Source organism: Astatotilapia calliptera, chromosome 17 (genome assembly GCF_964374335.1).
Source record: "Astatotilapia calliptera chromosome 17, fAstCal68.1, whole genome shotgun sequence".
NCBI lineage: Eukaryota > Metazoa > Chordata > Actinopteri > Cichliformes > Cichlidae > Astatotilapia > Astatotilapia calliptera.
This window is the reverse complement of record NC_137438.1, coordinates 6545393-6668039: the sequence shown is the minus strand read 5'-3', so window position 1 is coordinate 6668039 and position 122647 is coordinate 6545393. Positions and strand designations below refer to the sequence as shown.

The 122647-nt window shown below is 40.4% G+C and overlaps 3 protein-coding genes and 4 long non-coding RNA genes across 7 annotated transcripts in view; 2 read left to right on the top strand and 5 right to left on the bottom strand.

The window, feature by feature from the left end:
* The first annotated feature begins 15682 nt into the window (after positions 1-15682).
* On the top strand, positions 15683-33458 carry LOC113009484 (inactive tyrosine-protein kinase transmembrane receptor ROR1-like). Its single transcript, XM_026147795.2, has 9 exons — positions 15683-15809; positions 17009-17326; positions 17408-17653; positions 17758-17960; positions 28224-28243; positions 28544-28703; positions 29377-29604; positions 29806-30170; positions 30369-33458. The coding sequence occupies exons 1-9, from the start codon at positions 15779-15781 to the stop codon at positions 31069-31071; spliced, it is 2274 nt and encodes a 757-aa protein (XP_026003580.2). The 5' UTR covers positions 15683-15778; the 3' UTR covers positions 31072-33458.
* Positions 21994-24722, bottom strand: LOC113009257 (uncharacterized). Its single transcript, XR_013902601.1, has 4 exons — positions 23705-24722; positions 23195-23300; positions 22606-23095; positions 21994-22518 (listed from the first exon to the last, which is right to left on the bottom strand). It is a non-coding gene; the product is annotated as an uncharacterized LOC113009257 (long non-coding RNA).
* On the bottom strand, positions 32892-35230 carry LOC145421268 (uncharacterized). Its single transcript, XR_013902602.1, has 2 exons — positions 34924-35230; positions 32892-34035 (listed from the first exon to the last, which is right to left on the bottom strand). It is a non-coding gene; the product is annotated as an uncharacterized LOC145421268 (long non-coding RNA).
* Positions 35231-36269: 1039 nt separating this feature from the next.
* LOC113009485 (enkurin-like) lies at positions 36270-37238 on the bottom strand. Its single transcript, XM_080291331.1, has one exon. It carries the CDS (start codon positions 37162-37164, stop codon positions 36379-36381), a length of 786 nt encoding a protein of 261 aa, XP_080147457.1. The 5' UTR covers positions 37165-37238; the 3' UTR covers positions 36270-36378.
* A 16118-nt stretch (positions 37239-53356) lies between these two features.
* On the bottom strand, positions 53357-59413 carry LOC145421242 (uncharacterized). The gene is made up of 2 exons (XR_013902570.1): positions 58741-59413; positions 53357-55639 (listed from the first exon to the last, which is right to left on the bottom strand). It is a non-coding gene; the product is annotated as an uncharacterized LOC145421242 (long non-coding RNA).
* A 3422-nt stretch (positions 59414-62835) lies between these two features.
* Positions 62836-64112, bottom strand: LOC145421243 (uncharacterized). The gene is made up of 2 exons (XR_013902571.1): positions 63539-64112; positions 62836-63443 (listed from the first exon to the last, which is right to left on the bottom strand). It is a non-coding gene; the product is annotated as an uncharacterized LOC145421243 (long non-coding RNA).
* Positions 64113-90869: 26757 nt separating this feature from the next.
* Positions 90870-122647, top strand: part of cachd1 (cache domain containing 1) — a 104044-nt gene continuing 72266 nt past the window's right edge. Inside the window, exon 1 of the mRNA XM_026146152.2 lies at positions 90870-91455. Within this exon, the coding sequence (XP_026001937.1) occupies positions 91207-91455 (249 nt within the window). The 5' untranslated portion in view covers positions 90870-91206. The remainder of the gene's footprint in view (positions 91456-122647) is intronic.

Genomic DNA, 122647 nt, shown 5'->3' with positions numbered 1-122647 from the left:
ATATAATATTTACATTTAACATTTAGCATTTAGATTTAACATTTAACATTTAGATTTAACATTTAGCATTTAGATTTAACATTTAAAATCCTGTTTTAAATATGAAAAGTTACAAATATTTTACTAAATGTTGTAAAAAAATGACTCGAAAAAACATGTTTTTGTAAGATTTAGAGTTAAATGTGGAAAAATGTTGCTGTTAATTTCGGCATGTTTCAGTTTACAAACGGCGCCCCATAGCCTGCTGCTGTCCAAAGTAAACAAAATCCAAACTGTTTGTTTAGTCCATTGAAAACACTGAAATGCATCAACTGCCTTCAGGACTCCCAGAAAGCACCACACATAACCTCCTGCAACCCTACAATCTGGTTTTTGTTTTTAAATCACTTTAGCAGTTTTACAGATAACACAATCAACATATAAAATGTGAATCTGTGGTGTTGGACAAAGCCGAGGTAGCTGCTTCCTTTATTTATGTCATCATGCTAGCAACCCCTGGCGATAGAGTCGCATTCAGCATACAAACGTTATTTCTTAACTTCAGGAAGAAGGTGAACATGCTGTTTGGCTAACCGGTTGCCTTATTTGATATTAACAAAACCCCAAATGCATGCTAACTCTGAAACGAGGCGCAAAAAAGTGTCCTGTTAGTTCAGAGAGATATGCAGGCCCGCCATTTCAAAACCACTCGCCCATTAAACCCCCCAGCCCGCAGCATAGTGCATGTGCTGTTTTTGGTCACAATAGACTCTTACTGAGACTGTGAACTTGTGTGCTGTATTGAGAAACCCTGGATTTTGGTTTCACTTCTTCGCACCTCGGTGCCAGTGTCAACACGGCTGCGGTTCTCTGATGCTGGCCAGGACTGATTATGATTTGCTCTACACCACAAGCATCGCACCCATTCAGACTGAGGGGATGACAGGCCCTCTCAATTTTTGGATGCATTTCTTCTCGACCACATGCTGATTTTCTTCAGCGCTTCAGACTAACACATGGGGCTCTTCTCTCTCTTTTAATTTTAGGAGTAGGGGGAACACATCTGTCACACTGAAAGTCTTTTTTCTTGCCATTTGGACTTGCACGCAAATGGCTCTGTGAGTTTTCTCAACCTGCTTGCAGTTTAATTGGGGTAAGAGCAGTAGCTGGTGGACAGTCCCCTATTTGCTTATGTTTATCTGCAAAACGTGGAACATGAAGCGGGGAAACTTTCTTGGCGAAATTTATAAAAAGGTATTCTGTCCATGTTTGGGTCATTCAATGAAAGCCAATCAAATCCTCCAGCCTGACCCCATTAAAATAAGCTGGTGTGTGTATCATATAATTTACTGGTGAAATTGTCAAAAAAGGGCATTATAGTTAAAGGTTCAGTGGTCACCTCACCAGGTGAAAAAGCAAGTTATAGCATATTAAAGGTCTCCTTTTTACCTGCATTTGCATATCAGACTCAGCTTCTAGTCTAGTCGTCAAAACATAATCGGTAGGCGCTCTGATGCTTCGTGTTCAAATATGAGTGTGTTTACTGTTCCACTTTGAAAAACAAAGGTTGTTCTGCAGGGACATTTTGAACCTCTGTACTTTGCATAGATTGGGGCCTTTTTCCCCGCAAAAATGCACACTCACAAACTGAGTCAAAGAAGTGCCCACAGAGTTGCTCTTACAAAGCCTATCTCTCTCACATGTTTAGTTAAGTCCTCGGCGGGGCTTAATTGCCGTCTTGTTTGGGATTCTTTTTAGCGTGGTGCTGATTGATTGGGGATCAGGGCCCTAATATGGCTCATCGGGGACGGGTCCTTTTGACATGCCCTGGTCCCAGAGCACCAGCGGCTGTTTGAAATCAGAGATACCACCACAGCCTCCCTCCCACAAGCCCCACCTAAATGCTGCCCCACACACTCGGGGGGGGGGGGGGGGGGGGCATAAATTGTAGACGGCCTTAGCCATTAAAGCAATTTACATTATTAGGCATTAGACGTGACACACGTCTGTCTTTACACACATTATGAGTTTTCATACACCACTCTTTATTAACGGAGCTTTCGCACACATGCTTGGACAAGGCCGACTTCCTGTTTCCCAGGTTTCCTTGTGTATGTGTGTTGGTGATCCCGTTGGCAGGTCTGGTCAAGGTCAGATCTGGTAAAGTCTGTGTTTTAAGGTGTGTGTGTGTGTGTGTGTGTGTGTGTGTGTGTGTGTGTGTGTGTGTGTGTGAGAGAGAGATAGAGAGATATTTTGTGAATCACAGTTTCTCCCTGAGGGTTAGAAGGTCTACACAGGGTATTTGGGTTTTCCCTGAACTCTGCCCTAAACCTCCCATGAACACACACACACATATACACTTTTGCACAGGAAAAAAGGGAACTGTATGCAGAGAAAGTGCTCTTTCTTTGCCCTTGGTGGTGTGTGAGAGAAACAAATGGGCACAGTGTACGTTGTGTCTATTTCGAGGTTATATAGACGCTTTTGTTAGCAGTTTAGATCGCTGTCCTGCCAGCGAAAGCCAGATGGCATGCAGCACTTAATGTGATCAATGCAGTTTGCGCTGAGAGTGTTATTATCTTCCATCAGTTCAGGTCAGTTTATCAATCAGTTTAGCATTTATTAGTCCTGGCGCCCACCAAATTGCATGCATGTGACCAAAGGCCATTCAGGGTTTTGATAAAGTCTCCTTTTCTGGATTTTCTTGAAAAGCTAGATGAACGCAACCTCACTGGACCAATTCTACAGTTTTATTAGTGTCAGTGTGAGGCAGAGAGCCCAGATTACGTATGTTTTTCTGTTTTGATCAGATTCATTCACTTCTGTGAAATGATGTCAAACTCATCTTAGGTGGGCCAGGATAGGGTGAGGTCAAGTATGAGCAAATTTGGGCTGCTGGAGCCTGGTGACAAAACTGATTAAATTATGTTTCTTTTTCCAGCCTGGGTTCAGCTCTGTTTTTGTAAAGACTGTAAGAGATATATTGTATGCCTAGAGTTTACACTGCTCCTGCACTTTAGCAATTTTAAAGTGGACTTTATAAAATGCTGCTGACCCAGTCTTAGCATGAAAACTCTTAGTCTGTGTGGTGAAAAATGACACACAGACACCCATGTTCATAACTGAGTCTTATGAGTCACAAATGAATTTGCCAAATGCATTACAACTGGGATCGCATACCTTTTTGATTTCACCCTTCCCCATAGCCATTGCTTTGTCTGACCACTGATAATGCTTTCTGTAGCACTTTGATACATTCTAACGATACACTTTGACACTTTCACATCATCGTCAGTCCAAAAAAATAAAAATAAACAAAGCCTCCAAAAGTTAACCCACTCAATACATTTATTTTAAGTGTGTTAAGTGATTTTTTTATATACACCATGTAGTACTATGTGGAAAAGCAGAGATATATCAGGATATCCATTTTTTTTATAAAATGTTAGAATCTAAAAAAAAGTTGCATTTGCATTTGTTAATCAGAAAATCTTGAGGACTCGACCGCCTCAATAAGAGCTAAAGTGAAATTATTTGCTATTAGGAGATCATTTTGACTTCATGTCTCTTGGTATAAACACAGAACTCAAAGAATTCCTATTTTAAATTGATGGGGAAATCCCCCAAACAGCAAGGAGGGTTGTTTTTGCAGCCAAGCCAGCAAACACTTTAAACAGTTTTCATCTGATTTGACCTGTGATTCCATACATGCCATTTCCATGTCTAAGTAAACAATCAAATTAAAGTTAATTTAGCTAATGCTTCAGAATAATCCCCAAATATGTGTCTAGTGGTGTTTTGCGCTGGCTTGCTTCTAGAGGGACTTTGACTTTGTTATAATGCAGCTTCGGCTGATAAGCAGTTCGTGTGAGTCGGCGAGGTTCGTGCATGCACAGAAACCTTTTGGTTTGTTGAAATACTATAATGTTTCCTCCATCACAAAAAGGTTCTGTGAACATACACAAAGTTGCACATACGTACACATATATCAAGCACATTGTAAATATATACGACAGCTGTGAGAGGGTTTGCCTGGCGCTTTCACCAAATGAATAGTTGTGTTTGTTTCCACGAGTGCAGGAGCCTTAACTTATCTTATTATTGGAAGGTTGGACCTTGAAGACAAGTCATATCCCTTAAAATACCTTCAGCAAAACCATTTTTGAGTATGCCTGTAAGTTCTTATGTCCGTGTCAAGATTTGTGCTTTACACCGGTTGTCACACAGCAGGTGAATATTGTACTATTATGGCTGGAGCATTCCAATAAATATTTTCTGTTGTACTCACATTCCTTAAGCTTGGTTGTGTGCTTCAGTTTCATCAACATATTACTACTTGCCTGTAGTTCCCAGGAACTCCAGACAAAATGCCTGGATACTCTGAATGTAAAATGTGTCGAGAAACAGCAACACGACTGATGTGTATAGCAAAGGAAAGGGGGTTCCACCTGATCACATTGGGTAATAATTGTTCATTCATCCTAAAAAGAAATTTATAAAGTGAACCAAAGATATATTTTCAGTGACTGGGATCAAAATCCAGTATTTTGCATATTGATTTCTGACACTTTTTACTGTTGTTTCCTTTTAACTGCTCTTACTGCAAACTTTAGCACAGAGGATCTGGTCTTCATTGTTAATCAAACATGCTGCACCTTTGTTCACTCTATCACCTCCTACAAGGACAAAGAGCCAAATTCAACACCGCACCCGGACTGAATATATCCAGCAGTAAATTAAAAAGAGGCTGTAGAAGAAAAGAAAGAAAAAATCTACATGTATTTTATGACATCTGTTATCAACATGCAGTTGAAGAGTATCCCTTTTCTCAAATGTATTTCTTAGACTATCTTTCTAACCCCCAGAACAGTGTTTAAAGTCACAGGCTCAGGTATAGCTCCCTGACATTTTCATTTCGCTAGTGCGAATTTTGAAAGGGTTAATGATGTTAGGGTTTGTTTGGTTTTTTTTACATTGCAGTAGATATAATTTTAAGTTTCACCTTCCTTTTCACCTGAAACCTTTCTACCTTTCTAAAGTGCTTTGCACTTTTGGCAAATCACTTTGTAAACTGCTTTTAAAGGTGCTATATAAATAAAGTGTGTTATCATTTGTAATGCTTTTTTTTCCGTGGGAATTGCAGAAAATGTATCCAGTGGACAAAGGCATACAGAAGATACTGTCAGCAGTTCATTAGAAGCTTTGTTTAGTTACAGGAATGTCGTTTAAGGTGGATGTCCTTAAACTGAACATAAGTCTTTTTGTGTGTTTTCTCTGTCATACAGTCCCCAGTGTGTTTAAAGACGGATTATTTATGAGCTTCACAACAGTGTTACCTTTCTCCGTGTCTTTTGTGATTCTTACTCGCTCTCATCAAGGATTATTTCAGTTTCCTCAGGAAGCCGTGCTTGTGTTCAAACATGCACATTCTTGTTCCTTAAGCACCGTCAGTAGCCAGTTAGCCAAAACATGTGTCCTCCTGTCTTTTTTAAGTGTCTGTCTCTGTGTGTTCAGATTGGGATCTGTGATCTAGGCTATAAGCTGTCGTAAATCATGCACAAAAGTGTGTGTGTATATATCTGTGTGTGTGTGTGTGTATATCTGTGTGTCGGGGGGTAGAAGCAGGTTTGCTCCTGGCAGTCTTGTTTCACTCTTCTTTATTTTCTGCTTTCCTTTCTTCTCTCGTCATTATTGTTTCCACACGGATGTTTGCTGGCAGCCTGGAGTCAATTCAAGGAATGCTATTAAGAAAAAAGATAAAGTCAGGAATCTATTTGCAACAGAGATATGGAAAACAAGAATAAAATTTGTAATAGCTCTCCGGGGGGAGAAGACCTCTTACGAAAATAAATTACGAACTGATGTATTTGTTATACTCGACTGACAGTTTGGAATTCAGAGCCCTAATTTTTTGTTACATGGAAGTCAAACATTATAAGGCTGTTTTCCCATTTTGCTGGTCCTTCCTGCTTAAACAACTTTAGATGTTCTGAAAATTATCAACATTTCTATTTTTCAGATATCAGAGCTGCCAGGTTCTTTGTATTTTGTATTTTATTAATCTTTGACCCTCCTTTTAATGTTCTTCATCACACTTTTTCCTTTACTTTCCTTTGCTTTGGGTTATAGTTTTTGCTAAGGCATTCATGTGGCTATTCAAGCGAAAACCCTCCAGCCCTCTCCTCCTCAGGCAGCAAATTCGACTCTGTGACCCCTGAGCTCTGTTTGCTTGTATGTATGCGTCTGCCGAAAAACCACTGGGTTTATGTCAGGCTTAAGCAGACATATTGCCTCCTATACTCCTAATTGACAGACAGATTGACACCTTCACTGCCCAAACCCTCCACCCTCCAGGACCTCTGAGTCCCTTCTGCCCTCTGGGAAAGTGATGTCACCAGGTCAGGAGTTTTGTGAGGAGTGATGGGATTGATGTCGGTTCCTTTCCTGCATGTTGAACTCTTGTATTAAACTTTTCTGGGTCTTATAGCAGAGCGCAGTGCAACACCAGCATCTATATCTGGGAGTCATTTTTGCGTTATTATAGACAAGATAAGTATCTAAGTTGCATTCAGTGAAGTGTTTTACAAAAATAATTTTCTAGGTTTTATCTCAATTCAAGAGTTATTCAAACAGACAGCTTAATGAAAGCTTTAGCTTTTATTTTTCAAAGTCACTAATCACTGCACTGGCTTTTCAGTAAAAATCAGTTGAAGTATGTGCAAGAATTCTATATTTGGCATTAGCAGAGAAACAAAGACTGCGACTGTAGACTATGTTCAGACCAAGTGATAAGCAATGAGACTGAAAAATGAAGCCAGAGTAAAAATATTCAAAGGGTCAAAGCCACTGAGTAACTAACTTTGTTTCGGAATAATTCTCTATTTTGTTGTCTTATTTCATTGTTTTATGTAAACAACACTCTTCTTCCATATTTATTGATACAAAGTTGCTCTTGTAAAAGAGGAAATTTTTTTAAAGTGAAGTTGTTCACAGTTTTCCAAAATGTCTGGTTTTGATTCTTTGGCACCTGGTCTCTTCAGAAGTGTACCCTTTCTGCTGGTCAGTGGAGCACAGATGCTACACCTTAAATATGACTCATTAGGAGAGAATTCTAATGTCTAAACCCAGTCGCAGTGAGATAAATATCTAGAGAGAGAGATTTTTTTATATATTAGCACATAATTAGCTGGTTTCCACTGCATCATCCTTTTTAACCTAGCTAGCATTAGCTCACAGCTTATATGGTCACTCCAGTGTTTGGTTACTTGTCTCTTAAAAGGCCATAGAGGCTCCAAAACAGTAGTCCACAAACCAAACCAGTGACACATCCATGTTTTATACACTTTGCCTTAGACCCACTGTCTGTGTGCTTAAAAGTGCAGCCTCCCCATTTATTTAAATGATACCAGACTGAGTGGGTAGCCAGGCAGGCAGTAAAATAACAGCTGGATCATCTGTAAACGGCAGACACTGAATTCCCCATTTGTACTGTTTACCCCGTTACTGTTTATATTAATACTGTGATACAAAACCACAGAAGAAGAAACCTTCTTCCTCCTAGTATTATAAAGCTTCATTCATGGTTTTGGCACCCAATAAACCCTCATACTGATGGCTATATTAATCAAGCTTAGCATTCAGGCAGTTTCGACCATACTACCAAAGTTTTGCTATGCTGGATGGAAAAAAACTGTGATTTTGATTTTGTTTTCAGAGAAGCCTCCTTATTTTTTTCCCTTTTAAAAAAAATGCACACCAGCTCAAATTAATCCCTCATGTTTGTTCTTACATCCTTCTTCTCTTAGCGCTCTGTTAGTTTCCTTCTCTCTGACAGAAGCCTCTATTGTTGCAGTCAGCGAGCAGCAGTAACATGATGACCAAGAGGGCCTTCTCTCTCCACTGTATCCTGATGCAGTGCCTCAGTTTGCCCTCACTTGCTGTTCATTCCCAGTGTGGTCACGGGCCACTGGCAGCCACAGATCCCAGTCAGCCTCAGCCTCTGGTGGCCATTTTGGCTCCCTGTCAGTAAGAGATCATTACACAGCCCTACTGTGATAATGAAATCACGAGTGCACACCAATGGAGAGAGCCCAACATGCTGACGAATGCGTGTAGATTTCACCTGCTGCACAGACAAATTGAAAAACGGAGACTTAGATGCACTTGTGCATCTCCAGATGCACAAGTGCCGTCTGATTTGTTGTTGGGCATCTTTAATCTGTTGCAAACATACATAGCGTCTAACACATAAATTTGCAAACAGTTGTATTCAAGTGATACAATACAACTCATGAGCTTTACTGGGCATATCCAACCAGTCACCTTCTTTTCTGAGTCTCTTTAGATGATTTGCACATCATTGCACTTTGGCTTCTTTTACATGACAATTATGAATTTATACAACGTAATATGTATAATGGGTTGGTAACAAAAAGGTACATTATCAACTAAATTTGCAGGTTTAGAGCAGCAAAAAGTTATTGGTCATGTTAGACCTCCTGATTCTGTCAAAGCATTTATTATTCCTGTCAAACCAGGATGAGAGTGATTAAATAAAAACTAGTTTAGGGGCATCCCTAATCAGGATACAACAGCTGTGACCTCATGTTGCTAGCAGCTCATCTCCTCTTCACTCAGCACCCAGAGCAGCTAATGGAAACAAAACCCTAAAATCTAAAGTGTCATCACGATTTCCCTCCCCCTTCTCATCATCCTCAAATCCTTTCCTTTCCATAGCATGCTCCAACAAAGAGCATTGAGATTCACATCCCTTTACCCCACAACTCAGCACAAACCCATCATCACAGACTTCTTATGGGGAAACACTCGAGCTTATATCCTCAAGGCTTAAAGGTTTCTTTCATTATCAGAACCCTACACCAAAGTTTAATCCTCAAATGAGACCAGGACGAGGCCGCTTGTCATATTCTGTCACACCACCTCCTCCCACCACAACTCTTCATATTCATGAAGCAGATGTGAGGAAGCAGTTTAAGAACCTGAATGCTCGGAAAGCTCCCGGCCCAGACGGTGTGTCTCCTGCCACCCTCAGACACTGTGCAAACGAGCTGGCCCCAGTGTTTTCTGGCATTTTCAACTCCTCACTGCAGGCATGTCATGTGCCTGCCTGCTTCAAGTCCTCCACCATAATCCCTGTCCCCAAGAAATCTAGGATCACTGGACTAAATGACTACAGACCCGTGGCTCTGACATCTGTGGTCATGAAGTCTTTTGAGCGCCTAGTTCTCTCCCATCTCAGGACCCTCACGGCCCCCCTCCTGGACCCCCTGCAGTTTGCATATAGAGCCAACAGGTCTGTAGACGACGCCATCAACATGGCCCTACACTTCATCCTGCAGCATCTGGACTCCCCAGGAACCTACGCCAGGATCCTGTTTGTGGACTTCAGCTCTGCCTTCAACACCATCCTTCCAGACCATCTCCGAGACAAGCTTTCCCAGATGAATGTGCCTGATCCCATCTGCCGGTGGATCACTGACTTCCTGACGGACAGGAAGCAGCATGTGAGGCTGGGAAAGAATGTCTCGGACTCCCGGACCATCAGCACCGGCTCCCCTCAGGGCTGTGTTCTTTCTCCTCTGCTCTTCTCCCTGTACACCAACTGCTGCACCTCCACCCACCAGTCTGTCAAGCTAATCAAGTTTGCAGATGACACCACCGTTATTGGACTCATCTCGGACGGGGATGAGTCTGCCTACAGGAGGGAGGTTGAACGTCTGGTGTCCTGGTGCAGCCACAACAACCTGGTGCTGAATGCCCAGAAGACAGTGGAGAATATTGTGGACTTCAGGAAGCACACAGCTCCACTCCCCCCCCATCATCCTGTCTGACACCCCCATCACCTCTGTGGACTCATTCCGCTTCCTGGGTACCACCATCACCCAGGACCTGAAGTGGGAGCCCACCATCACCTCCGTCATCAAGAAAGCCCAGCAGAGGATGTACTTCCTGAGGCAGCTGAAGAAATTCAACCTGCCAACACGGACGATGATGCAGTTCTACACTGCAATCATCGAGTCCATCCTCACCTCCTCCATCACCGTGTGGTACGCTGGAGCCACTATCAGGGACAAACAGAGACTGCAGCGTGTTGTGCGCTCTGCTGAGAAGGTGATTGGCTGCAGACTCCCATCTTTGCAGGACCTGTACACCTCCAGGACATTGCGGCGTGCAGCTCGGATCTCAGCTGACCCTTCTCACCCTGGACACAGTCTGTTTGACCTGCTCCCCTCAGGCAGAAGGCTCCGGTCCATTCGCACCAGAACCTCTCGCCATAAGAACAGTTTCTTCCCCTCTGCTGTTGGACACATGAACAATAACCATATGACTGTACCCGCCACTAACACATGACCCTATGCTGTGTTCACTGCATCATTCCATGTTTGGCACTGATCACCACCTGCACTCATGTATATATCTTTCAACGTAGCACTCTTAATTCTTATTCTCATGTATATATCTCATGTATATCTCATGCACATATCTTTCCACGTAGCACTTTTAATTCTTATCCCTACTTTTATTTTTTTCCATGTCTATTTAAGTGCTATTTATGACAGCATGTTTGCACTGAAGCACCGCAGCAATTTCCTAATGTTGTAAACCTGCTCAACATTTGGCAATAAACCCCTTTCTGATTCTGATTCTGATTCTGGAGTAAAGAAAGTGTGTGCTCATTCGTGTCACAGCCTTTTTGAGCTGTGTTCATGTTCTGTGTTCATTGGTCGGACAGTTATCTTCACTGCCATGTGTCCCACTAATGAATAAAAATCGTCACGGAAAAGTTAAAGCAGATAAGAGTGAAGACGAGTCATCACATTGGAAAGTGGAACTGGGAGAGTTTGCGGAATCTGTGGAAATCCTGAGAACTTTGGACGTTTTGATTAATATGGTTTAAAAAATCCAGATTGAACAACTTATTAGAGATATTCAGAGTTGACTCAACATTTTTTAACATTCTTCCTTAACTGAAAACTCTCCCTTTCCTGATAATTCTATGTTTGTGTTAAACCACAGCCCTTAAATCCCGGAACGTGTCTGTGTCATTGTACTGATGTTCTGACACAGTATTAGTCAAGAGATCAGAGAGAAGACATCAAAACGAGCCCACTCCATCCTATCATCAGTTTGTGGTTTATATGTTTCATTGTCCAAGCACGTGTGTTTCTGCCTATGAAAAACTGAAAATGTACAGTGCAAAGGTTTTGAGCCACTCCTAATTTCTTTAGAATTTGCTTCTAGGAGCCAGACTTTCTTGTGATGTTTATTAAAATGGTCTTGAGCAACGATTCTCGGTGCTTTTTCACAGTTGTTTGGACATTGGCTGCTTTTTCACAGTGTAGTCCGTGCACCTGACCAGTTCAAGCAACTGACTGCTGACCTATGGCTTGTTCAAGCATAAAAAGGCACCTTACTCAAATGATGAATCAGTGTTGTGTCAAAACATAATCGAAAACTTCGCAAGGTACCAATTTGAAATTGCAACTTTGGGCTAGCAGCCTGTAGCAATTGTTCCCATTTATCTAGCAACATCAAACAAAAAACTTAAATGGCCTTCAAGGAAAACTATTCCTGAAGACTACTTAAAGAAATTATAAGAAAGATGCCAAAGGGAATTCAGGCAGTGATGAAAAATAAAGGTGGCCAAATACCAAATACTGACTCTCACACTACAATTGTACAAACTCTGTTTTTGCTTTCTATACTTTATTTCCATGTAGGCTTGCACATGTTTTAATATATCCCTGCACCTATTTCCAATTTTGCTAGCAAAACATAAAGAAATTTGAAGTGGCTCAAGACACAATATTGTAAATATGTCCATGTTCTTTTCCTTGTAATCCTAATTTTAGTTTACAGAATGACTCCAGAGCTGCTGTTTGAGTCTGATGGTTTACCACATTCGTTCAAATTAAAACATCTCAACACCTATTAGATGGATTACCATGCAATAATATGCAGATGTTGGATTATGTTACCTTATGTATTTGACAATCTCCTAGCACCACCGTGTGGATTTACATTTGGGATTTCGAGTGAGACTGAAAACATAAAGCAGTGTTAGCTTGGTTTTTATAACAGTGCCAAAATAGTTAGTATGGATAGGATCAGTGTTGTTCTCTTATTGGATGCTTTCAAATTTATATAAAACTCACCTCCCACTTTATTAGGTACACTTGCTCAACCGGTCATTAACAAATAACTAATCAGCTAATGACATGACAGTAACCCTTTAGCCATGCAGACATGGTCAAGATGAGCTGCAGAAATTCAAACCAAGCATTGGAATGGAAAAGAAAGCTGAACAAAGACTGTGGCATGATTGTTGGTGCTAGATGTGCTGAAACTGCTGATATACTGGGATTTTGACACACAACACTGTCAGATCTCAGTCCAATTTGGCATGCGGTGGAAGGGGAGAAAAATGTGCACCAACTGTTTCATGCTCTCACGCTAGTATGGATAAAATCTTGTGCCACCAAGAATTAAAGCTGTTTTGAAAGGACGGTTATAATGGGGTCCAACCAGGTAATAACAACATGTACGTAGGTGTTTTTGTACTTCCATTCTTCAACAACCATCCACCCATCCAACGTCTTCCATTTGTCCAATTCAGGGTTGCTAAATGTAGCTCACATGAGCTAGATGTTCCATTTATATCCATCTCCCTATTTATTTATTTCGAGCGTGAAAAAAGTAAATAAATACTTGAATTACATATGAATCGAATGAGTTGAACTCTATATCTTTTCTACACACCTATTGTGCAAATGTATTTACCACACAGGTCTGGTAAATACTAGTCTCTATTTAATACTGTGGATGTTAACCTGGGTGTTGGGTGGAAAAAGACCATGGCTGCTCAGCAAGCACTTCCCTGAATAAATAATGAGGTCGGAAAAAATGTAATTGGACAATGCATCAGTGTCTTCAGCACCTTGTTTAGGCTCTGTGGTGAGGCTCGTCTTTCTGTTTATATCTGGATTATAGATCGAGTCTGGAACGGAGAAGGCTCCCTTTGTAATTAACTGTTATAAAACATTATACAGAGGGCCCGTGGCGTTAGTGTGTAAAATCAAAGGCCTGAACAGTTATTCACTGTTTACACAAATAGCAACCGCGCTTAGCTTTCCCCTGCTCGGGATAGCTTACACTGACACACACAAACACATGAGAAAATAAATGGACAAGAAAACACCGAGAGAGGTTTTCGGAAAACCTCAGATGTCTCACAGTGATTAGGTTTTCGTAGATGTGTCTATCGCTCTTCGAACATGCTGTTATCCATTCCTTCCCTACCAGACGAGATGCTTTAATCATCTTCTTAGACATGGTCTTGGAAGCTCCGTTGATTTGGAAACCAGTGAAAGAAGCTAAAATACAGGAAGCCCAGTGAGGGCGACTTGGGATTCAAGCTGAGCCGCTTTGGTTTAGGGCGTTCTGACTTGCAGTAGTTATAATTTGCCCGCGGGGATCTGGCTGCACTGCGGTGGATCGTCTCCTCTCCCTTGTCATTTGCTTGTCTGTGTGTGGCTTCATGCTAGTGTGGATGTTTGTGTCCACCGTTCTCTGTGACGCACAACCAAACTAACCTCTGGGTTGCCTGGACACACTCCAGCCCTCGCTCTTTATCCCGTTTGTGTATGTTTTCTCATGCCAGAGCTACCTTTTTTTATGTTCCGCTTCATTACGTTCAAAAATGGCAGGAACCTAACCAATTGTAAGTCTCTCAAATTATTCAATTATTACTGCTTACAATTACCAGACACTCCCTTTATTGCTTTCACCTAAACACAGGCGGCTCTTCCCCAAAAGGGTGAAAAACATCCAAAGGAGTATCAGTTTATGCATTTGCGGCTTGTTGAAGGGGTGCTAAGCCCTCTGCAGGCCCACCGCAACATGAAGTCATTATTACTGCATATTTTAGTAGGAAATTACATATTCCGGGGATAAAATCTGTTTAAACCTGCATTAAGTTGTAAAGTTACCCTATCTCTGAGGAATCGGCAGTATGCAGACCGCTGCCCTGGTAGTCATGAGTGTGTGTGTGAGTGTGTGTCCATGTCTGGAAAGCCCATTTAAGATCTGCACAGACAGGGAAAGGGGGTTAACTGACCTTGGCCCTTCAGTCACTTAACACTCCACAGAGAGAGGTAACCTACTGACCTCACACTCACACCAAACCAGGATGGGGGAATGTGTGTGCAATTTTTACAGCTTGTGGAGTAAAATTAGTGCTTTTCGCACTTTGTACCATCTCTTGTAAACCATCCAACTCTCATTAGCAAAAGTGACGTTTCTGTAAAGCTGTAATAAAAGAATGATGTGCAAAAGAAGTAGAGAAGCAGTTAAATTCTCACTAGGCTGCTACACAATAGTGTTTTTTAAACCCCCATATATGGTGGCCCTGAAAGGTCAAACAGACTGCAAGTTAAGGAAACACTAAGTAAATAGAAAAATGCAGCAAAAGCGTAGAAAACACAACAGAAGTTGAATAAAACAGAAGTAGAAAAAACAAAATCCAGAAATGTTTCTGGGGACACAATAATGTGATGGACCAGCCACAGAACGGACAGAAATCAAAAAATACGGAGGCGTCATTAAAAGCAGTTGAGGATTCATCAATGTTATGTGTTATATTGTTGTTTTAATTGCACACTTTCATATAATACTGTAGGTAGTTTGCTATTGGCCATCTACTGTTGGCTTGTCATTTGTGCAACTCTTCCGTCACATTATTGTCTCCCCAAAAACATTTGTGTGTTGTTTTGTGATTATTAGCAACTTTTTTTCTATTTCTATTGGGGTTTTTATTCAGTTTTATTTTGTGTGCTTTTTCAGCATTTTTCTATTTGCTGGTGTTTTCATAAGCTGCGGTCCGATCGACCTCTCGGGGCCACCTTACCTATCAGAGTCGAAATGTTTGACTATTGGTGTTATTGTTCAGCCAATCACAGCTGAGGCCTGTGTCTTAGCTGTGATTGGCTGCACTTTAAGTTAAATATATTAAAAATGTCATAGTCTAGCTGCTTCTGTTCGCCATTACTCAGGCAGCAGGTCTGCACCATGAGGATATACTTCATATATGCAGTGGAATCGTGGACTCGCCTATACCACATATTGCAGTTGTGCCTGGTCTTAAGTGTGGGTGTGTGTGTGTGTGTGTGTGTGTGTGTGTGGAGAAAGAATAAAAAAGCACAGAGAGTGAGACAGGAAGGGGAGAGGATGATGATGACTGTGTTAAGCGGGATAAGAATCGTTACATTAACGAGGAAATTAAAAGAAATGCCCCAAAAGAAGCTCACTGAGTGGAGTTGCATAGCTGTAGAAACAAGGTTGCTCTCTTTCTCCTTTCATATGTTTTAAATTGTGGCTCAGAGTGACGACTCTCTGACGCAACACGAATAAAGTCCGACGTGAGATTCTTAAAGCAGTTTACTGTGAATAAGGACATTTATGTGTATTAGATATCTGCCTTTGAGTTTGCCTGATCTGTAGCCAAGCAAAGGCAGCAAGGAGCAGCCTTTCCCTCCACAGAAGTGGAACTAGTTGGTCTTGTGGGATATGCTAATGTAGACTGACCTCTAGTGGTTTTCCTGTGAAAGAGTCGATGAAATTGATTCATGTTGTTCAGACGAACTTTAAAAGCACCCTCTCTTTCTCGCCCCTCTGACCTCTCAGCAACGGGTTTCCTGAAGATGGATTCTGCCAGCCGTACAGAGGCATAGCCTGCGCCCGCTTTATCGGCAACCGCAGCATTTTTGTCGACTCGCTGCAGATGCAGGGGGAGATTGAGACCCAGATCACAGGTGAGTTTGAGCGGGCTAAACCTCCTTCGAGCCAACACAAATCGAATTAATGTTTTGAGAATAGATTAAATTTACTTCTACATCCATCATAAATACATATTCATTCATAAGAAACGTTTGATTAGTTTGTGTGTACAGGCTTAACTTGATGAAGATGATTCCATGTTACTAAATATTTAGTTCCTGCAGATTCAAGAAAGACAACTGAACACAATCAATGACCAAAGGGCATACAGTACTGTGCAAAAGTCTTGAGCCAAAAGTCATTTCTTTATGCTTTGTTTGAAAAATTGGAATAAGTGCCGCTTCTTCTGTCCTTGCTCTTGATGGCAGATGGCACCTGCATTTTTGGTAGATTCAATTAAATGGGAGAAAATTATGTCTTTCAGAGACATAATTTGTCTCTAAAAGACAAATAATACTGATAATACTGATAATACTGAAGAGACTGAAACTGCCAAACTCTTTTAGAGACATAATTTGCTGCTAAAAATAAAAAAGATGTAGTAATTCAATAAAAACTTTGTGTAAATTCAGATTTTTCAGAAGGTAATCATAATTAATATGCTCCAGGAAGGAAGCAGAACGTCACTTAGAGAGTTCAAAGGGAGTTCACCACTCAGTATGAATCACATGTGGCCGACACACTGTTTCCAGTGTTGTTACACGTCTGTGTCTCAGCGTGTGTGCTTTTTGTTTTATGCGTATGCATGCGTTTGTCCTCAGAGGTCATTATTGATTATATCCGTGCAACAGTTCAGGGAATGACGCAGGCCATGAATCCAGAGCCTGATCTGAAACATCAAGGACGAGTGATAATTGAGATTTATGGCGCCACAGAGTCGTAACAGGCCAACAGTAGGACTGTAAATCATATCAGAGTCCAGATTCAGCATCTTGAATTTAATGTCACACTTACTGATCTCTATGTTCCTTTTTACTCAAGCAACATGTGCTGGAGAAACATTTGGATGGTTGTCAGGTTCACTTGGCCGCTTTTTATTCGCGTCTCCTCTTCATCGTAGTCGCCGTAGTGATAATGACAGCCGCAGCAATGCACATGTTTGCAATAAGTGAACAGCATCGCTGTGCGCGAGTCGTGCATTTAAAGTATGAAATTCTCTGTTTTTATTCAGTCTCCTAATTCTTCGTTATTTAGAAACTTTCAAGCAGCTGAAATTGAATCCTCTCGTTCCCAGCGGCCTTCACCATGATCGGGACGTCCAACCATTTGTCTGACCGCTGCTCGCAGTTCGCCATCCCTTCCCTCTGCCACTTTGCCTTCCCAACGTGCGACCGCAGCTCGGGGTCCGACAAACCCCGTGACCTCTGTAAGGACGAATGCGAGATCCTGGAGAACGACTTGTGTAAAACCGAGTACATCATCGCCCGCTCCAACCCGATAATACTGAAGAGACTGAAACTGCCAAACTGCGATGACCTGGCTACTTCCGACAGCCCCGAGGCCGCCAACTGTCTGAGGATCGGGATCCCTATGACAGAGCCTATTAACAAGAGTGAGACATGTTCATGTGGCAATTGTAATGATTTACTGTGTTGACGCTGCTAAAACATCATTGTCTGTTATATTCCACCAGATCACAAATGTTATAACAACAGTGGGGTAGACTACAGAGGGACGGTAAGCATAACCAAGTCAGGGCGTCAGTGTCAGCCGTGGAACTCCCAGTATCCTCACAGCCACAACTACCAGGCTGTGCGCTACCCGGAGCTTAACGGAGGACACTCGTACTGCCGCAACCCAGGGAACAAACACGAGGCCCCCTGGTGCTTCACACTAGATGAGGGGGTCAGAATGGAGCTCTGCGACATACCCCTCTGTGGTGAGACGCTAGTTTTAAATCGTAGTTTGCGATGTTGCCTTTGTGACACATGTGTGACGTGTGAAATGAGATGATTCCCCTCTCTCGATGTCCCATCTGTTTAGACCATAAGGAGTCTGGCATTGAGATCTTGTACATCCTGGTTCCCAGCGTGGTAATCCCCTTAGCCATCGCATTGGTCTTCTTCTTCATCTGCGTGTGCCGCAACAACCAGAAGTCCTCCAGGCCTCCCGTGACGCGCCAACCCAAACCCGTCCGCGGCCAGAACGTTGAGATGTCCATGCTCGCGACTGCATACAAGCCTAAGGTAGGGAGCGTTACAGTCACAGCAGATGGCACTCAGGGTGGGGAATAAATGACGGAGGGCCTTCCTGGTAATCCTGCAGATTACCGTTTATTTCTGCAGATATAGAACACTTTTTACATGTAATATCAACGCAAAAATTAAACAGTGTAAACTTCACGATTTTGAAGTGGACACTAAGTGCATCATCACGCTGTTGTGTAATGACTGTAAAGAGGCTGTCGTTTGGCATGCAAACAGACTGCAGAAGGAGTCAAAACACTGGCACAGCCCTCTGTGTGTCATTAGGGATATGTCACGGCATGCCGGGGTTACTGGCTTGAGTGTGTGTGGTAACGACCTGTCTCAGACAAAGCATCAGATCCGTCATCAGAGCTCAGCAGGTTCAGGAATGTTCAACTGCAGCCCACCACCTCCCTCCTGTTTATTTCTCACTGTCTCTTTTTCCACACCCTTCCCTTACACTTCTCCTTATCCTTGGTCCTCTCACTTAATTCATCTTTTTAAGTGTGCCTATGCCAAGAGGCACACTTATTACTATTCGTCGGCTTTATTATTCTTATCCGGTTGTTCAGTGATGACGCGACGAATCTTACTTCCGGGTCTAAAGTAGTCTGCGTTTAATATGGCTTTTGTGTTGTTAACATGTTTAATGTTATGTATTTTCTTCTATTTGATCTCAAAAAGCTCCTAAAACAGTCAGTGATCACTGTTGACCTCCCTCGGCTTTTATTACCGCTAATCATTTATTTAAGCTCAGTTTTTAAAACCTTAGGATGTAACTACAGCCCAGCCCATGCAGCAGTATATGAATGACTAACCTCGTATTGTGGATGGATTATCTCAGTTGTTCTCCTGGCTGAAGTTTGGTCCTTTTACAGCATCCTGCCATGCGATTACATTTGTTCCTGACCACCGAGAACACTCACATTAACTTTTATCGAGTGGAAAAAAAAGTTAGCTTGTTTATATTATGCTAACATAGCTGTGTCGCTAGCGGTCACGTAGCACATCATTATATACCAGCTAGCCCAACTTCAGTAACCCTACAAACGTCACTGCTGTTTAGTTTTCTGTCTTCATTTATGCTGGAAGTGATAACAGAGCTGTACATTTTAATTTGTTTCCAAAACCCCGCAGTCAGGACATGCTATATTGTATTTAGATAGAAGCTAGCGAGCTAACTCCCTGCTAACTTCTAACTCCGTTAAATGTCATAAATTCCGTTTTCATGGATGCCTGGATGTTAAACTCAATTGTTACACCTGGTAGAGCAGTATGGAACGCCAGGACTGCCATAATGAATTAATTAAATACACCATTAAATAATGAATTAAATGTGGCAATAATTAATTAAAATTGGAATTAATTAATTAAATAAATAGTTATGACACATGTAATTAATTATTGACACATTTAATTAATTATTTATGTATTTCACATTTTAATTAATTATTGACACATTTAATTAATTAATTATTGACACATTTAATTAATTATTTATGTATTTCACATTTTTATTAATTATTGACACATTTAATTAATTATTGACACATTTAATTAATTATTTAATGATATATTTATTTATTTCATTTTGGCAGTCCTGGCGCCTGGCTCTCATCATGAAATAATTTTATCTGTCAGCCTCAAACTCAGGGGGGCGGGGTTAACGCTGATCGAGTCAAAACCATTGCTTTGGCCTGGTGGCCATTGTTTCTAGCACACAACAACCGGCATGTGGAAGCTAACAGAACTGAGCTTTGAAAAACCCTGTTTGTGTGTCACCAAATACCGTTTTAATATTTTTTTAGCCGAGAATGTAGTGGTTTAATCTTCTAGTGATGGGTCGTTCGCGAACGAAATGGCTCTTAGAGCCAGCTCTTTGACGTGAACGACGCGAGCCGGCTCCTTATCGCGAGCCGTCACGTGGGGTTTTTTTTTTTTTTTTTCTTTCTCTCGGCCTCTCTCTCGCACTTTTTTTCCGCTTCACTCTGCACGCGAGCCTTGTGCTTTACGCTGGGCAGAGGGGGGAGGGGCGGTAGTTACACTCAGTAGCACAGGAACAGAGCCAGAGGGAGAGAAAGAGAGGCAGGGACAACAACATTAGAAAGGTATAGTAATCATCCACAACTATTTTCGGTTGCAGATGATAAAGGATTGAGAAAGTTTATTCATGCAGGTCCATATGACAGAGAATATGCATGTTCTTTTAGTTTTCATATTATAATTTATATTTAATTGTGTTGTGGTTTGCAGTGTTTTGTGTTCTTTTCACTTTAAATTTGTGAAAGGAAAAAGCTGAAAATTTAAATAGTTAAAACTTGAAATGTGAATAGTTGATTTTTGTATTATATGATTTATTTATTACATTTTATGTGGAGTGAATAAATAAAAGTATATTTACGGTGGCCCCTAGAGACAAAGCACATACAAACTTCAAATCACGTACGAACTCTGAAGCATGTACAAACTCCAAAACACGTAAAAACTCCAAAAACACGTAAAAACACGTACAAACTCCGAAGCACGTAAAAACTCAGAAGCATATAAAAACTCAGAAGCACATAAAAACTCAAAACACGTACAAAAGACAACAGAAGTGCTCCAGGATGCTGGGCGCAGTGTTGAGCCTTTGTTATCTTGTGGCTACACAAGCCAGCAAGTACCAACGACCGGATTTGGTGTGTGGTAATAACAGGTAAATGAACTTTTTTTTTAAATTATTTGAATATATATATGAGTGCCTGTGTATAAATATACAAACAATACACACATGCTTTCAATTGTGTAATTTAAGTGATCTAGTAGCTCTGCTTTGGAAGTTCAGTTCATGCTAGAAATGTGTTTTGGAGTTTGTACGTGTTTTGTCTCTAGGGGCCACCGCATATATTTATATATAAACATATATAAATAAAACCACTTGTTTTTACGTTAGTAATTCCTTTTGTGCATAATTTTATATTATTGTTAATAATAAATTAATTAAAGCAACAAAACAACCTGAAGAGCCGGTTCGGAGCCGAAAGAGCCGGCTCTTTTTAGTGAGCCGAACCGAAAGAGCCGGATCTCTAAAAAGAGCCGGAAATCCCATCACTATAATCTTCATGTGTCTGGTCGGTTTGTCAAGATACAGCCTCTTTGCAAAAGTGTTTCGATGATTTCGGAGATGTCTGCCCAGTCTCACGGCAAAGCGTGGGATAGACCCGCTCGCCTCGCAAGCAATCCCACCGACAAAGCGCACAGCTGTAGTAACCCCCGCTGACTTCTTTTACTGAGGTTATATTTATCGGTGTTTTATTTCCTGATGTTCTTATGTGTCTTACGTGTTTCAGTCGCCAATTCTGAATCATAACTAACATTAAAAACATGTTTAAGGAGGAGAGAGAGCAAATAAATTTGTTTAACATCTGATCTTTGGGTTTTTGTTCAGTAATCAGCGTGACCTGTGTATAAACGCATAAAAGAGATAACGTTGGTGTTTCTGTCATGTAGTAACTGCTGGCTTTAACTGTACAAAGGTTGTTCGACACTATGAAACACATACAGACTTCATGATGTTCGGCTAATATTTTTATTGTGAATATTAATCATGCTGACCTCGCTCTGTACACCACGCAGCGAGGTCAGCATGTCCACGATATCCTCAGCTCCATGAGTTAACACAAAGTTTCCCAGCTGACTATCTAACTTCCAACTATTCCAGAGACGTGAAAATATACAGCATAAAGAAAAGTGTAAGAGACTCAGCAGCAGATTAGAATAACAGTTATAGATTTAATAAATCACAAAATGAATCCAAGAAATGTGCAATGACAATAAAGTTGAATTCTATTCTATTCTAAACTACACTGATTAGCATAGACACACTTAAAATTTCTTCTGAAATTTTCGCTTTCTAGTATTTATTTAATATTTCTTTATGTTATAAAAATGACTTTGAATCCTGATAAAAATGCAAAATCATGGGTTAAAAACGAAAACAAGAGAACTAAGAATGTATTAATATTTGTTGACAGAAAAACAGAAACTGTATATGTGCCAACCAAAGTGCCATTTTAATTCACATGAAAAAAAAAGGGATTTATTCATTCATTGTCCATTCAGGATCTTAAAAATGTGATAATAATAATGAAATAATACAAATAATGTAATAATAAGAATGATGTAATAATAATTAATGTAAATCTAAATAATATTGTCCTTCAGAGAAATAGTTTGTAGTCCTGAAGATGGAGAAGTTTACTCCTGCAGAGCGACTGGGACTGTCTGTGGTCATGATGGTTGAACCTCCAACCACTTTCCCAGCTTAGCCTCAGAGTGCTGCTGCTACTGTAGCTCTTCTCCTCTGTACTCGTCAGGACTTGCATTGTCACATCTGGGGATCCCAGGCCCTGCTGGAGAGGAGAGCCTAGTCTGAATGCTGACCTGCTGCCTGTAATTATTAGCCTTTTTCAGGCTCTTCTCCACAGGACGCCTGTCTTTTTCAGGGACAATCTTCATCCACAAATTCATAAAGTCCTTGTGAAGGGTCAGTTTCTTGATGATTGTTCGCCCATGGTACCTGTGGAAGATTACAGTTGTCATTAATTGTGTAAACTCACAGAAAATAAAACATTGATGCACTTCAAACCCATTTAAAAGTACCCACCTGGCTTCAGGTGCAGCATCCCCTGCCATTCTAGAGGCAGCAATTAGAAACCTTTCAGTGAAGCTTCCTGCTTTCAGGATGACGGCTGCTCCAACTTTGTCAGCCAGCTGGTGCAGGTGTTGAGCTGTGCTATTCCTCACTGCGACACAGCGATGGCTGAGCAAGGACAATATTAGACACACAACTCAGTGAACATCATCTCTCTTTCATGTCTTCTAATAAAATCACTACAGCTTCTTCTCTCCTCTTACGTCAGTCCTGTGTTAAACAGAGCGCTCAGAATCCATCCATGGCTGCAATTTTCCACCATGGCATCAAGTGCCAGATTGACCTCCTGATGAAGAAAGTTGTTGTTGGTCTGTGCAAGCTTCAGCAATAGAGCTCGGCCTGTTGTTTCAACTTCTGGGTCCATTGTTTTCTGGAGCTGAATGTAGAGCTCATCGATGGTATGTATGGCCTCACAGGCTACTGCTGAGCGTTGGTTTTTCACCTAAAATGTGAGTGAAAATCATCAGTTGAGGCTGTAGTATGCACTTGAAGGGAAACTAGCTGCATGAAACACATATAAGAAACATAAAGTGTGCAATACCTCCTCAGTGAGGACCAGACACACTTCATGCAGTTTAGTCTTCAGGATGTCCGAGTGGTGCTTTGCCAGAGACTGAATAGTTTGCAACCCCTGTCTTTTCTTAATCCTGTATTTACACAACACAACATTGAACACGACTTCAGGAACACCACAAATAACACAGCCACATTATGCAGCACTGTTTCTGTGCAGTATTTAATGTCTCCTTACTACGCTTCTTACCAGTCGTCTGAAGACAGCAGACTAAAGCTGTGGGACAGGCTCTCTACAGGTGTAGCTAGAGGCGGGAGTTTGACCCTGCCCTCTCTTGGATTATTCTGACTGCACTGACTGTCTGCTTTCTTGTCTGATAATCAACGAGGTTAGTAAAGAGAAAATGTAATTTCTTCTAATTTGAAGCATTGTACATGATGCAGTGATTAATTGTTCATTAAAATCTTTTTAAAAAATCTCTTAATTTAAAGTTTGATTATTCAGCATCTTCTACAGTTACTGAGGAAAACCACTTACCGTCTATAGGGACGACTTTTGCACGGCGCAGCAGCGTCCCAAGCCGAGGTCCTCGTTTTTGCGGTATGGGAACTGTTGGAGGTTTTGGAGTCAAAGGCTTTACTGCAGTAAATGTTTTGGTTGGTACTGTGTGTCCAGGTGAGGTTACAATCCCATCCTGGAAATGCTGCAGTTTTTCCAAAATAGGCCCAAATTTGTCTTTTACTGTCAAGACTCTTATTCCACGAATGACCTTCGTGTCTGTTTAGACAAAAAAATAAATAAATAACTACAAATTGACATCTTACTAAAAAAAACAACAATAGACATTTTTCTTCCTGATTTTTTTTTTCTACAAAAAAGCATATAAAATGAATGGACAGCAAGAATATGTGTAATTTAGCATTAAAATAGATAATCTACAGTGTCAAATTTTAAAATCTAAACTAACTGATTAACAGCAGGTGTAACCACTAAAGAAAAGCATCACCTTTGAACTGACCTGCTCCTAAATGTTTAGCAGAGAAAACAGGCAATTGTGATGGACAAGCTGCTCGAGGAGGTGGAGGAACTGGAGTGAGCGGTGTCATCTCAACAGGACTGTCAATGAGAGGAATGGCCCTCAGCTCACTTGGTGTGTGTGTGTCTACAGAGCTGAGGCTACACGGACTTCTTTTAGGGTCCTCCTGATTCCAAAAGGGGTCATCCAACCAGGGACTTAAGTTCCTGCTTCTCTGGACTCTCTGTGGAGAGCCTGCGCATTGCTTAGGTAAAGGTGGGAGTCGCACAGCATAATCTCTGGGTCTCTGTGCGATATGCGATGTGTCTGCCTGTTGAAAGAACACATTTCTCTTACTGCTCAGAGCTTTGTGAAAGTCCAGGATCCTGGACTCTGTGGTGAAGCGCTGACAGTTGCTCTGTCTACAGTGACTTACACAAAAATTACACTGTGCAAAGCAGCAAAATATAACACATCTCTCCGAAACGTTTACATTTGAACAGCAGAGAAGTCAAGAATGAGTATGTTTAGTTACTTACATCTCCACCTGTGCGTTTTCTCTGAATCAAATCTCGAAAGCGATGGAAAAAGTTACCTGATGTCTTTTCAGGCATGACTGAGATAAAAAGTGAACAAATTGTTTAGAAACAGAAAGTTTGTGAGTGCTGCTCAGTGTGTGAGTGACAAGTTCTAACTCAGCTGCTCAGTAAATCAGTTATGATGATGTCATGAACTCACAGAGCATTCTGTGCATTTTTTGAAAATATTCATATATATACACTATTTTGTGTTTTTACAAAAATATCAGACATGTCTAAATCAAAGGCAGCTTATGATCTCTAATTATGATCTTTAATCAACAAATTTAAATAGACGTCCTAATCACAGCTTCTAAAACTAGACAACACTATACTGATATAAAACGGCAAAAAGGAGATAAAAGCACTGTCATAAACAGAGAAATAAGTACAGTAAATAAATAAATACAGTTTTAAAAAAATACAGAAAAAAACATGTGTGTCATTTGCTACAACAACAACAACGACAACAAAATAGCAATTTGGACAAAGCTGTTTCTTCAAGCTTCGCCTGCATTTAGGGGCTGCAAACCTCTGTCCCAAAGGAAGAAGCTGAAATCCTCCAATAAGGGGTGGGAGTCATTTAAAGTAGAGTAACTCATCCTCTACAACTGCCTAGTATTCAAGGACTCTATGTTAAGATGCTCTAACATGGTACAGTACCTTCAGAAACGCCCCAAATTTCTTATATACTGAAAATTAAATCTCTTCTCAGGAACCTTTTCTCGATTCAGTAGAAGTAGATCTAGTTTTCCATTGCTATGCTTCTGTCCATCCTAATACCACTGGAGCTTTTTTCTTTTTTGTAATGTATATCATGGTCTCCCAGTAAAACACACAGCTCACATCAGCATGAGTATCATGTTGCCTTCAAGGCTGCACACCCTGTCATGTCGTGTAAGCACATCTTTTTTTCCACATAATTGTGGTGGTTGAGGGCGGAGGGTTGGGGGTTTATCTAGACAGCATGTATTGCTGGGCACACTTGAGCTGATGCTCAAGGTAAGGCGTATAGTATTACAGCGAAGAGCCGCGGAGAGAATTGCAGATGTCACAGATGCGTCAGAATCCATTAATATCCTTGCTTTATTTTGTTTCTGAGGGTTTTTTGGGAGGGGGACTGGAATAAATGTTTCACTGACCTAAAAAGGGAGTCTCTCCTTGCTGTTTACATGAAGACCTTGTGTCTGCAAAGAGTTACGTTTACAGGAGAGTGACAGCCATGCAGTCATGGAATTATACAGTTGATTTTAAATGGTCTTTGTTGCCAACTTGGTTCTGAAATATAGCAGACTGCATAACCATCAGCTGAAAGATTACCAAAGCCCCGCCCTCATGCGTCCATTCAGCCTTGTAGCTAAATTTTACAGATCTACAAGAAAATTTTAATAAAAGGGAGCGGCTGTGTGATTTCTGTCTTTTAAAAACTTTTTTATATGGGCTAAATATTCCGACTTTTAGACGTTTTACTAAGTCAAATGTCTTTCTTTCCTGTTTTCATTATCTGCAGCTTTGTCTTGGATTAAGCTGCTACCTAACAGGCTTTGCTTGCAGGGGGTCACCCAAGGGTTACTGCCTATGACAGTCCATTTAGACACACACATAGAAATCTGTGGTGGTGTGAGGAGGTTCTGAGGGTTTGGGTGTGGGGAGGAAAGACAGCGGGGAAAAAACCCATAACTAAAAACATCTGTGTCTCACATCATGCACAACACACACACTCACCACCCCCCTCAGAGCTCGTACAGACGGTGTGCATGTGTGAGTGTGTGAGTGCATGTGTCCTCACAGAGGAATTTCATTATTCATCTCAAAGTTCCTGGAATCTGGAAATCTCTGCCAACCTTTCTGCACCTTTTATCTCTTCCCAAGCATAGATACGAGTGGCAGTTTGGCACCATCGACTTTATATAAAAAATATTCAGTCCCCAACATCCCCACCGTCATCTGTTGGTGCTGTTCTAATGAGATGGTCGGTATGATTATCAACCGTGGTCATGCTCTGGTTGCAAAGAAGACTAATCTTAATGATCAAAATAAAAAAAGAAGACACACACAGAAACCTGACATCACAGATTTGCCTGAAGAAAAAATCAGGGGAAAGATACACATTGTAATAAGACGTTATGTTAAAAAAAAAAAATTCATACTGAGAAATTAAAATACCGTCACAGATTTTGGATAAGAGTCTCAAAAAAAGTTATGGCATCATACCTGGGACTTATCGCACTGAAGATGGATGAAAATGTGTTTTTCCCCCATAATCAGGCTTTAATATCTGTGAAGTGTTCAGCTGATTTGCTCCATTTTAAAGTCTATTACGTGCTTTGCACATGTGAAGCTGTAAACAAAATGTGGGTCCCATCTCCTCTACTGGCCTCCCAAGCTGCTGCTGGAGATCGGACATCCAAATTGGATTAACTTGAGCTGAGGTTTGAAAGTCTGTGCTCACACTTTCAGAAGTGTAGCTCACAGACTTTGCCCCCTAAAAAATTAAAAAATAATCACTCATAAAATATAAAAAATAAATTCTTATAAACTTTCCTTTGAAGAAGGCCATTTTCCCTGGATTTCGTTTTTTTTTTTGAGAGATGGTAAGGTGGGGGGCATCTGATGAACAGTCCTCATGAATTCTTAAACAAGTGATCTGCTTTCCCCTCAACTATTTTACACAGAAATCTGACACTAAATATACTTATTAAGGTGACTAATTTCTAACAGATGGCATTTACACAGTGTATCTGCTGTGGTGTTTGTGGGAAACTGCTGAACCGCATTTTCTCCATTTGAATCATTCGTTTTCTTTATCTTAATGAGGAAATGGATTTAATTGACTGCAATTTACTTTAAATGAATTCCAAAACGTGCCTGACCCTGTCCTAACCCCACAGCCCAGCTCATTCCTGTTGGATTTAGATGTGCTGTAACCCAGCATTCCAGTCAGAGCACTCCTCAGTGAGTTCCAAAAGATGAAAAAGCAAAGTCATCCCTCACAGGGAGCGCTACATTGTTTTCTGCTATTGTTGCAGCTGATTCTAGGGTTTACTGGCAAGAGAATTAATTGCCTCATCTTCCCAAATTTTGCTTAACCTGTCAGCCAGATGACATTTTTAAGCTGCGACATGTTGCCAGATTTCGCAATTTTCCCACATCGCTTTCCAGAGGCGTGAAAGGGGCGATTTGGGGGCTGATGTAATGGGCTGAGTCTGATTGCGTGAATTATCAGCTCTGAGCTATAGTTTTATTTTTCTTCTACAATTCAAACACGGATTTGGTGTTATATTAGGCAGTTCGCCTACATCAGATTGAAAGCAGCGACATCATGTTTTCTTTTCCCTACAAGGACAGCGGTGATGAAAGGCTGCTGACCCGACAAAGAAAGTAATGATTTCATTTTTGTTGAATGTGTTTTCAACCTGTTGATGTCACCTTACCATTTTTTTCCTCCTCCTTCTTTCTGTAGAGCAAGGCCAAGGAGCTTCCCTTACCTGAGATTACCGAAAAGCACCACTGAACGACACAGGAAATCATTCCTGCCTGTGGCCATCTCCCTGTACAACGCATCCACTTAACACACTGTTTGCTGCTACAACTACACATGTTTCTTTTCCAAATATTTATTTATAAGTGACTTATGTATGTATGTATGTATATATATGTATATATTGTACTATTCTTAGTTAGTGTATTGTCTGTCTTGTCTTAATGTTGGTTTAAAATGGAGCACTGTAACAAAAAATAATTTCCCCCAGGGATCAATAAAGTATTCTGATTCTGATTCTGATTATCAGCCGTCCGTTTCATGGAGGAGCTCGGAGAATGTACTCTAGGGAAGATCTACAAAGGTCATCTGTATCTGCCGGGCATGGACCAGGCCCAGCTTGTGGCCATAAAGACCCTCAAAGACATTTCCAATGCCCAGCAGTGGGCTGACTTCCAGCAAGTAAGAAATGTTTCTAAATTAACCGTTTTTACAACACACATAAAAAATGTATATATATACAATAATGAAGCCACATCAGTCGTCTTTGTGTAGAGTTGGAAAATGAAATGTACCACTAAAATATCCTATTGCTAAAAACTACATGTGGCTGCTTTCTTAGAGGAAAGGCGTCTAGGCCCACAAGATTTCAAGCACGGCTTGTTGTATGTCTATAGAAGGTAGACGCGGTGAAAGATTGGAGACGGCTGAACTGCTCAACTGTAGATGAGTTCTCTGGAAATAGCTCCCAAAATAAACTGTAACTTGGTGGAAGGTTGTCCAGATAAATTTAGATGTGACGGCGGATTGAGGCAGTCGGCATGTGTAAGACGTAATCCTCACTTTCCGTTTACAGAAAGTGAGGCAGACCTGAACTGTGCCCACATTTTAAAGTGGTACTGCCATCGACTCAATTTCAAAAGTGATCAATGAGCCGTTGTGAAACCAGCTTGGGTGATCTTCTTATAATCACCTGTCAAAGCCACACAGTTTCAGACTCAGTTTCTCCATTAAACTCCCACATCTTTTGTAAATATCCACTTTTCCAGTAAATGTTGAAATCAACCTGCCAGCCACCTTTTTTTGTTTGTTTGTTTCTTTGAAATTCACCGTTATTTATCCAACTTCATCAAAGGAGGCCGCAGTGCTGACCGAGCTTCAGCACCCCAACTTGGTGTGCCTGGTGGGTGTGGTTACCCAGGAGCAGCCGGTCTGCATGCTGTTTGAGTTTCTGCCCCAAGGTGACCTCCACGAGTTCCTCATCATGCGTTCGCCACACTCAGACGTCGGCTGTAGCAGCGATGAGGACGGCACGGTGAAATCCAGCCTGGATCATGGAGATTTTCTGCATATGGCCATACAGGTAGGATCTAAAAACATCCTCGTAGTTGGCTACAAGCGTAGTGGAAGAAGTACTGTTGTGCCTTCCATTTAAACATGAACCATTTACATGAAATGTTGATGATGATCTTAATCGCTCATGTAGAAACTTTGAATTAAAATCAGTGTTTTAATGTCTACCTTTCACTGCTCCTTGAAACGTCTTCTAAATATTGTGAACCAGGTGGCTGCTGGGATGGAGTACTTGGCCAGCCACTTCTGCGTTCACAAGGACCTCGCAGCTCGGAACATTTTGGTAGGCGAGCAGCTCCACGTCAAGATTTCTGACCTGGGTCTCTCCAGAGAGATCTACTCCTCAGACTACTACTGCCTCCAGCCTAAAATTGTGCTGCCCATCCGCTGGATGCCCCCTGAGGCCGTCGCTTCGGGAAAATTCACCACAGACTCGGACATCTGGTCGTTTGGAGTTGTGCTGTGGGAGGTCTTCAGCTACGGGCTACAGCCCTACTATGGTTTCTCGAACCAGGAAGTGATGGAGATGGCGAGAAAGAGGCAGCTGCTGCCCTGCCCCGAAGACTGCCCACCAAGGTATGTTGCAATTACCGGTGCAATATGAGAAGTATACAAGAAGATAGTGCATCCAGCTAATGGTGAAACTCAAGTGTGCAAGTGTCTTTATTGGACTCTGGTATTAGGGTTAGTTTAGTGTATTCAATTCAAATAGAGTTTTAGAAGCAGTCTGATTGTTGCTGTTTGTGGTAATGAAATAACTCTGTTGGCTTTTAGGTTTTATGGTCTGATGACAGAGTGCTGGCAGGAAGGACCAGCACGTCGGCCGCGCTTCAAGGATATTCACGCCCGCCTGCGAGCTTGGGAGGGGTTGTCGTCCCACGCCAGCTCCAGCACGCCCTCTGGAGGAGGAGGCAACGCCACCACTCAGACCACCTCGCTCAGCGCCAGCCCCGTCAGCAACCTTAGCAACCCACGCTATGCTGCCGCTGCTGCCGCCGCCGCGGGGTACCTCTACCCAGCCCAGGCTATTCCCGCGCCGGGACAGATGGGTGCAGTTCCAGCATGGACGCCCATGGCCGTGACCCAAACCCACCAGCGCTTTATCCCAGTCAACGGATACCCAATCCCGCCAGGATACGCAGCATTCCCAGCTCACTTTGCACCCCCAGCTCCGCCTACTAGGGTAATCCAGCACCACCTGCCCCCTCCAAAAAGCCGCTCCCCCAGCAGCGCTAGCGGCTCCACCAGCACGGGTCATGTCAGCGGCGTGCCCTCCACAACGGGCTCCAACCATGACGCCAACACGCCGCTGCTGTCCCACTGCATCATGCCGGGGAGCGGCGGAGGGTCGGCTCAGGTGTACGGACAAATCTCCCAGAAGGGGATGGTGGACCACGTGTCTCAGACCTCAGCACTGCTTACCCCTGACTCTGATGTGCTGATGTACAACGACTCAGTCATCACTGCAGACCTGTAAATATTCAACCTCTTTGAGCTTAGATCCCAGATATGAGACGTTTAGCGCTTCAGCCAGTGGCGCAGCGTCACAGTTCTTCTCTGGTCTTACCGAGACCCAACAGAGATGGAGCGTGCCACACATCTGGGTATCCAAGAAACACTAAGCAGGCTATATAAGCAGCTGTCTGACTCTGTCATGCCTTACTGTTTACAGGAGGCGTACTTACTATCATGGTTTGAAAATGTTATTTTAACCTCTGTGTAAATACAGTACATAGGTCCTGAATGAATGAATGAAATACAAAGATATATATTCAAATGAACTTTTTATTAAGTAAAACACTTTAAAGGTGAAAACATTCTTCCCGTGGCCTTATTCAACAGTTTGTGTTCCAATCAGACAAAAAAAAACTAAACAATTCCCACTCGATGGACTTTTTCCTACAGGATGTCAGGCAGACATGGATATTCATGTGATGACTTTCAGGTGCCTTTTTTTCTAAACTAGTTCATTGGCTTGCTTGTCAACACAAAAAAATCAAATATCCAAGGGAATTGGAACGGCGAGTAACTTTATAAAAACGATCAACAGTGGCCTGCTCCAATAAATGATGCCTCCTTGGCCCTCATAAACCAATCAGTAACATTTATGTTAGCATGCATAATTCCCATGCTGCCAACAGCTATGAAAGTACTAATGCAGGTGCTAAGAAGTCCCTTTGAGAATGACAGCTGAATGTGTGTTTTGTTTTTTTTTGTTTTTTTATTTTCCAACTTCATCATGCTGTCTGAGACGTCTGCAACAAGAAGACCGGACACAGTGAAGCTAGAAGTTTATCTGATCGGCCTCCCTTTAAGTATCATTTCTTTTCATCATCGCCCCCCAGTTTTGTTTCTCCGGGAGACATCGCATCTAACTTCAGAACTGGCAAGAGGGCCCCCTGCAGATGAACAAAAGACATCACAAAGCACTCGCTTCCTTCCACAGCTAACCCACACCGTTCTCAGGGCAAACACTTCATTCGCCGCATAATTGATTGGATACAGTCTTTTATGTTTTTTCCGAAAGTTTTTACGGATTTCATTTTGGAGATGGGAAAAAAAAAGCTCAGCACGTGCAGCTTTTAACAGAAAAAGTACAACCTGAAAAAAAAGTCTGACCGTTTTGTCTGTTTCCCAGTGAAGGATGACGAAGTGTGTGTTTGGTGAGTCTCAGTTTCGTAGCCGCACAAACTATGCCTCAGCCATCCACGATGGTTTATGAGAGGCCAAATATGAAGCTTCTTTCATTCCCTCAAAACAAAAGTCAGAAAACCAGCAGTAATGTGTCAAGTCAACAATCAATGGGTGCGAATGTTCCTGAGTGCATGTTTTAACTACAGCAATAACACATCCGGGTTGTTTTTACTGAGGACATGCAGAGAATAAAGTGCATTTCTGAGTTGTAAAGTAAGTGGACACATGTGAAATGTAGCAACAAGAAAAAAGTAGCTACAAAAATGGCATCACAATCAAATTCAGTTGTCTTTATAAATCCTACTGCTCTTTAGTTTTCCTCAGCATTCAAGTGAGTAGAGGTCAGTAGTGAAGCTGGTTGGCTGTTATTAGCAGCATGAAGGGTGTGCTCTTGTTTCCATGCTATTTGAAATCATTTGAGAGTGTATTTTTCAAATGCCTTTCCTCTCTGTGTGTTTTTGTGATTCTATTTTTCTAAAGCAGAGTGAGCTACCTAAGCATCTTTACCCATGAGCCCCAGCAATGTAAATGATGTACGAATACTAACATAGACTGTATATATAAGCTGGACTTTGCTTCCAGATTTAAAAAAGCAAGGCCAACGCAGTCTGCACTGATGGCCAACAGGGGGCGACTCCCCCAGTCCAGTCCACTTCTCACTTGATTTTTGACATCAGTGAAGCCTTATTTAATACAGGACGTTTCTCATTTTGTTAAGGATGCTGTCACTGACAATTGCTAATAAGGCAGAGAATAGTATAAGGCATGGCTACCGTATGAGTGTACAGAGTCTAATAGAATAAAATAATAAAAGTGAAAATGCTCAAGTGAAGGTTTCAACCATTGGGTGCCGTCATTGTGGCTACAGTCATCTTTTTTTATGTAGTCTATGTACTAATATAGCAGTGCACAAACCACTTGTACACAAGACTGTGAATCTTAATCAAGTTTAGGTATTTTTGTATTTGGCAAAAATTCATTATAGTGCCTTTTTTTTTGTCTTTTATTGGTAAGAAGAAACAAAAGTATATGTATATTTCAATGCCAGTGTACCCATAACAGGTTTACATGCATATTGATCAAGAGAGGCCTTGGCTTTGTATTTTGTCTGAATATTTTTGCACAGATGTTTTGTATTGCAAAATCATTTATTAAATAATGTTTGGTAAATCCCGCTGCTTCTGTTGTATGATCGATCAGTTTTAAGAATACAGACTTGTAATAGCAATGTGAATCCACTGGGGTCCACCAAATCACCATTTCTGAGAACAGTTTTGAATGTCTTTGGACGGTTAGTTGTTACAATAAAAAATGTCAGTTAAATATCATACAGGAGAGACACACACAGTGATATTTGAGAAGTGAAAAGAAGTTTACTGGATTTACAAAAAGTGTGCAATAATTGTTTAAACAAAATCAAGCAGGTGCATAAATTTGGGCACCACAAAAAAGAAATGAAATAAATATTTAGTGTATATCAATGTGTGTGTCTCCTATATGATATATGGGGTGCCTTTGTCTGGATGTGCTTCCCATCCAGAGCTGCACAGCACAGAGGAAAGTTCCAGCGCTCCTGGAATCCCTCTGTGATGGACCGCCAGTCTCCAGTTGAAGGCACAGCCATGAAGTCGTCCACTAGACAGTCCCAGATGGACGTCGCTGCCTGGGGGGTGATCTGGCTCACCGTGGACACACCGACTCCGTAACTGAATGCTTGGTCGTGAAGGAGTCCCCGGTGACGAGGAACCTGGACAAAATTGTTCAAAATCAGTATTATGTGTACTGCAGTTACAAAATACATTATTCAAATTCCAAAATACTTTTGTGATGTCAGATTTAAATCACAAAACTTAAATCTTACATAAAACATTTTGTAATTATAAGGATAATTACAAAATGTATATTAGATCATATCTAAAACAGTTGTGTTTTGTTTTAACTTTAACATATCATAATTTGATTGGTAGCAACTTTTGCCACTACAGTGAGCCAATCACTCATAATTCCTAAACATGTCAATCAGGTAGGAATGAAGTAAGACATTAATAGAAATAAAGAGTTGTGTGTTGACATGTAGCCCTTTCCTTGCTTAAATCATTAATATTTTTGAAAAATTAATCTGTGATAAGACAGCTTATCAAGATAGAACCATGTAACTAAAGATGAACCAAACTGTTCAGTTTGATCTAACTCTGTTTTAATAAAGGCTGGTGACCCCTGCTATAGAGTCTGACAGCTGCAGGGATTATATACAAATATTCAACTATCCCAGAATTAAACCAGGTCTAAATAAAAAGGAGTGAGTATCACTACAAATGTTAACTCAGTGGTGCTAATGCTACAGTTTGATATCAGCAAACACCGAGCGCATACATTGATAGGACACCACAGCCATGCTATCATCGCAAACACTGATAACAGCATAAATCGAATTAAATCGGGGCTTGATGAGACCTTCTGAGTATCGCTAGAAATATTATAAAGAGTCGTCTCTGTACCACAGTTTGCTTTCAGTAAACATCGACAGCATTCACTGTTAGCATAGCACATCCATGTTAGCAGTGTATAACTGGATGGATTAGCATATTAGCACAGATATCAATAAAGGACTACCGTATTAAACACTTTTACTAACCTCAGGCAGACGGACAGGCGCTCTGCAGGTGGGATTGAGCGTCTGTAGTTGGTGTCTAGGCGGGCGATGCTGGGACCGACGAGGGAAAGCAGGTCCTCAAACTGGCCGACGGTGATAGCGCTGGAATCGGCCGTCATCCAGGCGCAGCTCCTGGAGCAAGTGGTGAAACTCACCAAACTGCTCATGCCTCTGGAGGACCTGATGGACCCAGGTACGGCGAGGACGTCTTTTACGCTGCTGCTCTGCTCTCCACAGTACATAGAGAAGGGAGACTCTCTCTTCAAGCGCTAGCTCGACAGCTGCCATCTTGCCGGTCTGGCACAACTCCCTCCCACATTCCTCCCACATTTCCGGTTCACGCGCGTCAAAATATGATATTTTGACTCGCGATGGATTTTTCTTGGACACGCGTTGAGACGCGAATGTACACGCGTCAAATTAGGGGCGTTTGGGGCGTTTTATTCGCGTCCATCGCGTTCGGTGTGAACACACCGTAAATCTATTTGGAGTATCGATATCATTCTTTCACCGTAAGAGACAGCAGGCTTTGGTGAACAGTCATGGAAATCTTCAGGTCTCTGTGGAAATCCAACAAAAAGTTATGACGAGAGAAAAAAGTGGTTCATTTCCACAGTTTGAAATCTGAAGAAATCTGTGCGATAGACAAATTTCCTACCCTCAAACAAGTCCAATCCAATTCATTGTGTCAAAACTGTGGGATGAGTTACGCTCCAAAATTTCAGGCGGAAAAAGGAAAATAATAATAATAAGAAGAAGAAGAATAAATCCGAGAAAGAATAAGAAGTGTGCCTTTTGGCATAGGCACACTTAATAAATCCGAGCAATAGTAATAAGTGTGCCTTTTTGCATAGGCACACTTAATTATACACACACAAAAAAAAACAAGTTTAGCTCGAAAAGGAGTGGAATGAAGACAAGCTTTTTAACTCCCACCCCTACAATCTTATCTGAGTTTTAAATTTTATAGCTACACAGTACATTTAAATATTTATGACATACAATTACAATTATAAAATTGACATTGTCATAATTACAACATACAGTAGTGCAAATATTTAGCATCAATAATACAGTCTTTGTTACCACCGTTGAGTATCACAGTCATCACCATCAATACATCCTCTCCATTTATTATTTATATTTTGGCTATAAAAATATCAATGAAGTTTGCTTCCATTATATAGTAGTAACTTCATTAATTTTACTTTTAAGAATTAATTCTGGTCTACTGTTTCCTAATAATTGAGATAGCAGCGATAACAACAGCGTAAGACAATATCAACAGTGTCCATTTCAACTCTATAAGATAATTGTTTATATAGCTATTTGTTGTTGTTTTTTTCTTGTTTTTTTACAGTAAATCAACCAGTTTATTTTCCTCGTGAATGGGGCAAATAACAACATTCACTACACTGCATCTCATCTCTGCTGAGTTTAATCATCTTTAGGTATGTAGATGATTTTGAACCTCTCGAATAAGTTGATGTCGTCCTCCAGCTGCTTCATTTGCCTTTCGAGGCAGTCCTTGGTGGCCCTCTGTGACATAGTGTCGATGATGAGGGGAAGGGCCTGGTACTCGTGATGCAGCTTATCCCAGGTCTCCTTCAGGCGCTTCAGGATGGCTTGTCTCTCCTCCTCTGTTATGTGTTTCATGGCCCTCTGCTCCCGCTCTGCTTTTACAAAGTTTTCATACTCCTCTCGAGCCCTCCTCTCTGCTTCGCTGCGCTGCTGGAGGTACGCTGGTACTCTACCAAAGTCCTTTCGTGTGATGAACTTTGGGACAAGCCCTGAGTTTTCCAGCACCTGTTTGTGCCCCTTGCTGGTGTCTACGCATGCAGGCTGTGGTTTCATTGGCACCAGTTCAGGTGTTTCCTTTAAAAAGTCCCTCTTGGTGTGAATTCCCATCAGTGGTTTGTCATTCCTTCTGGGGACTGGAGGTTTCCTCTCAGTGAAAGAGCAGGTTTTATGAACATCTTTGGAGCTCTGTGTCTGTTCAGGCAGTTTGGGCTCTTTCGAATGCTTCTTGAGGAAATTCTCTGGAGATGGCAACTCCAATCTGGCAGGTCCCATCGTCCTTATCGGCTCCTTCACCAGTTTTCTCTCCAACATAACTGCAGGCCTGAATTTTGATATATATCTGGGAGCTTTTTCCTTCTTTTTGTCTTCCACTGGAAGGAGATTGAAGGCACTTTCTGGAAGATGAACATCTTCAGACATCATGAATAAAGAGGCGATTAACGAAAGAGTGCCGTAGCTTCTTTTGAAGGCTAATAGCCTTAAAATCTCCAAATTTGTTTGACACCAGCTAGTTGATTAACGGTCAATTTAAATGAAACAAACTGACCTACGTTAAAAAATAAATAAATATTTTTTTATGCTGCTGTTGAACACTTTGAACTGTACGAATTATGAAAAAAATTTGTTGTTAACATTCTATATATAAACAAGGAAAATCACACCCTCGATTCCTCTTTGTACCTTGACAATATACATTTTTTGTACCTCAATTTAAACAGATGAATATTTGGACATTGTTTGAGCTCGACATCCAATCTGTTCCAAAGTTTCACTCCACACACAGACACACACAAACTTTTCCTGGTAGTTCTAACTCTCTGCCTTTTAAAGTTACTACATCCCCTCAAATTGTAACCTCCTTCTTTATGTGTAAAGAGCTTTTGGATATTTTCTGGCAGTATACCCTTATTTGCCTTATATAGAAGTTGAGCAGTCGTGTATTCAACTAACTCAGTTAATTTTAATAGTTTTGACTGCCAAAACAATATATTAGTGTGACTATGATATCCTACCTTATACATTACTCTTATAGCACATTTTTGTAGTGTGACCAGATGGTGCAGAGAACTTTTATAATTATTGCCCCACACCTCTACGCAATAAGTCAAATATGGTAGGACTAGTACACAGTATAACAAAAACAATGCATGGTAGTTTAAGAAGAACTTGGCTCTGTTTATGATTGAGATACTTTTAGACACTTTATTTTGTATATGTCTAATGTGTGATTTCCAGCATAATTTGCTATCAATCGTTACTCCCAAGAATTTTATTTCTGATACTACATCTATGTCTACACCATCTAATTTTATTGCAATATCTACATTTACATTGTAATTCCCAAAGAACATTACCTTGGTTTTGCTCAAATTTATAGATAATTTGTTAACATCCATCCATATTTTTAGTTTCCTTAATTCATTGTTAATGTTAAGTACTAGGTCACTATGATCGTCGTTAGAATAAAAAATATTGGTGTCGTCAGCAAATATGACTAGTTTTAATAACTTTAATACATTAAATATGTCATTTATATAAAGGTTAAATAGAGTTGGTCCCAGAATTGATCCTTGTGGCTAGAGCAGGGCGATATGGCCAAAAATATTTATCACGATATATACTTGAAAATTTGCGATAACGATATAACTGACGATATAATTGATGCGAGACAAAATACAACTCTACAACATTACTAGCGCAAAAAGACAACCTTCCATTTATTTTCACTTAAACAAGAAGCTGGTTTTTATGTACATTAAAGCTTTATAAAAATGTAACAGTGCAAATGCAAATTCCTTGCTGAAAGTTTAACCAAAAGGCATTTCCAGTAGAAATGGGCTGACATATCCTGAGCATAACCATGTCCACTGAAGTTAAAAAGAGGTGCTTTGCAACATTAAACTGCAGTGTGCAGTACGTATTTTTCGGACCATAAGGTGCACGGGATTATAAGGCACATTAAGCGAAACAAAGCAGTCAGATAAATCAAACTTTATTAAACTCATTCTTCTTGCTTCCTCCACTTCTGTACCATTGATTCATTAATGTTGAATTCTCTGGCAGCTGCTCTATTCCCATGTTGTTGCAGTATATTAATGACTAACCTTGTATTGTGGATGAATTATCTCAGTTGTTCTCCTGACTGAAGTTTGGTCCGTTTACAGCATCCTGCCATGCGATTGCATTTGTCTCTAACCATGAGGAACCTTCACGTTAACTTTTATAAGTGGAAAAGTGTTAGTGATCGTCCTCCAGCTTCACTGTTTATGTTATGCTAACATAGTTGTGTCGCTAGCGATCACGTAGCACATCATTTTATACCAGCTAGCCCAACTTCAGTAACCCTACAAACGTCACTGCTGTTTAGTTTCCTGTCTTCATTTATGTTGGAAGTGATAGCAGAGCTGTACGTTTGATTTTTTTTTCAGAAATCTCTCAGTCAGAACATGCAATATCATGCTTAGGTAACTAGCGAAACTAGCGAGCTAACTTCCGCTAGCTTCCTGCTAACGTCTAACTCCGTTAAATGTAATAAATTTTGTTTTCATGGATGCCTGGAAGTTAAACTTCATAGTTACACCTGGTAAAGCAGCAATGCTGATCGTTTTATTAAAGATGAAAGAATTTAGACAGTTTTTAACTCTCAGCAATGCTGCAGTGTTGTTTGACCTGAAAAAGACGGAGTTTAGGACCCAGATTACTCCCAGATTTAAGAGCATCTTAGTCCGACAAATACGACAATAACGACGGCCGCTTGCATGTTCTGCAAAAAAAAAGTGCTTTGTTGTGTATCTGACGGACAAACACCAAACCAGTTCCACATCACTGAAGTTGCACCATTTTTACAAACCAATTCTGGTTCATCTGTTTCACTCAACAATCGGCCATGTGCGTATGAAAACAAAGGCACTGCGCATGCGCGTTTTACTCCCATTCTATCGCGATATTTCATTTTCCTATCGTTGCCTAACATTATACCGGTATTACCGTGAACGGTATAATATGGCCCAGCCCTACTTGTAGCACTCCACAGCTAATGCCCAAATACCCCGATTCAAACTCGCCCATCTTCACATACTGCTGTCTCTCAGTCAAGTAACTTTGGATCCATTTCAAAGTCACTCCCCTAATACCATATCTGTCTAATTTTTTAAGTAATCTACTATGGTTAATCATATCAAATGCTTTCTTCAAGTCAATAAATATCCCTGCTGCATGTTTTTTTCTATCCAAACTGTTGGCTATCTCTTCTATTGCATCAATGATAGCCATTGAAGTTGACCTTCCTATCCTAAATCCGTACTGACATTAATTAATTAATTTATGTTTGTCAATAAATTTACCTAATCTATTATTATAAAGTTTTTCTAATATTTTAGAAAACTGAGGGAGCAGGGACACTGGTCGATAGTTAGTGAGGATGTGTTTGTTTCCATTTTTATATATGGGTATAACTTTAGCTATTTTCATTTTCTTTGGGCATTTCCCGTTTGAAATGATAAATTGCATATATAAGCTAGAGGTCTAACAATGCTATGTATGATTCGTTTGACTAATGTCATATCTATACCAAAACAATCAGTAGATGTCTTGTTCTTACAGTTGTTAACTACATCTAAAATATCTAATTCTGTAACTCCCGACAAGAACATAGTCTTTGAATTTGAATTTTGAATTTGTTTCTATCAATGACATTTCACTGCTATTACATTTTGGAATTGTTGTAGTCAGCTCCGGTCCCACATTTACAAAAAAGCTGTTAAAACACTCCACCATCTCATTTAAATTGTAATTGTCACTGTTATTATTAGTGAAATAATCTGGATATGAGCCCTTTTTTGTGTTACCTTTAATAATAGTGTTAAGTATTCCCCATATCTCTTTAGTGTTGTTTTTATTTTTATGTATTAATTTAGTATAGTATAATTTCTTACTAGTTCTTAATATTTCCGTTAGTTTATTTTTATATTTTTTATATCTATACTCTGCTTCTTCAGTTCTTAGCTTAGTGAATTGTCTATATAAAGAATTTTTCTTCTTACAGGCCTTGTGTAATCCTTTTGTTAGCCACGGGCATTTAATAAATTTATTGTTGATACTGATTTGCCCGACTGGGCAGTTTTTATCATACAGAGAGTTGAAGATATCCAAAAATATTTCAAAAGCACCATCCACATCATCTCCGGCATACACTGCATTCCAATCCTGAGTCATCAAGTCCTGATAAAAGAGGTTAATTGCATTTTCTGTTCTTACTCGTTTGTAGATATATTTCTGAGGTACTTTCTCATGTACACTCTTAACGTCATACACTACAAATATTGGCAGGTGATAAGTTATATCACATACCATTACTCCGCTAGCAATTATTAACTCTAAGTTATTTGTAAAGATGTTATCAATAAGGGTAGCACTATGAGATGTTATACGACTTGGTCTTAAAATTGTGGGATATAAACTCATACCAATCATCCTATTAATATAATTCTCGGTGATCTTGTGATTGTTTGGATTTATCAAATCGATGTTGAAATCTCCACAGATGAATAATATTTTATTACTTGCAACTGAAAATATTTTTTCAATCCAATCCAGTGAATACTTCTAGACTCGAACCAGGTGATCTATAAAGACAACTAACAATAATGTTTTTCACTTTTTCATTGATAATTTCTATGGTTAAGCATTCAAATAAGTCATTTATTGTCAATGTCATACTTTCCAATATTCGAAATTTAAATTTCCTATGGACATATATAGCAACACCTCCTCCTGCTTTGTTTGTTCTATTAACATAGTTCAGATTATAATCCTTTAATTCAAAATCAACACCTTTTTCTTCTTTAATCCATGTTTCTGATACTGCTATAATACTAAATGGGTCTTGAAATTGTTGTAAATATTCCTCGATTGAACTGAAATTTGCATACAAACTTCTACTGTTAAAGTGAATGTTTGAGAATTTCTTATCAGTTTTAATTGAGGAATTATATTCTTTTTCAGAATAATATTTACAGTCATTTGGGTTAGCTAATAGGAAATGGTTGTCAGGGTCTAGATGATCTTCTTGATCTAAAGCATTATGATCAGTATATTTGAAATGCTTCAGTTCCAAATCCTCAAGATTTAAACTCCGTTCATGTGTTTCTAGTTCATCTTTTTTCCGTTTTAAGGAGTATTTAGATGTCATTGTATGAGTTTACGCTCCCTTAACTGACACAGATTGTGCAGACCCTCAGTAGTATTCATTCATATTTATTCAATTCCTCTATATCTCTGATAATCACCACTTTAGCTTCCTCAGGCGTTCCTTTCAGTTTGATGTATACCTTACAGTTCATGACCCAAGTATTCTGTATCTTGTCCTGCTTCCTCATGATTCTGGCTTTTTTAGCAATGTCCGCATTTCTTTTAATCAAATGATCATTCAGATAGACGTTAGTACCTTTTAGCTTTTTCCCTTGCTTCATTAGTGCAACTTTGTTTTTTCTGCTGACAAACCTCAGGAACACCGCTGGCATGTTGTTCTTCGTGGGAAGAGGATGACAGGCATCAATGGTATTTACATCCAAGTGTATCTTTTTTGTCCCGCTCAGCAAGGCGTACACGCAACTCTGTCACTTCCTGCACTAGGTTAAGTATTTTGTCTTGTTTAATTTTAATGTCATTTACATCCTGTGATAGGAAGTCCAGTGATCTTTTGATATCTTCCGCCTCCTCCAAGGCTGAGTTTTTCTTGGGTGGCATTGTCAGGGGTAGTCCAGAGTCTTTAGCTCCGAGACTACCGATGGCTTCTTGATTAGCTCATTAGCCACAGTCCAAGGTTAGCTGTTGTGCTAGTTATCTTCTTCCCTTTTTTCTCCGTTTACACTGCACTCACGTACACTATCCACACTATTAACACTAGCGACGTGAGGTTGTTTGTACATACGTGGGGACGATGTGCGTGAACTCCAGCGGCGCGGATGCAGGCCGCAGCATATCAATAACCTTTCCAAATAGCGTAGCGTGGAAAACAAACACATAGATGATGGAAAAACTACAGTCCCGTTTGTCAAGCTTGCATTTTCTCCCGGTCCTCTTCGGCAACGCTGAGCGACCCTATGTGATATTTCGTCGTCCAAATTTCCATGACATACTGCGGTATGGAAGAAATATAGTATCATCAGAATTCAAGTATTTTTAGACATTGAATTTATGACACTGAATTTTTATCCTCCAAATTTCCCTGCAAAAATATTCACCTGCAAAAATTCACCTGCAAAAATTCACCTGCAAAAAATTCACCTGCAAAAATTCACCTGAAAAAAATTCACCTGCAAAAAATTCACCTGCAAAAAATTCACCTGCAAAAATTCACCTGAAAAAAATTCACCTGCAAAAAATTCACCTGCAAAAATTCACCTGAAAAAAATTCACCTGCAAAAATTCACCTGCAAAAATTCAACTGCAAAAGTGATGAACTTTAATGACCCAAGCCAGAGCAATCAGCACCAGATCGAGTCGAGTGGCTCTCAGCCAATTAAATTACGCTGTTTGATCACATGACACCGTTAGCCAGCAGTGTGTCTCCTAAAAGAGAGCTGTTTAAAGGTGAGTGATTAAGTTTTTCTCCTAAATAGAGATCATTACAGAACGCCTAGTCCGACTTAAAATCCCATTTATTATTATTTTTTTTTATCATCTACTCGAACTAAGGAAAACGTTTGACTAACTCAAAGACAATTTCCACGCCTCCCCTGCCTGACTGCAGAGGCAGTTTTGAATTTAGGAGCGCCAAGATGGCAGCGGCAAACCCTGGCGGCTCTCCGGTGAGTATATATATTTTTTTATCTTCAAGTTTGTCTTTTGAAACCTTAATTTTATTTAAATCCGTTGCTCACGTATAAAGTACACAGACGGGGTCTTTGCTCAACTCGTCTGAGGCGTGTCTCACTAAGCGCTACATGCTAGCATCCTGCTAACCGAGCTACCCTTTACATGCTGTGCTTTAGAAAATAGGATACTCGTTAAAAAAAATACTCCGCAGATATTGATAGATAGACGAACACTGCAAATATAATGTTGGAAACGAGAACGGCCTTTGGTGAAGGGGTAAAATACACCATGAATAAAGCCATAGAGTGAATGGCTGCCATGGTTGCAGAACAGCCTGATTTAATGACAAGAATGGGGAAGAGTGAGGTGAAGTGAACCACAGCCACAAAACACGGTCAGACAAGGCGGCAAAAGGGCAGTGATCTGTCCGTCAGTATGAAGTTGGTGTGTGCTTTGGTGAACAAAAACTCCAGACTGGTAGCAGGAAGATGGGAGACTCGTGTTTCACTGGAATAGTGGTGAATTAAAACATCCTTTGTTGGGGACATTTCGGTGTAAATGCATCCATACAGGCAAGACAGAGGCAGACTAGACAGTGAAGAAAACAAGGCAAACATTAGAAATATAAAAACGGAAATATAGGATGAGTCGGGGATGAGTTCCTGCCCCAAGTGGAGGAGTTCAAGTATCTCGGGGTCTTGTTCGCGAGTGATGGGAGAAGGGAGCCGGAGATCGACAGACGGATTGGGGCTGCAGCTGCAGTAATGCGGACGCTGCACCGGTCCGTCGTGGTGAAGAGGGAGCTGAGTGTAAAAGCGAAGCTCTCAATTTACCGGTCGATCTACGTCCCTACCCTCACCTATGGCCACGAGCTGTGGGTAGTGACCGAAAGAACGAGATCGCGGATACAAGCGGCAGAAATTAGCTTCCTCCAAAGGGTGGCTGGCCTCTCCCTTACAGATAGGGTGAGAAGTTCGGCCATCCGGGAGGGGCTCAGAGTAGAGCAGCTGCTGCTCCACATCGAAAGGAGCCAGCTGAGGTGGTTCGGGCATCTGACAAGGATGCCCCCTGGGCGCCTCCTGGGTGAGGTGTTCCAGGCATGTCCCACCGGGAGGAGGCCCCGGGGCAGACCCAGGACACGCTGGAGAGATTATATCTCTCGGCTGGCCTGGGAACGCCTTGGTATTCCCCCGGATAAGCTGGAGGAGGTGGCTGGGGAGAGGGAGGTCTGGGCCTCTTTGCTTAGGCTGCTGCCCCCGCGACCCGGCCTCGGATAAAGCGGATGAAGATGGATGGATGGAAATATAGGATTAATATAACATACAATTAGGGAAAATGTAAGGAACACAATGTAAATGATATTGTAAAGTCATTAAAACAGCATACTCTGATTAAAAGAAACACATAATTGGGTAGGATAATAATAATAATAATAATAACAATAATAATAATAATTAAAAAAAACTAAAAAAAAACATGTACAAGATGGGTATGTATACTTGTAGCCAGAATTTAACAACTATAAAGTTGTAGCATGTCAGTACCTTACCCCATCCATTATATCCACACTTTCAGAAAAGGATATGGTCAATATCTTTACAAATACTATCTAAACTTAAACAGGATATTCCCTCTGCTTCTTCTGCTTCTCGTATCCACAGGTTTCTGTAAGAGCGTACGTAGGCTGCCATGACAGACTGTACATCTGATCATATTTTTGTCTTATTCAGACTCCACAGTGTTACGTTCAGTGGAATTAGACCAGGCCAGCATCTCCACACAACCCCCTGAGCCACATCTGCACTCAGTCCACACACAGTGGGAGGATCCTTCCCAACAAGACCATCAATACTGCAACAGGTCTCGCAGAAAAGATGTGCAGGATAAGATGACTCAGTGTGATGAAGTTGCATATTTCATTCTTCAAAATGATGCAGACGCTTTGCTGTTCACTGGGATAGCCTTAGAAACATTTAACACACTTGTGTCGACACTGGAAGGATATGACAACAATGAATTTACCATGCCTGTCCGAGATCAAGTCCTCATGACACTTATGAAATTAAAGAGTAACCGTGTAATAGGTGACCTAAGCCGCCAGTTTCATATATCACAAAGCATGGCCAGCAAGATCATCTCACACTGGTTAGACAAGCTGGAGGAAGTTCTCCGACCATTAATTCCATGGCTGCCAAAAGAAACTATTCAAGCAACTATGCCTGAAGCCTTCAAGAAGAACTTTCCAAATAGTACATGCATTATAGACTGCAGTGAGACCCTTTTACAGAAACCCAGAAATCTGGGCTCAAGAGGGGAATCATACAGCCATTATTATTCACACAACACAGTCAAATATTTGGTTGCTGTTGCACCATGTGGACTAATCATGTTTGTGTCTGCGGCATATGGCGGCCGATGTAGTGACAAATTCATCACAATGGACTCTGGAATATTAACATACCTAAAACCTGGTGATGAAGTCATGGCAGATAGAGGTTTTACAATTAAAGACTTACTCTTTGAGAGAAAAGTTAGATTAGTAATACCCGCTTTCACAAAAAAACGTAGACAGCTAACTGAGGAACAGGTAACATACACACGTCGGATTGCAAATGTAAGAATCCATGTTGAAAGAGCAATCAGACGCTTGAAAGTCTACAAAATACTTTCACAAATTGTTCCTATAAGCATGGCTCCTAAAGTAGACAAGATACTGAGAATATGTGCTGCTCTAGTGAACTTAAGAGAGGATCTCATTCGTGATACACAATAATTGTGTATGTTATGAACAATTGTGGACTCGGGGATATTAAGATGGTTACTCAGGACATAAAGTTGCGTAGTGTAATGTAATTATTTTAAAATTTGATGTACATATATGTAGAGAGTAAATAATTCCAGGTCTCACTTTTTTATCTTGTGTTCTAGATGAAAGGTTATGTGATACAGTGTGTGTGTGCGTATGTATGTATGTATGTATGTATGTGTATATATAAAACAATTGCAATCAATCAATTGAACAATTATTACTTTTTTATTCAACCACAATGTGATAAATTTCTTAAATGAAAAAAAAATGTTTTTCTCAAATCTACAATAATTAGTTGTGCATTCTTGACATTTTTTTGTGTTGGAAGATTACAGAAATACAGAACTATTCACAACATTTAATGTTGTCAGTTTGTCATTCATTTCCCACCATATGTTACAACTACGTACATTTTAGTTGTATTGAAATATTTAACAGATTTCATATTGAATGTCTCCTTTCATTCACAAGACAGAGACCAAACTCTGCAGACATGTTGGTGTCTGACTGTCCCATTTATAGTTGTAACATGTATTAAAGCTTGCCCATTATCTTCAAGTATCTCTCATTTAACTGAAACCGTCCTGCTGCATACTCCTCTACAAGTCGAGGTAAGAAATATGAGAAGTAAAACCCTCTCAAGCGTTTTACTTGTTCCTTTACAAATGCTTCATCATATTGCACTGTAAATGAAACATGCTCAGTAGGTGTCCAGATCACAAGTGTGGCAGTCTTGAGCCCTGTGCAAAACATTGTAAGTTGCACTTGCATGTAATAGCCTCTGCTGCCAGTTTTCTGCAGCTGCAGTTCTCCATCTACCAGTTTGATATCGCTGCATTTCTGGGTAAGCTGCTCCGTGAGTGAAGGATAAGTCTGCACAGGACATTTTATTTCTAGAAGCACATCTGAGTCAATGACCCCGTCAGGACTCGCAGAGAGCCATGGCTCCTGGATGCTGATAACACTACCCATGTGAAGGATGTTCATACCCTGTTCTTTCAGCTGATGACAAGCTTTAACTTCATTTTCTTTACCATAGTTTGTTTCATAATTCCCACGAAAGGAAGGGTACATGTGCTCAGATAAAAATTTGTCATTTTTTGTGGTGGCACGTACTGGAACTTTTTTAGCAGAGCTTGCTGTAAGTCTGATTTTCCTGCAGTTGTGCCACAAATCAGATGCACTTTGCTCTTTTGTTTCTTCTTGTAATTGTTCTGCTTGCTCTTCAGAAACTTGAATGTATGCCTGGTAGAATGCCCTGCATGGATTACAGCTTAGTTTGTAACTGTGTGCTTGGTGTGGCTGAAAAAATTGCTCATCAACTTTACTGTTGCGGTGAGGACCTGCAGATGGCGAGGCATTGTAACACTTTCCAATTAATGTGTTCTTGAGGAGGAAAAGTGGCTTCACTGGTGCTTTGCTAACACTGTCAATAAAGTCTTGATGTGTAAGGTGATATGGTGTGTTAGGGAGAGATTGTGTCACTGCAGTCCGGGAGTTCACATCGTACTGCTGCTCTGCCCTGTGATGTCTGAAGTTTATCTGGCTTAGACGTTTAGGTTCAAGGTTCTTTGCTGTCCCTGCATTCCACCTGCGCTGCTCGTCTGTACACGCAAGCCCTGTCTTTCCACTGATCGCAGCATTCTGCACCTGTAACAAACATTAATAGTTTTTTCTCACTGTCAATACTCAAGATTTAACATAACGAGGAAGTTTACACTAACAAAAGCAGTACACGGTTGGTGTCCTGCATGTTATAGATATGACCCTGGGTCAATACACCTGAATCATATCCAAAACAGATATAAACACTGGCAAAGTCACCCATATTATCCATTTCATATTAATAGTCAGTTACTTTTTGATGCAGAAATATACATCCACAGTCTAATTTTTTTCAAAGTAGTGTGTGTGTACAAATATACATATATATAAACAAACATGTATTATACTACTCTGTGTCACTTCTTATAACTATAGTTTTTCTTGTCTTGTAAATTTGACCTTAATGTTCAGTCTTTTATTTTTTTTATATTTTATCTTCATGTGATTGTACAGCATACAGCCCACACAAAGTTAACGAGTGGCTTTCACATGTAAACAGTGCTCCACGTAATACTTGGCTAGATGGCAGTAGCGTGACTCCTTAATCACAGCCTTTGACCAGTCCAGTGTTTCTGTTTCAGTGATTTAAACATTGTGATATCCAGATAAGTGATATACCTTCCACAGAATAGCAGCCGCATGGCTACATGATCTCCCTAATCCGGCGATACAGGAACAGCCGACTGTCTCCACTACTCCACTTTCTCTTAGCATTGCCCATGCTAAGTGTTTCGCTTGATTAATACTCTGGCTCGGCTCTACAGCTGCTTTAAGAAAAATAAAGTCGCCTTGTTTGTTGAGCAGTACTTTATCAATTTTGTTGCTGTGCAGGTAATTATACGCCTCGGTGCTCTTGTAATTACGTAATTCCTCGCCATCAACGCCTTCGGAAAATACAAGGTAATTAATAATGTCGATGTAGCTAACATCGGGCCATAGTTTCATGTCATCTACCCACTCCGTGAGAAGTGACGGGTGAGGCACTGCAACTGAACTGTCCTCGCTGCTTTTTAAAACATCTTTACTGTGTATCCACCTTCGATGTGTTGCCATTTACTCCAGGTAAAACAAACTGCAGTGAGAGAAATCTTTATCAACAGTGAAGGTGTAACCCCGCAACTGTCAACAACAGCGCAAGCGGAAGTAAAAAACCGGCTTCCGCTATGAATCGGGGTAATGGCGCGAAATCAGAAATACTGTGGATACACCCTCAGGGTTTGTGATCAGCCAGCGGCTGATATGATCATTAATCCTGTAAAATAATATTCTTTCGGTTTATGAATCTGTTTGCATGGATTTCTTAATCCGTTTCCACTGTTAGCAGAAGTTGTGCATGCAGTTTTGGTGTGCTGCTCTCCAAGACTACAAGCTGCGTTAAAGTTGGAAGTAACTGGCCGATGTTCCACTGTTGAAGATCAGCTGTGCCCATTTGTTGCACATTGTGGGTATGGAGAAGTTGAGGCTCTTGCAGGCTACCCACAATTTCCCCAAACTGAGCGATTATACATCTTGCTTCCATATTTGTATCTTGTGTCACTAAAAATGCATTTTATTTAAATTTTATACATTGATTAATGACCTGCAGAATCTCCTTATCATATTAAGTGATTCATAATTGTCACTTTATGCTTTCTCCATCTTGAAAGTGATTACATCCTTTAGGTTCATTTTCTGCAGGCAGGTTTCTGACAGAACAGGCAGATTTAGAATATAACATGCAGCGTTCTATAGATGGACACATAAAGAAATGAAAAATTACATGTATGTGCTAACTTTCTAAACACTGTTACATTAATGATTAAGTAGATAAAACATTTATGTCAGCCTTGGCTCATAGTTCATTTAAAGACAAGAACTTTGTGTGTGTGTTTCAGGTCCTGCACTCTCAAAGACTGAATGAACCAGCATTGCAGCCATGGGTCACTGTGAGCATCACAGGGAAGGTTGAAGCCGCCCACTCCAGCTGTAAGGCCGGAGTCACGGAGACCTGCACCCACGTCACTGCTCTTCTGTTTAATGTAGAAGCAACAGTGTTGATCTGTGGCACAAGGACTGTTACAGGTGAACCTGCATACTGGGTTTTGCTGGGTAATGTGACCAAGATACAGTCAGAGGTTGGCCATAAGATAGACTTCTCCTCTTCCTCCTCTTATTGTATTTTGCACACCTCTGTTGCACACACATAAGAATTTCGCTCACATGTGCTGTACCAGTGTACCTGCACATGTTATGTGATACGGGAAATCTCCAATTTTTTAAATTTTTTTTTAGATTAAATAATATACCATTGTAAAGACGACACAAGAGTTCCAGAGGCTCTTCTGGGAGCCAGAGTCGACCAGAAAAGGTTTCCCCGAGCTTGAGTCCTCTATGAAGAGCAGCCTTTCCTTATCGGCAGCGGTCACAGCCGCTACAGAGCGCTGGCAGGCTTGTTTCCCTGGGCCTTAAAACTGCAAAGGCGGCACGGTGCTGTCACGCTGATGGTAAAAACACAGGCCTTTACCACAGTGCCGCTGTGCCACTTTATTTTTTAACAAAACACTACGCTTTATGTATAAAGAACTGCCTATTCTACTACTTATTGAAGAAAAGAATCCACAAAAGATTAGTTTTACTTTCTTTTATTTGTTCCAGATAAATTATAAATTATTTTTTAAAAAGCAATGGAATGCATCAGATGTCTCCCATGCTTTCTTTTCTGCTGTAATTTTTTTTTTGAACATAAATTGGTCTATTGAAAATAAAATGTAGTAAGAAACACTACATTTTTTCAATAGGCCAATTTATGTTTAAGAAAACCCCAACAATCAAATGATCCCATCTGAGCAAGCACTGGGCGACGGTGGGAAGGAAAAACTCCTTTGTCTTAAAAAGAAGAAACCTTCGACAGAACCAGGCTCAGATGGTGCGGCTTCTGTCAAGACCGGTTGGGGGTTAGGTAGTTAAAAAACTACTCTAACGGTACAGCACTACAGCTTTTTGGTGGAAATGGGTGGAAGGATGGGTGTTACACCTCGTTTCATTGGAGGTCTTACAGGTGGTCGGGGTGTAGATTCAGCTTTTTTACAAATAGGTGGCAGAGGGACAGGACTAGGTTGTGGAATTATAACTGATTGGGTGGGAATCGGTTGCTTTCCACTTCTGGATATAGGTGGAACACACATCCTACGAAAAGGTGGTAGGTTGTCGGTCGAGAAAGTTTCCTTTTTCGTTGGTTGTGTGACTTGAGGAGCGGGTGTCAACTTTGTGTTTTTCGGTCTAATGGGTGGCAGTGGAGTCCGCTGTAACTGTTGTTCGTCAGATGCATCTTCCCTGCCTACGTAAATGTATTTATGTTCCTCAAAAAGGGCAATGTCTTTTTCAACTTGACTCATTGCCTCTTCAAGAAACATTTTGTAATTGTATTTTTTGTGCTGTGAAGGGGAGATAGTAAAAGGGAGGGATTGATATTCAAAGTTTAGCTCATTAAACCTCCTCTTTAGGCCCTGGAGAATGTTTTGTTTCTCCTGTTCGGCCAGTGGTTTAACTGTTTCCTGTTGTTTTGTTAACCAGGCATCATTGTCCTGCTTAGCCTTTTCTTTCTCTGCCTTTCTTCTGCGCAGGTAGCCTGGAACGATTCCGTAATCGTTTTTCTGTAAATAAAAGGGGACAAGTCCAGATTTCTCAAGGAGCTGCTTGTCCCCTTTGCGTGTATCCACACAAGCAGGTTGAGCCATGACTTTCTTCATGCCTGTGTGTTCTGGTTTTTTCCTGAATGTGTGTTCAGGTTTTTCGCCTTCTGGCCTCTGTGGGCACATTTCGCGATGAGATGGGGCCTTAACTGTTCTTGGCACCATGGTCCTGTGTTCATTTTTATATTTATTTTCTAATACAATTGCTTCCCTGTATTTAGAAATATACATTTTAGGTTTGGGTGGAGGAAGAGTACTCTACTTTGGGAGAAGGTTATAAGCGCTTTCATCTGAAAACACAATTCAATCGCTAGCTTAAAATCACCTGCAAGGGAATTCTACAACTGTGTCGAGGCACCCCTATTTATAGATTTTTATGGCCTGGCATGTGACATCATGGTGGCCTGGCATGTGACATCATGGTGGCCTGGCATGTGACATCATGGTAGCCTGTCTTTGTTCTGTCATTTAAGCCCCACCCCCCTGGTTACTGTTGCTATTGTAACTATTATATTATGAATGCTGGTAGCTAGCATTCCACACACACACATACACTTTTTGCCAAGGTTCCAGCTGCAGTCACCAAGACATGTAAATGTATTTAGTAACCCTCTGGGGTCCAGAGTATAATTGGCCGTTTTTGACTACTTTTGATTTTACCTCTATATTTCACCTTTAAAAAAATCTTCTTCTTTTTTTTTTTTTTTGGCACAACCTCAAATATCTGAAATTTGAGTTAATTTTTCATTTATACTATATTTGCACAATAGATCTAAATTCAGACAAAAAAAATTCAAAATCCGAGTAGAAAATACTTGTCATTTTTACTGTAAAAGCCACAAACATGTTTAAGGAATTGTTTTCATAACTTGAAATGCGAATAGAAGTTGTACATTTGTAAAAATTATGCACAAGTTTTGCAAACAACTTTATGTTCAGTATAATATATGCAGGTTTTCTTCCTGAATACTATCGTTGTTTATATTTACTGCGGGAAGAAACGGTTTTTATAAGGAAAAACACTAGAAAGCACTCAGTCCCCCTCCCAACTCCCCCAGCCTTTCCTATTGGTGAAAAAATATACCATGTGGACCAATCAAAAAATGATAGGGCAACATAGCATTTAGTTGTTTACGAAGGCGGGCAGGTGTATACATATAGTTTGAGTCTGACGGCTCTTTGTTTGCTTCTCATCTGTAAACTCTGCATACTCTCTCATGTGATTCAGTTTGTTTTGAAAAGTCTCAACAGGATCTTGAGCTTTATTGTGAAAGGTTTACGTGGAAAACAAACAAGCGTACAGCGGAACCACGCGATGGTTTTACCGTCATTGTTGCTAACGAAAACACGTAAAAACAGGCACTTGCCCGCCCATAGTGTGGTTATATTAAATATAAGAGAAAGAGAGAACTTTAAGAAATTAATATAGCCACTAAGGTGACCGTCAAAACGATGAAAAATACTGCTGTAAACAGTTTATTTTACGACATCGCGAAACAAACGATAGCGTAATAGGAAACGATAGACATTTTTATATCTTCATTTGATATATATCGTTATATCGAACAGCCCTAACATACACTCTTATATTTGTACATGTTAAAGATATTCTATTATCAAAGTACTCAGATGCAATGAAATATCACTCAGACACTTAGAGCAGTTTTAAACGTGCACGGGTGAGATACTCAGGGAGAGACTCACACACCTCCTTGGTGCAGTCTGGCTTTATTTATACACATCATGAAGCATACAAAAAAGGAAATATCATCCTTATCTTGTCAAGAAAACAGGTGTGGTTTATCAAAAAACTTCGTGTTCTCTACAAGGTTGTTTCTTACTCGTGGGTGGCGGTTTCCTGCTAGTGTGAAGGCAAACAGTGACAATGTGAAGGGAAAGACTGATAATGTGAAGGCAAGCAGTTTCCGTTATAAAGTAGGGAGCCAGCAATTAAAATATGCAGCTGGTTGAGTACAGAACAGAAATATAAACACTCTTAGCTGATTATTATATGAATAATAAAATCTTTAAGAGCAAAAATACTCTGACATTCCCTCCTGTTGTTTAGATTTCTCACATGACAGTACTGTTATTTTTGTCAGTTCATAACCTCTTGTCTAAACATTTTCGGTTTGAACGTCATAAAACAGTCCTGTGTTCAATTAAACTAAACATTACTGTATGGATCATCTTTCAAAATTTCTTCCATTTGAGACATCATCACATAAGCATTGATAGAAGTTGTCACCATGTTTGATACCATTTTCTTCAGACAGGGTACTACACATGTTGTGAAAACACATAACAGTAAAAGCAAAAATGCTATTCCAACAAGTCCTTTAATCAGTAGGGACTTCCATGAACCACCTAGTAACCATGTCAACCAATCATCACTGCTTGTGACATAGTCTTGTTGTTCAGCATCTTTAATCTTTCTCAAGGTGTTCAAAGCGTCGGTCATGTTTTGTGAGTGTATTTTGTCTGGGATGTATGTACAACATGTAGTGTCAAACAATACACACAAACCTCCTTTTTCAGCTAGAATCATGTCTAGTGCGACTCTGTGTTGCATCACTACAATGCGTATTGCGTCGATTTCTTCATTTTGCGCTTTGTTGATTTTCATTGAAGCATTTAGGAACAGTCCAAATCGATAGTCAAGTGTCTCGATCCTCAGCATGTTTTTCCCAACTCCTACCCAAGGGAACAAGGAGTGGAGGACTTTCTGACCATCAGTCCATAGTTTGAAGTTCTTGGGCACATCTGATCCATAGATTGAGTCATGTGGCATTACTTCAGTGACTTCAGCAACTTCACGTTTTGCTCTTGACGTGTGTGTCTCTGCTGTGATCTTGAAGGTGTGGTCTGAAATTAGTACTGGTGCACACAGACCGGTGGAGTTCGGTGGGAGCATGAAGTAGGTTTTAGGCCCGCAGGCCCAAGCGACTCCCTGGACCCAGAAAGTTCCATTTTTGAAGGTGTGTATTCCTTTGGATTGGGTCAGGTCAAGTGTCTGTGTGCAGTTGCGGTTTCGTCCAAGTTTCCTGTTTCCATCGGAGAAGTTGAAACACATTGGGTGCTGTATGTCCGGCGGCAAAACTATGGCGAATGATTTGTTTTTTGTGTTGTTGGCTTTGACGTTTACCCAATGTTTTTCGTTGCAGGTGTAGTTCCAGTTCGTCAGATTGTAGGCACAAGGGGTTGTCTGTTCAATTAGGATACGTCGTTGTGAAAGTGGTTTCGTGACACGTTTGACGTCTGTGTCACTACACCATGGAATTAGGTCTTCTTTCTTTGTGCTTTGACCTTTTAGGGTCAGTCCTGTTGCCATCAAATCTCTGCGTGTGCAATTGCCAGTTGTTGCTTTGTTGAACACACACATCGCTTCGTCAAGTTCAGGTGCCTTTCCATATATTGTTGCGTGTACGGCTGTTGTTGGCATATGTGAACATACATAGCATTCCGTGCTGTTGTCGGTGCGTGTTCTATCATACACATATCTATACCACGCGTTGTTCATCCATGGGTGGTTATGGTCTTGGTTCAGGTCACGCAGATGCGAATTATCATGTGTCCATCTTTTTTGCAGGTGGTGTTGTTTATTTCCTCTCATCTGGGTGAGTGTTAGTAGGCTCACTAGGAGCGCAATGCTGGCCACTAGGAGGACAAGTGTCTTCATGATGACCAGGCACACCTAGACTTCTGGTGAGTAGACTATTGGCGAGAAGTAAAAAAGGGCGGGATATACCCAATCAGCCCTTCCCTTCACCAATAGATCACCTAGAAGCCAGGGGAGCCGGCGTCTAAGCGTCTGGATTGTCACTCACTTTTTTACAGTGGCTTTGGTGGATCCAAGATGGTCTTTCTGCTATTTTGCAGGCGGTGGGTGTGGTAAGTAGGACTTGGTATGGGCCCTCCCACCTTGGTGAACTCCAATTCTTTCTCTGGAGTACTTTGATCAGGATCCAATCACCTGGTTGTAACCTGCAAGACACTGGAGAGAAATCACTCGGCAGTTGGTTGTTTAACACAATCTCTTTATTTTCAAACAGTTTAGTCATCCATTCTGCTAGGGTAGTTTCCCTTATTGATTTATTAATAGGTTCACTGGTAATTGGCAATGGAAACGCTCTCCCGTGGATGATTTCAAAAGGTGTAAGTTTCTGAGAACCTTGTGTTATTCTCATCCACATCTTTACTAGGCCTAGACATTCAGGCCATGGTCTTCCTGTTTCTTCCATGCATTTTCTTAATCTCTGTTTTATTGTGCCGTTAGTTCTTTCCACTAATCCTGCGCTTTGTGGGTGATATGCACAGTGATGTTTGATGCTAAATCCTAGAGCTTCAGAGACTTTGCTGATGATGTCATTAACAAAATGTGTTCCATTGTCTGACCTTATCAGACTGGGAATGCCATATGTGGGGATGAAGTGATTGCATAAACACTTTGCCACTGATATTGCATCTGCTCTTTTTTACTGGATAGATTTCTGGCCATTTTGAAAATACATCTATAATTACTAGAGCATATCTTGATGCTTGGCATTCGTTAAGTTCAATAAAATCCATGTGGGTTTCCTTGTGAGTTGTGTTGTTTTTTTTGTTTTTTGTTTTTTGACAGAATAGGCATGTTCTTACGAATTATTCGCTAAAGTTTCAAAATTTATAGTGTGTATTGCATTGTTTATCTATACTATATCTCCCTCCTGTTGACACAGGTGTTTACCTCATGTGTCACTACAACCGCTGTCCTGTGTAATGACTCTGTTAATATAGGTTTTCCATCATAGACCATTAAGTCATCTTTCAGTTTACTCCACATTTCAGCCACTTGTTTTGTTCAGTGATTGTTGCAGCTTGTTGTTCGGTTTTTAGTACATCAAGTGGTATTTGTAGGCAGTAGTTGGTTTCTAGTAGCTCTGCCGATTGTTTGCAGCCTGTTTTGCTGCTTGTTCTGCAAAATTATTTCCTTTTGTGACAATATAATTGTCTTTTTGATGTGCTCCACATGTGCACAGTGCCAATTGTTTTGGCAAGGTGATCACTTCCAGCAAGATTTTTTTTTCTTCTCTATAGATGGAACATTACATTCTCACTTGAGGCATTTTTAGATAATTTCTAGTTTTTCAAAGAATTCACACATCTCACACATCTTACATATTTTAAACAAGTATTGTCACGAATTTGTTTCCAAATCAACAAAATAAAATAATCAAACAAAACCGAAAACATACATGAGTCAGGACCCAAAAAGAAAAATGCTGCTACTGAAACAGAGCAGACATGTGAGGGAAAACTGAGCTCACAGACAGCTGCATGTGTTGGCTTTTATGCAGCTTCTGCTCTAAAAACAAATAAATAAAAAATAAAAGAAAATGTGTAACATGCTCATCAACTTAGCGGTGTCCACATATTTAATTCAGCTTCACAATCCTGTAACTTTAGCTGTTGTCTACAGGGTTTGGCTTATTAGTTGTTACTATAGATGTGCTCTATATCTCAGTAATATTTTATCCAGGTTTTCAAGCATGTCAAGTGCCTCTATGCACCTAAGTAGTTTAGATATTTCCTTTATTTTCTTCATCTCCTATGTCATTATACTGAGTTTGAGCAAACCTTAAGCTTGATGCAGACTACTTCATAACAATTGTCCATCTCACATCATACTGACTAGGTTACTTCTTATTATTATCATCTTTTTCTTTCCATATAATAACAACAGTATATTACAACATTTTATCAGTGTATATAAAAGTGTATATTACTATACTACTACTGAGCCAATTTAATAGTTGGGATCATCTTACTCAGCAAACAGATAACTTAGAATTCATCCAATCTGTACAAATTTGCTTCTTCTCTGAACAGGTTTGTGCCTACTTTTTAGACTGGTCTTCTGTTTGCCTCATCTCAGATCCAACCTTCGGTCACTTTCATTCTTTCTGTTGCATGTCTAACCAAGCAATTTATTATTATATATTTTATATTTTATTTTGTGTCCATCAAGGGCTTCGGGTGATCTGCAGCTTCACCTTTTCCCAAGCTGGAGACATTTACCTTTTCACACACTTTCCTTGGCTGACCAATGACACAGCCTTAATGTACCTTATGCATCTCTCTATTTTATTTAAAAGGTTTTCGTGTGAATTATTTCCTTTTATTTATTTTATACATTCTGGGCATGAACGTCTTGCCAACTATGTTTCATTGTTAATATAAGTTTACAGGTTGTTATCCTTCCTATTATTAGTTTCAATACATTAAAAATAAGTTCTAATGTAATTTTGTCTTTATTTATTTTATTTTTGTACTTCTTATATTTATATCTATTCGTTGAGGTCTGTTTCCAACCTTTTTAAACTACTTTGATCTCTAGTTTTCACTTAATAAGGGTTTTATCAGTCACTGCAGTTTGTCCGGCGCCTGGACATTTTTCTCTAGCCACTGCTCGTCAGCAGTGAGTTTTGTTGATTTATTACCCATTTTTCTTTTTCCTCTTGTTATTATTATTTATTTATTTATAAATATATTTGCGTTTACACACACACATACACACCCGTGGTGCTTTCTCTGGCACGAGGAATGGGAGAGGCTATTGACACGGCCTTCTACTTTCAAGCTAGCCTTGAAAGCGGTGTCAATTTTATGTGATGAAACACAACCTTTTCCCGTTCCACCAGAACTCGAGCAACCAACGGTAAACAATTCAGTGGAGTAGTTCAGCCTCCTTAATGTGCTGTAAAATCAACTTACTCCACCAACAAAACAGTAAAACAACAGATTATACGCGTAATGAGTTTTTTATTCTGGGCAACACTGTGTCTTTCTACATTGCTCCAAGCCCTCTTTCAGGCGAGCTGCTTCGTAACCTCTACGAGTCCTTTTTCAGACGAGAATGTTACTATCCTGTCGTATTTTGACATTAAACTTGCTCCAAGCCCTCTTTCAGGCGAGCTGTAACCTCTACCAGTCCTTTTTCAGACGAGAATGTTACTTAATTAATCTGTCATACATTGACGGGAAACTATTTAATGTATAGACCACAGGTTGCCTCAGTCGTTTTGCGCAAGATGTGAGTGAGTGCTAAATATTCACCTGAGTTATTGTGTGGTTGCTTTGGTTTCCTTCATCAACCCCTGAAGTCGTGGACCTCTTATAAGAACGCTGGCCAGAACCCGAACGTCACGTCTCTGGACTTTATCCTCTGCCTGGAGAGGAGTCGACAGCGTGGGCTTCTCACGACGTCAGGACTTGACGAAGGTCTCCTATTGGAGCATTGAAAAAAATATCAATGTCCACTCCGGCTCGAAGGACCAATTAAATGTTAAAGATATTCTATTATCAAAGTACTCAGATGCAATGAAATATCACTCAGACACTTAGAGCAGTTTTAAACGTGCACGGGTGAGAGACTCAGGGAGAGACTCACACACCTCCTTGGTGCAGTCTGGCTTTATTTATACACATCATGAAGCATACAAAAAAGGAAATATCATCCTTATCTTGTCAAGAAAACAGGTGTGGTTTATCAAAAAACTTCGTGTTCTCTACAAGGTTGTTTCTTACTCGTGGGTGGCGGTTTCCTGCTAGTGTGAAGGCAAACAGTGACAATGTGAAGGCAAAGACTGATAATGTGAAGGCAAGCAGTTTCCGTTATAAAGTAGGGAGCCAGCAATTAAAATATGCAGCTGGTTGAGTACAAAACAGAAATATAAACACTCTTAGCTGATTATTATATGAATAATAAAATCTTTAAGAGCAAAAATACTCTGACAGTACATATATTTATTCTTATAATTCTCAGATTTACCCATTCGTATATTTTGCTTGTTCTTATGTTATTGTATTTTGCACACCTCTGTTACACACACATAAGAATTTCGCTCACATGTGCTGTACCAGTGTACCTGCACATGTTATGTGATACGGGAAATCTCCAATTTTTTTTAATTTTGTTTTTTTTGAGATTAAATAATATACCATTGTAAAGACGACACAAGAGTTCCAGAGGCTCTTCTGGGAGCCAGAGTCGACCAGAAAAGGTTTCCCCGAGCTTGAGTCCTCTATGAAGAGCAGCCTTTCCTTATCGGCAGCGGTCACAGCCGCTACAGAGCGCTGGCAGGCTTGTTTCCCTGGGCCTTAAAACTGCAAAGGCGGCACGGTGCTGTCACGCTGATGGTAAAAACACAGGCCTTTACCACAGTGCCGCTGTGCCACTTTATTTTTTAACAAAACACTACGCTTTATGTATAAAGAACTGCCTATTCTACTACTTATTGAAGAAAAGAATCCACAAAAGATTAGTTTTACTTTCTTTTATTTGTTCCAGATAAATTATAAATTATTTTTTAAAAAGCAATGGAATGCATCAGATGTCTCCCATGCTTTCTTTTCTGCTGTAATTTTTTTTTTTGAACATAAATTGGTCTATTGAAAATAAAATGTAGTAAGAAACACTACATTTTTTCAATAGGCCAATTTATGTTTAAGAAAACCCCAACAAACAATCAAATGATCCCATCTGAGCAAGCACTGGGCGACGGTGGGAAGGAAAAACTCCTTTGTCTTAAAAAGAAGAAACCTTCGACAGAACCAGGCTCAGATGGTGCGGCTTCTGTCAAGACCGGTTGGGGGTTAGGTAGTTAAAAAACTACTCTAACGGTACAGCACTACAGCTTTTTGGTGGAAATGGGTGGAAGGATGGGTGTTACACCTCGTTTCATTGGAGGTCTTACAGGTGGTCGGGGTGTAGATTCAGCTTTTTTACAAATAGGTGGCAGAGGGACAGGACTAGGTCGTGGAATTATACCTAGTTGGGTGGGAATCGGTTGCTTTCCACTTCTGGATATAGGTGGAACACACATCCTACGAAAAGGTGGTAGGTTGTCGGTCGAGAAAGTTTCCTTTTTCGTTGGTTGTGTGACTTGAGGAGCGGGTGTCAACTTTGTGTTTTTCGGTCTAATGGGTGGCAGTGGAGTCCGCTGTAACTGTTGTTCGTCAGATGCATCTTCCCTGCCTACGTAAATGTATTTATGTTCCTCAAAAAGGGCAATGTCTTTTTCAACTTGACTCATTGCCTCTTCAAGAAACATTTTGTAATTGTATTTTTTGTGCTGTGAAGGGGAGATAGTAAAAGGGAGGGATTGATATTCAAAGTTTAGCTCATTAAACCTCCTCTTTAGGCCCTGGAGAATGTTTTGTTTCTCCTGTTCGGCCAGTGGTTTAACTGTTTCCTGTTGTTTTGTTAACCAGGCATCATTGTCCTGCTTAGCCTTTTCTTTCTCTGCCTTTCTTCTACGCAGGTAGCCTGGAACGATTCCGTAATCGTTTTTCTGTAGATAAAAGGGGACAAGTCCAGATTTCTCAAGGAGCTGCTTGTCCCCTTTGCGTGTATCCACACAAGCAGGTTGAGCCATGACTTTCTTCATGCCTGTGTGTTCTGGTTTTTTCCTGAATGTGTGTTCAGGTTTTTCGCCTTCTGGCCTCTGTGGGCACATTTCGCGATGAGATGGGGCCTTAACTGTTCTTGGCACCATGGTCCTGTGTTCATTTTTATATTTATTTTCTAATACAATTGCTTCCCTGTATTTAGAAATATACATTTTAGGTTTGGGTGGAGGAAGAGTACTCTACTTTGGGAGAAGGTTATAAGCGCTTTCATCTGAAAACACAATTCAATCGCTAGCTTAAAATCACCTGCAAGGGAATTCTACAACTGTGTGTCGAGGCACCCCTATTTATAGATTTTTATGGCCTGGCATGTGACATCATGGTGGCCTGGCATGTGACATCATGGTGGCCTGGCATGTGACATCATGGTAGCCTGTCTTTGTTCTGTCATTTAAGCCCCACCCCCCTGGTTACTGTTGCTATTGTAACTATTATATTATGAATGCTGGTAGCTAGCATTCCACACACACACATACACTTTTTGCCAAGGTTCCAGCTGCAGTCACCAAGACATGTAAATGTATTTAGTAACCCTCTGGGGTTTATTGTATTTTGCACACCTCTGTTGCACACACATAAGAAATTCACTCACATGTGTTGTACCAGTGTACCTGCACATGTTATGTGATACGGGAAATCTCCAATTTTTTTTAATTTTGTTTTTTTTGAGATTAAATAATATACCAAATAATACACCGATATTATTGCAACTTGTTTTTAACACACCAAGTGGCGACTGTATTAACATGTACAGGATTCTGACAAGGAGCTCAGCACGTGCAGCTTTTAACAGAAAAAGTACAACCTGAAAAAAAAGTCTGACCGTTTTGTCTGTTTCCCAGTGAAGGATGATGAAGTGTGTGTTTGGTGAGTCTCAGTTTCGTAGCCGCACAAACTATGCCTCAGCCATCCACGATGGTTTATGAGAGGCCAAATATGAAGCTTCTTTCATTCCCTCAAAACAAAAGTCAGAAAACCAGCAGTAATGTGTCAAGTCAACAATCTATGGGTGCGAATGTTCCTGAGTGCATGTTTTAACTACAGCAATAACACATCCGGGTTGTTTTTACTGAGGACATGCAGAGAATAAAGTGCATTTCTGAGTTGTAAAGTAAGTGGACACATGTGAAATGTAGCAACAAGAAAAAAGTAGCTGCAAAAATGGCATCAAAATCAAATTCAGTTGTCTTTATAAATCCTACTGCTCTTTAGTTTTCCTCAGCATTCAAGTGAGTAGAGGTCAGTAGTGAAGCTGGTTGGCTGTTATTAGCAGCATGAAGGGTGTGCTCTTGTTTCCATGCTATTTGAAATCATTTGAGAGTGTATTTTTCAAATGCCTTTCCTCTCTGTGTGTTTTTGTGATTCTATTTTTCTAAAGCAGAGTGAGCTACCTAAGCATCTTTACCCATGAGCCCCAGCAATGTAAATGATGTACGAATACTAACATAGACTGTATATATAAGCTGGGGCCCGTTCTTCGTACCTCGCTAAGTAGGTTAGCCGGATTAGATTGTTGACGATTTCGCGTGATCCTGGATCAGTCGGTTCCCCGAAGCTCATCCGGGACTTGCTGCCATAGCAACAGAGCCGTAAGCGTAAACCTGCTCGGGAGCAGGTTTACTTTATGTAAACAGGATTAGATCGCGGCCACGCAGGTATGTCCGCTTCATTTATACGAAAGCAACAGCGATATTTTTCCACTGTTTCACCATAAATAAATATTATCAATGTAACTAAAGATAATGCAGCACTTGATCCTTTTATTGATTTCACACAGATACATACAGGTCATTTCCTAAAAAAGGGAAATGTACTATTAACATTCTATTACATGTATGTGATTATTACAGATGTAATTCATATTTCACAGTAGTAATTGCAAATTACTTTGTGTAATCAAGATGAGAGACCACGGCTATAAAAGCGAAGGTGGATTTGGGAAGCCTGTCGCAGCCATGTCCTGTCCGTATACGCGAGCAGCCCATTGCGGAAGGTGCAAGATTGATAAGGAGAGTTTTCAGAATTCAGCGTATATTGCGGGATAGACAGGATCCTTTAGCTCAGCGCGACAGTGTGCTCATTGAGAGATATCGATATTCCCGTGAGGGTATTATTTACTTAACCAACTTGTTGACGAGGGGGTGCAGGACCACCACCTGTCTTTTGTTCCTCTGCCCTTTTCTTGGTTGCTGTTATGAACAAACTAACAGAGTAATAGAGTATTACAGGCCAGTATTACCTTGCCAAGAGACGAAAAGCAATCTAAGAGATAAATATTACCATTCTGTAGAATACTCCTGTATTCCACCTTTACTTGTTCCCATGTTCTTGTGGGTCCTGTTGTGGCTCTAATGTGAAAGGGGATATAATATAACATATTATAATATAATATAATGCCATATGATATTGGACAATATAGTGTCATATGATAGATCTACCCTACCGCCTACTGGTGTTGGCCAGAGGGGCCGATGGCGCGATATGGCAGCCTGGCTACAACCGTAGCTGCCTCCACCAGTGTGTGAATGTGGGAGTGAATGAATAGTGGTATCGTAAAGCGCTTTGGGTGCCTTGGAAAGCGCTATATAAATCCAATCCATTATTATTATTATTATTAAATTACCTACGAGTTTGATTTGTCAGCAACTTTCTGCCAGCCCTCTCTCCTTGCTTTTGCAGCCTTTGCAGTGTTCTCTTGCGTTTTAATTAAACTCTGAAACTCCTGAAATCCCTCACTCAAGAGTTCTTGCTCTGCTGCCGGAAAATACCGAGCACGCCCCTTCGACATTTTCGCCGACCAATCAGCGGGTTGCCGATCAATGTTTCTACTATCGATGCGTAGCCCCTTTTACGACACCCAGTGATGTCACATTACTGCGTCCAGCTGTAGTAATCGTCAACAGCAGGTGTGTTCGGGGAACCGGATTAGCGAGCTCACGGTTAGCGCGATGATTTGATCTTGGATGTGTCATTTGATCTTGGATGTAGTAAGCGACGTACGAAGAACGGGCCCCTGGACTTTGCTTCCAGATTTAAAAAAGCAAGGCCAACGCAGTCTGCACTGATGGCCAACAGGGGGCGACTCCCCCAGTCCAGTCCACTTCTCACTTGATTTTTGACATCAGTGAAGCCTTATTTAATACAGGACGTTTCTCATTTTGTTAAGGATGCTGTCACTGACAATTGCTAATAAGGCAGAGAATAGTATAAGGCATGGCTACCGTATGAGTGTACAGAGTCTAATAGAATAAAATAATAAAAGTGAAAATGCTCAAGTGAAGGTTTCAACCATTGGGTGCCGTCATTGTGGCTACAGTCATCTTTTTTTATGTAGTCTATGTACTAATATAGCAGTGCACAAACCACTTGTACACAAGACTGTGAATCTTAATCAAGTTTAGGTATTTTTGTATTTGGCAAAAATTCATTATAGTGCCTTTTTTTGTCTTTTATTGGTAAGAAGAAACAAAAGTATATGTATATTTCAATGCCAGTGTACCCATAACAGGTTTACATGCATATTGATCAAGAGAGGCCTTGGCTTTGTATTTTGTCTGAATATTTTTGCACAGATGTTTTGTATTGCAAAATCATTTATTAAATGTTTGGTAAATCCCGCTGCTTCTGTTGTATGATCGATCCGTTTTAAGAATACAGACTTGTAATAGCAATGTGAATCCTCTGGGGGCCACCAAATCACCATTTCTGAGAACAGTTTTGAATATCTTTGCCTTGTAATTGCAGTGACCACTGTTGGCCAAGTGGTGGGGCCCTTTAGCTGTTTGATTACTGTAGTCACAACTGGAAACAGTTGGAAATAATAGTCAAAGATGAAAAAATGGCTCCTGTGTAGCCTTTCCGGGTGTGTGTTTGTCTGCTTCACTTCATTTCTTTCAGACTCAAATTCAGATCTTTCACCTTGAATTGGGAAAAAAAAATAAGTGAACCAGAGTGACTGTCATCCAGCATATGAATGTCATAACAGATGTAATGTTCTACATATACAGACATACAGACTGTGTCTGCCAGTAAAGTCATACGAGCATGGAGGACATTCCAGGAGAAAGGAGGCTACTCTATGTCGACTGCACAAGATTGTTATTCCATCAGCAGGAGCAGTATCTGCCAGAGCTACAAACTGACCTCCAGCAGGCCGCTGGTGTTGATGTCTCTGACCAGATAATCAGAAACAGACTTATGAAGGCCAGACATCATCTAGTGGGCCCTTTGCTCACTGCTGGCACAGAGGAGTCTGATTAGCATTTGCCTCAGAATACCTGAATTAGCAGGTCCACATCTATTGCTTTTTACAGATGAGAGCAGGTTCACCCTGAGCACATGTGACATACATGAAAGAGCTTGGAGAAGTTGTGGAGGATGTTATGCTGCCTGTAACATTGTTCAGCATAACCGGTTTGCTGGTGGGTCAGTGATGGTCTGTGGAGGCATATTCATGACCTCAACAGGCTCAACCTAGACAACAGGACTCTGAATGCCATTAGGTACCAGGATCAATTGATATCATTGACACTTCACACTTACCTAACCTAAATGTTCTAGAACACCTCTAGGACGTTATGTTTCTGTCCATTCAACGCTGCCAGGTTCAACCTGAGAGCTCAGCTCTGATCTAGGTGTTTTGCTTCATTGCCTTTAAAGGCCTGAAAGGGTTAATGAACTCATGGACCAGAAAATGCTATCAGAATATTTAGTAATGTTCTTCCCTTTTGCAGAGATAAGATATAATTACCAACAAACTAAATAAGTATTCTGTCATTTGAATGAACTAGTCATGCAAAAAACAAACCAAAACTGAAGCTCCATTTTGCAGTGCAGGTGTCCTTTCTTCCCCCTGTCAAGCATGAGCCTGCGAGTGTTCGCGGGAAAAGAGAAGACAGTCGGTCATTAGCAGCAATGCAGACTTTCAGACTGCTCAAAACATTTTCTGCTGCCGGTCTGGAACAGTTTGTTTTGTGATTGTGTTCTGTGAGCAGCGGTAGCACAGCAGTAAACCCTCACGACTCCTACATCAGACACTCCGCGCTCTGACACCATTTAATGTAATTTCTCCCAAGGCATCAACCAAAACCATTTGCTATGCATGCAAGTGCAACCAAAGAGAGGAGTGCACAGGAAACAGAAGAGAAGAAAGGAGGCATCTGTATTTGATAGAAACCAACATCTGCGCTGATGGGAGATGCCAGCATCGTGTCATCCAGAAAACCAATTTGTACATCCAGTACTGGTACACCATGTGCTTGCTGACTGAGCAACTGATGTTGCTATCAAATGCACCCTTTTTAATTCCTAGTCCTTTAATAAAATCCTGTTTAATAGCTTCTGGGTGACTATATTATAGGTGCAAGCAATGGTTATTTTCCATCCATTAGTTTTTTGGGGAAGTTTGCAGCTAATTGTCAGGAAGTTCAATCAACATTTGCCGTAGGGCAGAGTACCATGTGGACATGTGACCGTTCTTGCTAACATTCATGGGTGATTTAGAATCATGGTTCAGAAACATAAAATATCAAAATGAAAATAATGTTCTATTGGGCAGACTTTTCCTACCTAATACTCAAATGTAACCTTCTTATGGAGTGTTGAATTTTACCTCACAAGCTGATTAGGAAAAAAAAACCTAATCAGTCAACCTTCAATTTGAATCTTTTCACCGTCTTTTCTTTCCTTAAATTCTAAAAAGCTGTTTAATATTGTGTCTGAATGAACTTTATTTTGGCCATTTGTGGGAAGGCAAAACAATATCAAAATATGAGAAATCTGCAGCCAGATTTCTGGCCATCTGTTGAATTCAGTCTATTATTCACTATTTTTTAAGCTTCTTTGTGATTCTTGAGGAAAACATCTGGATATTTAGGTGCTAAATATTCCACATCTTCATTAGCTTTTCTAGAAAGAAGCTGCTGTTTGGTGAACGTAAGAAGCATTTTAATTGCAAACAGCAGCGTGCTTTGGCAAAAACACTGCTATAAGATGAACTGAGCCACAGAGTCATATGAGAGATCTGACACTAGGGGGCGGACCTCTTGCATATTAACACATAGTAATAGCACATAATTAGTAAGATCAGTTATACTCTCCACCCAGCTGACAATCTCGGGACATGCTGTCTTATTTTAACCGTCTGGTCCCAGTGCAGGGCTCTAATCTATTGTATGAACTGGGACTGACACCTATTTGGTGCAAAACTGCTGTAATGGCACCGACTGTAGGGAAACTGCCATTTTTGGCCCTTCTGTACTGGCTTAAGTTCTCACCTCTGGAGGTTCCTTTGGAATCTCTGGGAAGTGAGATTGGAGCCAGCCTCAAGTGGCTTTTCTAGGAACTATGGTTTCTGTTGAAGTGAAGACGAAAATATTTTGAATGGTTTAGGGAAATAGTTTTAAACTTTTATTTTATTTTATTTCAACATCTTTTTTTCCCATAGTTTAATGTAATCAGAATCTTAAAAGCGACAAGTAAATCCAGTATGGCGATAGATCTAAAAGACAATATAAAGAGTATAATATTTTTATCTGACATGTAGCAGAGTAGAAGTGCAACCGAAATAATTCAGTTAAAAAAAACAGTACTTATAGCTATTATCTGCCACAGCTATGCAGACAAGAACATGTCTAAATAAACACAAACAAGTCTAGCTGATGCGTGCGACTCGCCCTGATGCTTGAATCTCTTTGGTTCAAAGCCAGAGAAGCAGCTTCCTGCATAACTAAGGATGACCACTCCCTTCGTTACCAAAGAAAGGTGAGCCCTGAGGGTGTTTTCTGCTAAAGAAGCCTCATTTAGCCCCTTTATTTCAGAATGAAATGGGCTGCAATGGGCTTTGAAGATAAAGAAGAGCAGAGGTGTGTATAAGAAAAGCAAGATGAATAGAAGGGGTAGGGAAGCAAGGGATACAGGCAAAGTGCAGTGAATGGCTCTTGAGGTAATGTCTGGCTTAACAGCATTTGAGCAGAGAGATCAAGGTGTATCTGCTTTACCATAAGATTCCTATGGAGACAGCATGTAAACAGTGAGTCAAGAGGGCCTTTTATTTTTCTTTTGGTTTTCCAGGATGGAATCTAGCATCATCTCATCGCACTGGGAGGGTCAAGATGAGAGAGTAAAGGGATAGGTGTGTTCAAACTACTCATTTAACCACCACTGCAATTGTATGTCCATGAAGCTATCTACCTTGCTGTTAGTAACATCATCTGAAGCACTCACTGTTCAGGTTAAAATGATTCAGTCATTTTAAAAATAAACAGTCCTTATTGTGATACAGATACTCATATACAGTCCCGATCAAAAGTTTAAGACCACTTGAAAAATGGTAAAAAAAAAAAATCATATTTTGCATTGTTGGATCTTAACAAGGTTCCAAGTAGAGCTTCAACATGCCACAAGAAGAAATGGGAGTGAGACAAAACATTTTGATCAGGACTGTATCTTGAGATTGAAGGTGCAGGCATTAATTAAAATTTGCCTCTGCTGCACATGAATGCCAAAGACTTTTTATATCCTCCGCCTTTGGCGTGCTATGTCTGTGTTTGATCTTTAGCCACATACATAAAGTGTGATTAGGCAGAATGGAGAAGTCCATCTTTGTCAGTTGGGACAAAGATGGGAGCAATGTGGGAGCTTACAGAAACCTCCCGCTATGTATTTTTATTGGTTTAACTCTAAGTTTATGAGAATATATAATTAATAATTTGTTATGTAATATAATTACACACTAATCAATCTGTAGGATGAAGTATATCTGTAGGTACAACACCCTTTCATCTATCATATAATCTCAAGAAACAACTAACTGCATCTTGAGTTATAAACATAATAGTCTGGTCATTGATGCAGTCTGGGTGACTGGGCACTTAAATAAATCAGCCAGTCTCCAGATACTGTTTTCTGCTTTAAAGTGTGTTTTCCTTTTTTAAATGTTGGTTCCTCTTCTGATGATGCTTCTGGTGTTTCTGCTCTCCTCGTTATTCCCTGTCTTGAGTTCCTCTGTGCATAAGTAGATTTGTCAATCCATGTTCCCCTGTCCGGTTTAGTACTAGTCTTGGCGTACTAGTCCCGCTTTACTTTTTCCTCCTGTGCCTTGTTTTAGTTTCACTTCTGGTTTTTACCCCTCCTTTTTATTCAATCTTTGTTGTCTCGTCACCTTTGCCCTGCTCCAAGCTGTTTTTTTGTTTGTGCTCCCTGTGTGTTGTTCCTCATGCTTGGTTTCTGGATTCCTGTTTAAAGTTTATTACCTCGCCTGCCTTAGCATTTTAGGGCTTGGGTCCTCCCCATCGTGTGTACTTATATCATTGATTGTTCACAGTCCAAATGTAATGTTCCATCCATTCATTCGCTTCCGCTTATCCTTTTCAGGGTCGCGGGGGGCGCTGGAGCCTATCCCAGCTGTCATAGGGCGAGGGGCGGGGTACACCCTGGACAGGTCACCAGTCTGTCGCAGGGCCAACACACAGGGACAGACAACCATTCGCGCACACATTCACTCGCACATTCAAACCTAGTGGCAATTTGGATTATCCAATTAACCTATCCCCACAAGTTGCATGTCTTTGGACGGTGGGAGGAAGCCGGAGTACCCGGAGTGAACCCACGCAAACACGGGGAGAACATGCAAACTCCACACAGAACTCAGGACCTTCTTGCTGTGCGGCAACAGTGCTAACCACCGTGCCACCGTGCTGCCCCTTAAAATGTAATGTTATTTAGTTTTAATCACACAATCTTGCTATGTCCCTCCTTGGTAATCAAGACAATGATTGAGGCAGGACTTACGGCACAGGACTTTGAGAGCATGCAATTACCTTTCCCAGGTTATTTATTTATTTATTGTAGCAAAAAAAAATTCATGCTGTTTTTCCACTTATTTGTTCTAGTAATGACATGATAATCATCTCTACACCTTTAGTTTACACTTAAAATGTTTTGAGTAAGTATGATTGTTTGGTCAAACCAAAAATAAAAAATAAAAATAAATAAATAATGAGATTTAAATGACTAAGGTAGACCAAGTGGATAATTAAACTAGGTGTGTATTAAATGCTACGCTTAGATTTAGTGAAGAAACATCTGTTAGAGGTTAAGAGATAGGTATCTTCACACACACAGCATGTAAAAGTAAAGAGAACGCTTATGTTTATGTGCAGAGACAGCGTGCATAAATAGCTCTGGGATTAAGGTCACAGCCTTTAGCGAGTGACTCACTTATAATGTATACAAATGCACACAAAGACAGATTCATGCATGCATGTTTCTGTGAAAGATCTTTTTTAAGCCACATACTGTACCTGCTTAGAAGATCTGGCTGTAAGTCCTCAGTGATGAAAGTGATGGTAAAGACTTCAATCAACAAAGCATTTATAACTAAGAGATATTTTAGAAAGTTACGTTCATATAAAAAAATCATCAGTCTTGAATATCTCGTAGCTGGCCGTAGCTTTAATAAAAAGTTGGAAAAGGGTGATACAGATTCCAGATTGTAGGTGACACTGCAAGAAAGGCTGGAATAAAACTGATCCACTTTGGTGGGGAAAGACGCCTCACCTATAAAAATTCAGTATCAGTGGAAAGCACTCCATCACCTGTGTTACATATGTGGACTTTGATTACTGAATAAATATCCTGGACAAATGTATATGTATATGTTGACTTGATCAAAGCATGTCTAAACTGAATCAGCACAAACCGTTTCTACTAAGATCCGGTCTCTATATGGTCTTCCTCCTTCCTCCTCATATGTGTTGGGGTTTTTTAAATTATCATGTACTGTTTACATGTCAAAGTTCTTCGACATTTTTACATGTGAATGCACGTCTCATCTCCTCTCAGTCTCTTGGCCTACACTCACACCCCTTTTCCTCCTTCTTCTCCTTCTCTCCTCTCCAACTCCACTCAGACTTTCTATCTAATAATCCATCCATCTTTGTGCTCGAATGGAGGGCTAATGCTTTCCATCTGTGTGTATCAGTTGTGGGGCTCCAAGGGCAAGGCCTGCCACTCTTTGCCTATTCACCCCGCCCACCCCTCCCATCTCCACTTCAACTCCTTTCTGACAAAACCCTGTCTGGTTCCACTCAGCCCTGAAGTCTAAGATCCCACTCCACGCTGGGGCCCCTCCTGGCCTGAGGCAGCAGGGGGAGGCTGGTCGGGCCCCTGGATCCTGCAGATTCTGAGTCACTGTGAAACGATTCATTTCTTTCCAAACATGCATAAACATACACGACTATTAATATGCTGATGAGAAGCAAAATAAGAGCTTTTTTTTTAAAAAAAAAAAAACTATCTGTAGAGCACAAGCTACATATTCAACTTAATGCTGCACCTTTTCTGCTTTTGCAGACTGGAAAAAAAACAAAATAACATTTACATATTTAAATATTTACATATTTACATATTTACATAAGGCAAAGAGGTTAATTTGGTAAAGAGATTTTCCAACTTGTTTTAAATCACCCTAATAGGAAAAGAAAAAATGCATTTTGTTGGGCATAAAATTCTATATATAAAACGTATTTTATACATATATGTAAAATGTGTAAAACAGATGATCCAAAAACAATACTGTCCACAGGTGCTGTATGTCTACAGGAAGAAATGACAGCGTTTTTTGTCTAAATCACACTTTTTCTGTCTTCTTCTGGGGCTTCGTGTCTCTGTGATTGTGAATGTGTCAGATGTTATTTTGACTGTGCTCTTATTGAGGGAACAGAATGTTGTGTTCTCAGAATATTTTTACAAACGTGCATGAACAAAATAATTAATCAGTTGTTGTACTGCCACCCACTGGACAGCCAGTGGGTGGCAGTGACTGATGTTAAACTATAACATCAGTGTGTGATAGTTTATATAGTCAGAGACTATTATATTGTCATATTTAAATATATATATATATTTTTGTTATTTTATAGTTTTTACACTGCGTATATTATTTATTTGTGTGTCAAATTCATAAGTTAAAATGTCTGTTGTAACAAACTCTTTGAAAAGCACATGTTTAAAAAAATGAAGTTCAGAAATCTTTTTTTCATGCCTAAAGATGAGTACGAATACTTGAGTATGAGTACGAGAAAATCTTGATTGAGGTTGTCATAATTCATGCATGAAAGGGTTTACTGTAAAAAGTACAAATTTTAAACAAACTCTATTTCCAGCACTTCAAAAGGTACTGATCTGCTGCCATTTTGTATCATAGTCATGAGTTTTCACTATAGGACCTCTGACATTTTGGTTAGACAATTTGAAGATGTCAGCATAGACTTTGAGAGATGTGATGAGATTTCTTTCTTCTATTATATGACGTTTTACTGATTAAATAGTCCCTCAGTTAGCCATAATGTTAGAATAAAAAAATGAATGATTTATAATACAATGAACAGCATCTGAAAACCCATTCCACCATTGTTTCCTCATCGACTCATCCCGCTGTCATTCAAAAAAAAAAAGCAGGTTAAGCCCTGCATGGGTGAGCCATCTATCACAGGGACCATCTGAAAACCACTTTTTAATGTTCATTTATATCTGGAATAAATTGACACATACCAGGGATGTAAAACCCGTTTGACATCGTAGGTCCAGACATCGCGCACTTTGATCTCTAGTGGGCTGGACCAGTGAAATTTCCAATTTTTGTCGGCACAAAGAAGTTTAACTACGCATGTTATCTCGGCGATAAAGGAGCACAATTTCTGCAGTACATTTCAGTTTGTCAACATGATAAAGAAATCCTACACAACACAAAGTTTTGATTATATTCACAGAAAATATACTACTTTGTAAAAAAACTAAACAAAACAGAAATTTCTATAGTATACAATTAATAGCCATGAACAGTTCTGTCGTTAATTGTGTATCTATTACTTTAATTACTTTGGTGTAGTAAAGATGGCTATAGAGGAGGTCTTTATCAGTAAGAAAAACTGTAAAACCTGTTTTGAAAATACAGTTAAATGTCCAAAATTCACGTCTTCCTTCCTATTTTCCAAAGCCAACCAGTGAGCCGGATTAGAGTCTTTGCCAGGCTGATTCCGATTCTTATGTGTGATACCCCTGACATGTGCAATGAATCATTTGACCATGGGATAGACCACCCAGTATTTTTCTTAAAGTCTGATTGCACAGAAATCAACCCACTCTCTGTGGGGATAGTTAATGCTTCAGCAGCATGTAATCATGGTGGAGCAATGCAAGTGCCATAAAAGGGAACACTCACCATAATACTCAAAGCAGTTTTAGCTGTTCCTCAGATTTCTAGCTGTGTAGCAAAACTTCAGTCAGAGACTGTAAATGTGTTATTTGCAACACCATTGTCTGGGCTGCAACATTAGCCTTCATTTCAAAAGACAAACAGTGGGCAGCAGGTGTTTTTATGTCAGGTGAAAATGTGTGGCAACAAAAAATATGCATGTTTGTATGGTTAGCATGTCTGGGTGTGATACAACTGTACAGCTCAGTGTTCTGGAAAACGCTCCTTTTTTTATCTGTTCTTGCATCAGTGACAAACGCATTACTGCAGTCCCAACAAAACCGCTTTTGTGGAAAAGCCTTGGTTTGGATTAAAAGCAACGAGTGCGTTTTGGGTACATGGACTTGAAAGGGACCTTGAGCCGAATGTGCAGGATCACCGTGGAGATCAGATGTGTGATTATGATAGGTCTCCCTTTTCCTGGAGATAAAGGCTTGAATGGATGTCTGTCCTCTTTTTTTCTTGATTCTAAAAGAAACAGTTTGACATTTTGGGAAATTGTGTCTGCACAGTAGGGGCCTGTTAGCGATGAATAGGGGAATAGGCTCCCCCACAACCCGAGTTATGTAAGTGATGGGATGGCTGTACCGCATACTGTATATAAATGATGGAAGTTTAAAGCCTCTAGTTTGGCATTTTGGTCAAAATGCTAAACAATTTTGGGGGGGATTTGTCTTTTAAACTGGATATGATCATATTTGGCAGCGACCATAAAGTCATAGTGTAATTCTGTAAGTAAATATATGCAGTTTACTTAGACCTACAGTTCATGAAGCCTGAAAAAGCTATGATAAACTTAACATTAAAAGGTCAAAATTAAAATCTAGCATAGGATAAGAGGCAGGTTTCATCATGAATCACCAGTTAATCGAACATACAAGTGTTTGAATCCAGTGAGAGGCTGTGCAGACACAGGGAGAACATGCACGCTTCACACAGAGGGACCACAGGCGGCCACTAGATTCAAACCCAGGATTTTCTTGCTGTGGTGTGACAGTTCTAACCACTGCATCACAGTGAAATATATATTTATCATTAACATCGTTAATGCATTTTGTAAGCTGGCCACCAATCTGTAAATTTATCATGTAGATGCAGGCAGCAGTGAAAACAGCAATTGTTTCCATGTTTTTGTTTCATACAATGTCATTTAAAAAAGATTCCTGTCCCCTCAAAAAATAAAGAAATTATTTTGAGTAAAATGCAACTAATATATATAAAATCAAAGGCTGATTAATTCAAGTAATTCATTTTTACTTACAATGTGCTTGCTATGAACTGAATGTACAAAAGAAAAAACAAGTAAATGTGATTTGAGCAGACTTAATCTTGTATATGTACTTGTGTAACAAAATTACAAGGAAATTTTACATGTATTTTTTTTAATTAATTTTTATTAATTTTTGAATGTTTAAATAAATATATGAAAACCACAGAGCCTAACAAATTTAAAGACTTCTACCGAAATCCCCATCCATTCATGTTTAAATCATTTTTTTTTAGAAATCATGTTTCTTTAATAGTTAATCCACGGATTAGATAGATAGATAGATAGATAGATAGATAGATAGATAGATAGATAGATAGATAGATAGATAGATAGATAGATAGATAGATAGATAGATAGATAGATAGATAGATAGATAGATAGATAGATTTCTGTTATTAATTTGCTATTTTAAAAAAACACTAAAACTAAATAATAACACAAATTATTATTTTTCCATGAATATGCCAAATTAGCTATTTACATGCATTCATTAACAGATAAATTAATTTCATTGGTTGAATGATATTTTATTATCAATGGCATTTGATGTTATTTCAAATGTTAATTTGAATATTAATTTCTAACAGACAGGTCGAGTGTGCCAGCTCAAGTATGTATGAAAACAAGACTGCAGTTTATTTGCTGAATTTATTTGGGACTTGCTTTTTTGCGGGAGATACCCTGCACCCCAGCTGTTTGCCCAAATTTTATGTCCTTAAAATACTTTTTGCTTGTGCTAAATGTATTATTATGTATTCCCTCACAACATATTTTTGTAATTTTAAACAAGCTTTTGACATATTTCAAAAATATTTGTTTTCCTGTTCTTGTAACAGGTGATCTAATAAATTTGTTATACACTGTACATCTGCACTGATATCCACTGATGTCAGCGTTTATATTTAACAAAAATTCTTGTGTAATAATCTACATAAGAGCATGTTTTGAAAAAAAAAATGGAACAAAGTCTGTTAAATCAAAGCCATATGGGCTTTTTTTCTCACTGGCCACTCAAGCCTCAAAACCCACAAAAAGCTGTTTTTAGCATAAAACTGATCCAGGAGTGAATACTGACTTGCATGCATGGAGTTTGGTATAAGTAGAAAGTAAAAGTTATAATTAATATTTTATCCTTACCTATGTACGACACAGATCTGAAATAATGATGAGGCAACATGCCATGTTTTTACTGCCTCCTCCTGTCTTCCTCTTCCTGTCTCTCGCCTCTTCCTGTCCTCCTTTCATCTCTTCTCCTCTCCCTCTGCTCCCGCCGTCTTCTTTCCATTCCCTGCTCTCTCTCTCCCCTCCTTTTCTTTTGATATCTTTTTTTTTAAAGGTCTGTGTCTGTACTCGCATGCAGCACGCACACTCACAGTCATACATTCAGTGAAACAACATGTCTCATTATCGGTCCCGACCAGCTGGCAGCTTTGTAATTAAACTATTTGTTTTTGTTTGTTGTTCTGCACACATTCATACGTCTCTCTCTTCAGGATTTTCTCTCTTACACCAGCACACCGAGTCATGTTTGTCTTTCTTTTCTTTTTTTTCCTTTTCCTTTTTTTTGCCATCTTTCGCGCACTCACATGTCAAAAACTGCACTGCACAAAGCCACAGCCTCAGTCTTGAATAGAGCCAGAAATAGCATTGGGTTTGACTTGGAATCGGCTTAAGTCTTCAAAGAGAAAAAATTTTGATGCTGCAATAGGAGTGACGGTGGGAGAGGGGTGAGCGAGGGGATAGAAGCTGAGAGGAGAACAGAGCAGATCTGGTTGTTATATCCAGCTGTAAAAAAAAAAGAAAAAAAAAAGAAAAAAAGAGGGGGGGCAAAAACTTCAAAGACTCATGTTGCCATGGTAACAGCATGGTGCCTGCTTTAAAGCCCCACCCCACCCACCCAGCGCCCCCATCCTCAAACACACACACACATACATACACACAGAGAAATGTAATAAATGTATTCATAAAAATTGATGTCAGCCGAGGAGGAGTGGGTGCAGACTCACATCCTAATCATTCCTCTTTCTGCTCCATCCCTCACTTTTCTTCCGTGGACGCTGCTGCTGTCCGGCCGAGATCACATTGACGTGTTCAGTGACGGGCACCACTGCAGCTAATTAAAACCCGATAGGGTTAGCAGCCAACGCTTCAGTTTCCCTGTGTGAAATGATTGGTTTAGTCTTATCTGATGGTAGTGGAGTTGGCCTCTTCATGTCTCTCTGGATTGATGTTTGGGGCTTGTTCCCTATAATTTGACGTGCCATCACTTCATAGCCGCTGGATCTTAAATTCCATTCATAATCAGATCCATCTCCCAGTCGGGCTGTTTTCCTTTTTCGTGTTTGTCAGATGAAGTTTTGTGGTCTTGCTGGTTTTCCATCGACTGTCAGGCAGTTTTTAGGCACAGGCTACATCTTCATCCTTTCACGGATAAAGCGCTACGAGACCTTCCATTTTAATTTCTGTTTATGTGATCTGCTTTGATGATGTTATTTTCACATACTAGTGTTTTATAAATTTGTACTATCTGGATTTTTATTTGTTGCTCTGTGAAATAGTTGGTCCGACTTATTGATTCAGATAGCAATATTTGAACGGATTAAACTGCCATGAATTTTCTTGCAAAGCAGTCACAAGCACTTGATTTCTCCAGTAATTTAGCTTTTAATCAAATACACCTTTTATCAAAGCAACTGCAGTAATATACAACTAACCCCCCACCCAACTAATATACAGCTTTGCAACAGTAAGTAACATATTACAATAATGGTAATATTATTGCTATCTTGGGATTTCGTCATGATATTGTTGGTATGAAGTGAAAACTTGCTCACCTCTAAATGTCCCATTTAAATGGGTGTTTTTGTTGTCTTCCAACTTTTCCCTGCTTTTCTGACTCAAGCACAAAGAATATCTACATTTACTTTTTATTTTCACAAGTCACAGCAGGCTGTTTTCACCCGCACATACCTAATATTGTAGTTATTGTCCAGTATTTCCTTTATCAATAGTATTTGTGGTACCTAAAAACAAGTACTATGGCAACAACTTTTCATATCTTTGTGCAAATCTAACCATCTAACCACCTCTGGCCAGCTCTGGTGCAGTCGATCAAAGATGTAAGGCTCAAGGTAAAAGCAGACTTGGCCATCTGTCAGTTTGCTTCCACTTATCCAACTGAGGATCACATGGTGGCTGGAGCCCATCCCAGCTTTCATGGGGCGAGAGGCGGTCCACCAGTCTAACTCAGAGGGACAGGCAACCAGTCATGCTCACCTTCACACAAAAAAAGCCCCTGGAAGCCAGTGGATTCAAACCCACAACCTTCATTCAGGTCTTCAGTAGTTCCACTTTTGTTTTTAAATTTTGGAATGTTTAGAAATATTGATTGTTGATCACTTTAAACTGCAGTTTTATTGCAGTTTAATCAAAGTTATGACCCTAGATTGTGCAAACCAAAACTTGTTTGAATCCATCTGTCAAGAGCTATAAACTACAATCAAATAAAGATTTCCTGAGCTAGACATTTACATTGGGTCTTTTTTTTGAGGGAAAAAAAAAGTGTGCCAGGCATTGTTCATATGAGCTTTTAATCATGTTTCACTTGCTGTTTATATTCTCAGTTCAATATGAAAATGATCCAACAGTAGCGATTTCTGTCACGGACCCAGCTCTGGAGGACTCGGGGTCCGTGAGCAGTTTTGACTCACCTCCCGTTGATATTGTTGTTATTATTATTTTGGTGATGTGTGTGTTTTTCTGCACTGTGCTGTGTTAGTCTGTGTCCCACTCATATGTATAGGTAGGGTATGGGTGTGTATGTCTGCGGGTGTGGCTGGAGGATGGAGCTCAGCCACCTGCAGGCCTGAGGGGTGTGGCCCTGCGGAAGGACTGGCCACACCTGAAGTTCATGCCACACCTGTTGGTGATCAGGGCTCGTCGGGGGAGCTACTTAGGAGAGAGTTGGAGCTCCCACCGGCGCGGGATCATTAAGCTAAGACTCCAAGTCAGTGTGTAGCATTAGGAAGTGCGGATCGTGTGTGTGTGTGTGTGTGTGTGTGTGTGTGTGCGTGTGCGTGTGTGCGGGTTCAGTGTTTAACGGCTGCTTCTGTATTGTCCTGCAGGTGAAACGAGGGACCAGAAGTGCAGCACGCACAGGGTGTGCAGTAACACAACAGCGGGGAGCACGAGCACAGACGTCGGAGGGAAGCACGCACATGGGGTTCGAGGGAGCAACGGGGAGTTATTGTGTTTACAGCTTTCCACTGTAAATAAAGAGCACTGTTTGCATCGCAGAGTCTGCGTTTTGGGTCCTCCTTTCCCCACATCCCCACGGTCTGCCCTCCAGACCGTGACAATTTCTCTTTTTTTCTTTTCTTTTTTTGTTCTGTGGTTCTTGTTGTCTTGTCAGAGGGTTTTTCTAAATAGATATCTTAAAGGTGAGGGGGGGGGGATCAGCGTTTCTATCATAAAGGTCAATGGTTATAATACACCCAGGTTTCGAGGTCATACAAACATAATGTCTTTCTGAGACCCCCCAGAACAATGTGATCCTTTCTGCTTGTTTGACTCGTTTCTCTCTGCTCCGGCCTCCTTTCGTGGCCTCGCGAAGTGCAGGGGTCTGTCATGCATTAAAAAAGAACTGGGTCTAGCTAGTTTGTCCCTGGAGCGTTTCCTGTCTGCTGATGGATGGCTGCCCAGAGACTCCGAGGCTCAAGCTCAGAAGCTGCCAATGAGTTCATGTCAGCTGGAACTCAGAGGTTATTTATGTCTAAAATTCCTTCTGTTTTTACAATTGAGTAATCACCTCGGCGCCATGGTCATCGAGACAGAAAATCAGGTTATTCGTGGAGGATCTCTCCTCTGCACTTCCATGTTATCAAATGTAATTGGTGCTTAGAGTTCTTGAGAAAGTGGTATCAAGTGTCACATTTTGTCTTACGATGGTCCTGTTGTGCTAATTACTGTTTCCACAGTTAAATTATGAGCCTAAATATGAGCCACAGTGTGTCATAAGTTGAACTGGAAGTTAGCACCAACCCTGAAACATTGCTGCTCCCTTAATCTTTCTGATGAGACCTAAACATCAGATAAATGATGATTTCTTTTTTCCTTAACACGATGATGCTGTTGTCTGAGGCAAAGAGGAGTATGAGGAGCAGCTGTACCCAAAACATTCCCTCCAAGTGGTTTGAGGCGACCCAGGGCCAGCTGGGAAGAGTGCTGCGGTAAGGACACTCATGCAATGTAACACAACCACTGACATGCAGCCTCATACCTCCCATAAGTCACCTTACCATGACTAGTAAACTAAGGTTAATGCTGCATCAGTGTTAATTTACATATTTCATGATTACATTTTTTTTTAATATCTTACAGCAGTGACTGATTGTTATTACAGCCAAATTACTGTCAAAATTAAATTAGACTTTCTTCATCAAAGAGATCTTTGTGGAGGCGTCTCCTGCTGCTCCATCCGGAGCAAAAATGAAAAATCGTGATGCAAATTCATTTTATTCAATTTATTACCTAATGACCTAATGTCTTCTGCGTTTCAGTCATCTGGTTAGTTTAATGGGACTCCGCCTTCAGATGAACAAAAACTGCAACACTGGCAAAAATATTGGAGTATATTAGAAAATACATATTAGCTTTCCTATGGAGAATAAGATGAAAAGATTAACACCACTTAACCCACAGATAGAAGCGGGTTGGCTTTACTAAGCAGATGTACTGCAAGCAGAAGAGACATATTTGCCTCTTTTAAAGTAAAAATCTTCAAAAACAGGAACGCTAAAGTAGATTATACAAAAAAAAACAAAGTACAAAATGCAGTTTGTGGATTTCTAGAGTTGTCTGTGATTTGCCAGGAAACTCACAGATTACAGGAGACCAGCATCGATGTGTAATCTTCTTGCCTGCTGATCCTTTTGCTTTGCCCTTGCACCAACTGACATGTCAGCCCAGCATCTGATATGTATCTCTGGTTGAGCTGTGTTTTCAAATGGGTTCAGATCTGGTGACTTTAAAGAGCATTTTATTCAGATCATTTTTTTAATACTCATCAAATCATCCAGCAACACCCTGCGTCCTGTATTTGGGGTCACTCCCATCCTGAAAGAGAATACTCCGGCCAGGATTACAATGTTAGATAGAAAGGATAAAAGTTATCAACATTCCTACTCTCAACTATGGTCACGAGCTCTAGTTAGTGTCACGTCACAGATCCAAGCAGCTGAAATCAGTCTCCTTCGAAGGGTGAGGCGCTCGGTGTTGTTTTTCAGTGGGACAAAGGAGCAACCTTAACTCTTTGCCATGCTGTCAAAGCTTTTCCCCTTTCATCTGTCACCCAGCAAACAAGTCCTTTCTACTTGTATCCACATCCTACACTTAAAGAATGAACTACAATCATTCTGCATCATACATGAGCAGATTTCCTTATAACCTTATGGAAGCCTGAGTATCGCTTGAGGAAGGATCTGTTTATATGTCCAGCTGTCATCCTGTACTGGTGGACCACGACCAGTGTTGGTCAAGTTACTTGAAAAAAGTAATCAGTAACTAATTACTGATTACTCCCCCAAAAAAGTAATCCCGTTACTTTACTGATTACTTATTTTCAAAAGTAATTAATTACTTAGTTACTTAGTTACTTTTTAAAAACACGATTTACAACCTGAAGAGGTGATAAAGTGATAGATCTTTCAGCCCAATTCTACTTTTTCTACATAATCCATCATACAAAATGTAATCAAATGGAAAAGTCTCTTTTTTTAACTTGTTTTATCAGTTTTAATCTTTTAACTTTATGCATCAAGCAAAACATTTAATTATATGCAACATTCTCTGACTTGAATAAATTAGTTTAACATTTAAACCTATTTTCTACACATTCCAGCACATAAAATAAAATATTTTTTGTGTTTTCACTCACTCTTTCAAACAGATGCAAGTAAAACACAGCAGAAAATAAATAAAGTCAAAGACTCAGCGGTCCTTTTGCTCTATTTTCACCTGTAAAGCAGGAGCAGGGTAGGCGGAGGGTTACCCTGGTGCAGGTGTGCTGCGGTCAGTTGAAGAATCCGCGCGAGTGTCTCTGTGAGTTTCCCATCACGTCGTAGCTACTCTGTGCTTGCTCGGAAGTTTAGGGGTTTTTTTCGCTGTAAAAAGAAGTTTTCTTCCCACGCACGATGGACGCTAATGTTTTTGTCACTTTTTATGGAATCAAACTCAAAGTAAGGTCAGTACTTCCACGCTTTAAACGCTGCACGCTCATACTCTCTCCCACAATCGATATACGATCCATTGTTGATCTGCACACAGCTGCTGTCACCAACGTCACTGTCGTGAGGCATTCTCGCAAAAAAAATCACGGTTTTAGTAACGCAGTAACGCAGCGTTCCTACGGGAAAGTAACGGTAATCTAATTACCGATTTTGCAATAGTAATCCCTTACTTTACTCGTTACTTGAAAAAAGTAATCAGATTACAGTAACGCGTTACAAGTAACGCGTTACTGCCCATCTCTGACCACGACTCCAGTGTTATATGAAGCTTTTATTGTTTTCAGTCTTTCACTGTAAATATCTTTGTGTTACCAACACCCATGCTTAGTGATTGCAGTGTATGCTCCATTAACTGAATCTGGCTTTGGCTTTATTTACACAGCATGACAAAATCCATTTGTTGTATTTTCTAGTTCCCACGCACCGAGGCACCTACTCTACCAGAACACCATTTTGTATATATGTAGCTGTGTAAGCTCACAGAAGAAGGCTTCAAAGATGGTTTTGGTTTAACCCTTCCACGGGTAATAGCCATGTTTCCTTCTGTTTATATGCCAACAGAAATTTCAGTCAAAGTCTTTGAAGCCAGATGTGGAACCCTACAGTCTTCCTGTTGTGATTGGGACTTTGCTGGATCTCACCCCAAATGTAATTTAATATATTCACAAATCCTGAATCCTGGTCTAATCAGCCTCAGTTTCTCCTCTTCGCCTCCTTTATCATCCCAAACCAGGTGGTTCTGTGGGCCTGTGCTGTAATTAAAAAAATGCAAATGGGGTAATCCTGTAAAACAAATCCTTCTGTCTCTGTTAATGAAGACCCCCTAACTGCTTTTTTGTGTAATGAAATATTTGTCTGTGAGTAAACCAGCATTGCTCTCTCCAAAGAGACATGCCAGTCAGACAGCCAGTCGGGATTAGCAGTTTCACGGACAGACTGGGCCACTTTTGGCTGAGCTGCAGTCTGAAAACGATCCAAGAGATAAATGTTTAAAAAAGAAAAACAATGTAAGTATGTCAAGCTGGAGTTGTGGTTGCAATTTGTTGTAATAGCTCTGAAATGCTGCCATATTTAAAGGCAGAAAACTATCTGTAACATATATTAAATTTTACCTGTTGAAAAATCAAACACTGACCATCAGAGACACAAAAGATCCAAACCCCAGCGACCAGAATTGAGTGAAAACAAATATTTGTTAAGTGTCCCATCCCATCAAAATGGACACAGCTACAGTTACATACAAACTTTCTTTCCTTGCTTTAATTGAAAAATGTTGTGGTTGGTGAAAGGGCTTGGGATAGGCTTGACAAAACCCAGATTAAATAGATTCAGAGTGATCCATCCCCTTAGGCTTCTTCTTTTGACAATGCATTGCCGATTCATTCCACACCTGTAACTACAGCTCGTGCAATCCAGTGCAACTGCTCCACAGTAGACACTGCATTTGTGGCCCTTTTGATATTTAGTCTTTATTGAACTCAAGCCAAGGAGAGCATTGGTGCCTCCTCTGGATTCAAAAAGAAGTTTGATTGTCTCGCAGGAAAATGACCATACTTCTCACTTGACCTACACTGTGACCTCAGTACATGCTTTTTTAATGAGTTCATGCTATCTCATTGGCAACATCATTATTGTTCATGTTGGAATTCATGGCCATTAAACCAACATTAAAGGAAAGGATGCCTGAGTCAGAGTCAGGCCATGTCCACACTAATACAGTTTTGTTTGAAGACACATCGTTTTCTCTCCGTTTTGGCCTCCCGTCCACGCTGAGACGGTGTTTTCGGTCAAGGAAAACGCAGCGTTTTGAAAACGCTCTCCAAAGCGGATAGATTTGAAAACACAGTTTTTGTGTCACATTGTGGCCATCGAACCGGAGCCTTGAAAACGATGACACATTTTAGTCATGTGATGCAGTCATGTGACCAATTAAACTAAGGTAGCGGAGGGCATTAAACAGCAGTGGTTTTCTTTGCTCTCAAATTTTACAGCCCTATTAAAGATTAATATCAGTCTGTACATGCTCCAGATAGCTTTTCTTTCTCACTCGCTTTTGCAACTTTGTACTTTTGTGTTAGTGGCAGCAACAACTCCACCTCATTATCAGTCCATTTTAAAAACTCGGTGCTTTCCCTCAACATTTTGCCGGGATGTTTCAAAGAGCAAACGGTGGAATCCGCTTGCATTTCACGCATGCGCAGTACTGGAACGTAAGCGTTTTCGGCCGCTTCAATGTGGACGCACAACCAGTAGCGGTGTTGCCCAGGGCGGCATCGTGGTGGGGGGCGGCATCACGGGCCTCGGCAAAAATAAATAAATAAATAAAAATAGCGCGTATTCTTTTTTTTTTTTCTTTTTTTTTAATTCATATTTTTATTAAGGTTTCAAAAGCAGGCATTCACAGTATGTACATCATGTAAGCATTCTTCATACTTAGGTTATCTGCCTTAAATACTGAAATAGTATTTTAATTTACATCCAAGTCATAAGGGAAGAATACTTACAACGATAGAATAGAAGTAATTGAAACCATCACATAATCCGAAAATCAAAAAACAAAACTAACAAACCTAAGAAAAGAGGAAAAAAAACAAAAAAAAAAAACGGATGTGTTGGTATGGGGTGATCCTATAAATATATATACATACATCATAATTATTGGTTTGTAATAGTAAAATCTAGCTTTAGTAAAATCTAGCTTTAGTATAGTAAAAAATAGCTCGTATTCATGCTGCCCCGACGTCATGCCAGCGCATATTGGGAATGGCATAGGCACTGATTGGTTTTCTATCGCCCATTTGCTGGGAGTAAGGGCGCGCCTGCTGCTTGCAGCACAGGGAGGAGAGGGCGGGGCGGCGGGGGATTCTCTGGCTGGCTGGAGCAGCATCCAATAACCAACTCGCAAAATAAAAACAAACCAACAAACACGAAAACACCAGACATTATGATACAGACTTATAATTTGCACCGATGTTTTTCGAAATTCTGTACGCGAAAAGTGAGCGCGAGAGCCCTCGCTGCGCCTGCTCGCTGCTGAAGTCAAAGTAAAACTTTATTGTCAACTCCGCTACAGTACAGAATATAGAGAGACGAGACGACGAGGCTCCAGTTACAGCAGTGCAAGTAAACAAACAATATATATAAGAAGAGTAAGAAAATAAATATGCACTTTAGGACCAGGGATAAAGGGATCAATAACAATTTAAAATTTATATTTTACAGTTTGATGATTTAAAGTCTCACACACAGCCCGTCGAAAGGGGAGGGGCCCTGCTGTTTCCAAATAGAGCACATTTCATTCATAATGATGTAAATCCAAGCCCATTATGTATTCATGATCTGAATCCTGGGTTGTCTGAAATCCCAGAAATAAACCTTAGACAAAGTGAATCTGTGAACTAAGGTGTAGGTGTGCTAGGTTATGTTGTGGTGATCCTCGATGTGGGGGATGGGTGTTCATACTGGAGTGCAAAATTAAAACCAATGGAAGATGGACAAGAAAAGTTCAAATCCATCAGGTGCTCAGTTTAGAAAAAATAGAAAAGAAGAGGAGGAGAAGATGCAGGTAAGCAAATGTGTCATTGGATAATGGCAGGTCATCCTGAAACAATCAGAATCAGAATACTTTATTAATGCCTAAAGAAATTATGTGGGTTACAGTTGCTCCAAGAAGAAATGGTAAAAATAGCAACAGTAACAGACTAAACTCCAAACAATACATTATGTTACAGATTTTAATATTAATTAGTCATTGTCAATTGTTGATTTGTTCTGTTCTCATTGTATGACGAATTATGATGGCTGTTTGGTAGCTATTTGCATACTATGCCTCTCTCTCTCTCTTCATATGTGTGTGTGTGTGTGTGTGTGTGTGTGTGTGTGTGTGTGTGTGTGTGTGTGTGTGTGAGTGTGTGGTGGTGGGTGCCAGAGGGTGTGTTCGCCCAGGGCGCCAAACAGGTTAGGACCGCCACTGCGTACAACTCTGTAAAAATGACTGAAAACAATAGTGTGGACGCAGAGCGTTTTCAGATGAAAACACCGTTTTCAAATTTATCCGGGCTAGTGTGGACGTAGCATCAGTCAGATCCACCTTTCACTGATCATGGCCAGCTTCAAAGCACCAAAATGATGATGGCCAAAATGGTCCACTTAAGGCTTCAAGATGGAACTTTGTTATCTGGCAGGTGACGAGATGTTCACTGTCTATGTTGTATTAAAGATTAACTACTAAAATGTGGTCATATTGCTCTTTCCTCCTATGAATGTTTGCTAAACTTGTCTGCTACTGAATCCTGTGCAGCAGACCAAAATTGTTTGATAATATAAAATATTGCTGTTTGAGTGACCTCTGCACACAGCTAGTGCATTACCACACTACCAAACTACAAACTGCAGCATTCTTCCTAGACAATGTGTACAATCTGTGACAGGACTGATCAGTACAACTGAATAACTGCTGGCTCAGACACCTGACATCACTTCCTTTTTTTTAAGAAAAAATAAAAGTCAAGTTGTCAAACAAACTTCATTTCTACATCACTGCAGTAAATGCGCCTGCCACAGCAGTGCACTTATGTACATACATGAAAACATGCGCGCACACGCACGCACACACATGCACACACATGGTATTCAAACACTTCTCTCACCACCGCTAGAGCTTTGATGAGGTTAGCCCTGCTGGTGGCTTTAAAAAAGAAGAAGAAGAAGAAGAAGCACAGAACTGACTGTCATGGCGGGGTGCGCCGGTGTGTTTTTGAAACAGGACCCAAAAGCAGATGTGGACGAGGTGTTGCAGGTTTAAACAGAAAACGATCCTTTATTTGGATGATTGCAGGAGTAAACCAGGAAACCAAAGTAAACTGACAAGACACTAAGAAACAAAATACTAAACGGTACTGAGACCAAAACCTAAACTATAACTGAGGTGGAAATAAACAGGCTAAGACTATGACTAACGTGGAAATAACAGACGAAAACTAGACCTATGACTGAGGTGAGGTAAACAGACGAACCGACAATGGCATGCAGAAAACAAAGGGCTTAAATACATACAAGAGGTGATCAGGGGAAGTAGAGACACATGAGGGGAACAGCTGACTAACATAAACCTAATGACAGGACCAGGAGAGGAAAGCTAAATACAATAAACAAAGAACACATGACACTGTCAGAATAAAACAGGAAACACTAAAACTAGACATGACAACACAAACTAACAGACCTAATACATAATGAATAAATACAAGAACCCAAAACATAGAAAACCAGAGGAACAATAAACAAAAGCTGCCCAAACTAAAGACAGAGAGGAAATGACACAAAACGAATCACATAACAAAATGAGACAAATACAAACATGAACTCAGAGCGCTGGGTCAGAGACCCAGCCTGTGACACTGACCAAATAATTTTAAATAGTTTGGGCATTTTTTTTATTTTACCCTGAGCCACTGAGTTCTGCTTCAAATTATGTTAATTTTGACATTCTTTCCAGTATTTGTGCAAGGATCTTTAAATATTTTCTCCCTAGCAAAGAACAACTAAAACTCTTGCCTGATGAAGGTGAAAAAACACAGAGCCTGGAACACTGGGATTTTCTGGGGAAGTGATAATGTATGCGATGCACACACTACAACCTCTCAACAAACTTCCTTGTGTTTGTAAGTATCCAAAAGCATCTGACAGCCACACAAACATCTGACGGAGTCCTCAGCCAAAGATACAGACAGACGACCTATTCAGGAGCACGGCAACCGAGTCCGGAGTCGAGGACCTTTCTAACGCAGACTACAGCCTGCAAAGCTGTGTGTTCAGCCAATGAATCAATCACACTTGCATCTGATAAGCAGTGCAACCCATTTGACTTAAGTCATCAAACAGAATCATCATCAGTAACCACAGTGTCAACATTTTGCCTTTAACCCCCTAAATAATTTTACTTTTTCATTCGCTTCATTTGGTGTAAGAATGTGTCTTGATTTTGCTTCTTCAAATAAGCCCAAACTAAAAATACTTCTTAGCTTGACAGATGCGGACAGGCGCTGAAGTTATTTTGGCTTCCCTGTGAAATCATCTGGCAGCGCGTCTATTCTACACTGTGATCAAAACCATGACTAAACATGTTTGAGTGAGTGACTGAAACCTAAAATGCATGCACACACCTAAAGATGCCAGCTGTCTAGAAAGTGACGCATCTAAAAAAAAACACTAAAGAAAGAACTAAACTCTCGCCAGTGATGAAAACAGGACCAGTTTTGGCCACACCAATATCGATACTTTTAACCTATAAAAGCAAGCTTACATTGGGAAGAGCAGCTGAATCATCATTAATTTGCAAATTCTGAACACACTTTAAGGACTACTAAATCACTATGATTTTCTCTTTTTAAAATATTTAGTTAATACAGCAAAACAAGCCTTTCAGCTTCTAATATATTTTGAAACTGGGTTTTTTGGAGTGCTGGAATGTAAAAGTGTCCTTGTATACTAAACTTAGAAGATAGAAACAAAGTAACGATCCTATTGTGCTAGTATCAGTCCCATAGCAATCTGCACACCTCTATTCAATACTCTTGGGTAACAGAACTGATGTCATTGCTTATTCTTGTAACCCCTTTTTCTTGTTAGGTCATAACACACAGTAATGAAAAATGGAGTCTGTATAGGAAAAAAGGCAGAAGAGATGATTTTTTAAAAATCTTTTTGTGAATGAGTTATAAAGTGGTACACTGCCACTGAGGATCTTATTACGTGACCACGAGAGCTGGATGTAATGTTTTTATGCTGTCCGAGCTTACTCTGCACCCAATCTAAAAATTATGGACTGATTTGACAGAAAGTGCCTAATTGTTCCTGGAGGAAATATAAAAATGAACATGTTGTATCTACACACGCAATCTTCCTTCATCAAATAATCCCATCAAACACCAATGAACATCTCACCCACCCAAAACCTCAGTCAGTTGTCTAACTGAAAATGACACACAGCAATTGCTAATATTACAGGGCTAGTGATCACTTTGAAGTGATTCCTGGACTTTATTGTCTTACAGCAGGCCTGTTCAGTAAGAGGCTGCCAAGCCAGTGTTACCAGAGCGACATTACACTTAAACTGATGTAAAAAGCATGCATTTTCTTAACCGCTTATCCAATTTAGGGTTGCAGTGAGGCTTGAGCCTATCCCAGCTCTCATAGGGTGAGAGGCAGAGTACACCCTGGACATGTTGCATGAGCCAAGACAGAGAGGGGCATAGAGAAACCATACAGGCACAGGGAGAACATGCAAACACCTCACAGAAAGGCATGCTTAAGTGAAATGTCACACTGAGGCCATTTTTTTTAAAATATCACTAACACCCCTGAATTCAAATTTACATGGGAAAATATATAAACTGACCTTTGGAATAAGCCCATAAATGAGATTAAGGCAATGTAAGCCGAAGTTGTTTTTCATCAAAAAGACATGTAGCAGGCATTTTGTGCCTGAGTGCAATGCTGGTTAACCAGAAAATCTCTGAAAAGTTACAAGCAGCCATGAGATGGCTGGGAAAAGGCCAGTTGTGCAGCTGCAAATCAAATAGGCTCTGCAGTCCAAGGAAGCTGAGCGGCAGGCAGACAGACAGAGAAAGAGGGAGAGAGCAATGATTAGAGGTCAGCTGTTGAACGAGTCGGAGCGCTGTTATACTTCAAAAGCCTCAAATTATCAGACCCGACCACAACATTCTTTAACGAATGATCTATCTGTCACACTTTATTTTGCAGTCAGCAATCAAAATATGAATTGCCCAAATACACCAGGCTTCTGCTTTTTCTCAATTCAACTCAGCTCCAAGTACAGTTGAAGCTGTGCTGAAAACAGGAACTGGATTCTTGTAGGAGTGGAGGCTCCCGGGGTTATAGTACCCAGTTCATTCACAGAGATGTAAAAGCACAATCCATTATATGGAACCAATTTACTATGTTTGCTTGCTCAAGAGGTTAACACTCATTTGGAAGCAGGTCTCAGCCTCCCTATGATAGTATATATATTGCATTAATGGTACCTTTGTTTCAAAATTATCACAAGACCCTGTTTCACAAAGGAGCAAATCTGAGCAAGACAAACAGTCCATGAGTTTTATTAATTCATCCCGATTATCGTGTTTTAAATGCAAGATAATAAGAATATTAACCTTTTAAAAAAACTATTGTGGTGGATATTAGACTGAAGATAAAAGTAAATACATAATACCTACAATTTGAGGGATTATTGGTCAGACAGTATCTTATTAACTCAAACCTGCATTGCAGATTTTGACAGTTTAAACTCTCAATAACACACACACACACACACACACACACACACACACACACACACACACACACACACACACACACACACACACACACGAGAGAGAGAGAGAGAGAGAGAGAGAGAAACGCATGTTATCCAAACTGCTTCATCCCTATGGATACAAGGTCGCTGTCTCACACTGCACTGCAGGGCCTTTCAACCTAAATCAGTGATTTGGGTTATTTCGATAAAATTAGCTTTTAGCTGAAATTAAACCATTAAAAGATTAATTATTTTTTCAAGTCTATAAATAAAATACAGAGTTAAAAATAATAAATCATTGTGAAACTCCCCAGAGGCGCTTCCCTTTTTGGTGACTGGTAAGAAATCTTTGAAGGCGTGATGGTGCTTTCGATGAACCTCGAATTAAAGAGATTTCTCTATTTTTGAGCAGTAATTTATATGCACCACTCATATATGAATATAAACCTGTTTTGTCACACGTTGAAGAATTGGGACTGAGAAATAAAAACTCTTCCCATCGTATTTATCTATAAAACAGGGTTATTTCATATCGGCGGTGTTCTTTTTCACGGAGCTACTGAAGGCATCGCGAAAGCCTGATCCATTGATCGTCAGATCCAGGCGCCGGCAGGACTCCTCGGTGTTTCCACGCCTACTACTTTCACCCCCTTTGTGGTGACTCTCCGGCTCACACACACTTTGCCAGACTTCCAGGAGTTGGAGCCACTGATCGAAGAGGGAACACCGACAACGTAAGGGGGAAGAAAAGAAAGAATAAACATATTCCCTGCCCCGCATGGATTTGCTTTCTTCTCTGGAGGGATTTCAAGGAGGTGCAATGATTTGTGTCGCTGGGAATTCTGGAGACTTGTACCGGAGAGAAAGGGCACACGTACTCTACGCTGCAAAGTTGTAAAAGTAGTTTCCCTTGAAGTTCCCCCCCTCAAAACCACCCGTTCTGACTCCGTGCTTCTCCAGTTTGTAAACCCCCTCAACCATCATGGCGAGGCGGTCAGCGGAGAAACCTCTGTTTTTGAGACTGAACGCGCGCGCTGCTTTTCGGGATAAACACATTGGCTCGCGCGGAGGCTTCATGGCTTTTTCGCGGAGCTTCGTGTTAATCTGCTTGGCTCTTTCTAGTGGATATTGCGGAGCCGAGACGGAGTTTTCCATCCTGGAAGAAGCGCAAGTCTTGGCCGAACAAATGAAAAAGCTGTCCTCTCAGGAGCTGGGAGTCTTCACTATGCAGGTAATTAAATAAAACAAATAAAAGACACCAAGTTGTTTGAAGAACCGCTGAATGTGTTTGGGTGCAAAGCAGATAACCTCCGCTCGTGTCACGTCGAGCGAGTTGGAGCGGGTTTTAATGGGTTTTTTTCTGGCGCAAACAGGAGCTCTAAAACAGGCCTGCACAGCGCAAAACTAAAATAATAACAACAATACTCTCATAACCGCAGAAAAGATAGTTTGTCGACAGAGATGTTAAAAGTGTTGCGAAACAATAAGCTTCTATGTTGCAGTGTAACAACAGGCTCTTTGAAGTTGGGACGCGTTTATCTGGGACATGAACACGCCGGAGGTTTGAGGTTCTGAAAGGCTGGCGTTTTACCCTTTTATTCTTTTTTTAAGCTCTTAAGTAGTCCCAGTAATAATGAAATTTATTTAAATTCCAATACCTTCAGTTATTACTACACTCTCTGTGTGTGTTTGTTTTTTGTGCGCGCTACCTGAAAATGCCAACAAAAAGCGGGACAAAGTGTCCTTCATAATGCACGTCATAATTTCTTAAAAATGAGTGCCCTCTGTCCCGCTGTGTGCTCCTGAGCACATGTCATTGTGCACATACTCGAGTTTATCTTTTACCTGGTTGATAAATAATCTCCCGCAAGTCAATCTGCTGCAGCATATGGGCTCATCCAGAAAATCATATTTCCCCCAGAAAGAGCTGGTGATGGTTTATGATTAAACGCAAACAGCCTGGATTTCACGTGGATAGAAACACACTCTCTCAGCATCAGTTCTAGCACAAATGATTGCACCTAAAGCTGCCACTGATACATGTTTTCTTCATGAGCAATGTTTTTAGCAATTTTAGAATTTGTTTTTGTAGATTTGTCTAATAATTTAATTAATAAAACTCCACAAAATTGAAATTTCTGTGGTCACATCTTCTTAGTCCTTCTGTCTATTTAAAAGCCCCAAAACACCAAAAATATTCAGGTCCAAAAGGAGGAAATCTGCAATTGTCACAATTTTCTGCTTCTAGCTGTGTGCTTCATTGCCTTCTAAAGACACCCCGCCGACTGCTTTCAAGATAAGGGATTAGTTTGGTCGTGATCAGTGTTTGTTGTCCGCCAAGCAAGCGTCACAGTCAAAATAAAGATGCAGATGTTTTGGAGTTTTGATCTCATGAGATACCAGCCGAAATGAACCCATTCAACAGCGAGTCGGTGGACATGAGAGACAGATCTTTCTTTGGAGAGTGGAAGTCATTTCATTCAAAAATTCCAAACTCAATCACTCCATCTTGCAAGCAGATTTGTGTTCATCTTGTGTGATACTGAAGTGAGCATTTTTGGGGACTCATTCTTAGTATTGTAGTGACCAAACAAAAAATGCTTCGACTCTAAAAAGAAGCCAGAGTCATCAGTGAGAATGACTGCATTGTTGCAGCCCCAGTAGACGAGTAAATGCACTATATGATAATCATCCATCCGTGCAGTGCTGCATTAAATCACCAAATGGCAGGAGGGTGCAGTGCCAGGGGTGTGAAGGAGGTGTTTAGCACTTCAGAGGCAGAGGAGCTCGCAGGCCCCGAACACAGAGGCGCAGCAGCGGGGGGGCCTCGGCCCCAAATGGTGTTTCATCTTCTCTGCTTCCACACTGAGTCGCCTTCATCCCAGCTTTGGGAGTCGGCTTTGAGGGCTTCCTCTGATCCCACCGGATCTGCTGTTGTCACCGCTCATCCCCTCCCTGAGCTCCAGTTTGTGCTCTCGCCGCCCCGTTTCTGGTTCTTTCCATCATTATCGCTCTCCCTTTCTCTGACTTTTTTCCCTCTCCCTGTGCAATTCTTGTTTTCAGCTCCTGTTGGTGTGAATACTTTGAATTAATAGCTGTTTTCCCCTCAAACGAGAGTAAAACGCCTCCATCAGTGACAAAGATGTAATTAATACGAAATGATCTCAGCTTATTGTCGGCCTCACTTAGATTCTCGTGACTAATTTCGCATTCATACAGCAGCGTACAAAATGAAGTGTTCAGCAGTCGGCATCCTTCCCCCGTGTCAGGGGAAAACGGTTTTGAGCTATGAAGATGTTGCAGAGCTCTGAAAATCCGACTTGGCGTGAAGCTTTTTTTTGTTTTTTTACTTACTTCAATTGAAGTGGCACATTTCACAGATTTGCCAGAGTGGTTTTCCAGTGAAAACACAACTGCAAGGGTCTGTTTCAGGCCACGAAAGGACATCGGCTGTGGTGCTCATATCGTGCCTGATTGAAATTCAGAGATGTGCCAGTTCAGCTAATTTTTTTTGTCCCTTTCTCTCTTTAAAAGAAAAACAATCTTTTCCACATATGTTTGTATCCAAACAGAATCACTGATTTTCATTAAAAGTCTTTAATTTCTTGAGTCACAGCTGGCCCTCATTATCTCTTAAAGGAGTTCTTCAGGTTTCTTTGTCCACTGAGCTATGTGCCGAGTTCACGCGCTGCCTTTTCAGATGAGATCTGAGGATTTTGCCATCAAGTGAGCATCCCAGCATGCCCATTTAAAATGTAATTGTACCCCTCTGCACCCCACCCCTCATTCTCTGGCAGATGTGTAATTTGAGGCTCGCCTCTCATCGGTGTTTCTGAGTCACTGGGTTAGCCTTGTTCACTCTGTCATTGACTTAGTCATCAGGGGACTTGAGGGCTTACAGCTGATGCTTTTACGCTGACAGGTCTGCTCTTAATATAAATATAAATATATATGTATTTGATTTAGTGGTGAAACCCTAATGTAGGTAGGGTCAGACTTTGCAGGTTTGCGACGTATCAATCAGAAACTTGATGACAGTTTTCCCTTTTGAGACGTTTCATATCTTCCTGAATAATTTATGATGAAGATTTCTACATTACGACTGCTTATTGTGAAAGGAGAAGGTCTTAGATACCTATAGAGCTTTTCATGCTCGATTTCCTGCAGGCTTAAGCAGAAGGCTGAAGATGGCAAGTTTAGTTTTGGATCTCGATAGGAAATTCAATCTCTTTTCTTACAAAACACACGACTGCAGCTACTTTTGACCAGTAAGTGGAGCAACAGGCTTGATCACTTGTAAACATGCAGTAAAGAGAGATGTTAAACGTACATAGCCTGATTGCTTTTAACGTTGAGAAGCATGTATGCACTATTGGCTGCTTATTTATAAAGAAAGTTTCACTGTGTTAGTTTCAAGGGCCTCAATCCTCATACAACAGTATGGTTTGAGGCTGAACCCCTGAGGCTGGCTCGTCCATTTATCCCTGGCCCCCTAATTGAATATTGATAGCGTAGTGAAGGTTTGTGTTGGGGTAGCTCTGACAATGTCTTCACTCTGCTATTTTCTGGTTTGGGATCAGTCCAATGGTAACAGAGCTGAGATTGACACTTTGTTGGTTTCTTTAACCTAGACTTGGCTTGATTTGATTTAACATGCACTCCTCTGTCTCTCTCGGTCTCCATCTACCTTTATTCTAATCTTCTTGCTCCCATTTCTCTTCTTTCTCTTTTATTGGCCTGTGTTCCCGTTCCCTCACTTTATATTGAATCAGTTGCAGAGACAGGGTGGGGGAGGAGGAAGGTTTGAGGATATACAGCAGGACATCAGAATTCCTGCTAGGCTCTCTGCAGTACAGCTTCAAAGCCTTCTTGCCTCTTACTGCGTTGCCTGCATGGCTCTGTGCTCAGTCAAGGTTACTATGAGCCTCACAGGCCCACCGCTTCATCTGGGACTGTTACTATTCCCCATCCACACTCTCTCTCTTTTGACTTTGAGCCTTCTCTAAGTGTGCATGTTGAAGCAGATCATTCAATTAACAACATGATTACGATTTATTTGTGAGCCACTGTGCAGCCTGTCTGCTCAGATTGGAACCTGGTAGTCTGAGAGCATTTTCAGCTGATTATAACCCAGATTATATGAAAGAAGAGGTGTCTTATAGAACTTTTTATTTTCAATAGTCCTCATCTAATGGGAATATGAGCTTTTCAGTGTCTTTTCAGCACGTCTCTGCTCTTGCCTTGTTCCAGCTATAATGGGGCTGTTTTTAGTTCCCTTTCTTCGGGGCACAGAGGTTATGTAATGCGACCAAGTTTTCTCTTTCAGTAAGTGTACTTCTGCAAATGACAAAATATGAGACTGTTTCACTGATGGAAACAGTCTCATTCATTCCTCCATCTTTACTATGTTTATTATGCAAGTATTCAAACAGAAGCTCTGCATGATGTTGCAGTAAAATTTTATTCTGATGAACTCTTGAGCATTCTTGTTGTTCTTTCTATCTGGCATTTAAATGAGTGAGTCCGAGCAGGGTTAGATCGTAAAGTCGTCACAGCAAATGTGAACTAACCCAGTTGTCTCACTTAATTAAAATGCAGTTCACATATTTAAACCGATATTCTGTAATTAATATTTTATTTTGTGCCAGCAGAGGTGAACCAATGTATAAACGAATTAATTTTACTAGGAACAACTAGGAAAATCTTTCGTTGGCTCAGCTCTAACCTTGTATGGAGACTGGCTCGTGAGTTGGTACGTACATTCTTGGTTCCTAAACAGTGAATACTAATTTGGATTGAGTCTTGCCTTGTTGCTACCCTAGTAGGCCAAGGTCTAAATACGAATGACAGAATTTCAAGTAGTGGAAGCAGAGTAAATTTGAATGGTTGTCATTTTGTGTTAGCCTAGTGATGGGCTTTGCCTTTTGCCCCATGGCAACTGGGATAAGTTGCAGTCCCCCTGTGGCCGTGGAACTGGAAAAGTGCTCAGAAGAATTGATGGACTGTCGCAGCCTAATCTTCAGATTGTTCTATATCCTTATTATCTAAAGACCACAACTTTAAGCTTTCCCACACTTTACAGAAAGAAAGTATCCACATTGAAACAACAAGCACAAGATCAAATGTTAAAAGCAAAGTAAAATTCTTGGGTGTTTGCGGCTCAACCATAGAATTTATGGGGGAATGGGTTAAAAGTCTTCCTGTCTGGTTTTTAACGATCTCTGTTAATGTGACATGTGGTTACTTTGTTTAACCTTGATTGGATTCTAACCTCATCCCATTAATGGTATGCACTGTTTGCCTTTCCCTCCGATCTCTTTTTATGTGTTTGGTTAATAGAACCAGGAGTGCTGTGAATTAGTCGACCTTGAATTGAATAGCAAGGCCAGAAGTTTTTCTTCTTTTTTCATTCTGACCATAAATTGTGATGCATCTCATTGGTATATGAGCCCCCTGAGGCTGTGCTGGACTGTCTGTTCTTTTTTCATTTTAACAGTGTCTTTTTTTCCCCCAAGCTTTTATTGCACAGAAAAGTTTCTGTTGCTTTAAAACTACCTGCTTTTAAAACATAGTTGTTAGATTCTTGCTCCCAAGTTGCTGAAGATGCATGAATACTTCATAACTTCAAGCTGCAATGTTTTGCAGTGTGTGCAGCTTTAATGTTTTCTTTTTTTGTTCTTTATTGTTTTTATCCTTGCTGAATTGCAAATGAGCATCGTGCACATTCGAGGCTATACGCTGTCTACATTTATTGGCAAGAGTTTTTTTTTTTCTTCTATAATTTGAAAGTTGCACTGTTCAGTCGAAACTGAGAATTTGTTTTCCTTTGTTCATTTTGCTGGAAAAAAACAGGGCTCTCTGCCAACAGCTGCAAGGTCCCACAGCAACGTCTGTAGTGTTTTAAACTTGGGATGACTTTCACATTGGTCTTCAAAATTCTTGGGCTGTCCAAAATCCTGGGAAGCAGCCCAGCTCTGTCGATTGTTACTTCTGTTACAATGCAGGAGAGAATAGAGTAAAGAGTTTTTATTAAATCAATGGCTGCTTGTGTGTTTGGGCCTAATTCCAGCCACTGAGGGGTTCAGGCACCCTTTATAACCAAACTGCCTTTGAGAACAGTGTGTCTGGCTTCTAAACCAAGCACACACCAAACGCTGCGAGGTCCCTAGAATTCTTGGATCAAACTAGGAGTTGGGTATTACTGTCAGATAGAAGCTGTCTGGATTTAAGGAGGTCATTTTTAATAATTTTGTCTCTTTTTTTTTTTTTTCTTATTGTTTCTTATCTTGGGTAGGGCATCTATTGGTCTTATTAGAGTCTACTGTTTAATATGATTATGACCAAGGAGGCCATCTTCTTTTATTTTTATTTTTTGACGTGGCTCCAGAGGTGGGAATGTTGACTTTACTTTATTAGTTCAGACTTTTAAATTAATGCCTATTGTCTAGCTATTGTTGGGTGGACTGTTGTTACATTTGTGCAGATATGCATGGTGCTCAAATATGAAAGCCTGTGGTTTTGGATCAGTGCTAATTTGACTGTGTGGTAGTTTTAAGAAAATGTCTTCATAACAGCACCAGGCTGAAAGATCACTGATGAAACTTGAGATTCATACAAACTCCCATTCACACTTTTTTTTTCTCAAAAGAAAAAAAGGTGTCCACAGTCTGATTTGCACATTTCTTGGTTTCAAAAGTTTATCTTCTGTCTGTTCTCAGTGTGTATGCACTAGAGGCTTTAGTACATCACATTTCCACATCACACTTGCGTAAGTTGCATACTAGACAATGATGGGCTACCAGAGTACTTGGCGTATCAAAAAGTTGAGCATAGAAAACTTTCTTCCTTCAGCAGATAAAAGAGAAATTTTCCACATGTTTTAAGTGACATTTTCTAAGTTATCCATGTCAGGTTGTAAAATTTGACTTGTAAATACAAATTGTAGATTGTTTTGTGTTTGAGTCGTTTTGGACTGCAAGGCTGTTGGAAGAGCTTTATGGAAAGAAATATATTTTTTTCCAGAGCGTTTACATGATACAGCTTTCCATCATTTCGGTCAGATCCCTTTACATTTTCAGCCAGTTTAAGTACAGCCTGCTGCACTGCCTCTTGGCTCCCGTTGGACAGCGGTCAGGACAAAGCATGAAACTGATGTTCTTCTCCTTCTGCACCAGCTGTTGTGGTTTAAATCTGTCTGTACTGTCGTGGCCAGATCATTTAACTCACCGCTTTTTGATCCGTTTTCCACATTTCTTAGTTAAAGGAGGGCCTCTCAGTTTGGCTTTGACTGAAATTGGTTTTGCTGTGTTTTTTTTGTTTTGTTTTGTTTTTTTCCCCCACAGCCTCTTAAGCCTGTACATTTTTGTAACTGTTTTGGTTGCACACTCTTTTCCTTTTTCCTCCTGACCTGCTCCTAAAATGCCAAGCTCCTGTTAAGAATCTCGATGGAATGTTTCCTTGGCTGCTGTCGCAGTGCTTTGAAGTTAAGCAGTTAGATTAGGAAGCTGTAAACATACTGTCCTTATCGGTTTAACCTGATATAAAGCTAAGTGGGCCACTTGCAGGTAGAGCTAGCATCTGGCATTATTCACAGAACAATGAACTAAATGTTCTTAAATAAAGAAGTATAGCCCTGAAATATGAATGTCAACTAGTTTCACTATTTATCTATTAGCAATTGCCCAATAGTCACATTGGACACAATAGCCATCTGTTACCATTAATATAGCAGCTGAGCTCAGTGTAGATGGATAAAACATGAATAACAGGTGGAATATTGAGCTGTGACGGAGCAGATTATGGACATGGGGACAACTGGACATGTTACTGGCTGTGCAGAGCAGCGAAGGAACGTTGCTGAACCGAGAAGATGGTCCTGAGTTTTGAAAACTTGTCCGGAGCAGAGCAGCCAAATCAGATGGGGTTTTCACACCTAAAGAGCTGCAGACTGAGGCAGAGCAGTGTGACCAGTGGATGAGAGAGAGGCTGCCGGCAGATGTGGACAAGATGATGAACTTTAACTTTTCTACGTTTACAATAATTTCTTAAAATCTGTTTCTTCTTTTGCTGTGAGGTCTGTTTTTAAAGTGCAGGGAGTGACCAGTTCAATCTTTCACAGTGATGTTAGGTATGGTCTTGTTTGTTGTACTCTGTTTATTAATAAGTTCTATCATTTGACCTACATTTGACCTTCATGATCTAAAGTGAATTTATCAAAAAAAATTATAGAAATGAATAAAACCTTTAAACTTGATCTTAAGTGCGTATTTTGTTAAATCTATCTTATAATTTGGGAAAATTTGTTAAAAATGAACAACTTGGCTTTTTCAAGAAACAACTTCTTTGCCGTTCCTTCTGTTGTTGGAGGATGGGTTCAAACTCTATCCCGTGGTATCAGATGGTATGGACTGCTTTACTGGGTATTAGCACGGATTTTGCAATTCTATTGTCATGACAACCCTAGGGTATACGTGAACTTAGTGCTACAATGACACGTGGCAACAGTTAACACACTTTGTTGATTTGTGCAAACTACAAACAAACAAAGAACTCTTTTCAAATCCATCGCACTCGCAATTTTTACCTCGTAGGTCTAAAGCTACAGACTTTTGTGTTTTTCAAATGTAAGTTTGGATCCTAGCTAACCCACTAAACATCTGAGGCACACAATAACACAAATGTACCACTCAGTCGAGGCAGCGGTAGACCAGAAACTCATGTGTTGTGCAAGATAAAACTACTATTTTCGTCAGCGAAGCTTTCTAGCGTACACAAGTTTGCAACGGCTTTGGGCCCATGTTAGAAAGAAGGATCTCTAAGCAGAGAACGCACTCAATCTGTATTTCTTTTGGTTGGCTAAGATTCAATTGTTGGAGCTGATCCTGTCTATAGTGCTTGGCTTCTGTGCCAGTCAGCGCTTTTTTCTGTTAGGAGGGATTGCAGACTGACATCTACTGTAGGAAACGCATCGACTGGGCTTATTTTTTTTTTTTTAAAGCAACACTTAAAAAAGCTGAGCTTTCCCAAACTGAGTGAAAATAGTAACAATATTGCGTAACCTTTTATTCTGATTTAACCACAGTACGTGTGACAAAACACTGAGATATACATAAGATATTGAGACCACAATAATCCAGCAGTAACTTTTGGTCCAAATGTATATAATATTTGTATAGTTTCATCATCAACTTTCCTGACAACTGAAATTATCCACGCAGTTATCTCCTGTGTGTTGAGCTAAATCCTGTCGTTGCGCAGCGCTCCAGGTTTTTAGCAAAAGTAGCTAACTCGGCCCTCTGCTTATTAGTGATAAGAACTAATTAACAGGCTGTGCTTAATCGGCTCATTCTCACTTTTTCTTAATGATTCTCTCTTTCTCTGTTACCCCTCTCACTCTTCATGTCCCATTCGCCGTCACCCTCCCTCTGCCCTCTCTTTTCTACACACTAATTCTCTCACACACACATAAGCCACAATGAATGTGTGTGCATGTGTGAAAGAGAGAGAGGATCTTTATTGGTGATCCAAGCTTTGTGTTTTCTTTTTCTAGATTCCAGCCAGTGTTACTTAGTTAGCTCCAACAGGAGATGACCTGGCAGTGTGAGCCAGGGGACCCCAGGCCACCCTTTAGCAAGTCAGTCCCTTCATTCGCCACAATGGGCGAGACTCAAAATGAACTCCGCCTGAATAAGAGAGAGAGAGGGGAAAGGAAAGGGGCGGGGGTTGTGGTGAAGGCAAAGGGGGGCAGTGAACAAAATGCCCATTTGGGAGGGCAAAGAGAATACGGGGACCAGCTCCCACTCCCCCTGCCCCCCAGACAACATGGTCCCCATCCCCCTCAAAATGCGCAGACACACACACACACACTCACGGATGCATGCGCACACTCCTGCAGAAGAGGCTTTACATTCTTGATGAGGAGAGTTGGAGCTCCAACTGTGGAGAAGCAGATCAGACTGTTTTGCATGCCTTTTTTCCCTCGTTTCTCTTTCTCTGCTTACGCCTCTTTCTCGGTGCTCTGAGTCGCATATATAATCGCCCAACTTTTACTTTTGTTAAGGAGCGCTTATTCCGAGGGTGTCTCAAATTTTCACCCATGTTTTTATGCCTAGTTGCAGTTTTTTGTTTTTGTTGGGTTTTTTTTGTATATGGTAAGTGCATTTTCTTTGGGAGGGGGGGATGGAGATCTGACTGCGCATAAGTAACAGCAGGCTTTAAGGCAGCGTGCAGTTCAGAGCATAGACAGAAAATGCTAAAGTAGGTGCTGGGGGTTGGAATGAAAACTAGAGTAGAAAAGATCGTGTGAATCGGTCACAGCCAAGAAATGGCAGGCTTTCATATTGTGGAGTCTCACACACACTCACAAACACACAAAAGCACAGTGGCAGCAGTCTTCTCTCAGTTTCTGAGGATTTGTAAGACGCCTCCCAAACTCTAGGGTCACAGGGTCATGGAGGTGGTCTAACTTCTTTATTCACATACTGCGAGACAGTAAAACATGGAAACCTTGTGTAAATTTACAGGCCCAAGGCCCATCAGTGCACCGATGTAAAGCTGTGGTAGCGTGTATAGTGTGTGCATGTGTGAATTCACAGGTAAGCAACCTTAAATTTGACTAAAACACAATATGAAGAAGGTGTACTGTAGCCGAGTAAACCTTTGATTTTATTTTGTGAAAAGCAGCAGTGATTACATTTTTGGGCAATTGGAGGCAACAAGCCTCCAGCTCCATTTAAAGATGTCCAGGTAGTAACCACACAGTTTTGTCCACTTAAGCCATTGCACTACAATGCCTCAACGTGAACTAAAATGTGGTACATATCTAGTAATATGTAGTACGATCATAGAACACAAATATTTGTCATTGGAGTCTGTCTGCAATCCATCCCCATACATCAAACACAGAGCAATATTAGCAACGTTGGGCCTCTGGCTCTGTTTTGGTCTCAACACCCTTTTGTTTCAATGACTGACCTTTAAACATGAAAACAATTGGTCTTTAAAGCAAAAATAATGAGCTAAAAGACAGTAAAGTCCATGGTTATAATGCTGTAAATGCTAGAGATACTTTGACATTTGGGTTTTTGTGGCACTGGTTTCAGCATTGCTGGAATACCTCAGGAAAAAAAAGAAAAGTATGATCTTTATGCCTTCAGGTTTCAGTGGATTAAAAATGCTTTCACTGTTTCTACTTCTTTGCCTATCTTCTCGAACATCTTCATCTTCTCTTGATTCATGGTGTAATTGTGTCTGTGGGTGGTGGCATGTGAAACCATGTCCTTTGCCTTTTGTACGCTGCTGGCTTGCTGGCTTTGAAGATGAATCAGGAAGTGACCTGGACTAATGAGTTGAACTCTGGACTCTCTGCCTCCGTCTGTCTCTGTAAGACAAGGCTGGTTGGAAGATGAAAAGAAATGCGTTGTTGTTTTTCTTGCACAGAAAATGGCAAAGGGGGAAAATGTGCTACAGCTCGCTAATTAGGAGGCAAGGAGGAGTGTCACAGCTTTGAGCATGAGATGAAATGCTGGTAGACTCCGAAACACCACTTTAACTGTTCCAAATGCGTGTGAATCCCTACTGTCGCGCTCTGGTGCTATCCATATCTTTATGTCTGCCTATACACACACATACACAAGTCTTATAAACATGGAGACTCATAAAAAGCTACATGCACAACTGTGTTTAGCTATCAGTGTCTCTGAGCTCAGATATGTGTCTACTAAACGAGTGGTTTATTTGGTTTAGGCTGACTCAAAAGTAATGGAACATGAGCATTAGGCCAAACAGGCCTCAGTGTTTGACACGGAGATGGCCAGCTTTACTCAAGATCGCCAAACAGTGCAGCTCTCTGAAATAAAGACTGCAAAATGATATTTGTTCCCTGGATAAACAATGAAAAATCCAGGCGTACTGTGTACACTTCGCATAGATTGCGCCAGTACAATATAATGGTTTTTTTAGTCAAGTCGGGATTTGATGACCAATAATGTCTCACGTGAGGTCTGACTCATAAAGTCATATTGCTCTTGTTGCACGGGGACCATCTTAAGATGTTCTTGCAGCACATTTCACTTGTAGGCGTTGAGTTTAAGAAACTTACCAGTTATCCTATGCTTGTTTACACTGTCTTAAGTGCGTCTGTCCAGGTTCTCTATGTGATCTCCTCCTGTTTGACTTGGTTGTAACAAACAGTTGGCATGTCCTGCTTTCTGAGTGTGTCAACTTGTGGTCAGGCTCAACAAACCTGCTACTGTTGATGTGTATTGGTGTAGTATGAATAGACTGTTTTTAGGTTTCTGACATGTTTTTCTGTACAATTTACAGCCTGAATCTCTTCTGACTATACCGTCACTTATATGTACTCACCCAAAACCTGCAAGCCAGTCCTTAATGTCATGATCCTTTCTGTGACGTAACCTGTGGAGAATCCCTTTAAATGATTTTACTGCTTTTCAGTATAGATCGTGTCCCCCGTTACTTCCTGAATTTAGAAAATCTGTGGTTCACAAAGAAAACGTCTCTCATCCAACAGACAGACGGCGTGTTTTTGAAATCAGTCCTGGCATTCTAGCTGAGAGGTCTTAATGTTGAGTCAATAGCCTAGCAAGCTGGTCTGTCTCCTTTATTTCTTTCTTTTTAAAGTTTTTGTTTTTTTCTGGCAGAAGCCCAGTTATAACGCTTTCTACAAGAACACTACAGTCTCATTTTATCCGGTCTCATCCACTCCTCCTCATCCTCTCTTGACTTCCACACTTCTGTTTCCCAGATCTTTACTTTTCAGTAGACCAGGTTTGTTTTAGGCTTGGTTGGCTGGTGTCATGCCAATTATTCTCAAATACTCCAGCCCAGGCATCAGTACGTCAGCTGGCCAGGTTTTCTGCTGGTATCTTGCTGGCAAGCGAACAGGGTGACAATGTGCAGCTTTTCTTCACTTGTTATGGACTTAGTTTTTTTTTTTTTAAACAATTGTGATATAATAATGCATGTTTTCAGAAAATGTGCTCAGGCTGTGTAGCCTGGGAATTGGACAAAGCTGAGAGCTCATGTTTCATTTGCTCTGGCAGAATGTGTCTGAGGTTCATCCCTTTCAGATTTACAAATAGCCTTGCCCGTGCTACCCCAATCAAAAACGTGAGATTTTTCACAGGTTTTGCTGCTTTCGAATGCTTGCAAGTCTATGCAAATGTGCCCGCGTGCTCCCATTGATGATTTCAGTGAAGCTGAATTGAGAGCGTCATGACTAATTTGCATACAGGCGTCTGTCTTTGGCTTGCATTTTCACGGCTCTCTGCCAAATGCGAGTTCCTTTAGCCATTTTCCCACATGGAACTTCCTGTTTTAGAGTCAAAACATAGGCTGTATATAAAAGATGGAAATAGTCCGTTGCAAAGCTCGAGTTTAGCAAAATTGAAGAATAATTGTAACACTAACCACACACACAAATGCAAAATAAAGAAAGTCTTTGATGGTGTTTTGTCCTTGATCTGAAGCAAGTAGGAGTTTTAATCCTGCTCTGTTTTCATGGCTCCCAGTCACAGGAGTGCAGCCAACACCTCTTACCTTTCCCGGAAACGTTAGTCTGTCTGCGTTACCTGGTCTATGTGTGAAAGCACTGTTAGGCTGATACTGAGCTCTGTGGGAACAGGTATCTGTGTTCACTGGTGGTGTAGTCTGCGTGCGTTTGTGCCCACATTTGTAGTGGCGTGCTGATTTACACTCCTCTGCACTGGGTTAGTTTTAGTGATGTGACTGTATATTGTAAAGTATGAGATAATGAAGGAACAAATAAAATGATTAACTTACTCAGTGGATCTAATTTTGACTTAAAAAAAAAAAAAGTAAGGCAGTCAAATAAAAAATGAGACCGACTTTTATAGTAAGTGTAAAATCATGGACTCATATAATCTACCTACCCATTCTTAGAATGTGAATATTATTTCGGTGTTTAATGAGGTGCCAAACCGAGCACGTTGACCGCCGCAGCAGGAATGCCAAATGGGTGAATCTTCTTCGAGAGGAGTCGTCATATGTCTCCTGCATACATCATCAAAGAAGCACGTCTCTCCCCCTCCTGGCTTTTACAGCAGCAAAGCCATTTTTCCATTTACATACTAGAAACTTGTGAATGTCCTTGGGGAACTCTCTCCCTCTCTCTCCCTTTTGAAAGCACTCATGCTCAAGCTTCTGCACACACCAGCGATCGACTCATGAATCTGAATAGGAGAGGTTTTCGATGTTTAGACAGCTCAGGGAAAAAAACGAAACAAAAAAAACCCTGACACCCCCCCAACAGTTGACATGTTGATGAAACTGTGTGTGTGTGTGTGTGTGTGTGTGTGTGTGTGTGTGTGTGTGTGCGCGTGCCTTGGATTTACTATATATCTATATCCTTTGCATATAGGAGAGTTCATATTGGTTTTTAACTCAAATTCTGTATTTGCACAAATTTCAGGTGAACTAGGTTGGACCCTTACTTAATAGTACTTTAAGTTGCTGCAGGCTTGTAGGTCCTATGATGTTGAAACTGACATTGATGCATTGGTTTAATTCCTTTTCCTCAATTTAATGTGAGTAATCTGTATCTGCAGGTATTTAAAAAATACAAATAAACACCTTGGCAGTCATGTTTCTTTAAATTACCATACAGGAAATAGGCCTGTACTTGCTGGGGTGAGAACACTTTGCTTCACAGACTTGACAAAAGACAGGAGAATCTGCCAGAGGCTAAATTTTCTCTTTATTCAGCCAGTTCCAGATGATTCATTCATTCATTCATTTATGGCTAATAAGGGAGATGGCTTGCTTTGTTTTCCTTTTTTTTTTTTTTTTTTGTATTAGCCCTTTCCGACATCTGTGCTGACTCATTCTGCCTATCCTCCGGGAATTTAGTTGTTTCAATTCTGAGCTAAAGAGAATCTCATATGTGTGTCTATTCAAAACAAAACACATAGTTGGCTGCTGGTAAGAAGTGCTATAGGGAGAAAAATAAATAGTACATATCACTGCCCTTTCTTCTCATGAAGCTGCATCTCAAATCTTATTACCTAGATAATCGGCCTTGTAAAGTCCCACATTTGAGCCCACACTAAAAAAACAAAAACAAAAAAACCTGACCTGGCAAAAACTAGTACCGACAATTTCTGAATAAAATATGTTGAGTATTTTTGTAGACAAAAAATTAAGAATGTTCTATTTTTATTCAGCTTGCATGTTGGATTGAAACAACATGACAAGTACAACAAAAACAAAAATATCAGTAGGTAATCTAATCCAAATTTCCAACCGAGAAAACAGTTTAGTTAAACAGATGCATATTTTTCATTTCAAAGATTTTCACCACCTACCATTTTTGAGACCTACTGCCCTTAAGCAGTCTTTCAAACCATCCATCCATCCAGGTTTTCAGGCAAATAAGAGATTGTGAAATAGATTATGATTGTAGATGAAATGACTCATATAATAGTGTTTTTTCTACTGTAATTTATGGCTGTTATTCCCACCAGTGTGTACAGACTTATAGAGGCGGCGTTTGTAATGGAAATTTCATAAAGGAAAAAGTTCTTTCAGAACTTAAACATAAACCTGAATGTACTTTAATATTACTCAGCACATTTTAACGTAACCATGTAGCACTAGTTAGCTTGTAAGCATAATTCCACTTGTGCTAGTTAAATAAATGTATGCTCAAATGCCAAATAATGCATTTATTCACCACAGATGAATAAGTGGAATGGACCGTCATCAGTTTCTTTTATTTATTTTATTAGTTAGCCTGCCATCTAGCTAAACTACCTTTAGATTGAGCTACGTGACATAAATGGGAGCTGCATACACTCTAATCAGAAGAGTCAGACATGTTTGAGAGAGGATTGTTAAAGTCTGACTACTGCTATTTGTTTTCACTAATAAATATATTTTATTGTGTTTTAGAAAAACAAAACGGTTTGGCTCTCATTTGTTCCCCTTGTCTGTTTTAATTCTGCCGTCAGCAGCTCCTCATGTTGCATTTGAAGCCTTTCTTCCACCTGCCTTGATTTAGCTAAGGTTGGTGCAAGTGTTCAGTTAAGGAGCTTGCATCTCAAAGGCGTGATTATGAAGGTAGAATCATTTCGACACAGTGACTCTACAAACATAACTTTGGTTAAAAGCAGACAAACTTGAAGAAACAAGGGTGAGTAACATTGCTAATTACTCATGAGTAATGGATGTGAAAACATATGACATACAAGTATTTGCAGCATGTTTGGGTTTGATTTGAAGCCAATGTGCCAACCACTTGATCACATCTTAAGTCCAAGGTCTATGTTAGGTCCAAGATAATCACTGGGCTCGCTGTAAGTCGTATTTCTTTCCCTAACCAAAGGTCTACATAAGAGTTTCTGGGCCTATCGACTGCACTCCACGCGTGCCAAAACCAACAGGTGCACATGTCTAATCTCTCTTTGTTTGCATTTCTTTTTCTGCCTCTGTCTTTTTCCTTCTCGGCCTTTGATCTCTTCAGACTCTCAACCTCAAACACCAGCTCTCCCTGCTTTTATCATGGGTCACTTTTGTGTCGTCATCTGCTTGATCACTGTTCATTTCTTCCTCTTCCTACTTTAATCCTCTCTTCCTTTCCATTTTTTTCTTTCTCTATGTCTCTCTTCCTCCTCTGCCTAGACCAGGGGTCAGCAACCTTTAGCACCCAAAGAGCCATTTGGAAGCAATTTCCACGCAAAAGAAAACACTGGGAGCCGCAAATACTTTTTGACATCTAAAATGAAGATAACACTGTATATACTGTTTTTTTTGGTTTTTTTTACCTTTATGCTTTGTGTGAACAACTAAGGTGTGTTGCTTATGAAATTCATGAACTGCTATAGAGAAAATTAAATTTTCTCTATATTTCTCTATCATGACATAAATAAAATTTTATTTATGTAATTAACACATTTTGAACTCTTAAAGAAGAGGTGCTGCAGTGGAGGCGGACGCACCTGAGTGGCACCCGCAATCACGCCTCGCCGCTTTAACGTCTGTGCGGCTGTGAGCTGAAAAGCTACAGCCGGCTGTACAGCAACCGTGTGTGAAAAGTGGTCAATAAAGAGATGCTGAAAAGCCTGTTCATGCAAACATCGTCGGGTCTGCCGTGATAGGTTTACAATGGGACTTCTGCTCCTGAACCTCTGCGCACAGCGTCTGGAAATCGGGGCTGTACGAAGTCACTTTCATCTTTATGCAGGACTGTAAGCTGTCATCTGTGAGGCGTGAGCGGTGTTTGTTTTTAACATAGTTCACGGTGGAGAACAGCTGCCGACATAATGTGGATCCGAAGATCCATAATTGGCCTACCTGGGGTTGAAAGTCTCGATAAAGGCACGGCGTTTCGGCGGGTATACCGGTTTCCCGCAAGTGCGACGCTTATTTTGAGCAATCAAAAAATAATAGAATATCATTTTATGTTTGTGTTTCAATATCACAATAATCTTCCAATTTAGAAGTACAAGTTAAAAAAAAGAATTAACATAAATAAAATACACTTCAGCTAATTACTTAAAAAAACAGACAAATTTATTTTCCCAAACCACACGGAGCCGCACTATAACGACTAAAGAGCCGCAGGTTGCCAACCCCTGGCCTAGACTAATCTTCACCGTTTTCTGTCAGGCAGGGTCGCTATCCTGTGAGATAGTTTTCCTACAAATTGAACAGGTAAAAGAGGAAATTTGTGTGTTTGTGCATTTTATGTGTGTACTTTGGCAGTGAGGTTTCCTGCCGCAAATGAGGGTCACAACTCAAAAACTGTCCTCCTTTTTATATAATCCGCTCATGTACAGACACAGAGCGTTTGCCAATTTAAACCGTTCAGGTGTCAAACAAGAATGAACAAACTTCTCAACGTGTGATGTCTCAAGCTGTGTTATTTGTTCCATCCTCATGTGTACGTCTATATGACTGTGCATAAATGTCCTTATATATTTCTGTAATTTGGCCAAGCATGGGTTCGCTGTTTTTCTTCCTCACCACAGCTCCCAGGTTACCTCCCTTGGCACGCAAAAGTAGCCAACACAAATCCTGCATCCAGTTAATCATCTCATGCCATAAAGACGAATGTTGTGTTACACTGCAGCACTCATTATTCAGGCTGTAATGACCTCCAGTCTTAATAACAGTGCATTTATGAAAAATCCATTCGCCGCGTTGTCATTTGTATGTTATGGTTGATACCTGTTGCTTTATCAGGAAAATGTGTTTTGTACATTTAGTTTAACATGCACTGAATCTTTAGGAAGGTGTGTGTGGCGATTTATTTTGTCCAAGTCTGCTTAACACAGACGACATTCAATTTAAGATCAATGCATTGACAGAACAGAGACCTCTTACATGTTATGAAACTTTATGTAGGCAAAGATTGAAAACATTTTGTGGTTCAAAATGTGCGGAAAGTGGTAGCTAGTGGCGGCTTTCTGGATCTATATTTGAAATGACACATTTTTACTGTTCAGGCTCAGCTCCCTGCATGCACAGCTGGGGCCCGCATTGCAAATTGGGTGAGTCGTGATATGTTTAAATTTACAGTACAGTCATATTGTAACATTATGTTTACTTTTTTAAAAAACAAACAAACTTCTAGTTAGGGCTAGATCAGGTGACCCTGAAACCTCCCTTAGTTATGCTACTGTTTCGTCCTGTTTAAAGGGATTTCTTTTTTCCTCCCTTGCTCATAGTGGTTTGTGTGATTTCTCGGGTTTCTAATATTGTAGGAATTTTGCCATAGAATATAAAGCACCCTGATGCAATTGTCGTTGCGATTTGGTGTATTCTCTTTTAACATCAGGTATGACATAGATCCACTTTAAAACACTGCTGTTACCAGGAAAATCCATATTAACACAATATCAAGCTTTGCATCTACAATTTCATGAATACCTTTTGCAAAAAGTTGTGCATTTGACATCTTGTTTGCTTTTTGTCAAACGGGTTGGGGTTAATCAGTACTTTCAGTCATGCCAGCAAGTGTCAGCAGTAGGGCTGCCACAAACGATTATTTTGATAGTCGACTAGTCACCGATTATTTTTGCGATTAGTCGACTAATCAGATCATCATCCATTAGACGTAAAACTACAGCTTATTGCACCAGCAGCATCTGCTCTTATATAACTATCATTAGCTTACAGCTTTAAGTGTTTAAGGTCTGTGCTAACTAAAAATAAAGACAAGATGATAGTTTATTGAATTTTAATGAAATTTGCAGATTGTTTCGGTGAAGTTTAATAAACTCCTTGCTATCTAAAATATAACAGGACACTGGAGTATATTCTGGAGCATCTCACACTTCTGATAATCAGCTGTCTGCTTGACGTTTATTCAGCTGTGTAAAAACTATAACTTTAATCTCAGACAAACTGATTTACTCAGGAACAAATAAAATACTAAAAAAAAAAGCCAAACAATAATATTTTAAGTTATCTAAGTGACTCATATATATTTAACCTGAGTAGCGAAAGACGGTGGTGGGTTTGAAAACAATTTGCGGGGAGTCTGGTGTTCTCATGGCGCTAGTGAGCCTAGCCCCCGGCTCGCTAACGAGCTAGTGGGTAACAGATGTCTCCGAAAACGTCGGAGCGCTTTTGAAAATATGTGGTGTCCTGATAAACTGAGCAGATATTTGAGGTTTACACAGCTACATTCTCGCCTGAAAATATGTTAAACGTTTATTTTGTGACCCAGAAAGAATAATAAGAGTAACATTAAAACTAACTAGCTGCCGCCATTGTTGGAAACTGCGCTGGGCCGCGCTATGAATTCTGGGACACAGCTGCTGCTTCTTCTTCTTCTTCTTCTTCTTCTTCTTCTTCTTCGGGGTTTAACGGTAGCTGACATCCTTGTACATGCAATGCTGCCATCTTCTGTTTCAGTCCGTTATTACACTCTTAAATCCTGCCACTTATTCCTGCGTCTTTTGTGATCTTACAAAGCTTCAAACGACGCGTCGACTATTAAATCAGTCGTCGACGATTTTGATAGTCGACATAATCGTGACTAGTCGACAAATCGTGGCAGCCCTAGTCAGCAGCAGTGAGCTGTGCTAGTTTTGCTTTGCAAAGTCAAATCCAGTGTCGTGTTGTTTAACCTTCCCTTTAGAGCGATCCTCGCTTTGGTTAATCAGTCCATGTAACTGCCTTTAGAGTACATGATTTAGAACAAAGCCCCATGACCCTCTAACAGTGTCCAGACATGATCTCACATCAGGCTCAGAAACCTGAGAAGGAGACCACCCCAGGAGAAGGAGTCGTCCCTTATTATTCTTTATCTCTTCACCATCTCTCCTACCCACTCACATTTACCTGCCTACGGTACGCATGATGATCTAGAAATGTATCTTTATTCGTATGAATCTCTGTATCACTCTCATAAGTGAGGGCTGTTGCATAATTTGATTTCCTCTCTATAGTTTATTCATGTTTTTTTTTTTGTTTTTTTTTTAATATTGTACAGTGACTAGGGAGTCAGTTAGCACTGGTTCAAATGATGTTGACAATTTCAGTCGACGTTTGTGGCTCGTTTGTGCCTTAATAATGCATTCATCAATGCCTGAAAAACTGCAAGTGAAAGCGCCTGCAGATGAGTGAACAGCATAGGAATGTGAAGATGATCCAAGATAGTTTGTGCAGACAGCGCAGGCGCCCCATCTGATTGTCCCTTCACTTTTTTGTAAGGGAGGTGGATGGGGGGGATGGTTCTTAGTGGGAAACCCAAGTTTTAAATTTTATTAGTGCTGCGTGATGAGGCCTTTGAGCCATGCGGGTCAGCGGCTTACATTTTGTCAATCTCAGCATTTTCACACACTCTTTTGAGATCTCCAAGTTCAGCTCAAGAGTCGGTATGAAGTTTTCGCCCTGCCAGGGTTACCACTAGGGTGTGACTGGGACTTGTGGTGCCAGACTGGCAAGCTGAGGTGGTTGAAGCCCGGTCCACAGGTGAAGTGTTTTGGAGACGCTGCTTGGTTTCTGTGCCGCCTCTTGGCTCCAGGTGGGTCATTTGTCATTTCGCTGGGAGCTGTAGTTTCTGAAAGGGATAATCTACAAGACCTTATTTTTGACTTATGATGAACTTCTAAAAAAAAAAAATAAAAAATACTTGACATGTAGTACAATGTAAGTGTGGCTGATGCTTAACAGGAAAGGACTCGCCCTTTCCCTCACTTTTCAGCTCCGTTACTTAGGGCTGCTCGATTATGGCAAAAATGATAATCACGATTATTTTCACTGAAATTGAGATCACGATTATTTGACGATATTTATTTAACCCTTTAAGACCTACTATAGAACCAAGTCCACCAGAGCTTATATTATTTTTTTACATGCTGTAGTGCCATTTGTGGGAACATTTCAAGTTGCTATACATCAATAAAACTGTTATAGCCCATATTTTAATAATATGTATGCATTAAGTCCATAGTAAGTACATAAATTGCAAAAAAGTGCAATAAACTACAAAAAAAATTGAAAATCGCTTTTGTTTTGTTTACATATATTTCTACTTGGAGAAGTTTAAGAGGTTTATCCCTCAAAACTTTAAATACAATAAAGTTGCAAAAAATAGTTTACAACAACAGGAAATTTATTTTGAGTGTCTTCATAGTTTTATTTTGGAGATACAGCAATTTTTATATACTGCAGGAAAAACAAAAAACAATCCTATGATGCAAATTTGCAAAGAAAACAGCAGGTGCATCATTTCACTGTGGGAAGTGTTACGAACAGCTGATAGGAACGGCAAAGCGTGTTTCTGGAATATTATGTTTTTGTTCCTGCAAGCGCTTTTTATGCAATTTTTGCAAAGCTTTATGTGGAAGGAAACTGTGACCGAGGACAAGCTGATGGCATCAGATGTAAGTACAACTCCTCCGGTTTCATATGCAAAACAAATTATTGCGCTAGCTTACGCGGTTCAGGTTCTACAGGGATTTAACAATAGTTACGCAAAACGGAGCGTGCTGCTCTGACCGGCTTTAAAGGGTTAACAATGACTTTAAAAAAATAATATAAAATAGTGTGCAACACCACCGAAGTTTTTTTTTTTTTTTAAACTCTCTTTTCAACCAACGGCAGTCACTCTCCAAATAACTTCTGCTTAGCTTTCCGAGCTTCCCTCGGGTCCTCTTAATCAGCGGTCTCCAACCTTTTTTGTGCCACGGACCGGTTTATGCCCGACAATATTTTCACGGACCGGCCTTTAAGGTGTCGTGGATAAATGAGGGAGGGGCTAATAATCGGCTCAGTCATTTTTAATGATCGTTGAAAGCCCAGATCGTAATCGTGATTAAAATTCGATTAATTGAGCAGCCCTACCGTTACTATTATTTGAAGGTATTGATCAGATAACCCTTTAATAACCTGATTAATACAGTAACTGACAAGTGTTTTTGTCATGAAGTATACTTCTTAACGTGGTGCCTGTTCATTCAAACAAACAAACAAGCACTGTGCAGCCCTGCAGTGGTGTTTTAACAAAAAACAAAAGTCATTTCTGAATGTCTTGATATAAAGAAAAAAAATCAAAGCACTTCTAAAAACAGTATTTTCTCATTATCACGTGTTCCTTTGTTCAAACTAATTTGACCACAGTGTGTGTGTGGTTTTGTCTTCGCCCTCTTTTAGTCCATAGATTTTATCAGCTTAATGGGGGTGGTCAGGTATGCAGCTCTGATCAGCCTTTGGAACATTTTCACATTGGCTCCATTTTAGCAGCAAGATGTTATTCCCATAACCCGCTGCAGGCCCGATGCCACTGCAGACACGTATTATATTTATATAAAATAAAATATAGTTTGTGTGGGGGGTGCAAAATGTACAATCTCTAAGATTGTACATTTTGCACCATCCTTAAAACTATGTAATCTTTTATTAACAGTTAGCAACGTCCTTATTAAGAATTAATTTTTCACAAGGTTTCAGTATATCCAATTAGTCAGCTGTTAGTGTGTGGTTGCTGTGGCCTGAGGCCTTGTTTTAATGACTCGATTGCCTTGACTTCAAAGACCTCGTGTGGTGAAAACCATAAGGTAATGACTTGTGACCAAAGCCTCATACCACATGTATTTGACAGGCACACCCCACAGTTTGTGCTACGAGGAAGAAGCCGGATAATGGGACAAAACTGCAACCTTTGAGTGATGTGTGCTAGGATGTAGTTGCATCAGTTTCTTAAACTGTTTCTTTCTTTTTTTTAAAAAAAAAGTATTATTATTATTTATTTTTGTATCTGAGACCTTCTCATTTCTGCCAGCGGTTAGTGCACAATACACTTGACAACTGAGTCCTAATTTTTTAACACTGTTTGCCAGACCTAAGATAGGTGTTTCCAATATCCCTGTGTTGGTGTTGTTTCTGGGCAATCATAATTAATGTTAATGTTGGTCCCAGATATTCAAAGCTGAAAGTGACCAATCACATTGTTATATGTGACTGGTTATTGTGATATTGTCATAATGTTGGAAAATTTGTAGGGGGGAAAAAAACCTGCCAGTGTCCACCAACATTAATGATCCTGGAATACCACAAACATGGATACAGCCGATCTTGCCTTTAAGATAATGTAGATTATAATTGTCTTTGTCCTGTCTTCTTTCCCTCACCCTCAACCGGTCGGGGCAGATGGCTGCCCCTCCCTGAGCCTGGATCTGCTGGAGGTTTCTTCCTGTTAAAAGGGAATTTTTCCTTCCCACTGTTGCCAAAGCGCTTGCTCAAAGGGGGTCATATGATTGTTGGGGTTTTCTCTCTATTATTGTAGGGTCTCACCTTACAATATAAAGAGTCTTGAGGCGACTGCTGTTGTGATTTGGCGCTGTATAAATAAAAATGAGTCACATTGAATTGAATGTAGCTAGGTTATGTCAATGTTCTTGAGTGTGGACTAGTGCTAGGCCACATTTCCACCTTTTACCGTGCCATGTTTTGTCTACTGTACTTACAAGCATTTTGTGAAATAGCAAAGACAATGTCCACCACATGGCTGCACTGCAGTTGTGTTTTCTGTTTATTTAACTCTCCCAGTTTGTTCTGTTGAAATAGCAACCTCTAGATTTTGTGGGGAAGCACAACATTAAGTTGATGAAAGAGAGGATAAAATAATGAAACTGAAATGCAGCTTAGCTATTGTTTTTAAATGAGGGCAAAACTATTTCGTTCCACAAACAAGTCCTCATGCCAGTCTTCTGTTACTCATTACTGCCACTTCATTATTATCTGCCAAAGTTAAAGGAAACAAAGTTGATCAAATGTTAATATCTGACAGCTTTTTTTTTTTGCGACCTTAGTTTTATTTAAATGTCCTCTAGCTTTCGAAGCTTATTTCAATCTGCATTTCTTTCCCTTCTATCTTTCTCCTCTCTTTACTGCTCTAGTCTGACCCAGCCCCACTTTTTCCTAGCTTTTCTTGTTCCCCCTCCTCTACTCCTCCGCCCTCCGTTCCCTCCCTTGTTTTCTCTCACATGTGGAAAGCATTATATCCTGTCTGGTGGAGAGAGGGAGAGAGCGCAAACTTCCCAGTCTGAGACTGAGAGCTTCTTGGGGAGGCCCAGGGGTGGTGGGTAGTGTTAGGGTTTATACGGTGGTGACTCTCGCTCTCTTTCTCTCAGGCCTCATGCTGTTTGGATAAAAAAAAAGGGGGGTTTGTTTTTTCAATGCACCACAGCACCCTATAGCTGACAGGCTTCACCCTCCCAGTGCATTAGACTGGAGGACACACTGGAGAAAGTCCAGTCAGAATTTATCAGTACAGGCACCGGCTCCCCTCACACACCCCAGCATATGTCAGGTGAATTATATGTAAAGATTCAAGCTGAAAATATGTCTCCTTTGTTTCCTTTCTTGGAATAGATCAGAGCAGATTTATTACACTTTTGTTTCCCAAGTAGTTTTTATTTTCATTTTTGTGGATTTGCTCATTTCGTCTTAGATTTTATAGATGGAAAATGTTTAGTTTTGCCTTTTTTATGAGTTGAGTGTCAGTTTCAGTTTTTCTTTGAATGTTATCAATAACGGGGCAAAAGCGGGTGACTCACATGTCAGATGCTTAGCATTAAAATTGTCATGTAGACACTCCAAGTCTAAATAAACACTGAAAATGAGAAAATGATCTTATTTCTTATTTTTGTGAGTGCATAATGTTTTTATTTATTTTTTTATTTTATTTTAGACAAATTTGTTTTTTTATATACCTCTGGTTTTACTTTTTGGTTTCAGTTTTCACTAATGCAAAAAAGTGGCATTTTTCTCAGTTTCTCAGAAATCCTACATATAATTTACCAAAATATCAACAATAATTACATCCCCCCCCCCCCCCCAAAAAAAAAAAAATAAAAATAAAATAAATTAAAAGTTAAAAATTTGGCCATTTCCAAAGAACTTTCATCAGTACAGAACTAGATCACAGTTAATCTCTACTGCAATCCAGATTTATGGATTTCTGCAGGTAAAGCCACATTAACTTTGTTTCTGCACTCTCCTTTGCTCTTCGTCATAGTTTTGTTTCGTTTTAGTTTTTGTAGAACAGGAACAGTGGGCTAATAAGGATAACTTAACTTCTGAAGCTTTGGTCTTGAGATAAACCTTCAGTGCTTGGGCCTGGAGAGCTGCCGGGCTGAATAAATGTGAAGAATTTAGAATGGACATCAGGACTGTTCCAAGTGCATCCTGGGAATGAAAGCTTTCCTTAAAAAAAGCTGTTTTATGGAGATATAAAATCTAGGTGTATGCAGTCCTCCCAGCACACACACACACTTTTCTAACATAAACATTCAGAGGACATAACTACATGTTGAGAAAATTGAAAATGCTACCCCAGTCAATCCGAAAATGCTGAACTGCAAAGAAGCCTTTGAAAAGCAGCTAAAGTGCACGCTTGCACTCCCCACACTAACACAGTGTGTGGGCTTGGGCTTTGGGGCTATCGCCTCAGGTTGTCTGTTAGTTAGATTCACACAAATTAATTTGGCCCTAACCCCACCCCAATGCAGCAACAAGCAGTTGGCAGACACTGACGGACGGTCATTTAATTAACCGACCTGCTCCACTGGGTTGAAATGGAGACGCACTTAATTAGTGAGGGTTTGGTTTCTCTATGGCCATTATACTGGCATTTAGAGATCCATCTTTGACATGCCTTTTCTTACTGTACTCCCTCCCTCTTCTCCTCCTCTTTCATGGTTGAAGGCATTTTTTTTTTTTTTTTTTTTTTTTTTTTTACATTGATGCATAGAAATGAATCAAAAAAGTAAGACTGGATCTTTGACAGGCTTAACATACTTTTAAACAAAAAACAAACAAACAAACAAAAAAACCCCAAGCCTTGTAAACAGCTTGTAAAAGTTTAACCTGAGAAGATTGGATAGCCATAGCTGTGACATTATCAGTCAGGAGCTACTTATAGGACTTGGATTGGTCTGATCTGGCTGTGAATTAACAGACCGGTGTGGTGAGATGGTGATTGTGTAAATGGTGTGAATTCCTTGCAGCATGGTTCGATCATTTTTGGTGTAATTTTATTTTTAATTCCCATCTAATCACATTTATTTTACTGATTTGAATAAAAATAAAAGTGCTTTTATTTCGTTAATATGCGGCATTTGGCTCTGACTAGAGAAGTGCTTTTAATATTTGGCTTCTCACTGAGCTGCAGATAGTTAGAATTAAAAGGAGCTTCGTCATATTTTGTAAAACATTGCTGTTTTTTGGGGGTAAACCACAGCATTTCCTGTGGTTTACCCCCAAAGGAAATGCATACGTCCTTAGGCTTTCTACTTCTCTTCTTCTGACCTGTGTGTTGTGGAGCTGCAAACTGCAGGTATAATTATTTCAGCCCTTTTTGGCTGCCTTGGGAAAATACAAAAATTGGGCTCCTGCTCTCTCTTCCTTGCCTTTCCTCCTCCAGTTGCTTGTTTCCTGACTTTGTAGCATTCAGAAAAAAAAAAGAATATGGGAGGCGAGGATGGGGATAAACACATGGCAAGGGTCTGGGGGAAAACAAACACACGTGCACACACATCAGAGGAGGAACTCTAATGCTGCATCCTCGGCCCCCAGCCCTCTGTAGTGCCATGAGCTGGGAGTTGGCTGGGAAGCAGGGAGGAAGCAAGGGAGAGGGTAAAAAAAGGAGAGAAGCTGTGTACCAGCAGCATGGAGGAAGAAGCCGTTACTGTCCCTTGGGCTTTAATATTAAGCCTTTATCTGTCAGCTATATGGAAACCAGTCTCTCTGGCCCTACAGCTCCAACACATCTACACAGGCTGGATTTAAATTGTCTGTGGATGAATGTGACCTTCACCTTCATGGAGATTTCTTACAGTAGATTGAGCAACACACATGTACAAAGGCACTCTGCAGTTTCTATTTTTTATAGCAGTCATACCTATTTGATTCAGCTGGCACATGGTGAATATGAATTTGTGTCTCAGTGAGGCTCCCAGTTTGCCCTGTAGTGTGTTCACCGATGAACCACAGACCACTAAAGACAGCCCTGAAGACAGGATTAGAGAGAGAGAGTGTGTGTGTGTGTGTGTGTGTGTGTGTGTGTGCGCGCGCGCATCTTTGTATACAGGCTTGCTTGTGCAATTCCAGCCCCACTCTTTGAAGATCGATGAATTGCTAATATGTTCATTCCCAATCTGACGACTTCTGCTTCTTATCTTCCTTATTTTTTGCCTTTCTGTAATTTTTATTCTCCGCAGTCTTTTTCTTTACTACTAGTTTTTCCTTTTTGAAAAAAAAAAAAACCTACACGAATGACTCTCTAAGTCTCCATCATGTGGTTGGTGTCATCAGTCTTCTGTCTGGATTTTCTTCCCTACATCCCTGGGAACAGAAGACTCACTTTTAAGTAAGAAGAGCCTCTTATGGTAGTTTGACATCCCCAAGAGGGCCTGACTGAGGAGATGAAGTGGTAGAGCTAATTAAATGGATACATATGGTTCCAGTGTTGATATGAGATGGGTGCAAAGAGGATGCAAAAGTTAAGGAGAAACCTAAGGGAGTCTGCTTTAGAACTGCAAAAGGCTGTGACGTGTTAATCATTTTCTCTTCCTGCAACTGAGAAAATAAATAAAGCAGTGAAAAAGTTTAAAGGAGTCAGATATTCTCATAAGTGAGGGCAGTATTTCCCTGTATGTCTCAGCCTACATGAATTATCCACAGTAAATGTACCATAGCTCTGAAAAGCTACCAAGTCCCTATATTTAGTTAGTGGAAGCTTACAGTTTGAGCTTCCACTAAGGTTTGGGCATTCCTGGGAACCACTCATCTGTGTCTAGGATTAACCCCATGGTGAATGGCTTTAAAATCTGGCCTAATGAGTCGAAGGCTGGAGCTCTGCAATCAATGCACAAGTCATCTGAATGCAATGCTTCCCATGTAGAGCCAGGGTTAGCCTTTTTGATGTGTCGTTAGAGACATGCGTTTTGGACCTTGCAGCAGTGCAATAAAATCTAAATGTTATGTATGGATGACATTTTGTCACTAAAGGCAAATGTTATTTAAAAAAACTCTTTTATCACAAATTTTAAACGTAAGACAATTTGGTATGTTAGTGGCAAGGGAAAACATTTACTGTTGTGTGAACTTTAACCAAGGGATAATTCAAAAAAGTGTTTTGAATTAGAATTATTTTGTGAAAACAAAACGCCAAAAAGGACCAGGAGAAGTGTGATGGCAGCAGCCACACAGGGGTAAATTAGTCCATTTTTCACTTTATTATTTTGCTTTGCAGTATTCTTCATTAATATAATTCATTAATCATTTGGTTAAACCTAACACTGGTATTATGAGGCGCGCACATAGTAGCATTGTATGGTTTTTCTAAAATGTTTTGTTATATTAATTATGTTTCTCTTTCTTTGAGTTACCTGGGTTTGGGCGGTGGCTGTTTCCTGTCTGGGCAAAAGGCGTGGCTGAGGACTCTGGGGACAAAATGCCTGCTCAGCAGGACCAACCATGGGCTTACCAGGAGCAGGGGTGTTTTAGGTTTAGTTGGGTTATTCTGTGCTTAGTTAATATTAGTGTGTGTTTTTGTTTTCCCCCCTATTGTGTTCAAATGGTTTGGCCAAATCATTATAAAAGCTACCCTCATGTGTCTTTTTAATTAGGTCAGTTTGTGAGTTAAGTTGTGTCTCACTTTGTTGTTTAAGTTTTGGAAATTACTTTTTGTAGAGTTATATTTAGTTGACCTGTTTTATGGGCCTGCTAAGTATGGTTTTGAATTTTGTTAATTTTGGACTTTTTGAGGGTTAAAATAAAGAAAACCCTTTTTGAAGATATTTTTGCTTGTGTCCTCTTTGCTTTGGCTGCTTGGTCCCTCACAATTGGTGGCAGCAGTGGGATTCGAACCCACGCCTCTGAAGAGACTGGAGAAGTTCCAGCATACTATAGTACACCCAGAAATGCATACTGACCCAGACTTGCCTTTGGGACTTCAAATTCCTGGCAATATAATAGAGTTGCAAAAAACTGATCCTAGTTTAGCTTCCTGTTTTCAGCGAGCAATAGACAAGGACCAAGTAGAGGAGGCAGGCATTAACAAAAGTGACTATGTCTTGCAAAATGGCATACTTTACCATCAGATGGGCTCACTTCTGAAGCTAGTGGTCCCCCAAGAGGTTAGAGAAACTGTGCTTAATTTGGGACACTCTATTCCCTGGTCTGGCCACCTTGGTAAGCACAAAACCACAGCTCGTATTAAACAACATTTTTTCTGGCCTGGCCTCCATAGAGATGTAGCCTACTTCTGTAAGAGCTGTCCTCAGTGCCAGATGACATCCTCCAAAGTCCCTTCCAAAGCTCCACTCCAACCACTGCCTATTATTGGTACCCCATTTGAGCGCCTCGGAATGGATATTGTTGGACCTGTTGAGAAGAGTAAGTCAGGGAATCGCTATATGCTTGTAATCACTGATTACGCAACTAAATATCCAGAGGTCTTCCCACTGAAATCCATCAAGGCAAAATCAGTAGCTTTCTGCCTTGTACAGCTCTTCGCAAGAGTAGGGTTCCCACAGGAAATACTGACTGATCAGGGGAGTAACTTTATGTCCAACTTACTAAAACAGGTGTACAAGCTGCTGGGCATTAGAAGCCTGAGGACCACCCCATACCATCCTCAGACTGATGGGCTAACAGAACGGTTCAATCAGACTCTGAAGCAGATGCTCCGGAAGGTGGTAGATAAGAATGGTGCTGATTGGGATCAGTGGCTTCCTTATCTTCTCTTTGCCTACAGGGAAGTGCCACAAGCCTCCACTGGTTTCTCTCCGTTCGAACTTTTGTATGGGTATGAGGTACAAGGACCTCTAGCCCTCCTAAGAAACATCTGGGAGGGAGGCAAGGAAAAGATGGACTCTGTTAACATTGTTTCCTATGTTGTGCAGATGAGGGAGCGACTGCAGAAAATGAGTGAGCTTGCTCAGTCAAATATGACCAAAATCCAGCAGAAGCAGAAGTTTTGGTATGACCGAGCAGCTCGTCAGAGGTCTTTTAGTCCTGGACAAAAGGTGTTGGTGCTCCTCCCCACTGACAACAACAAGCTATTGGCTAAGTGGCAAGGGCCCTTTGAGGTTCAGAAGAAATTGGGGTCCACTACTTACCAAGTGTTCATCCCTGGAAAGCCACGCTCCAGCAGGGTTCTGCACATAAATCTATTGAAGGAATGGGCGCAGCGCCCTGAAAAGACAGCAGAGGTGATGCTCATAAGGGGTGTGCCAGAGGAAGAAGAGGTTGGTGAGCAATACTTGCCTTCTGCTGATGTGGTAGATTTTGACCTTAGTCATCTGCCAGATGATAAACAGCTTCAGGTGAGAGCTGCATGCAACTCTGAGGTGCTTCAAGTGAATCCTGGCCGAACAGATATTGTTGAGCATGACATTGTCATTAAAGAGGGCGTCGCAGTAAAGCGTTTGAGCTACAGGATCCCTGAACGTCTGCTAATATCCCTGAAGAAGGAAATCGACCTCATGTTGTCCTTGGGGATCATTGAGCCATCAAAGAGTGAGTGGTGTAATCCAGTGGTCCTGGTGCCAAAGAAGGATGAAAGCATGAGGTTCTGTATAGACTTCAGGTACCTAAACTCAATATCACTGTTTGATTCATACCCCACACCACGCATTGATGATTTGCTGGAACGGCTGGGGAAGGCAAAGTACTTGACCACACTTGACCTGTGCAAGGGATATTGGCAGGTGCCACTAACGGAGCGATCAAAGTTGACTGCCTTTCGAACACCTTGGGGTCTCTTCCAATTTACAGTGATGCCATTCGGGCTGCATGGGGCTCCAGCAACCTTTCAGAGATTAATGGACCAAGTACTATGTGGTTTCTCAGATTTTGCATCTGCATATCTTGATGATATTGTCATCTACAGCACCACATGGGAGGAACACTTGGAACATCTGCAT

Bases quoted from the DNA above. Each gene is read 5' to 3' on its own strand.
- LOC113009484 (XM_026147795.2), top strand. From the start codon at position 15,779: ATGCAGGGGGAGATTGAGACCCAGATCACAG. The intron at 15,810-17,008 runs GTGAGTTTGAGC...TCTCGTTCCCAG, and splicing joins GATTGAGACCCAGATCACAG to CGGCCTTCACCATGATCGGG. The intron at 17,961-28,223 runs GTAGGGAGCGTT...TTCTTTCTGTAG, and splicing joins CGACTGCATACAAGCCTAAG to AGCAAGGCCAAGGAGCTTCC.
- LOC113009485 (XM_080291331.1), bottom strand. From the start codon at position 37,164: ATGATGTCTGAAGATGTTCATCTTCCAGAAAGTGCCTTCAATCTCCTT.